Here is a 142,738-nt window from a genome sequence, read left to right as displayed (position 1 = left end):
CGCTAAATATAGGTCATTTAGGCGCACACCCCCCGCTGTACACTCGGATTTATAGCGGGCCAGCCCACTTCCTTCTACTGGTCTGCTTTTCCTGTTTTTAAATACACAAAAAAGGTGCGAACCCCATTCATTAGTTCAAGTAGCGAACACACCAACCAGTTGGATCAGATGACCCATGTGCTACTATCCTTTTTTGTCTGTTCTTTATATAAATGCAAAAATGGCAGCTGTTTTCCCGGTTTCCTTTCCTTTTTCTTTTCTTTTTTTTCTACCTTTTTCCCTTAAATTCATAAAGTTTTTCAAAGGAGACGAATTTTTTGCAAAATCAATGAATTTTTTGAAATTCGATGAACTTTTTTTCAAATCGATGCACTTTTTTTCAAAGTTGATGAACTTTTTAAAACTCGGTGAACTTTTTTTCAAACTCAATGAACTTTTTGTCAAATTCGATGAATTGTTTTCCAAATTTGATGAAATCTTTCAAAATCAATGAACTGCCGCTGTCACACAGGCTTTTTCCGGCGTTGCACCACGATAGCGGTGAGGGGGAAGACGGTGGAGGAGGCGGTTGTCTGTGGAGCGACGCGGGCCCTGATGTGTGCTTCTTAATGGCATTTGTGCAAAAAATAATAACAGAGTGTATGACCACTGGCCCATCCCTTCATTTAATTAAAGTGTATTTGTTTTTTTAAATCAAACTAATGCATGTTTGACCATGTTTTTAGAAAAATATCAATATCCACAGCATGAAATTCATATCATTATGTAATAGAAATAAATTGTCATTCTTCTAAATGATTAAAATTAAGTTTTCCTGCATTTCGTTTGGAGGAAATTATTTTGGCCCTTGGCGCTCTTATTTTCCTTTTGCCGCCAGAAAATATCTCCCCGTATATATTATCTCTCACCCACGCCGCCATCTCCCCACTTATCTCCTTCTTCAACCTCCAGATCCATCTAATGGGATACCTCCCTGGCCGGTGATGTGCATCGCCTCCACACAGGAGCGGCGATCGATTCGTTTGGTGGCGGACCAAGGGAGACTCGGTGGCCAGCGAGCGATTGGATGCGGCGGAGGTTGGGGGACAGAGACCAGCCAGCGGTTGCCTCAGGGGCGGCGGCGGCGATTGGGCGGCAGATCGAAGGAAGCATCTGCTGCAACGAACAACTTCGTCTTCAACCTACTGGTGGAATATGCAGAGCAAGCACGGAAGTACATCCGTGTCGCCTAGGGTAGCCACCCCAGATTCGTCGTTCCCCTGCCCATTATGATCTGATCGCTCAAGCTATGGTACGGAAAATCCTCAAATTCTTCTAGTATCTCATACTTATGTAGTAAATTGATTTCCTGCGTAATCGCTGTAAAGTTTAGTTGTTCAACTCTGCAAACTGCAGGTGCTCTGCTCCGTGGTAGCCTGGTAGGAGTCACATCAATAGAAAAATCTTCTGAACATTGGGCGTACATACAGTTTGCATGTTCGCTCGGTCTGATTGCTTCTCGGTTGGGTTGCGTGTTGCTTACAGATCATGGGGAGAGATGAAAAACTACCAGCCTGGACGGTGCTCGTCGTGTCTGGCGTACATCCTGCTGCGTGGCAATGACAGCTTTGCGGGGCAGTAGTGTTGGCGCCGGGCGCCAGCAACCACCTTTGGCTCCGCTCCTTGTCACCGTTTTGCCATCCGTCCTCGCGCGCGGCCCTGGCTGCAAAACTCTAGACATCGGGCAGGGATTGGTGACCATCAACATTGTTGCCTTGGAGCTACCAGCGGACGATTCCACCTCTGACGTTTCATGCCCGAGCGCTATTTATTGGACTCACTCCACTTGATCTCAAATGATGCGATCATACAGGTCTGTCTAGCCACCTCCCTTGTCTGTTTGTAGTTGCTACTTTCTGGCAAGTACAAATTGGTCTAGCCACAGCCCACAGCCGCACATGTCCCTCTGCATTCAAACAAATGGAATTAAGTTTCGAAGTTAGTAGAAAACTGGTAACATGTTGAGAATTTTCACATCACACAACCAAGTAAAATCTGATAGACAGGGGACACGAAAATGGCGCATCCATGTTTTGATTGCATCCATGTATTCAACAATCACATAGCATTTATGTTTCACCCGGCAAAAAAAAAGATCACAGAACATATTTTACTTGAAATTTCTTCATTACCTTAGTGAATTAGAGAATAGAGCGATAATGTATCTTTTGTTATGAGCATGATTGCATGAATAGTATATCTAGTTCAGCAAAAAAAAGGATCGGGAGGAAATATTTGTTAGTTGGAAACCAACTATATCAGTTATAATATTCAAATATGCTAATTATTTGCTTAATGAAATGCTCACTATATATATTCAGAAGTATAACAGAGTTATATAGGTGTTACTCTGCTGATTTGGCTCTACTTCTCCTGTTTGCAGAGAGGATTTTCTTCTTTCTGCTATCTTGCAGTTCTTATCTAACAATGGCTATCATTTGCCATTGATAATATTATCTCGTAGTTTAATTCTGCCTATAGCGCAGGATTTGATTTCATTCAGCGTCCATTATTTAGCTACTTCAACATCCTACTAGCCTTGCTATCTCTAAGGAGAAACATAAATGCCTAATCATGTTGTCATTCCTGACACTGCAAAATGGTCATGTTTTTCATGCCCAGCAGGTGTTACCTTTGATAAAGCATGCAAATCATTTACCATCTCTTTGCCCATTTGAGGGGAGAGCATTTCAAAGGAATCATGGACTGGAGGTGTAAGGTTAGATGGCAAACTATTTTGCTCACGCAGTTTGATGACAAAATTCATGAAGTCAACTTCCCTGTTTATTTGGCTCATGATTAATGTTTTTTTAACTTCCAAATGTTGGCTAGCAATTGATATACTATGATCAAACATGTCATAATTCATTGATTTATGGTCACTGTTACATTTGATAATTTATAATCACATAAATGAACTTAAATTGTTCCGGGCCTGGCATGTTAGCATTGGTTTACATTATAGTACAATGAATATATGATGGAAACAATGTCGCAAGATCACTCAGCACTATAGGCCGGTACGGCAGAACATGCATACGCTTCTAGTTTACATGACGAGTACTTCATTTGTTTGCATCATGCATGCATGTTTGGCTTTCAAAATAAATTATTATGTTGTAACAAAACCTTAATCTAAGAAGACCGAAAGTATGTGTAGAATAACGCTACTTAGTGCATTCCTAGTACATGATATCGGAACTCCTGGAAATTATCATTCTTGAGCTGATTATGTGTCTCCATTCACACCTCTTCCTATTTAATTGCAGAATGCTCATACTGAAAATAGCAATGCAGCCAAGTTAGGTGGTCTTCACCAAGTCACTAAGCAGGTACATATATGCTGGGTATCCAAACAGTTGTATAATTGTAGTTGGTCTAATTCTCTATGAAATTGTCCTTCTTTGCGTAAAGTGAAATCTTCCCAGTTTTACGAATAACAATGTTTCATTTCTTGCAAAACTGGGATAAGACTGAAGTCTTGTTCTTTTCAATCAATTTGAGAAATAAAAACAAACCCATGACCAATGGAACTTTAGGGGGTAAAGATAGAACATATGTGGTTGAAGGAAACATGCTTGGAGAGCAGTACTCCCTCCGTCCGAAAAAGCTTGCCCCTCAAATGAATGTATCTAGCACCAAGTTAGTGCTAGATACATCCATTTGAGGGACAAGCTTGGGACAAGCTTTTTCGGACGGAGGGAGTATGTTGCATTCTCTGTCCGTGGCTCTACAAATCTAGGAGATGTGAACTGGTTAGACCATATGAAAAATTCCAACCAGTAGGAGATGTTGGTTATGTTTTTGCTTGGCCTTGCTCACATGTAAGTATGTTTCCATACAAGCATCGAGTGTGCTCCAATATCCACATTTAAGATACTTTAGTGATATAAAATCTTTGTGGCTTTTTGGTACAAAAAACTAAGCCAACCATTCAAACGAAGCATTTGTATGATACACTTCTTATAATTTATCAAAGAACATCTTATCTTGCACTTGTCTAAAACATTGTTCATTTTCATTTTCAGGGCGGTTGAGGATTTCAAAAGAGAGTGCATTAAGGGAGCTAGGAGTAATTGGGTAGTTGAGGATTTGAAAAGGGAGTGCACTGAAGGAGCCAGGATCAGTTGATGAAACAGTCTGTGAATGAACAAGTATTGTGGCTTATGTTATATTTTAGCTTAATGAGAACCATAGTTCTAGACTATAGGATATTTTCTTATTTATTTGCATGTTCTGTATGAATGTCTGTTAATATTCAGTTTTGAACTTCGGTGTATGTATCTGTTCGGGCTAATTGCTCCACTCAGCTTGCCTTTTTTTAAGGGGAACTCAGCCTGTCAATTTTGATAACGCGATGTTTGCAAATGCAATCTATGACGTGGAATGGTTCCTTCATATAATGATATTGTTTGATTAATCTGCATGTGCGGCATGTCATGATAAAATGATCGAATTTGAAATGATGAAATACAAATTCGAAATAAATCAAACCATATTTAAAGTAAAATATTCCATTTGTATCGAGTCACTTATGTATATTTAAAGATAAGTATAACATCTCTACACAACGTGTATAAGCATCGGGCCCATGATGAACGTATTTATAGAAGCGCCTCAATGGTATTGAGACGCAAATGAAACGTGTCTATGTGAGTAGAGACGTGATATGAGCGTGTCTATCATAACCTCTACCTGTGTAGACACGATGTTGAACGTTCCTATATAGCGTCCCATGTCATGTAAAGACGCTTCATAAGCGTGTCTACATGGTTTGAGACGGTCCATGGGAGGACGTGGACCGCTCCAAAGACGCTTTACTAAAATGACTCTACAGTTGCCTAGAGGTGAAATAACATGTCTCTAGGTATGAAATTTGACGTCTCTACTGGCAGTTTTTGTTGTAGTGGCAAAGCGGTCACATTCACGTAGAATGAACTTCCCATGAGCTAGTACTCTGGAGTGGACACTAGTGTGTGAAGCATATTTTAGTTACAAGTGTAACAAACAATACTATAGTAGGTAATAGCAATAGCAATATTAGACAGGTAGCTAGGCGTGCATAAGAATAATTTGCAATGAGCTGCGCTGGACTGTAGTATGAACCATATTTTAGTTAGTTAGTACTATAATATAACAATACTAATAGCAATATCAATATTAGATAGGTACGTAGCTAGACAGCACAGCAAGAGCAACCCGGCTATATAATGTAGGTTCGAGCTGCAGGTCTTAAGTACTGAGTTGTAGTGTGGTAGTACTAGCTAGTAGCTACTAAGAAAGGAGAGGAAGTTTTTAAAAAGAGGGGTAGATGGAGGAGATGGCAGATTTGTCTGATAATTCTAGCTCTAGCCACAGACAGAGTGACAACACCATGGAGGCTGTGGAGTATAGAGAAGATGTAGGGATGCCTGAGGAAATACGGATACTTGTAGAAGAGTTTGAGGCGGAATCCCTCGAGATGCGAATGAAGATCCATAGGCTCCCTGCGAGCTTGGCTGATATCGGAGATCAGTTCATCGTCCCGATGGCACTGGCCATTGGCCCTTACCACCACGGCTTGCCCCGCCTCCAGGGGATGGAAAAGGCGAAGCGTGTGGCTGCCTACATCTTCACCAGGGACTCAGGCCATTCATATGAGGAGATGTATGGGCGGGTCCTCGCCGTCGCAGATCAGGCCCGCCGACTATATGCCGCCGATGCGGTGTCAGTTAGCCCACAAGAGTTTGCAGATATGATGTTTCACGATGCCTGCTTCTTGCTGCAGTATATGAAATCATATTCATGGAAAGAAGAAGAAGAAGTGACAGCTCCGTCACCGCTGCAACGTTTCTTCCTCTCCAACCAAGGTTGCATCAAGAATGACATCATGTTGCTGGAAAACCAGCTCCCCTGGTTGGTCATCGAAACTCTGATGACCGCCACGGCAGTAGAGGTGGACATGTTCATTACAAATATGGGAAATCCAATGGGCTGCAAGGCATTCGATGTCTTTGACTCCACCAACATGGAGCCATCAGACCGACCAGCACATCTTCTTGGCCTCCTTCGACAACTCAAACAAGGAACGTTAGTCAAACCACCAGATACATACTTCTACCTACCATCGGCAGCTACCTACCATCGGTCTGTTTTGCTAATTCCATGTTGTTCCATATGTTGGTTTCCATGTTGCAGTAAACTTTTCTCAGCATCACAAAATCTTAAAACTGGGAAGTACACATGCTCGTTGCCAATATGTGGGGTGCACAAGCCCATGTGATCTAGAACAACAACTTGATCAAAACTGATTGTTGGTTTTGTGAGGTGAGGTCACACACAATTCACAGGGGAAACACAAGATATCAGCACAAAATCAGGTCGAGTAAATTACAATGTACCTGGTGTCAGCACTTGACTTCACAATAGAAGGAACAGTTGCATGGGTTTGCATATTTGTAGTTCGAAATTGAAATTAGAAAAGTAAGAGGAAACCGAAACCCAGGATAGTCAGTCGGGGACGCGAGGCCGGCGTGCACTTGTTGATGCCGAGAAGGGAGCTGCCGCGACAGCCTCCTGGCTGCTTGGTTCTTCTCCACCGTCTGGTTCTCTTCTCCGCCGCCGGCTTCTTCTCAGCGGCAGCGGCAGGCCCGATGAGGCGACGACGATGAAATGCAGAGTATCGTTTCAGCGGGCCGACCCGACGTGGCCCCGTCGGTGTGATGCGATCCAGTTTCCTTCCCCAGTCCGATGGAAACCTGGCCCGTTCAGGAATCAGATCCGCGACCCCAGGCCCAGCCCACTAATTTTACCCGACGCCGCCTCCCTCTTTTCTTTCCCCTTCCTCTTCCCCTCCCCGCCGTCTCCTCTCCCGACGCCGAACCGAATCGCAGCAGCAGGAGCAGCCGGAGAAGAAGAAATCGAGAGCGCCAGCAGCCATGTCCGGCATGGAGGAGGAGGAGAACGCCGCCGAGCTCAAGATCGGCGAAGGTCAGTCCGTCTCTCCACCCCCACTCATCCCGACCCCACCTAGGGTTTCATCGGGGAGATCCGCCCAACAAACCCTAATCCCCACCACTCTAATTCTTCTTCTCTTTGCGCAGAGTTTCTTAAGGCCAAGTGCCTGATGAACTGCGAGGTGGCGATAATCCTGGAGCACAAGTGGGAGCAGCTGCAGCACATGTCGGACGGCGGCGCCGACCAGGTCTCGCAGGTCTTCGAGAAGTCGCAGGCCTACGTCAAGCGCTTCAGCCGCTACAAGAACCCCGACGCCGTGCGCCAGGTCCGCGAGACGCTCTCCCGCTACAGCCTCGTCGAGTTCGAGCTCTGCACCCTGGGGAACCTCTGCCCCGACACCGCCGACGAGGCCAAGGCGCTCGTCCCCTCCCTCGTCCCTGGCGGCAGGTTCGACAGCGACGACCGCGTCGACAAGATGCTCAACGACCTCTCCCTCATCAAGAAGTTCGAGTAGCCGCCTCATAATATGCTCCTGCTTGTTGATCTTGTTCTCGTTCCTCCAATGGACATGGCACATGGAGGCCATGTGTCGTTTATCAGTCTCAAGAAGTACTTACTAGCTACTGGTAGCTTAGTTTGGCGATGTTTGATCTTCAGATTATCTCCTTCTATGCTATGATCATAAGACATCGGTGTCAATCTCACAGATGTATGGAGTTAATGAAGCCTTGCTGCTATGCTGTCTTGGAGAAAAATGTAGTAGCTGCTGTTGTTAAGTTGGGTTGGTGCTGTTTAATCTTCTTCATATTACCCTCCTATATGCTATGACTATAAGACAGAGTTGATTAAACATTGTTGATATCATCTTCTGATCTTGATCATCTGAGAATTTGGTTACAGACTGAAAATTAGTTATCTTTTTGTCATCTCCTTGGCCTGCTTGTAGTTTGCAATCTCCAGAAGGAAACAGTTGTGCTCTTGCCGGTGTTTAACTGTATTATCTGGATGAATCTGAACATATGAAGGCTTCAGATCTTGTCACCATCCCATCTGGAAGCAAATCACTGTCTGTAATGTACATACGGATCTGAACAGAAATCTCAGCATCACTGAAGAATGCAAGAAACATGAGACAAGGCAAGAAAGCTCGCAACTTACATACACATAGTTACAACTTACAGCTGGTCTGTTCTCGTCTCACATATCTACTGAACCAATCAAAAGAGAAGAAAGAAGATTCTACGGTGCCAGATCCATTCATTCCATTCCCTAGTTGACAGGAGCAACGCATGCTGTTTTTTTTCCGGGCCTACGGCTACGAGCACCAGTTCCAGCAGCCGAGCGAGGGCGGCATCCTCCCGGTTCTCCTGATGTGCTCTGCCTGCTCCGCCGTCCTTGCGGCGCTGCGGTCCCTCTTCGACTCCGCGGCGGCTCGCTGCTCGTCCGCGGTGTGCCTCGTGGACGCGAGCTTGCTCATCAACTTGTCTTGCGCACGGGCTCGCATCCTCTCCACCTCGACCTTGAGAAAAAGAAATCATGCTAGACTCATTAATACGGACAATGGGTCTATTACAAACTTGGACATGGACAGATGGTGCCTCCACAAAGAAAAGGAAAAGACATCCCAGTCTCACATATTTCATGATATCTAAAAGACAGACATACAGCAAAATCTGGCCAAAATAACAGCAGTTGTACCAGCAAGAACACAAACAAACTAGTAGACCTCAATTTTTTATTTAGTACTCCTTCCGTCCCACAATATAAGACGTTTTTGCAAGTTACTTATATTATGGGACGGAGGGAGTAAAATAGAAGATACTTTGAGTTGCTATGGCATATATCCAATTGACAGGAAGATAATGGTGCGTGTAGGAAATTTTGATGAACTGGAGCTATGTGTTATCCTCTGCTATATTTTCATCGAAATGAAGGCATTATTCTACTCCTTTTCTGTTTTGAGCACGATACTGCTGCAAATCCAAGATAAAGGGATGTGCTGTCACCAGTAACTCAGTGTACAATAAACAGCTCTGTGCTAAGCAGAGGGGATCACAATCTAAAGGGATGCACTGTGAATTTAGATATAAAATGTTGAAGGAGTTCATCTGCCAAAGGAGTCCATGTGCCATAACATGATGTATACTAGTAGTACTAATGGTACCAACAGGGTAATCACTAGTGAATCAAAAGTATGATTTTCTGGAAATCAAGTGGTAAAATGAACATTTTCTGCCAAAAAATTTAGATGGAAGAAAATGAATCTGAAATTGGACAGCAGGAAAAAAACTAACCTCAATTTTTCTCATTTCTGCTTCGATTTTGGCTTTCTGGTGATCTTCCCATGCATGAATCTTGATCTCTTCTCGTTTAAACCTGCAGAATAAGGGCCGCGACATAATAAGTCACCAAGTACCCAGCGATTTTAATGGACGAAGACATACACTTAGGTATTAGCACCTTGCTAAGTACTTGGCCTTTTCTGCCTCCTCCCAGGCAGCTGCACGGACTTCGGTTGCATTTTGTGCAGATTGGTCTGAAGACACTGTCTTGAGAGAAAGCGATGCATCCTTTTCCTCTTCCTTCTTACTTGCCCATGCCGCGATGCTGGTTTTACCTAGCTGGGTGCCAAGAAGCATTATCTCTCTCCTAGTCTTCATTTGCAACTCCTGTTCACTTAAATCTGCATTGCTACATTCACCGCGGTTGATAGTAGCGCCAACTGCATTGATACCCAATGTCCTTCGTGGAGTAGTTGGCCGAGAGCAATCCGGGCTTGTTGCTCTGACAGGTGTTCCTGTCCGGGATGGTTCTTGGCTTGCAATTGGGGTCATTTCAGTACCCATATCCCTCATCGATACTGACCGGACTGTTGGTGGGGGAGGTATGCATGCAGTGGCACTCTGAAGCGTGGTAGATGAATCACAGCTCAAAGTAACTGCACAAGTTCAAAAATTATTCACTTGTGTCATGATTTTTAACTTTCCAGATAGAAAGTATGCAGGTAGATAGAATCTGATGTACATTTTGTAAAAGAGGAGAAAGGTGTTTTTGTCAGTTGTCACCTACATAACATACCAACTGAATTAATAGCTGGACATACAATAGGTTATTCATCCAGGCTAGATGGTGAATTATGAAATTAAACATACTGTAGAGACATGTGTACATGGTGAATTATGGAAGACTAATGAAACTATGCTATCGCAAATCTGGCTCATATTCTTACATCACCTGACAGCTTTATCTAAAGAAGCAAACAAACAAATAAAATATATGCATTCGTCTATGCACACATTGTGTTCAGTTCACTGAAGTTTTGGATTGCTAACAAGCTCTGTGCATTGTCAAATTAATAATTATCATTTTGAATGATACTGGAAGAATTGTGATACAGATAATGTGCGGAGCCCTCCATGTTCTAATGCTCCATTCAGCTAATGATAAGAGGCAATGCAATCATATCTTAGCGGAAGAATTAATCAGATCACATATAGCACCACCAACTACTTTATGAGAAGTGGAGGAGCTGGGGTATGATGACATAAAGAGTGCACTACTTACCAGCTGAATCAATTATAGTACTTTCTGCACCAGGTGCAGACTTTGTGCAAGGCTCCACTTCTGGATAGGGCTCCGGCGTGGCCCAGTTCGCCGCTTTCTGCCACCCAATCTCCCTCTTCTCTTGGCTCGGATCGATCCTCTTGGTGTCTATTTCCTCCATGGCCTCCAGCACAACCTTTGTCGCCGGCAGCCTCCCTCCACCAAAGCCAGTTTTCTCCATCTTCCTTGGGAAAGCTCCACCAGCCCTACCGGGACGGTTCGTCGTCGGGCTGGCGATCCATTTCTGGGCATCATCCCACTTCGACGGCGGGGGCTTGGAGAACGGCGCGACCACCGCCGTGGGCGCAGACCGAGCAGAGGCCCCTCGCTCCTTGTGGAACTCGAAGTTGGACGCCACGCTCTCGGAGTCGCACGAGTCCTCCTCAGGCACCCTGAACCTCGAGCCCATGGAGTGGGAGTCTCGCGACCGGTGCCCGCTCCCGGTGTCCAGCGAGGACGAAGATCCTGACATGGTGCTCACCACGTCCACGTCCTTGTATTCTTCGCACATGCCACCTCCTCCTACATAAAAACAATGCCACAGTTTCAGACTGTGAAATCTCAAGAAAAAGGTTCTGCTTTCAAGCAACCATTGCCTCTCAATTTTAGTTGAGCTTAACCAGAGCCTCTCATGCAACTAATTCAAGCATGAGAAGTGCCCATTTCACCTCGGGAATACTGAACTCTGAAGAGTGAAGGCATATCCTTTTGATGAATGTAAGCTTAATTTTTTTTCTAGTACTTCAATCTGTGCCTCAGTAATGGAGAGCGTGTACTGACTGAACGGAACACATAAAAATATCATGCAACAGTACAGTGGGCCCAAAATTGACAGATGAAATGCTCCAAATCGAGCAATGCAGGCGTCCATGGCAGGAAAGCGGGAGGGGAAATGCTCACTGCGCGCGTCGTCGTCGGATCTGACGGAGGCCATGGGCACCGCGCCGTACTCCTCCTCCTGCTCCGGCTCCCCGTCGTCGTCCCCGGCGCCGGCGTCCTTGCGGCGCCTCTCCACGCCCAGCAGCATCGCGCGCAGCCGCTTCGGCGAGAAGCCCCCGCCCTGGCGAAACAACACGGCAGCGAGCGGCAGCGCGCGTCAGCAAACTCCGCCGAGAGAGGAGGAGGAAAAGCCAGAGGGACAATGACGCCGCGAATGGGGGGAGGGGAGGGGGGGTGCTTGCCTGCGTGGGGAACGAGGGCTTCTCGATGCGCTCGTAGTCCATGGCGGCGGGGGCGGCGGCGCGCCGGGGGAGGGAGATCTGCGGCGGCGGCGGCGGCGGCGGCGGGCGTGGGAGTGCGAGAGGATGGGAGAGTGATGGGGGACACAGTTAAAGCTCGGGACTCGGGAGTGTGGTGCGTACTTTGACTGCCGTTTGACGGGCACGGAGGTGCCGCTTTTGGGGCTCCCATTCCCGACAATTTACGCTCACTGCCACTGACTAACTTACGCTCAGGAACATATGACCAAAAAAATGTTGTTATGAAACATGTTTTTTGTTCGATTTTGCTATTTTACCGGTTGCCTGACATTGCAATGTGATTAGTCGATTTTGTCTGAAACTCAGTGAAGGCGACAAAGCCGCGCCGAGCAATAGCGACCCGGAACCGAGAAAGACACAACAACGACATCGCCAATGGAGGGGAGCTAGTGGTTGACGGGTTCAAGAGTGGTAGAGGGGGTTGCTGAAAGGTTGTCGGTGATGAGATTAGATTAACAGGATGGAGGAAATCAGGACGAAGATAAACAGTATGAGGGGTTTAGGTTGTTGGATTGGCATCTAACAGTTGAAATAAAATAGACTAAGAAAGGACAGATCCAATGCTTGAAGCTCCGACGCCAAATAAGGCCCAAGTAAGGATTATACAAGACAAGCCTTTTACCCATGCATGGTGCAATGTTGAGATGTTGTGTCAAACCTAGGACCTCTTCGACATAAATGAAAATATTTCACCACTGAAACATTAGAGTCGCATGATGTATAGGTAGCGCCGTTTATGTTGTAAAAGAAGCGAGAAACAAATTCATACATTCAAACAAAAAAATGACAATTGCAGCGTAAATTTTCTTTGCTATTGTGACTCCGCATGTGACAACCAACTGTTTAACAAGGAAATAGAGACGAAACCAACATTAGGTTTTTTTTTCGGAAAAGGAAGATAACCTCCGGCCTCTGCATCAGAGTAGTGCATGAAGCTATTATTAAAACAAGTATGCAAACAAGTCTGAATTGCAAAAGTCTGGCTCACAAACGGAGCAAAAGAAAATGAAATTGAAAGGTGTCACATCCGGCGAAAATAGTAACGGGCCATGATGCCTATACACCTAGCCTATTAGTAGCTCGCCGTCCAAATCGGTTGAAGATAACCCATGCTACTGTCTCGCATCAGTTGCATCCAATATCCAAAAGCTCCCTGAAATGCGCATGGGTGAGTAACGACCACGTATGGATCCAAGCAGTAGCTCTGTAAATAACTTGCAAAAAATTGATAAAGTTTTTCCGGTTAAAGATCATGCCATTCCTGGTGTTCCATATAGCCTATAATAATGCGGATACTCCTATCCAAAGATGTTCGCTATGTTTGAATCCACTTGCTTAATTAAATTATTTTTCGTCAAGATCACTCCCTTGTGGACAAACCACATGAAGATTTTAATTCTTAGCGGCACTTTAACCTTCTATATGTGAAGTGATCTTGGAATTGGCCTAGTATTAATTACATCCATGTACATAGACTTCACAGAGAAACTACCATTCGCTGATAATTTCCAAAAAATGGTATCTGCCTGGTTAGAAGTTGAACCGCCATCAATCTACGGACCAAGTGTAACCAAGAAGTCCACCGTTCCCCCACCAAAGACCTCCTGAATTGGATATTAAGAAGGGCCAAATGCAATACTGTAGCAACATAAACTTTCTTACGTTGTACAATATGATATAGAGTGGGATATTGCAGGGCTAAGGGTGTCTCCAACACTGGGTGCTCTTTGTGTCCTTAGGAATTAGGATTGGCACGCAAAGTCAGTTGACATTAGTGGGAACTCCAACAATTTTCAAGAAATTTTTGGCGTAAATGGTTTTACGGGATGATTATAAATTTTAGCAAAAGTTTCCTAAGATCATTTTTTGTCCGATCCCGTAAACCTCTTCCTCTAAAGTTTTGTGAGATCCAGTAAATGGTTTGACGAGATGCGGCGGCGAGTAGCTTCATGGCGGTGCAGCGGCAGCACGGGGGGTGGCGGAGCGTTGAAGCAGCAAGGCGGCGACGCACATAGTAAAGTTTCAGATGGTTTCCTTGCCACCAAAACTTCAGGAGGAGTTCATCTTCCCGTAAACTAGAGGGGAGACTTTCATTTGCCCAAACTTTCCGTGCACATTTTTTTTTACATACAGGGTTCTGTTGGAGTTGCTCTTATGAACCAGCATGCTCGAGCAACTATCCGCTTAGGCCCTCTTTGATTCGCAGGATTTTCAAAACGTAGGAATAGGAAAAGTATAGGGTTGGAGTGGCATGCACACATGAAGCCTACAGGATTAGCATGGAGGGTTTGATGGCACAGAAAAAACAAAGTAATTGTAAAAAGAGGTTGGAGTGGATGTTAGATTTCCTATGAAATGTAGTACAAAAGATTCCATAGGAAAAATTCATATGAGATCCAATCATATGAATCAAAGGACCAACATAGGAAAAATTCTTAAGGATTTCAATCCTTCAGAAATCCTATAGAATTCCTTTGAATCAAAGGAGCCCTTAATATGATCTGAACACCCACCGCAGAGGCGCAAAAAGGCGCAACTTTATGACGGCTATGAAAGCAGCTCGAAGCACCAACAGTTGTGGCAACTCGAAGACGCATCGCCTATAATAATGCGGATACTCCTATCCAAAGATGTTCGCTATGTTTGAATCCACTTGCTTAATTAAATTATTTTTCGTCAAGATCACTCCCTTGTGGACAAACCACATGAAGATTTTAATTCTTAGCGGCACTTTAACCTTCTATATGTGAAGTGATCTTGGAATTGGCCTAGTATTAATTACATCCATGTACATAGACTTCACAGAGAAACTACCATTCGCTGATAATTTCCAAAAAATGGTATCTGCCTGGTTAGAAGTTGAACCGCCATCAATCTACGGACCAAGTGTAACCAAGAAGTCCACCGTTCCCCCACCAAAGACCTCCTGAATTGGATATTAAGAAGGGCCAAATGCAATACTGTAGCAACATAAACTTTCTTACGTTGTACAATATGATATAGAGTGGGATATTGCAGGGCTAAGGGTGTCTCCAACACTGGGTGCTCTTTGTGTCCTTAGGAATTAGGATTGGCACGCAAAGTCAGTTGACATTAGTGGGAACTCCAACAATTTTCAAGAAATTTTTGGCGTAAATGGTTTTACGGGATGATTATAAATTTTAGCAAAAGTTTCCTAAGATCATTTTTTGTCCGATCCCGTAAACCTCTTCCTCTAAAGTTTTGTGAGATCCAGTAAATGGTTTGACGAGATGCGGCGGCGAGTAGCTTCATGGCGGTGCAGCGGCAGCACGGGGGGTGGCGGAGCGTTGAAGCAGCAAGGCGGCGACGCACATAGTAAAGTTTCAGATGGTTTCCTTGCCACCAAAACTTCAGGAGGAGTTCATCTTCCCGTAAACTAGAGGGGAGACTTTCATTTGCCCAAACTTTCCGTGCACATTTTTTTTTACATACAGGGTTCTGTTGGAGTTGCTCTTATGAACCAGCATGCTCGAGCAACTATCCGCTTAGGCCCTCTTTGATTCGCAGGATTTTCAAAACGTAGGAATAGGAAAAGTATAGGGTTGGAGTGGCATGCACACATGAAGCCTACAGGATTAGCATGGAGGGTTTGATGGCACAGAAAAAACAAAGTAATTGTAAAAAGAGGTTGGAGTGGATGTTAGATTTCCTATGAAATGTAGTACAAAAGATTCCATAGGAAAAATTCATATGAGATCCAATCATATGAATCAAAGGACCAACATAGGAAAAATTCTTAAGGATTTCAATCCTTCAGAAATCCTATAGAATTCCTTTGAATCAAAGGAGCCCTTAATATGATCTGAACACCCACCGCAGAGGCGCAAAAAGGCGCAACTTTATGACGGCTATGAAAGCAGCTCGAAGCACCAACAGTTGTGGCAACTCGAAGACGCATCGATTGTCACTAAACTCGTTGCGTACGTCCACTTTGATCACCGCAATAAGAATACGGTCAGTATGGTCACTAACATACGAGTTCTGATGATTATACGGTCACTGTCACGCTGTGTACGAGTTCTACAACGCGGTGATTGTCAAACAAAACTCGAAGATGCGCACTGTGGGAGGCTGCTGGGGCCAAGAAAGATGGCCACTGGAGGGGCAAGATGGTCAGGAGAGGACGGCACGGGGTGTGATGATGCGGGGATCACCTCAGCCGGCAACGGCCACTTTGCGCGCACTCCCCTCCACCCTTCTCCCATTGGCCCCCGCGCCTGACCAGCCTCCTCCATGCCTCCCTTCCAAAAAAATTTACCCCGACGCCCACACTAGACACGAACAGCTGGGACCCTCCTGGGGGCCCGCGCGTCCGTGAGGTGCGTAGAAGCCTCGGCCGTCCAGGTTGGTGCCTACCCGCGCCCTGTCGCGAGGCGAGTGTGCGGCGTGCGTGCGTGCCGACTGCGCGTGGGCCCTCGCCCCAATCATGCTGTCTGTCTTCTTGTTCCTTCCCGCCACGTGACTCGCTGACTCCACTGACTGGACTGACAAGTGGGGCCCGTGGCGGAGCTCGGAACAAACGGAGAGGTCATCCGTGTGTTGCAGATTTCTTTAGTCATTGATCGGCCCGAGTGTTCGCATGTGCACCGATTAGACCGGCGTTAAACGAGGTGCGCCGGTCCACGCAGCCAAAACGCTTCTGAAATATTCCCACAGAAAAACAAACAGGTTCTGAAGTGGTAGTAGAATAATCTAGGACTAGCTTTCAGAAAGCTTGAATAAGCGTGAACACATACATATATCTATACATATTTCATCGATGCAGGGCAAACTAATCCTTTCAAGAGGCATGGCTTTTCTTTCTGTTCTTTGCATTTTTCTTTGGTGTAGAAATACTCAATTTAACAACGGTTTTTTTTCATTAGCATCATATATCCAAAAAAGAAAAAAATAAGGGAAAAGTTAGGATCACAAAATACTTTTTGAATTATTGTTTTAAATTTTGTGTAGGTGTTTGCGATGATAGACGTAATAACTATATGATGCCGTTGAGGTTTAGTAACATTGTTACATGGTTAATTTTGCTGAAAAACAATTACAAACTATATTGTCTACAATCATATGTCGACAGATGAAATTATAAAATAAGTATTAAATTTTAGTATAAATAATCCAAGGCGTCCTTAATTCATATTGCGGAGATGAATTCTTGTGTCACGAACGACCCATAACGAAAGGAACGGAATAAGATGGGAAAATACTTAAACAATCATATCTTGCAGATATCAGGGCCATCAGAGGATATTCTCACGGCCTCGCCGTTAGGACCCCGCTAATCCAACCCGAGCTCACGATTGTCGTCATGTCAATTATGTCTGCCTTGGGGTGGGCTGAGTAAGCAAGGGTTACCGTGTGCTTGGATAGAGCGTGAGAAGTCGGAAGCACGATGTATTAATTCATAGAGGGACAAATAGAGCATTAATTTTTGCACAAGAATCCGAATGAATCCATTGGCATGTCTCAGTCATGTCACCCGCTCAGGGTTTTTTCCTTTATTTCCTGGGTCTAAAGATGATCCTCAGGTGAAATAGTCGATAATAGAAGGGGTAAATAGGTCCTCTAGAATTATGCTAGATTAGCTTAAAAACAATGTTAGTAACTAATAATAAAATATATTCTGTAGAAATATAACTACATGGACAAACATATATGAAAAATAAACTCAAAGCAAATTATGTTGGAACAACAATCTAGTTAACAAAGCCCACAAGTATACAAAGCAAGTAAAGGAGCAGAAAAGGATTAACCACAAGTGAGTCGAGACGCGGATTTTATACCAAATTTCACAATTTCACACTCTTTGGGGAGTGCTAATCTCCATTTGAGCGGTTCCAAAGCCAAAGCTCCGAAACGCCGCCAAATGGCTCACCGTATTCTCCCTTTGAGCCACCCCAACAAATAAGCCTCAATTCACTTGGGGTCTGTCTTGAAGGCAACCACCAAGCTTTTACAAATTTTTTGGGTGCACACCCCAAGCAAGGAAACTTCACAGAACCTCAAACCGCATAGGATCCCAAGATCCAAGAATGGCTCTACTGATGCAAACTATCTAGACTGCAGAAACACATGTAAGATGCACAAGGAACATGACATTTGGAAACATAAGGGTTAGGCTATCTCAACATAAATAGTACCATATAGAAGCATGGAAAATTTGAAATTGGGAAGATAAGGATGTATGAAAAGTTTTGACTTGAATTATGAGCAACACAAATATGTGAGAAATGTAGGGAGCACAAACTTAGTGTTGTAAAGAATGCTTTGGACAATTTAAAACATCAGCATGAGACAAATTAATGATAGAAACATGGTTCTATCAATCAGAACAAACTTCACCAAAGGAAAAAAAATATGATTCTTACAAATTATGAATATTGGAAGCATCAATTTTGACTACCAAAACATAATTGATACTGTGTAGAAGCATATGCATTTCACCTTAGAGAAAAAGCAATGCTTGTTGCCAACATTTGGATGCAGAATTATGCGACATGCAATTACATCATTATTCATAAAAAATGAAGCAGTGACTTCAGTCTATAGCAACAGATTTGATAGTTGATGGAAGCACAGAATATTGAACTCACAAAGGGACATGTATGGCTGCATGATTTGGGTGGAAAATTTGTGAATCTTTAACAAATTCCATTGTTCCTAATTAAAGAGTATGTGAGCTTACATCAACAAAAAAATAGGGAAAAGCGTGAATTTCGTACATACTGATGGCAACCTTGTCGTGATTGGAGGGGCGACTTTGTAAGACGAGCCAGTGCTCGTGAGCACTACCACCGACGGTGCAAGGAGGGGTGAATGGTGCTTTGGGTGGTAACGGGAGTGGAGTGGGGAGTAATGGTCCATACATCCCATCTCCCGTGCTTATTATTAACATGCGTAGGCGAGTGTCACACATGTCTCATTGGAGCCCAGCTCTAGGAAAAACGGCTGATTTGGCTGTTCCTCCTTAGCCAGGCCCAGGGCTGCTTTAAGGTTTGCGCGGGTCACGAATTTGGTGCATCCCAGACTACCAAACGGACTGAATTTGCATCCCGAGAGCATGTATGGGTTGCATGCGACCTACCAAATATGACTTGAGTGGGCACAAGGTAGTTGCTCTGAGGAGAGATTCGAGGTATGTAACCATATAAATTATATCAGCAATTCATAAAATATATCGGGTGTGCACCATCGTTATAGTTTACATATAATCGACCTTTTTGGAACTTCTAAGTTCTATAACAAGGCATCCTCAGAGCCAAGGTATTTTCTCTGCGTTGTTCCAAAGGCCCTTAGGTTGCAATGTCCATAACAATGAAACAAACAATAGGGAGGTGGCAAGCATAATTTATTGAACTTTCTGGGAGGACCAAGCAATATTTTGTTTAATATGAACTTTTTTGGGCTATGTGGGTTTTTCTCAAAATCGGGGCCCTTTTCATTGTGTAGAAACAATATTTTTTAAAAAATCGGGGCTCCATCCATGAGATTGCCCCCCGATAGGCCCTTTTCATTGTGTAGAAACAATATTTTTAAAAAAATTGATGAGTTAATTACTATAATTATATTTTTCTTTACATAATAGTAATATTTTTTTAAACCCTTCATATTTTTGATTTGATTATTCTTCTTATGCACACTATGGTTGGTTTTGCATTTCCCTTTAAGCTAGATATATAGGGAGTCAGATGTTGGAGAAAATTGCGAGACTATGGGACATGCCATACGTCTGACATTTCTGATAGATGACCGCTCATCGTTCATCACAACATCACTTTGAACATTATCCTACTTGAATCTGACTTTGAGCCACAGTTGTGTGATTTTGGCACCGCAAAGTTGCTTGGCTCTGCTTCGACAAACCGGACTCTTGTGGCAGGATCGTATGTCTACATGTCTCCAGGTACACATCTTACACATACAATATATGACTCTGCAATGAGTACCACTATAGTAATGCAACAGTAACAACTGTACTGCTCATCTGGGTTGAACATCAACTATTACTCTAATTATTGGCGTCATGGGCGTTGATATGTACCTGGGACAATACATAGTTCTGTTAAAGGTACGTAATGGGCCTAATGGCCTGGACTGGCGGTATAGCTCGTTAGTCTTAGGGTTAATTAAAGATAAGGGTCGCTTGCTTAGGGGTCAAGTAAGCCTTGCTTGGGAGTCAAGTAAACCTCTCTATATAAAGAAAGGAGATGTATCAATCTAATCAAGCAAGAATTAAGAAGGAAAATCCCTTCCCTCTTGCCCGGGCGTGGGCAAAAAGGCCCCCGGCCGGCCCTCTCGCGCTCTCCTTCTATCAGCGCCATAACAATTTGGTATCAGCTAGCTTCGGTTCGATCATATCTTCACCGCCGCCCAACCCATCTCTTCTGCTACCGGTCACCTCGTCGCCTCCGGCGACCACCACGACCGTCGCCCCGCTCCTGCCCGCGTCGGGATCCTCCGTCGCCCCCGCCCTCGCTGTCCTTACCCTGGCGAAGGTGTCCGGGGCACTGCGGGACCTAACCCAGGTCCTACGGGCCGCAACCGGCTGCGCCGCCCATCGCCGCCACCGTGCCACCGTTGCTGCCGCTGCACCAGGCGGCCTCCGTCGCGCTCACCGGGCCGCTGCAGCTGCCATCCATCACCCTGCCCTGGCTACAGTGGCAGCCGCCGCTCCTGGCAGCCTCCGCCGCAGCAGCCTCTGCCCCAGGGCGTCCCCGCCGAGCTCGTCGGGCCGCCGCAGCTGCCATCCATCGCGACCACTGCCCTGCCCTAGCTATAGTGGCAACCACCGCTCCTGGCGGCCTCCGCCGTGCCCGGCGCTCCGCTGCAGCAGCCACCGCCGGTCAGCTCTGGCCCCGCATCGACCGTGCCGGCGGGTGTCCCGATCCACCAGATCAAGTTCCCGTCGTCGCCATTACCGCTTTCCCAGGGCGTCCCCATCCAGCAGATCAAGTTTCCGGCATCGCCGTCACTGCTTCCGGCTTGGATCACTACCCGCCACGTGTCGACGGCGGTGAGGCCGCATGCTGCTACGCACGGCCTCCTAGCGTGTCGGCGTGTGTGGGAGATGCGTGGGCTGCAGCTGCCGCTCCTCCCAGCTGCGCTTTGCTGCGCAAAGGACCTCGATCTCATCCGCTGCGTCGGGAATCTTGGGCATGCTGTTTTCCCCGCGGGCAGCGACCTCAAAGTCTGCGACATCGGTGGTTGGGAGGGGGGCGAACCCGTCCTTGTCATTCTCCATTGCAAGCCCTCCACTCTTCTTTGTGCGGTGTAGACCAACAGCCGTCCGGCGGGGGGAAGGCAGGGTGTCACCGACAGGAGCGCACCGCGTAGCAGCACTGCATTCCGCCGGCCGCCGCGAGGGCGCCTCTGCTGGTCGCTCTTGCGACTACTTCCAGGTGGCCATACGCATGCACTCCTTTTGTCCAGATGGTGTCCATGGGATTCAGGTGGCTATACACGTGCACGTCCGACGTGCGGATGGTGTCCACTTTTTGTTAAGGGCTCCAAAATAAATCTTCCCAGTCCATTTTAGGTTGTGAGTAATAAAACAAGCCGAGATGTAAAAGGCTTGTTTTTAGGTGTTAGGTTTGTCTTGCGTCGAGTCATGGTTATAAGTTGGTTAGGCTGTAACTCGAGGACGAGCTGGATGTCCAGGTGGGGTGTAGTGTTAAGAGTACGAATGTGCCTAATGGCCTGGGCTGGCGGTATAGCCCGTTAGTCTTAGGATTAATTAGAGATAAGGGTCGCTTACTTAAGGGTCAAGTAAGCCTTGCTTGGGAGTCAAGTAAATCTTTCTAGATAAAGAGAGGAGATGTATCAATCTAATCAAGTAAGAATTAAGAAGGAAATCCCTTCCCTCTTGCCCGGCCGTGGGCAAAAAGGCCCCCGGCCAGCCCTCTCGCACCCTCCTTTTAGCAGCGCCATAACAGGTTCTCTCTGTAGGTAGAGCTACAAACTTGATCGTAAGTGTACAAATACAACTCAATTAATCACTCTCACTGACTGGCCCAACCAACAATCGCTGATTAGGAGGGGGGATTATCTTATGCCTTTGTGTTCCGGTACTAGGAACACGACCGCCGCATCGCAATGTGGGCTTGCTTGTTGTCAATTTAATATTCACGTCCATCGGTGCTCAGCAAACTAGCTCACGAGAAGTTACCGGTCGAAGGAGGCGCGGAAGAAAGCACGAGAAGCTTATTGTAGTGCCTATCACAACTGCATAGGCGCAACTTCCGTTATTGCCACTGTGTCCATCGATGGGGTGAACATGTTCAGACTGACCACCTGGTTCACCGCGTCGATCATGCTCATGGCATTCTCCACAACAAACTTCATCCTGGGATCAGGCTTGTATGCTAGGGACAAGGGGTCACAAACAATATTCTTTGGGATGAGTGTTGCCTTTCTGGTGGCAATAAAGAAGTGGAGGATTTGGTCTGTGTTGGCAGGGTTGGCCGACGCAGTCAGTGCTGTGATTACTGATGATGATGGAGTTCATACATTCTAAGCATATTTTTATTGCTTAACTATGAAAGTGAGTGTGTGTGGGTGTGGGTGTGTGTGTGTGGGGGGGGGGTCCGTGCAATGAAAATGAATAGGACACCAAAATGATTAGAGGAAAAAGGTGTCTGAAGTAAAAAGTAATGAAAGAAAGATGAATGATTAAAAGATCCATTAGTCTTTATTGAAATGGCGTATTTATATCGGGTGTTATGACCAGTTTAGCTTATAACCGGAGGAGGCCCACCGAGCATTAGTTAGGGGCTTGGCCCACAAGTTATCTTAGGATTAATTCTTATGCAAGTTATTTAGGTTATAAATATAGACTGTAAGACTCTTTAAGAATTAAGCAATAAAGATATTATCATTTTTTGTTGCCCGGCTCCCAGAGGAGTCGGAACCCTAGCCGCCACCAGCCAACTGCCGCCACACCTAAACCCTAGCCGCGACGGCGCCCACTCACCGGCGCACCCGCTCCAGCCCTCGTCCTCCTCCACCTTGTCCCTATAACCCGCGTAGCCGCACCGGTAGGAACCCTAGTCCTACCAATTTGGTAGCAGAGCCCACGTTACGATCATGTCGCTGCCGCCATCACCGCTGCCGCTGCCTGTCGGTACCACCGCGCCCATGACGACGGCGCCGATCATCACCGCGCCGACCACATCCGCCGGGACCTCGCTGGCATGTCTCGTCTCCTCCTCGGTGCTGCTTGCACCGCCATCTCCGGGCGCATCTGCACCATCGCCGGTGGCCGCCTTGTCTCCGGAGCAACTCGCCGCCACGCTACATCACCTCGTCACCGCCGTCCACGGTCTTCAGCTCCAACAGCAATATGGGGCCGGAGCCTATGCTCACCCATCGTCAGCCCCGATCGCCGCCACTGGCCTTCTCCTACAGCAGCAGCCGCAGTACGGGGGCAGAGCGGCCCCCTTTGCGCCACCACTAGGGCCGTACCAGGGCGCACCCGCGTACGGCGGGTCCCTGTTCTGGCCGATCCAGGCAGGCTTGGCATCCGGGCCAGCGCCGACCGCGACGCCCCTCTGGCCTTTGCCGCCAGCAGCCTCGGCCGCCTCCTGGTTGCAGCAGCCGCCGTCCACCGCATGGCCGGTGCAGCAGTCGCCGTCCACCGCATGGCCGGTCCAGCAACCGCCGCCGATGGAGTCCCAGGGCCGGCTTCCACCGCTGTTCTCCGCGCCCTCATCATCCGGGACCAGCTCGGGCGCGACCTCGACTACCGGGTTACCGATCCATCAGGTCCGGTTTCCCCCGTCCCCATCCCCCTGCCAGCGTGGGCGGCGGGGTCTTCGCCTTCACCGGTCTACACCACGGCCCCGGTTGAGCCGACTCCATTCCCGCAGTTCGGCGGGCCATCCGGCCCCGCTAGCCAGTACCCGGACTACTCCGATCAGGCACCCCCCGCTTCACTGTTCCAAGCCTCCGAGCCTGCTCGGCACGGCGGGCCGCAGCAGGCACCGCCGCGGTTCGCCAAACTCGACTTCGCCACCTATGACGACACGGAGGATCCCCTTAACTAGCTCAACCAGTGTGAGCAGTTCTTTCGCGGGCAGCGCACCCTCGCGTCGGAGCGGACGTGGCTCGCGTCTTACCACCTCCGTGGTGCGGCCTAGACCTAGTACTACGCCCTCGAGCAGGACGAGGGCGCCATGCCTGCGTGGGAGCGTTTCCGCAAGCTCTGCCTCCTTCGCTTCGGGCCTCCGGTACGCGGGAGCCGCCTGGCGGCGCTCGGTCGCCTTCCCTTCACCTCCACGGTGCAGGACTTCGCCGACCATTTTTAGGCCCTGGCCTGCCACGCGACGGGCGTTACGGCCCAGCAGCGGGCCGACCTCTTCGTTGGTGGCCTTCCGGACCACATCCGCGTAGACGCGGAGCTCCGTGGACCTCAGGATCTCCAGTAGGCCATGTACTACGCCCGCGCCTTCGAGAGTCAGGCCCAGGCCATGCAGCCTGCCGCGCCACCGCGGGGAGGCCGCCCGACCACACGTCCAGGCCCGGCGCCCGGCCGTCCACCTCAGGCCGCGCCGGCACCCCCAGCGACGAGACGGCCCTTCCGTCGTCTTTCTCCGGCAGAGCAGATGGAGCGGCGGCGCCAAGGCCTTTGCTTTAACTGCGATGAGCCCTACACGCGGATCCATGTCTGTCCGCGCCTCTTCTACTTGGAGACGGTCGACTACACCGAGGAGGACGCCTCGATCGACGAGTCCCCGCCACCTGCGGCGGCTGCGGACACCCCCGCGGGTTCCACGGCGACGGCCTTTGCCGTCTCCCTCCACGCCCTCGCCGATATCCGTGACGAGCGGACCATGCTGTTGCCGGTGATCATCCAGGGCGAGCGGCTCGTGGCCTTGGTGGATACGGGCTCCACCCATAACTTCCTGCCCGTGGCGACCATGCGTCGTCTAGCACTTCCGTTGACGGGCGGGGAGCGCCTTCGGGTCACCGTGGCGAATGGCGATCGCCTCCAGTGTCATGGGCTAGCACGCGACGTTCCCATCTCCATCGGCGGCGAACACTTCTCCATTACCTGTGCCGGGATCGACCCGGGCTGCTTGGACTTCATCCTTGGCGTGGATTTTCTACGGACCCTCGGTCCCATCCTTTGGGACTTCGACGCGCTGACGATGACGTTCTGGCGGATGGACCGCCGTATCCGGTGGGACGGCCTTGGGGGCGCCGCGCCAGCCGCGCCATAGCTCCAGCTGGCCACCGCGTCCACGGAGGCCGACCCCCCCTCCTGGATTCTCTTCTGCAGCAGCACCATGATATCTTCGATGAGCCGCGGGGCCTTCCGCCCGCCCGGGTGTACGACCATCGGATCCACCTCTTTCCGGGCTCCACCCCGGTGGCGGTTCAGCCTTATCGCTACCCTCAGCTGCAGAAGGATGAGTTGGAGCGCCAGTGTGCACTCATGTTGGCCGCCGACATTATCTGGATATCCACATCACCCTTCACCACGCCGGTGCTTCTCGTCCGCAAGGCGGACGACATGTGGCGCTTCTGCATCGACTACCGCGCCCTGAACACGCTGACACTCAAGGACAAGTTCCCTATACCGATGGTCGACGAGCTCCATGGGGCGCGCTTCTTCACCAAACTCGACCTCCGGTCAGGATACCATCAGGTGCGCATGCATCTGGATGACATCGCCAAGACGGCGTTTCGCACTCACCATGGCCACTTCGAGTTCTTGGTGATGCCCTTCGGCCTCGCCAATGCCCCGGCGACCTTTCAGGCCCTGATGAACGACGTCCTCCGGCCCTACTTACGACAGTTTGTGCTTGTTTTCTTTGATGACATTCTTATCTACAACGCCACATGGGCCGAGCACCTCCAGCACGTCGCCATCGTCTTCAACGAGCTTTGGGCGCACCAACTCCATCTTAAGCACTCGAAATGCTCGTTCGGGACGCCTTCCGTCGCCTACCTCGGCCATGTCATCTCGGCCGACGGGGTGGCTATGGACGCCGACAAGGTGGCAGCCGTCGCCACCTGGCCGACGCCTCACTCACCGCGGGCTCTTCGTGGATTCCTTGGCCTCGCGGGCTACTACCGGAAGTTTATCCGGGAGTCCGGGCTCATCGCGGCGCCCCTCACGCGGGCTACGCCGCGACGCCTTCGCCTGGGACGACGAGGCGACGACGGCATTCGAGGCCCTCAAGGGGGCCCTCAAGACGGGCCCCGTTCTCCAGATGTCCGACTTTGACCGCCCATTTGTGGTGGACTGTGACACCTCGGGTGCGGGCTTCGGCGTCATGTTGCATCAGGGCGATGGGGCCCTCGCCTTCTTCAGCCGGCCTTTCGCTCTGCGCCATCTTAAGCTGGCAGCATACGAGCGGGAGCTCATTGGCTTGGTGCAGGCCGTGCGCCATTGGCGGCCTTACTTGTGGGGGCGGTCGTTCCACATTCGCACGGACCATTACAGCCTCAAGTTCTTGCTGGACCAACGGTTGTCGACCGTGCCTCACCACCAGTGGATCAGCAAGCTCTTCGGCTTCGACTTCTCCGTCGAGTATCTGCCGGGTCGCCTGAACACCGTGGCCGATGCATTGTTCCGTCGTGACTCCGACCTCATGCCCTCTGCCGGCGATTCCGAGGGGGCGGCTGATGAAGCTATGTACCTAGGGTAGGGTCATGGACCTGTCCTAACTGCCCTACTCAAGGACATCTCTAGAATAAATCACCTTTCAATCGACTTGGAGGTGTTCCACTCGACAGACTCGAAGACACTCGACCAAGAATCAAACACTCGACCAAGATCCAACCACTCGACGGCCAGGAGACCTAAAGTCACTCCACGCGCTAACGGTCGGTCATTAAGTAGCTTTTATGGCCATCATACCACTTTATTAGGGGCGTTACCAGTAACGCCCGACCTTAATGTATTTGTAACCCTGCATAACTGAGGACCGAAGGGGTCTGGCGAGCTCTATATAAGCCACCCCCTCCTTAGTGTAAAGGGTTCGCACCCCTGTAATTCATACACACATAATCCAGTCGACTGCCTCCGGGCTCCGAGACGTAGGGCTATTACTTCCTCCGAGAAGGGCCTGAACTCATAAACCTCGTGTGCTTACAACTACTCCATAGCTAAGATCTTGCCTCTCCATACCTACCCCCCTACATTACTGTCAGACTTAGAACCACGACAATTGGCGCCCACCTTGGGGCCGGTGTTTTAGCGATTTGTTGGAGGAGTTGTGATCTTTTCCGATCCAAATCATCATGGTTTCTGACGGAGTTTTGGTGGAGGGCCGCGAGATCTGTCTCGGCGCACTCACGTTCATCGCCGACGACTCCGCTTGGCTTCAGGAGGCTCCGCTCGACGTGGACGCACTCCCTGTCCGCGGGGCAACGCACTTTCGCGCGTGCGTCCGCGGCGTCCTCTTGCGGCAACCATCGACCCATTATCGGTCGGTCCCTGTGTTGTCCTCCCTCCCTGTTTCCCACCGGCGCAAGCGCTCCGGTCGGTCGAGACTTCAGTGGTGGGTGAGACACGCGGTGGCACGCCAGTCGGCCACCCCTCAAGTCGCGGTGATCGAGCCCGACGAATCCCTCTACGGCCTGTTCGACCTGTCGACTGGCTCCGCAGAGACTGCATCCGAGTGCGACAGCAGCGATCCGGCGGCGGAGGTTCTGATGGTCGATGGACCGCGCAGTCCTCCCAGTTTCCCCCACACTGACGGAGGCGCAGGTGGAGGCGACCCATCGCATCCCCATGAGGAATATCTCCCCGAGCCTCTCACGTCGCTGTAGAGAGAAGAACTTCGTCACCGGAACATGGATGCACTGCACACTCCTATCGTTGGAGAAACCCCCGAGGCTCGTGCCTTGGAGGACGCGCGCCTGGCAAACTTGGCTGAGCGCACTCGACTGGAGAACCTCCAGCGAGCACTCGATGAGCGTGCGCGACAACGGGTTCCAGAATCCAGTCGACGTCAGCTCTTTCCGCCCCCGCAGGTATATCGAACTCCGATTCAGAATTTAGCAGCTGCAGCCCGTATAGCAGAGTCGATTCAGCCTTCCCAGTCAAAGGCTGGCAGGGGCTTGCTGCAGATCAGAGCGTTACTCCGGGCAGCAGGAGACCAGAATTCCGCTGTTTCTCAGTCGCGGAACAGGATTCATAGCAGATCCATTGCTGCAGACACAGTCCAGTCGGCTCATAGCCCAAGATCGCCCCCGAGGCGTGAGGGACGTGGGGACCAGCGTGATTAGTACGAGAACCGTGAGCAGTATGATCACCGATTCGATCGTGATGATCGACGTCGAGTGCCCACCCCTCCCCCGAGGAGTGGATCGTATGTGCCTCGACAGCACGATGACATGCGCCCTTGTAGTGTTGGGCGAAGGATTCCAGTCGATCCCAGGGAACCAGGCTTTGATGCGAGATCCATTCTCGTTCAAGGTTTGGTCGACAGGAACAGAGCTCACCGAGAAGGTCACGACAGAGATGCATCTACCAGTAGCAGAGTACATGTTTTGGGGCTAGAGTACTTTAGTAGAGCCATCAGGGCCGCTGTGATTCCTCCCAACTTCAGGTTGGCGACTGGAGTCAGTAAGTTCACTGGTGAGTCCAAGCCCGATACTTGGCTTGAAGACTACCGAGTGGCTGTCCAGATTGGCGGTGGCAATGATGAAGTGGCCATGAAGCACCCGCCTCTCATGTTGGAGGGCTCGGCTAGAGCGTGGCTGAATCAGTTAGCACCCAGCAGCATTTACACTTGGGAAGATCTCGCCCGAGTGTTTGTCACCACATTTGAAGGAACATGCAAGCGACCGGCAGGGCTGACAGAACTGTGGTCTTGCGTGCAAAAGCCGAATGAAACTTTGAGGGATTACATCCAGAGATGGATCACGTTACATCACACGGTAGAGAATGTGCCTGACCACCAAGCAGTCTGTGCCTTCAAAGAAGGCGTCAAGTACAGAGAACTGAATCTGAAATTCGGTCGAACCGGAGACATGTCTCTGAATCGAATGATGGAGATTGCCACCAAGTACGCTAATGGTGAAGATGAGGATCGACTCCGGAGTGGCAGGCACAAGTCAGTCGCCCAAGAAACCGGAGGAGGAAATTCCAATCGGAAACAGAAGCGGAAAGCCGAGCCAGCTACTCCTGGGGAAGCCTTGGCTGTAACTCAAGGAAAGTTTAAGGGGAAACCCAAAGGGCCTTGGAACCCCAAGAAAGTTAAAGACCAAGACGGAAATGATGTGTTGGATTTGCCATGTCACGTCCACACCAAGAAAGATGAGGAGGGTAAGTTCATTTACCCGAAACATACCACTCGACAATGTCGGCTCTTGATCCAGCAGTTCCAGGGCAAACAACCCAAAGATAAGGAAAATGAGTCGGACAAAGTTGAGGACAAGGAAGACAATGATGATGGATACCCCCAGGTCAATTCCACCCTGATGATTTTTGCTGATGTTGAAAGCAAAAGTCGACTGAAAGTTATCAACCATGAGGTGAATATGGTTGCTCCGGCGACACCTAGTTATCTGAAGTGGTCTCAGACTGCCATCACATTCGACCAGTCCGATCACCCAACGCACATTGCCACCCCTGGGAGGCAAGCTTTGGTGGTCGACCCAGTTGTTGAAGGCACTCGACTGACCAAAGTCTTGATGGATGGTGGCAGTGGTTTGAACATACTGTATGCTGAGACGTTGAAAGGGATGGGCATTCCGATGTCCAGACTAAGTACCAGCAACATGAGTTTCCATGGAGTCATTCCTGGGAAGAAGGCTGAGTCACTCGGCCAGATTGCTCTTGATGTGGTTTTCAGTGATTCCAAGAATTACCGCAAAGAAAAGTTGACGTTCGAAGTTGTGGATTTCTAGAGTGCTTACCACGCTATTTTGGGCAGGCCAGCTTATGCACGCTTCATGGCTCGACCATGTTATGTGTATCTCAAATTGAAGATGCCTGGTCCCAAAGGTGTGATCACTGATACGGGCAATCGGAATAAACCAGAAGAGTGTTTTCAGAAAGGCTCAAAGATCGCTAATGCTCAGATGGCAGTGGTGGAGCTGCAGGAGTACCAGAAGACTGCAGACCCGAGTGATTTGCTGCGAGCCAAGAAGCCCGCTACAGAATCAGCTTTTCAGTCGTCTGGTGAAACGAAGCCGGTTCACATTCACCCGACCGATCCCAGTGCTGCTCTGACTCATATCTCAACAACACTCGACTCCAAATAGGAAGAAGCGCTCATCCAGTTCCTCCGTGAGAACTGGGACATCTTCGCATGGAAGCCTTCTGACATGTCGGGTGTTCCCAGGGGGCTGGCTGAGCACCGCCTACGAGTCGACTAAAAAGTGAAACCTGTCAAAGAACATCTCCGACAGTCCGCCGTCCAGAAGAGAAAGGCTATTGGTGAGGCGGTGGCTCGGCTCTTAGCAGCGGAGTTCATCCGAGAGATTTACCACTCCGAGTGGCTCGCCAACGTTGTCATGGTCCCCAAGAAGGACAAGTCACTTTGCATGTGCATTGACTTTAAACATATCAATCGGGCCTGCCCGAAAGATCATTTTCCTCTCCCCCGCATCGACCAGATAGTCAACTTGACTGGGGGATGTGAGCGACTATCTTTTTTAGACGCCTATTCCGGGTACCATCAGATCCGTCTGTATGGACCTGACGAGATCAAAACAGCTTTCATCACTCCATTTGGGTGCTTCTGTTATGTTACCATGCCATTCGGCCTCAAGAATGCCGGAGACACATTCATGAGGATGATTCAGAAGTGTTTGCTCACTCAAATCAGTCGGAATGTGGAAGCATACAAGGATGATATTGTGGTCAAGTCACGAAAGGGTTTCGACCTGCTGACTGACCTTGCTGAAACCTTTGCCAACCTCAGGAGGTATGATATCAAGCTTAATCCATCAAAGTGCACATTCGGAGTTCCTGGCGGAAAGTTACTCGGTTTTCTCATTTCCGAACGGGGAATCGATGCCAATCCAGAAAAAGTCGGTACTATACTCCGAATGAAAAGTCTTGTGCGAGTGCACGACGTCTAGAAGCTTACTGGTTGCTTGGCCGCTTTAAGTCGATTCATCTCTCATCTCGGTGAAAAGGCATTGCCTCTTTACCGATTGATGAAGAAGTCATACAAGTTCGAGTGGACTCCTGAAGCTGATGCAGCGTTTGCAGAGCTCATAGCTCTGCTCTCCACCCAGCCGGTGCTTGCTGCCCCAATCAGCAAAGAGCCTTTGCTGCTTTACATCACAGCCACGGGACAAGTCGTCAGTACGGTACTTACGGTCGAGCGGGAAGAAGAAGGAAAAGCCTTCAAAGTTCAACGCCCAGTATATTATATTTCTGAAGTTTTGACCCCGTCGAAGCAAAGATATCCTCATTATCAGAAGCTTGTATATGGGATTTATATGACCACAAAGAAGGTTGCTCACTACTTCTCTGATCATTCCATTACAGTCGTCAGCGACGCTCCATTGTCAGAGATCCTGCACAACAGAGATGCAACTGGTCGAGTGGCAAAATGGGCGATTGAACTCCTTCCTCTAGATATCAAGTTTGAGGCAAAGAAAGCTATCAGGTCCCAAGCAATAGCAGATTTCATCGCCGAGTGGATTGAACAGCAACTGTCGACTCAGGTTCACTCGGAGCATTGGACCATGTTCTTCGACGGTTCCAAAATGCTGAATGGTTATGGTGCCGGGGTAGTATTGGTCTCCCCCCGAGGAGATAAGCTTAGATATGTTCTTCAAATCCACTTTGATTCCTCCAATAACGAGGCAGAATATGAAGCACTTTTATATGGGTTGCGCATGGCCATTTCACTCGGCGTCCGTCGCCTCATGGTCTATGGCGACTCAGATTTGGTGGTTAATCAGGTGATGAAGGAGTGGGACGTCAGAAGTCCAGCCATGACTGGTTATTGCAATGCAGTGAGAAAGCTGGAGAAGAAATTCGAGGGGTTAGAACTTCATCACATACCCCGACTGAAAAATCAAGCAGCTGATGATTTGGCGAAAATAGGTTCCAAAAGAGAAGCCATTCCCAGCAATGTGTTTTTGGAACACATTCACACACCATCAGTTTAGGAGGATCCCTTCACTGAAGAAGCCCCGCAGCCAAAAAGTGCCACGGATCCGATTGAAGTGGAAGTTCCAGCTGTGGTCGACCTGATCATGGAAGTTTTGGTCATCACTCCCGACTGGACGGTACCGTACATCGCGTACATCCTAAGGAAAGAACTCCCAGAGGATGAAGAAGAGGCTCGACAGATCGTCCGTCGATCCAAGGCCTTTACAGTCATAAAGGGACGATTGTATAGAGAAAGCGCGACTGGAGTCAGTCAGAAGTGTATAACACCAGAAGAAGGTCAGATAATCCTTGATGATATCCACTCGGGAACCTATGGTCATCATGCGTCCTCTCGGACCATTGTGGCTAAAGCATACCGAGCGGTATTCTACTGGCCAAGAGCGAATGAAATGGCGAAAGAGATAGTCGACAAATGTGAAGGATGTCAGTTTTACTCCAATATGTCGCACAAGCCCGCGTCAGCCCTGAAAACCATTCCACTCGTCTGGCCCTTCGCTATTTGGGGACTGGACATGGTTGGACCACTGAGAACGGGCAGGAGCGGCTTCACTCATGTGCTAGTAGCAGTCGACAAGTTCGCCAAATGGATTGAAGCTAAGCCTATCAAGAATCTTGATGCTTGCACTGCTATCAGTTTCATCAGAGAGTTGATATTCAGATATGGAGTTCCGCACAGCATCATCACTGACAATGGGTCAAACTTCGATTCCGACAAATTCAGAGCCTTTTGCGCCTCTTAGGGCACACGAGTCGACTACGCTTCGTCGCTCACCCCCAGTCAAATGGACAAGCGGAAAGAGCAAACGGCTTAATTCTCAAAGGACTGAAACCCCGACTGATGCGCAATCTCAAGCACGTGGCAGGTGCATGGGTCGACGAGCTTCCATCAGTTCTTTGGGGATTGAGGACAACCCCGAACCGATCGACCGGAAGAACCCCATTCTTTCTGGTCTACGGAGAAGAAGCAGTTTTGCCGAGTGACCTGCTTCACAACGCACCCCGAGTCGAGCTCTACTCTAAAGATGAAGCAGAACAAACCCGGCAGGACGCAGTCGACCTCCTGGAAGAAGAAAGAGAAATGGCCATGATCCGATCGACCATCTATCAGCAAGACTTGCGCCGATTCCATGCCAGAAATGTGAAGAGTCGAGCCTTCCAAGAAGGAGACTTGGTCCTCCGAGTGGATCAACAGAAAACACACAAACTCTCTCCTACTTGGGAAGGTCCCTTCATAGTCACCAGAGTCCTCCACAATGGAGCGTACCACCTTTATAATGTCGATCGCCAGATTGATGAGCCACGAGCCTGGAATGCGAAGCTGCTCCACCCCTTTTATACTTGAATCCTCACTCGGATGAGATGTAATTGAAGGAAATATGCCCTAGAGGCAATAATAAAGTTATTATTCATTTCCTTATTTCATGATAAATGTTTATTATTCATGCTAGAATTGTATTAATCGGAAACATAATACATGTGTGAATACATAGACAAACAGAGTGTCACTAGTATGCCTCTACTTGACTAGCTCGTTAATCAAAGATGGTTATGTTTCCTAACCATGGACAAAGAGTTGTTATTTGATTAACGGGATCACATCATTAGGTGAATGATCTGATTGACATGACCCATTCCGTTAGCTTAGCACCCGATCGTTTAGTATGTTGCTATTGCTTTCTTCATGACTTATACATGTTCCTATGACTATGAGATTATGCAACTCCCGTTTGCCGGAGGAACACTTTGTGTGCTACCAAATGTCACAACATAACTGGGTGATTATAAAGGAGCTCTACAGGTGTCTCCAAAGGTACATGTTGGGTTGGCGTATTTCGAGATTAGGATTTGTCACTCCGATTGTCGGAGAGGTATCTCTGGGCCCTCTCGGTAATGCACATCACATAAACCTTGCAAGCATTGCGACTAATGAGTTAGTTGCGAGATGATGTATTACGGAACGAGTAAAGAGACTTGCCGGTAACAAGATTGAACTAGGTATTGAGATACCGACGATCGAATCTCAGGCAAGTAACATACCGATGACAAAGGGAACAACGTATGTTGTTATGCGGTCTGACCGATAAAGATCTTCGTAGAATATGTAGGAGCCAATATGAGCATCCAGGTTCCGCTATTGGTTATTGACCGGAGACATGTCTCGGTCATGTCTACATTGTTCTCGAACCGTAGGGTCCGCACGCTTAAGGTTTCGATGACAGTTATATTATGAGTTTATGAGTTTTGATGTACCGAAGGAGTTCGGAGCCCCGGATGGCACCGGGGACATGACGAGGAGTCTCGAAATGGTCGAGACGTAAAGATCGATATATTGGACGACTATATTCGGATATCGGAAAGGTTCTGAGTGATTCGGGTATTTTCGGAGTACCGGAGAGTCACGGGAATTCGCCGGGGAGTATATGGGCCTTATTGGGCCATACGGGAATAGAGGAGAGAGGCCAAAAGGAAGGAGGCCTGCGCCCCCCCCTCTGGTCTGAATTGGACAAGGGGCGCAGCCCCCTTTTTCCTTCTTCCTCCCCCCCTCTTTCCCCTTCTCCTACTCCAACAAGGAAGGAGGGAGTCCTACTCCCAGTGGGAGTAGGACTCCCCTTGGCGCGCCCCCCTCCTAGGCCGGCCGCCCCCTCCCCCTTGCTCCTTTATATACGGGGGCAGGGGGGCACCCCATGACACACAAGTTGATCTTCGTGATCGTTCCTTAGCCGTGTGCGGTGCCCCCCTCCACGATATTACACCTCAGTCATATTGTAGCGGTGCTTAGGCTAAGCCCTGCGACGGTTGAACATCAAGATCGTCACCACGCCGTCGTGCTGACGGAACTCCTCCCCGAAGCTTTGTTGGATCAGAGCCCGGGGAGCGTCATCGAGCTGAACGTGTGCCAAGAACTCGGAGGTGCCGGAGTAACGGTGCTTGGATCGGTTGGACCGGGAAGACGTACGACTACTTCCTCTATGTTGCGTCAACGCTTCCGCTTCGGTCTACGAGGGTACGTAGACAACACTCTCCCCTCTCGTTGCTATGCATCACCATGATCTTCCGTGTGCGTAGGAAATTTTTGAAATTACTACGTTCCCCAATAGTGGCATCCGAGCCTAGGTTTTATGGTTTGATGTTATATGCACGAGTAGAACACAAGTGAGTTATGGGCGATATAAGTCATACTGCTTACCAGCATGTCATACTTTGATTCGGCGGTATTGTTGGACGAAGCGACCCGGACCAACATTACGCGTACGCTTACGCGAGACCGGTTCTCCCGACGTGCTTTGCACAGAGGTGGCTTGCGGGCGACAGTTTCTCCAACTTTAGTTGAACCGAGTGTGGCTATGCCCGGTCCTTGCGAAGGTTAAAACAGCACCAACTTGACAAACTATCGTTGTGGTTTTGATGCGTAGGTAAGATTGGTTCTTGCTTAAGCCCGTAGCAGCCACGTAAAACTTGCAACAAACAAAGTAGAGGATGTCTAACTTGTTTTTGCAGGGCATGTTGTGATGTGATATGGTCAAGGCATGATGCTAAATTTTATTGTATGAGATGATCATGTTTTGTAACCGAGTTATCGGCAACTGGCAGGAGCCATATGGTTGTCGCTTTATTGTATGCAATGCAATCGCGCTGTAATGCTTTACTTTATCACTAAGCGGTAGCGATAGTCGTAGAAGCATAAGATTGGCGAGACAACAATGATGCTACGATGGAGATCAAGGTGTCGCGCCGGTGACGATGGTGATCATGATGGTGCTTCGAAGATGGAGATCACAAGCACAAGATGATGATGGCCATATCATATCACTTATATTGATTGCATGTGATGTTTATCTTTTATGCATCTTATCTTGCTTTGATTGACGGTAGCATTATAAGATGATCTCTCACTAAATTTCAAGATAAAAGTGTTCTCCCTGAGTATGCACCGTTGCCAAAGTTCATCGTGCCCAGACACCACGTGATGATCGGGTGTGATAAGCTCTACGTCCATCTACAACGGGTGCAAGCCAGTTTTGCACACGCGGAATACTCAGGTTAAACTTGACGAGCCTAGCATATGCAGATATGGCCTCGGAACACTGAGACCGAAAGGTCGAGCATGAATCATATAGTAGATATGATCAACATAAAGATGTTCACCATTGAAAGCTACTCCATTTCACGTGATGATCGGTTATGGTTTAGTTGATTTGGATCACGTGATCACTTAGAAGATTAGAGGGATGTCTATCTAAGTGGGAGTTCTTAAGTAATATGATTAATTGAACTTAAATTTATCATGAACTTAGTCCTGGTAGCATTTTGCAAATTATGTTGTAGATCAATAGCTCGCGTTGTTGCTTCCCTGTGTTTATTTTGATATGTTCCTAGAGAAAATTGTGTTGAAAGATGTTAGTAGCAATGATGCGGATTGGATCCGTGATCTGAGGTTTATCCTCATTGCTGCACAGAAGAATTATGTCCTTGATGCACCGCTAGGTGACAGACCTATTGCAGGAGCAGATGCAGACATTATGAACGTTTGGCTAGCTCAATATGATGACTACTTGATAGTTTAGTGCACCATGCTTAATGGCTTAGAATCGGGACTTCAAAGACGTTTTGAACGTCATGGACCATATGAGATGTTCCAGGAGTTGAAGTTAATATTTCAAGCAAATACCTGAGTTGAGAGATATGAAGTCTCCAACAAGTTCTATAGCTAAAAGATGGAGGAGAATCGCTCAACTAGTGAGCATGTGCTCAGATTGTCTGGGTACTACAATCGCTTGAATCAAGTGGGAGTTAATCTTCCAGATAAGATAGTGATTGACAGAATTCTCTAGTCACCATCACCAAGTTAGTAGAACTTCGTGATGAACTATAGTATGCAAGGGATGACGAAAACGAATCCCGAGCTTTTCATGATGATGAAATCGACGAAGGTAGAAATCAAGAAAAACATCAAGTGTTGATGGTTAACAAGACCACTAGTTTCAAGAAAAGGGCAAAGGGAAGAAGGGGAACTTCAAGAAGAACAGCAAGCAAGTTGCTGCTCAAGTGAAGAAGCCCAAGTCTGATCCCAAGCCTGAGACTAAGTGCTTCTACTACAAAGGGACTGGTCACTGGAAGTGGAACTGCCCCAAGTATTTGGCAGATAAGAAGGATGGCAGTGTAAACAAAGGTATATTGGATATACGTGTTATTGATGTGTACTTTACTAGTGTTTATAGCAACCCCTCGGCATTTGATACTGGTTCAGTTGCTAAAGAGTAGTAACTCAAAACGGGAGTTGCAGAATAAACATAAACTAATAAAGGGTGAGGTGACGATGTGTGTTGGAAGTAGTTCCAAGATTGATATGATCATCATCGCACACTCCCTATACTTTCGGGATTAGTGTTGAAACTAAATAAGTGTTATTTGGTGTTTGCGTTGAGCATGAATATGATTTGATCATATTTATTGCAATACGGTTATTCATTGAAGTTAGAGAACAATTGTTGTTCTGTTTACATGAATAAAACCTTATACGGTTACACACCCAATGAAAATAGTTCATTGGATCTCGATCGTAGTGATACACATAATCATAATATAGAAACCAAAAGATGCAAAGTTAATAATGATAGTGCAACTTATTTGTGGCACTGCCGTCTAGGTCATATTGGTGTAAAGCGCATGAAGAAACTCCATGTTGATGGGCTTTTGGAATCACTTGATTATGAATCAGTTGATGCTTGCGAACCATGCATCATGGGCAAGATGACTAAGACTCCGTTCTTCGGAACAATGGAGCGAGCAATAGAGTTGTTGGAAATCATACATACTGATGTATGTGGTCCGATGAATATTGAGGCTCACGACAGGTATCATTATTTTCTGATCTTCATAGATGATTTGAGCAGATATGAGTATATCTACTTGATGAAACATAAGTCTGAAACATTTGAAAAGTTCAAAGAATTTCAGAGTGAAAGTGGAAAATCATCGTAACAAGAAAAATAAGGTTTCTACGATCTGATCACAGAGACAAATATTTGAGTTACGAGTTTGGTCTTCAATTAAAACAATGTGGAATAGTTTCACAAACTCATGCCACCTGGAACGCCACAGTATAATGGTGTATCCGAACGTCATAACCGTACTTTATTAGATATGGTGCGATCTATGATGTCTCTTACCGATCTACCACTATCGTTTTGGGGTTATGCATTAGAGATAGCTGCATTCACGTTAAATAGGGCACCATCTAAATCCGTTGAGACGACACCGTATGAACTATGGTTTGGCAAGAAACCAAAGTTGTCGTTTCTTAAAGTTTGGGGCAACGATGCTTATGTGAAAAGTTTCATCCTCATAAGCTCAAACCCGAATCGGAGAAATGTGTCTTCATAGGATACCCAAAGGAGACTGTTGGGTACACCTTCTATCACAGATTCGAAGGCAAGACTTTTGTTGCTAAATTCGGAATCTTTCCAGAGAAGGAGTTTCTCTCGAAAGAAGTGAGCGGGAGGAAAGTAGAAAACTTGATAAGGTAATTGTACCTTCTCCCTTATTGGAAAGTAGTTCATCACAGAAATCTGTTCCTGTAACTACTACACCAATTAGTGAGGAAGCTAATGATGATGATCATGTAACTTCAGATCAAGTTACTACCGAATCTCATAGGTAAACCAGAGTGAGATCCGCACCAGAGTGGTACGGTAATCCTGTTCTGGAGGTCATGTTACTTGACCATGACGAACCTATGAACTATGAGGAAGCGATGATGAGCCCAGATTCCGCAAAATGGCTTGAAGCCATGAAATCTGAGATGAGATCCATATATGAGAACAAAGTATGGACTTTGATTGACTTGCCCAATGATCGGCAAGCCATTGAGATTAAATGGATCTTCAAGAGGAAGACAGACGCTGATAGTAGTGTTACTATCTACGAAGCTAGAATTGTCGCAAAAGGTTTTCGACAAGTTCAAGGTGTTGACTACGATGAGAGTTTCTCACTCGTATCTATGCTTAAGTCTGTCCGAATCATGTTAGCAACTGCCGCATTTTATGAAATCCGGCAAATGGATAAACAAAACTGCATTCCTTAATGGATTTATTAAAGAAGAGTTGTATATGATGCGACTAGAAGGTTTTGTCGATCCTAAAGGTGTTAACAAAATATGCAAGCTCCAGCGATCCATCTATGGACTGGTGCAAGCATCTCGGAGTTGGAATACACGCTTTGATAAGTTGATCAAAGCATATAGTTTTATACAGACTTGCGGTGAAGCCTGTATTTACAAGAAAGTGAGTGGGAGCACTACAACATTTCTGATAAGTATGTGTGAATGACATATTGTTGATCGGAAATAATGTAGAATTATTCTGTAAAGCATAAAGGAGTGTTTGAAAGGAGTTTTTCAAAGAAAGACTTCGGTGAAGCTGCTTACATATTGAGCATCAAGATCTATAGAGATAGATCAAGACGCTTGATAAGTTTTTTCAATGAGTACATACCTTGACAAGATTTTAAAGTAGTTCAAAATGGAACAGTCAAAGAAAAAGTTTCTTGCCTGTGTTACAAGGTGTGAAGTTGAGTAAGACTCAAAGCCCGACCACGGCAGAAGATAGAAAGAGAATGAAAGTCATTCCCTATGCCTCAGTCATAGGTTCTATAAAGTATGCCATGTTGTGTACCAGATCTATTGTATACCATACACTGTGTTAAGAGAGGGAGTACAATAGTGATCTAGGAGTAGATCAATGGACAGCAGTCAAAATTATCCTTACTGGAATAATGATATATTTCTCGATTACGGAGGTGACAAAAGGTTCGTCGTAAAGGGTTACGTCGATGCAAGTTTTGACACTGATCTAGATGACTTTGAGTCTCAATCTGGATACATATTGAAAGTGGGAGCAATTAGCTAGAGTAGCTCCGTGCAGAGCATTGTGTACATAGATATTTGCAAAATACATACGAATCTGAATGTGGCAGACCCGTTGACTAAGATTCTCTCACAAGCAAAACATGATCGCACCTTAGTACTCTTTGGGTGTTAATCACATAGCGATGTGAACTAGATTACTGAATCTAGTAAACCCTTTGGGTGTTGGTCACATGGCGATGTGAACTATGGGTGTTAATCACATGATGATGTGAACTATCGATGTTAATCACATGGTGATGTGATCTAGATTATTGACTCTAGTGCAAGTGGGAGACTGAAGGAAATATGCCCTAGAGGCAATAATAAAGTTATTATTTATTTCCTTATTTCATGATAAATGTTTATTATTCATGCTAGAATTGTATTAACCGGAAACATAATACATGTGTGAATACATAGACAAACAGAGTGTCACTAGTATGCCTCTACTAGACTAGCTCGTTAATCAAAGATGGTTATGTTTCCTAACCATGGACAAAGAGTTGTTATTTGATTAACGGGATCACATCATTAGGTGAATGATCTGATTGACATGACCCATTCCGTTAGCTTAGCACCCGATCGTTTAGTATGTTGCTATTGCTTTCTTCATGACTTATACATGTTCCTATGACGATGAGATTATGCAACTCCCGTTTGCCGGAGGAACACTTTGTGTGCTACCAAACGTCACAACGTAACTGGGTGATTATAAAGGAGCTCTACAGGTGTCTCCAAAGGTACATGTTGGGTTGGCGTATTTCGAGATTAGGATTTGTCACTCCGATTGTCGGAGAGGTATCTCTGGGCCCTCTCGGTAATGCACATCACATAAGCCTTGCAAGCATTGCGACTAATGAGTTAGTTGCGAGATGATGTATTACAGAACGAGTAAAGAGACTTGCCGGTAACGAGATTGAACTAGGTATTGAGATACCGACGATCGAATCTCGGGCAAGTAACATACCGATGACAAAGGGAACAACGTATGTTGTTATGCGGTCTGACCGATAAAGATCTTCGTAGAATATGTAGGAGCCAATATGAGCATCCAGGTTCCGCTATTGGTTATTGACCAGAGACATGTCTCGGTCATGTCTACATTGTTCTCGAACCGTAGGGTCCGCACGCTTAAGGTTTCGATGACAGTTATATTATGAGTTTATGAGTTTTGATGTACCGAAGGAGTTCGGAGCCCCGGATGGGACCGGGGACATGACGAGGAGTCTCGAAATGGTCGAGATGTAAAGATCAATATATTGGACGACTATATTCGGATATCGGAAAGGTTCCGGGTGATTCGTGTATTTTTCGGAGTACCGGAGAGTTACGGGAATTCGCCGGGGAGTATATGGGCCTTATTGGGCCATACGGGAATAGAGGAGAGAGGCCAAAAGGAAGGAGGCCTGCGCCCCCCCTCTGGTCCGAATTGGGCAAGGGGCGCAGCCCCCTTTTTCCTTCTTCCTCCCCCCCCCTCTTTCCCCTTCTCCTACTCCAACAAGGAAGGAGGGAGTCCTACTCCCAGTGGGAGTAGGACTCCCCTTGGCGCGCCCCCTCCTAGGCCGGCCGCCCCTCCCCCTTGCTCCTTTATATACGGGGGCAGGGGGGCACCCCATGACACACAAGTTGATCTTCGTGATCGTTCCTTAGCCGTGTGCGGTGCCCCCCTCCACGATATTACACCTCAGTCATATTGTAGCGGTGCTTAGGCGAAGCCCTGCGACGGTTGAACATCAAGATCGTCACCACGCCGTCGTGCTGACGGAACTCCTTCCCGAAGCTTTGCTGGATCGGAGCCCGGGGAGCGTCATCGAGCTGAACGTGTGCCAAGAACTTGGAGGTGCCGGAGTAACGGTGCTTGGATCGGTTGGACCGGGAAGACATACGACTACTTCCTCTACGTTGCGTCAACGCTTCCGCTTCGGTCTACGAGGGTACGTAGACAACACTCTCCCCTCTCGTTGCTATGCATCACCATGATCTTGCGTGTGCGTAGGAAATTTTTGAAATTACTACGTTCCCCAATAGTAATAAGAAAAACTTCTGTAGTTTATTTATCAAAGACAAGAGCGTTATAATTTTCCCAGTGATTGTTATTGTTTTTGTTTGCGTGAGAAATCCCCCAGTGGGTGGCTTAGCTGCCAATCCTTTCGCCTAAGTTTGTAAAAATAAAATCCTACCGAGTGGTGAGCCAGCTTCTCACTCGGAGGCTTAGCTGCGAACCCGTTTCGCCTAAATGTTTGGAAATCCTACCGAGTGGAGAGCCAGCCTCCCACTCGGGGGCTTAGCTGCAGTCCAGTACTCGCCTAAGTATTTGAAAATCCTACCGAGTGGTGAGCCAGCCTCCCACTCGGGGGCTTAGCTGCAGTCCAGTACTCGCCTAAGTATTTGAAAATCCTACCGAGTGGTGAGCCAGCCTCCCACTCCGGGGCTTAGCTGCAATCCACTACTCGCCTAAGTATTTGAAAATCCTACCGAGTGGAGAGCGACCCTCCCACTAGGGGGCTTAGCTGCAGTCCAGTACTCGCCTAAGTATTTGAAACTCCTACCGAGTGGCGAGCCAGCCTCCCACTCGGGGGCTTAGCTGCAGTCCAGTACTCGCCTAAGTATTTGAAAATCCTACCGAGTGGAGAGCGACCCTCCCACTCGGGGGCTTAGCTGCAGACCAGTACTCGCCTAAGTATTTGGAAATCCTACCGAGTGGAGAGCGACCCTCCCACTCGGGGGCTTAGCTGCAGTTCAGTACTCGCCTAAGTATTTGAAAATCCTACCGAGTGGAGAGCCAGCCTCCCACTCGGGGGCTTAGCTGCAGTCCAGTACTCGCCTAAGTATTTGAAAATCCTACCGAGTGGTGAGCCAGCCTCCCACTCGGGGGTTTAGCTGCAGTCCAGTACTCGCCTAAGTTTGAAAAATCCTACCGAGTGGAGAGCGACCCTCCCACTCGGGGGCTTAGCTGCAGTCCAGTACTCGTCTAAGTATTTGAAAATCCTATCGAGTGGAGAGCGACCCTCCCACTCGGGGGCTTAGTTGCAGTCCAGTACTCGCCTAATTATTTGAAAATCCTATCGAGTGGTGAGCCAGCCTCCCACTCGGGGGCCTAGCTGCAGTCCAGTACTCGCCTAAGTTTGAAAAATCCTACCGAGTGGAGAGCGACCCTCCCACTCAGGGACTTAGCTGCAGTCCAGTACTCGCCTAAGTATTTGAAAATCCTACTGAGTGGCCTCCCACTCGGGGGCTTAGCTGCAGTCCAGTACTTGCCTAAGTATTTGAAAATCCTACCGAGTGGTGAGCCAGCCTCCCACTCGGGGGCTTAGCTGCAGTTCAGTACTCGCCTAAGTATTTGAAAATCCTACCGAGTGGAGAGCGACCCTCCCACTCGGGGGCTTAGCTGCAGTCCAGTACTCGCCTAAGTATTTGAAAATCCTACCGAGTGGTGAGCTAGCCTCCCACTCGGGGGCTTAGCTGCAGTCCAGTACTTGCCTAAGTTTGAAAAATCCTACCGAGTGGAGAGTGACCCTCCCACTCGGGGGCTTAGCTGCAGTCCAGTACTCGCCTAAGTATTTGAAAATCCTACCGAGTGGTGAGCCAGCCTCCCACTCGGGGGCCTACCTGCGGTCCAGTACTCGCCTAAGTTTGAAAAATCCTACCGAGTGGAGAGCGACCCTCCCACTCGGGGGCTTAGCTGCAGTCCAGTACTCGCCTAAGTACGAAACACATCCCAATCCGCAAGGATGACGAGGTGCAGGTCGACTGCCACCTTCTCCTTCGGAGCTTCGCCACAAATACAACATGCGCTCCATCTCAATCCGCAAGGACGACGAGGTGCAGGTCGACTGCCACCTTCTCCTTTGGAGTTTCGCCACAAATACAACGTGCGCTCCATCCCAATCCGCAAGGACGACGAGGTGCAGGTCGACTGCCACCTTCTCCTTGGGAGCTTCGCCACAAATACAACATGCGCTCCATCCCACTCCGCAAGGACAACAAGGTGCAGGTCGACTGCCACCTTCTCCTTCGGAGCTTCGCCACAAATACAACGTGCGCTCCATCCCGACCTGCAAGGACGACGAGGTGCAGGTCGACTGCTACCTTCTTCTTCGGTGCTGCGCCACAAATACAAGAGTTGTCTCGAGTGAAGAACGAGTTCCACTCGACGGAGAATTCATGAAGATATTCAACAATAAACCAAGTTCAGATAAATCCTAAAGGTTCTAGACCGCAGATTGAAGTGCTCGAGCATTCAGCTCGAAAGAGTTTAACGGTTACAAAAACCAGTTGGCATTCCGAGGCAAATTTAAGGTGGGGCAAAAAAGTTTGTTCACTCTGCAGGAGGAGGACTGGCAGGCTCGACGAACTCGTCCAGGTCGACGTCGTCGGCGATCCGAGTGGCTGCAGCAATAAAAGTCTCCGTAAAAGATCGGAAGTCATGCCTCTGGGTGTTGGCGACCTTGATTGCTGCCAGCTTATCTTGTCGCACCTCCTTGCAGTGGACACGAACCAAAGATAGAGCCACATCAGCACCACACCGGGCAGAAGATTTCTTCCACTCCTACACTCGATCAGGGATCTCGTTAAGGCGAGTCATCAGGGACTCGAGATCATTCTGGAGCGTGAACCCTGGCCAAAGTGCAGTGTCGATCCGTGACGTGGCGACCTTCAGTCGAGCCAAGTAGTCCACAACACCGTCGATGCGGGATTCCAGTTGGAGCAGATTCATGGCAGTTTCATCTTTCACGGGAGAGTTGATGGGGTCCAAACCTGGCTCAATCCGCCCAGTCTCCTCCTCGAAGTTCTGGCAAAACTCTACATTCACGATCCAAGGATAAGTCATTTTTCGTATGCTGGGTCGACCAAAAAAAACATCAGTCGGAACAAAATGTATACCTTCAAGCTTGATGAACAACTTCTTAGCAAGGCTCCTCAGATAGCTCTCCAGATCGTCCCTCCTGCGAGCGATGCCTTCCATCTTCTCGTACAGGTTGAGATTGTCCTTCTTCAAGCGCGTGCACTCCTTGTTGGCTTCGTTCAGGGCAGATTTCATCTTGGTGTTCTCTTCTTCCAATTGGCCGACTAAAGTCAGTTTCTGTTCAGCCAGAGCGGTTCTGTCGTCAGCTTTCTTTTGACCAGCAGCCAAATCCTGATCCTTCTTCGCCAGAGCTTCGTTCAGTTTTTCTGCAAAGAAATGGTGCTTGATTCAGAATGAGCAGAAGGGTACTCAAGCCTAAGACAAACCAGTCGACAAGCTCGTCTTACCATTGGCGTCGTCCTTGGCCTTTTGCAGCTCTGTCTTGGCCAATTCCAAGTCAAGGTTTAGCTGGATCTGCTGTTTCTCCAAGTCAGCAAAGCGAGCTCCAAGATCGCATGATTTCTGCAAACAGGGAGGAGAAGTTATTTTACAGCGAAAAACGACAAAGACAATCAATACTAAGACTACGATCGACTGCCCGCAGTCCACCATAGTCTCGGGGACTACACCCAGTGGGTGCACTTTGCGTGCCCCCACCGGTTCAGATCCCACTCGACCGGCCCACCGGAGTCGAGTGCAGGGAGTAAAAAAAAGAAAGAAAGAAGTGGACAACAACCCGTTCAGACCCCAGTCGACTGCCAGCAGTCGACCGCAGTCTCGGGGACTACACCCAGTGGGTGCACTTGGCGTGCCCCCACCGGTTCTGATCCCACTCGCCCAGACCGAGTGGAAGAGCGAAGCTACCAGTTTACACTCGACACGGCCAGACCAGATTGAGTGAAAGAATCAAAATACAAAGACTACAGTCGACTGCCAGCAGTCCACCGTAGTCTCGGGGACTACACCCAGTGGGTGCACTCAGCGTGCCCCCACTAGTCCAAAAAATCAATCGACACACCCAGTGGGTGTACAAATGCAAAGATTTTCGGAAAAAGAGTCTCCAGATAGCATATCCTAACAGAACAAGCGGTGACCAGCTAACCTGAACATTGCTTTGGAGAGCCGAGCTGGCGTCATAGGCGGCCTGACTGGCGTCCCGCACCATCTTCACCTTCTCCATCATAATGCCCGCCTGGCGTATGGCTTCCTTGGCAGCATTCACTTCGTCCTCTGGGACATGATGGATCGCAAAAACTGAAGGTGGGTCGGCAGGAGCCCGAGCAGTCGACGAAGAAGGCAGGGCACTCGACAATGGTACGGCGAAGGTAACAGAACCCCGATTGGCATCACCAGCGTCCTGAACGACTGGTTCCGCCATCGGCATCGACTATGGCACCTTGCTTGCAGGAGCTTTCCTATTTTTCCTCGTCAAAGGCCTCTCAGGCTCTTCATCATCATCATCGGGGAGGTCAATAATGTTAGGAGCTGTTCAAAGATCAATCGCCAAAATCACATCACCCAATGGTACACATTGCAGTTGAGTCGACCAAATAAAGACAAAATGACAGAAATCATACCCAGATTGGAAGTGACTGTATCCTCCATTACCTCATCCTCATCTCTGTAAGCTGAGGTCCCGGAAGTAGCAGCGCTGCCAGTTCCAAAGTTTGTCTGGTTAAATCAAGAAAAAAATAAACAGCACGGAGCGTCGAGTGAATACAAAGGGAGCCTCTCACGCAGAAGCGACGGGGATGTCAATCTTAATCTTCGGCAACGCCTTGCGAGGCTTCTGCTCTGCAATTTTGAGATGCTTTGACACTTTTTCAGTCGGGGTTGGTGAAGATGTCCGAGGACGCTTTGAAGACTGACCGGTCTGAGCAATCGCCTTTTCACGGGCGCTCGGTCGTTCTTGGTCAAGCTTGGATCGCCTCTCCCTGCGAGGAGGCGACTCGACTTCTTCTTCGTCACTTGAGTCGTCGCTTTCTTCGTCCTCTTCTCCGTCAGAATGCCATTCGCCACTATCGCCGCCGCTCGCCTCTCCTTCCAGATCTTGCTCTTGCTCTCCGTTGGGCACTGAGTACATTTCGATAAGGGCCTGAAAGAAAGCAGGAAGAATAAAGTCAGTCGACGCAGTATAGACAGCTGTGCGAGTGAATTCAGATTATAATCCAAAGCTCAGAATCGGACCTTTTCTGGTTCGTGGGACTGGTCGAATGGAGGAACTCTCCTGGCTCCCCTGGGGTTGTCCTTGTCTCCGGTGATGCCCGACAGCCACCCCTCTAGTGTGTCGTCATCGACCTCCTCCGGGTGAATCCGAGTGGTGTCGTCAAGACCCGAATACATCCACATCGGATGGTCTCGAGCTTGAAGAGGCTGGATGCGCCGCCGAAGGAAAACCTCCAAGAGATCCATACCGGTGACCCCGTCACAGATAAGCTGGACCACTCGTTCGACCAGCACCCTAACTTGCGCCTTCTCCTCCGGGAGCACCTTCAAAGAGGAGGGTTTCCTCACTCAGTCCATGGTAAAAGGAGGGAGGCCAGTCGACTGCCCTGGCGTCGACTGGTCTTTGCAGTAAAACCAGGTCGACTGCCATCCGCGGACCGAGTCGGGAAGAATCATGGCCGGAAAGGAACTTTTCCCTCTCATCTGAACACCAAGACCCCCACACATCTGAATCACTTGTGTTCTCTTGTCACTCGGATTGGCCTTTTTCACCATCTGAGAACGCAGGTGAAAATCTGCTTGACAAGACCTCAGTGAGGCCGACAACCCAAGAAATCCTCGCACAAAGAAACGAAAGCAGCGAGATACACGATTGTGTTGGGACTGAAGTGGTGGAGTTGTGCCCCAAAGAAATTCAGAAATCCCCGAAAGAAAGGGTGAGGAGGCAAGGAAAATCCACGGTCGACGTGGGTGGCAAGGAGAACGCGCTCACCCTCCCGAGGTTGCGGCTCAGATTCCTTCCCAGGAAGCCGCGCCGATCCATGGGGGATCAGTCCTTCGTCGGCTAGGTCATCGAGGTCTTCTTGGCGGATCGCCGAGCGGATCCAGTCGCCCTGGATCCAGCCCTTCGGCAGGCCGGCTCGTGAGGAGGATCCACCCCGACTGGTCACCTTCCCCTTCGCCTTTGCCGTCGCCTTCTTCGCCCGCTCCAGAGCCGCCGTCTTCTCCTTCCCCATCATCGCCGGCGAGACGTGTACGGAGCGGCGGCGCTGGGGCGAGAGCGAGCGCGACGAAGAAGCCTGAAGAAGAGAAGAGGAAATGAGAACGCACTGTTCAAGAAACCCCGGTCCGACGCCTTATATGAGGTCGCTTCCGAGTGGCTGACTAGTAGGCCCGGATGATCCTGTCAAATCCCGTAACAATCGCGCGCGCGATACGTGGCGAAAAAGGTGGCACGGAGATCGAGGCGGCTCCGCCCTATCCCATCCGATTACTGCGGCCTCCCCCATCCCGCGCGCTTCCCAAAATTCGAATCCCGCAGAATCTGCGGGCGGCAGAACAACTTGTCAGACGGAAGATCTCCTCCACACTGTCACTTGGAGCTTTTCAAGTAAAGAAATTCACTCGACAAAAAACTAGGAATGGATCAAGGCGACTGAAAAGGAAGTTGCTGTCATCACTCAGGTTCATTGATCCGAAACAAGATATGCTCATGGCATGAAAAATGAGTTGAAGAAGTTCTCAACTCCTTCCCCACTCAAACCTCAATCCATTCAGGGGCTAATGATGAAGCTATGTACCTAGGGTAGGGTCATGGACCTGTCCTAACTGCCCTACTCAAGGACATCTCTAGAAGAAATCACCTTTCAATCGACTTGGAGGTGTTCCACTCGACAGACTCGAAGACACTCGACCAAGAATCAAACACTCGACCAAGATCCAACCACTCGACGGCCAGGAGACCTAAAGTCACTCCGCGCGCTAACGATCGGTCATTAAGTAGCTTTTATGGTCATCATAGCACTTTATTAGGGGCGTTACCAGTAACGCCCGACCTTAATGTATTTGAAACCCTGCATAACTGAGGGCCGGAGGGGTCTGGCGAGCTCTATATAAGCCACCCCCTCCTCAGTGTAAAGGGTTCGCACCCCTGTAATTCATACACACATAATCCAGTCGACCGCCTCCGGGCTCCGAGACGTAGGGCTATTACTTCCTCCGAGAAGGGCCTGAACTCGTAAACCTCGTGTGCTTACAACTACTCCATAGCTAAGATCTTGCCTCTCCATACCTACCCCCTACATTACTGTCAGACTTAGAACCACGACAGCGGCCCTGTGCATCCGCTCCGGGCCGACTTTCGGCCTCTTCACCGACATTCGCCAGGCGACCGCGACCGTCGCCGACGCCGTCCTTCTTCAACAGCAGCTGGCGGCCGGTGACCTAGAGGAGCCGTGGCGCTTCTCCGACGGCCTGCTCCTCCATGGGCGCCGGATCTTTGTTCCAGCACATGATGATCTCCGTCACCAGGTGTTGCTGCTCGCCCACTCAGCTGGTCATGAGGGTGTGCAGAAAACCCTCCATCATCTCCGCGCCGACTTCTACATTCCTGGCGATCGAGCCCTGGTCCGTGACTGGGTTCGCTCTTGTCAGATATGCCAGCGCAACAAGACGGAGACCCTGCAGCCGGCCGGGTTGCTTCAACCCTTGGAGGCGCCGTCTCAGGTCTGGGCCGATATGTGACGCCCTCGATTCAATCGTACACTAATCATACACGCAAATGTGTACGATCAAGATCAAGGACTCACGGGAAGATATCACAACACAACTATAGACACAAATTAAAATAATACAAGCTTTATATTACAAGCCAGAGGCCTCGAGGGCTCGAATACATAAGCTCGAAAGCACAAGAGTCAGCGGAAGCAACAATATCTGAGTACAGACATAGGTTAGACAAGTTTTCCTTAAGAAGGCTAGCACAAAAGCAACATCGATCGAAAAGGCAAGGCCTCCTGCCTGGGAGCCTCCTAACTACTCCTGGTCGTCAGCGGCCTCCACGTGGTAGTAGGCACCCTCGGGGTAGTAGCAGTCGTTGGTGGGGTCGTCTGGATCCTGGGCTCTGTCATCTGGTCGCAACAATCGGGTATGGGAGAAAAAGAGGTAGCAAAGCAACCGTGAGTACTCATCCAAAGTACTCGCAAGACTTACATCAGATCTAAACTAAGTATGCATCTGTATCAAAGGAAATGGGCTGTATCTGTGGACTAAACTGCAGAATGCCAGGATAAGAGGGGGAGAAGCTAGTCCTATCGAAGACTAGCATCTTCAAGCAGCTCCAAGCATCTTGCAACATCAGAAGAGTACAGATCAACATAATGTAAAGTAGTAGTGTTATCAACCTCGGCCAGAGATCCTTTCTCGACTCCCTGCGAGAAAGCAATCCCAGAGCCATACTATCCAGTTATCATCTCATAACCAAGTCTCATCTCCATGTCTCATCTCAAGTATCCAGTTCTAGTTGTATCGATCGGGATACAACTCCAAGTGTCCGTTACGTAGGACAGGCTATCGATAGATGTTTTCTTCCCTACAGGGGTGCACCAACTTACCCACCACGCTCGATTAACTCCGGCCGGACACACTTTTCTGGGTCATGCCCGGCCTCGGCCAAACAATACGCCGCAATCCGACCTAGGCTTAATAGAGAGGTCAACACGCCGGACTAGACCTATGCCCCCAGGGGTCATGGGCCATCTCCCCGGGAACTCCTGCATGTTGCATGGGCGGCCGGTGAGCAGACCTAGCTACCTCCTTCAACAAGGCAGGAGCTTACGCAGTCCAACCTGGCGCGCGCCGCTCAGTCGCTGACGTCTATTAAGCTTCCGTTGATGTATACGACGCAGAACGCCCATACTATGCCCACGTGATGGTTAGTGCTATCAGGCCAGAGGCCCCTCGGATCAAATATCCAAACCGTAGTGGATTAGGAGCACGCGGTAACGAGCAGAGACTCATGATCGATGTAACCCCGTCTCCCCGTCTCGAGTACTTGCAGCAAGGGCTAAGAATGCCCGGCCACGCCTCGTAAGTATCTCGCGGGCACCTTCCAGGTCAACCCGACTCCACATCACTCGCTATTAAGCTCGCGCGGGTACCCCTCAGGACTGACCCGTCTTAGTAACATGGCTCGGTGCAAAGTCATAGTAACCATAGTAACTGTGTGTCTAACACCAAGGGGAAAACCCGAGGAATCACCCCCGGTGAATTCCACTCGATGTTGTCATCAATGTGAACGTAAGAGGATCCACCCTCGAGGTTCACATTTGATGGGTTGCATGACAGAGCCGTAACGGAAGTGGTTAAGGAGGAAATCACCCTCGATGACCTCGACCGTATAGCTACACTACAGAGATCTCATCAGGAGTGATGTAAGAGGTTCCACCCTCGGCACTCGATGGTAACTCTGCAGAGTCGTACAACTAGGGGGTGATGTGCGGTGTCGGGGCCTGGACGTCGATCACGTTGATCGAGTCATCGAACATAAAGCGAGGCAACTGGGACAAGGCGGGGGTCACTGATGAATCACTATCCAACCTATACTAAGCAGTTTAGGATAAGCAGGTAAGGTATGAAAGCAGGTAACAAAAACAGGCTATGCATCAGAGTAGGATCATACATAAAGCAGTAGCAGTTCTAATGCAAGCATGAGAGGGAAAGAAATGGGCGATATCGGAATGCTCAAGGGGGGTTTGCTTGCCTGGAAGCTCTGTAGAAAAGGAAGAAGTGTCGTCGTCGACGTAGCCGATCACAGGGGCATCAACAGGGGTCTCAGGGTCTACCGGAGAGAAGAGGGGGAAGAAACAGTAAATACAGAGCAAACACATGCATGACAAGACAAAAGGCGGTGCTATGGGTGTTCTAACGCAGTACTACGCGATACCGGCGAAGGGGGATAACATTCAGAAAGTTTTCCCGGAGTTAGGCATTTTCGGACATGCGAACCGGAGGGGAAAAGTTCGATGTTTTCTATGCTAGGGGCATGTGACAGACGAGCGGAGAGCGTATTCCGATTCGTCTCGTCGTTCTGAGCAACTTTCATGTATAACACTTTTTCATCCGAAGTACGATTAAATTAATATGATTTTCTAAAGATTTAAACATTTTCTGAAATTTTGTATTTATTTTAATCCGAATTGACCAAGCCAAAAGGACTGGTCTAAATGGGAGTTGGTGGCCCACATGCCACTACTTTAATAATTTCCAAAAGGATTTATCTAAACTAAATAGATGGGACCCACATGTCATTTGTTAATAGGCTAACTTAGCACTATACTAATACTAAGCTACACCTAACATAATTAAACAAGGACCGGCCACTACTGGGCATAGCCTAGCCGGCCACATGCACGGCGCGCGCACACACAGAGCACACGCACGCACACACAATGCTTGGGTTAAGAGAAGATATCATTTTGTGATTTTTGTAGGATTTAAACCATGCATCAAATGAATTTGGTCCAGTGGAGTAATATGAAGTTTGTCAAGTATACTTTCCGCCCATATTATTTTTACTCATGTTAACAGTTGCTTTGCCACAGTTTAGGGGTTGTCCAAAGGGTTAGTCAGTGTAAAATTTGAAAAGCTAGGTAGCACTAGCTACAGTACTAGCAATAGGCCATCAGTACAACGGCAACAGAGTAGAGTAGCGTTGACGCGCGCTTGCAGGCGCGGGCCGGGTGCGGGCACGCGCGCGTGGGCGTGCGCGGGGACGCGGCCAGGCGAGCAGCCGCCGCGTGCGGGCAGCAGCAGTATGCGTAGCAGCCTTAGGCCCTTAGCAGAAGCAGCGAAGCAGAGCAGCAGGCGAGCGCAGCAACAAGCGGCAGTAGGAACAAGCAGCAGCAGCGACAAGAGGAGCAGCAGTGTGACTACTGCAGCAGCTAGCAGAGACAGAGGGCAACGGACCACACATACGCGTACGCGTACGCCGGAGCTCGGACAAGCTCGGGGACGGCGACTATGACAACGACTCGAGGGGGCGGGTTACGGAGGCGGAACGGAGCGGGAATGAGAGGGAATTGGAGTCGCAGCTCACAGCGAAGCTCGTGGAGGGCTTGATGAAGCCGGAGGGGTCGAGGGAGAGCGGATCGACGGCGAGGTCATGGTGTCTGTGCGTGGGGTGGATCCCGATGGCGAGCGCTGGCGGCGGTCTGGAGACGAGCCGAGGGGCGTAGAGGAAGGAGACGCCGTGGCGTAGCTCGGGGTGGCCGGTGGCCGTGGGATCGATGCGAGCACGGCGACCACCGTCGGGATTCGCGTTGGGGAGAAGACAGTGGCGCGAGGGAGAGAAGGGGAATTGAGCTAGGGTTCGGGAGGAGGGAGAGAGCGATCTTGTAGGGCGCCAGGGGGCGTGGATGGCCGCCCCGTGGCCATCAGCGCCGTGTACGGTCGCCCTGCGTCCACAAGCGCCCGATGAACAGAGGAAGGGGACAACCTAGCGGTGGGCTGGGCTTCAGTGTGGGGTGTTGGGCCAAAGTGCACCTTGACTTTAGTTTTTTTTAACTCTTTGCTAATTGTATTTTCTGCTACTGTTTTGCATTAAGTTGGGCCACCAAATGATTTTTGCGTTGAACGGAACTTTGCACATAAATCTAACACAAAAGGTAACAGTGGCACAAAAAGTTTGGGGTCAAAACGAGTTGTCTAACCTTTTTTTTAAAATTGAAAATGTCGACTTAATTGTTGTTGAACCACTAAATTAATTCCCAGGGCATTTTGAGAATCCAAATAAGATTGGTTTCATCATGAAAAAATACTTAGGGAATTTAAGGATATTACCAACATTTTTATTTTACTGATTGAAGAAATAATAATTTGACTTGTATTTGATACTTGAAAATGGCTTTGATTTTTGGACGAGTGGCAAGTTGCATAGTAATTATGATGAAATGGCCACCATTAGGAGGAGATTACTGTAGCAAGATTCTCAGGGTGTTACACGATATCTCCATGGACTTCATCGAGGGCCTTCCCAAGGTGGGTGGCAAGTCGGTCATTCTCACGGTAGTCAACCGCTTTTCCAAGTACGCCCACTTCATCGCGCTAGTCCATCCATACACGGCGGCGTCCGTGGCCCGGGCCTTCTTCCACGGCATCGTCCGTCTACACGGGTTCCCCACTTCGATCGTCGATGATCGGGACCCGGTGTTCACGGGCCATGTCTGGCGCGACCTCTTCAGGATGGCGGGCGTCAAGCTCTGCTTGAGCACGGCGTTCCACCCTCAGACAGACGGCCAGTCCGAGGTCATTGCCATGTACTTGCGTTGTGTTACAGGTGATCGACCTCGAGCTTGGGTGAATTGGCTCTCTTGGGCGGAGTACTGCTACAACACCTCATTCCACTCCGCCCTACGTGCTATGCCATTTGAGGTGGTCTATGGCCGGCCACCCCCGCCTATCGTGCCGGTGGACCTGACGACGGCTCGGACGGAGGTGGCGGCCGATCTTATCCGCACCCGTGTCGAGATGCTTGCGGAGGTTCGTCAGCGTCTCCTTCAGGCTCAGCTGCTGGCCAAGCACTACTACGACAACCACCATCGCGAGGCGGAGTACGCCGTGGGAGATTGGGTGTGGCTGCGTCTTCTTCATCGCTCCACGCAGTCACTAGACCCGCGCGCGAAGCGCAAGCTCGGCCCTCGCTACGCCGGGCCCTTCGTCATCCTGGAGCGCATCGGGCAGGTGGCCTATCGTCTTCAGCTTCCAGCCGGCGCTCGCATCCACGACGTCTTCCATGTGGGGCTGCTTAAGCCTTTCCGCGGCGAGCCACCGGCCGGTCCTCCGGCGCTTCCTCCGACCGCCAATGGCCGTCTTCTTCCGGAGCCGGAGAAGGTGTTGCAGGTGCAACTTCGTCACGGGGTGTGGTTCGTCTTGGTCCAGTGGGCGGGTCTTCCGGAGGAGGAGGCTACTTGGGATCAGCGTGATGACTTCCGCCAACACTATCCAGACTTTCAGCTCGAGGACGAGCTGTTTGCGCAGGCGGGGAGAGATGTTATGACCGGTTTAGCTTATAACCGGAGGAGGCCCACCGGACATTAGTTAGGGGCTTGGCCCACAAGTTATTTTAGGATTAATTCTTATGCAAGTTATTTAGGTTATAAATATAGGCTGTAAGACTCTTTGAGAATTAAGCAATAAAGATATTATCATCTTCTGTTGCCCGGCTCCCTGAGGAGCCGGAACCCTAGCCGCCACCAGCCAACCGCCGCCGCACCTAAACCCTAGCCGCGACGGTGCCCACTCGCCGGCGCGCCCGCTCCAGCCCTCGTTCTCCTCCACCTTGTCCCTATAACCTGCGTAGCCGCACCGGTAGGAACCCTAGTCCTACCATCGAGGCAGAGGTACACATGTTGCTTGAGAGTCAAGTAAACACATAGTTACTTGAAAGCCAAGGAGGTTCATGGTTGCCTTAAGAGAAGGAAGTACATGGTTGCTTGATAATCAAGCAACCTATCTAACAACTAATAACTATTCCAATTAGCTTAAGCAACTAACTATTCTTAACACCCCCTTCTACAATGCCTCTTGGGTATATGCATCATCTTGATAAATCCTTTGAATAATAGAAAACGGCCTCAAACTCATTTACACTATTGGAGAGTCTGTAGGTCCGCATGGAAGGTGTCACGTCACCTTTTTTTGTTGAAAACGAGAGCTTCCTCTCTGATTTCATATATCAGAAACCCATTGACTTTCTTACAAACTACAAGCAAAAAATAAAAACACAACAAAACAACTAAAATATCCAAGAGCACATAAAGCCCCATGATCTCTGGGTATCCACAAACCGGACCCTCGAAACATCACAGGTAAACACCCCAGGAACTCCAATCAATAGTTCAGACGCTACCATGAAAGACAACCAACTAGGACCAACAAAAACAAACTACACTATAATCGACCCGAAGAACACTAGACCACTTCAAAAGAGATAACCACTCACTTGAGTGCTTGATTCTATTCAAATCAATTTGCTAGCCATGAACCACGGGGAACACCTCACTTGCTACTAGCCGTCCTCTGAGATTATGGTTATAACAAGGGTGAGTACGTGACGTACTCAGCAAGACTTGCACGGACCTAAACTATTGTATGCAACATGTTTCAAAGGAAATGGTAAAGGGGTTTAGCGGCAGAAGCGCCTAAGTGTTCTAATACACGCTACAACTGCATCTATTACAAGAGAGAGAGAGAGAGAGTGTGTAAAAGTAAAGGCATGATCAACTACTCCACTAAAAGTAAAGACACGCTACATGTTGGACTTACTGGCTGATTTTGGGCTGCCAACACACCTTCCTTGTGGAGCGACTTGGCCCAACAGTTTGAAATACCATGAACAGTCCTCAAACTCATGGGGGTTCTAGGGTAGTCGGGACATGGCCCGGGCACAACCAACTCTGCCTCAAACCTCACTACAAACCCAGTTTTTCCTCTCTCTTCCTTCTCTCTCCTCTGTCCATTGGACAATGGACATACATTTGATGGATATGGTTGGATGACCGGTGCCCTCCCGGCTGGACGTGTTTGTGAGCATTTGATGATCTGCGTTGAAGATGCCCTCATTTGTTTTCTATGCACCTTATAAGTTAGTATACTGATGTCCTCAATCAGCTGGGCTTAAATTGAAAACATCGTCGGTTTTTGAAAAAAAAAACTTCTAACGTTAATTGGTTTGTTCACAAACAGAATTCAGTCTCACCTTTTCCTAGGCTGCATCGACCAAGAACTAGACAGATGTCGGGCGCGTTGCGTACGGTCACTTGTTGAGAAGTGTGATAGTCACTGACTTGCTGGTCAGCGATGTGTTACTATTAATGCATACTGTACTTGGAAACAAGTCCAGATTATCACTCTCTTTAGGCTCATTATTTAGGAGAAATATTTGTTACTATTGTCGATTCTCAAATGCTTTGATCGCCTCACAAAGAAAAAAAACATTTCTTCAAAAAACCTTTCAAGTTATCTGGCTATGTTGAGGAAGCCCTCGAAATCTCTGGCTCAGATCTGTTTCAGATATTTCTTGAACCAGACTCCCATGTTGAGGAAGCTCTCGAAGTCCGACCGCGGTCTGCAGACCGAATTAACCCGAACCAAGATGAAACGACGATGACAAGAATCCCAAAATAGGAGGGGGAACAAGTTTAGTCTGGCTTACATATCGATTTCATGCGTATCCTCTGGGAACATGATGGTTTTGACCTCGCCTCCTCTTTCTCTCAGAGCCCTTGCATACTGAAATGGCCAGTAGTAACATGGAGATAAGGTATGACCACAAGAGTGTTTCATATTTGTTGACAAGTTTGTTAGACAGATGTAACATGCTAGAAATATATGTCAAGAGCAATAGATGCGCGTACCTGTAGGCCATTGGAAGCGGGTACCCGGAGATCTGCTCCTCCAAGAAGCATAAGCAAAGGCGCTTTCACCTGCAGAATCAGAATCGATCGAGTTTACCCTAACATGTTTTTAACTGTGTCTTGTTGCTCCAGTTCCGACAACTACAACTACAGGGCAGGAAGGAAGGATGGGCATACTTTTGAAATATGGGCAATCGGTGATTTCTGGTGGAAGATTTGAAGGTGGTCAGGTGAAGGTGATTCAGAGGCGAGAGGCCTCGCTTGAGTCCCGCAGGCCACGGCGTAGCACCAATCTGGGATGTCTGTGGTGCCAATCATCAGTGACAGGTTACAGACCGGGTTTCGAGCCGCCGCCACAGCAAATCTCTCAGGAGCCTAAAGAAAAAGTGAAAAATTAAGTAGAAGAAGAGAAAAAAAATCCAAGTATCAGGCAGTATCATGGTTGCTAGGATGATCACCTGGCCGATTAAATGGGTTGTCAAGAAGCCGCCGTGCGAGATCCCGACAACTGCTACTTTGGATGCATCCACCAGCCCTTCCTTGATCACGTGGTCTAGTGCTGCAAGACAATCTTGGACATCCTGTTCATAAATTTATTTGATTTTGTTAACAATGAGAGAGGACAAGGACAAGTGGACAACCATCAACAACACAATTGGAGAGTACCCACCTGAGATCCAACCTTCCCAGGGAGTGATTGCAAAGCCTCCTCTCCATAACCCAGGGTACCTCTTTTTTTATGTATACAAAAGCATGAGTAAGATGATGATGATGATGGCACACTAACACCCATTGGTCATTATTTATCAGAATTGCAGAGAATTTCAAGATAAAACTTACCTATAATTTGCAATAAGCAGGTTAAACCCAAGTGACGCAAGAAACGCCGACGATTTCGAATAGCTTGATACAGATGTTGAGTGTGGGCCACCATGAAGGATTAAAACAGTTGGTTTCTGTGAACTATCCTCGCAGGACACAAAGATGGCCTCAAATGGAAGCCGACCACCTGAGGATAGGAAAAGGTACATATAATCTAGTGAAGGATTGGTATGATAATAGCTCACAACATTTGTTTACATGCTGAAGCAATACCGTCAGAGAGTTCATCAGAGGGGTTAGGGACCGGGACTCTGAGTATGCTCAACTTGTGATGAGATAACAAAGCCTTTATCTGCGGCACGCGAAAAAAGGCAATGAATATTTGAGTAAATTATTGAGCAAAGAAAATGTTTCTACTTAGAAATTTACAGCAGTCGGCAAGGAACCTTGTTACTGGCTGCTGTCAACGGGCTCGTAACTTCGTCCCAGACCCATGCGCGTGTACCATGATCCTCTGTTGACGCTCGACGGCCATACCTGATTTGAGGAGGGTCGATGGGACTGCTCGACACTAGCACGGTCAGAAGAGAGACATATATTGTTAGCACTAAACTAAGAAGATTATATGCATAAGCACACTGCCTCTGATTGCAAGTAGGATTACCAGAGAGGACATTGTTGCCATTTATTGCAAGGGCGCTCCATGAGTAACCTGAGTCTTCTGGACTTATTCTGGTTACTTCCCCACTGCCAAATGAAACAAAAAAGTGCATATGAAAAGTGATCCTTTAAGGTCTGGAAAAGGTGCATGCCGGCAACTTTTATTTATTTACTATACCTTAACACATCTATTGACAGTATCACTTCAGTACTTCTCCAAGTAGATGTTAATACCATCGTACAATGATCAGAAAGCCAAGGATCAGGCAGCATGGATGAGCAATATAGTCCAGGAAAACATCCATCTTGAGGGCACATTACAACAGGAACCTGGCATAATTCAAATGGTTCAGAGCGCAGATCACAGTGGGATAAGCAGATTATATATATGGCCATACCACATCGGTCACGCTGAGTTGTTGCTCTGCTTTCCAATCAGAAGGCCAGTCGATTCGATGCAGCAAATCTGTGGCATTATGTGCTCCACTATCAACTGCACGTTTTGAAGACAGAAACACCAGGAGTTTTCCATCCTTGCTGTCGACAAAAAACATGAGCTATTCAGTGGAACGTATCGGCTTGAAATCCTTCAATAAGGTGCAAGAGTATTCATACAAAGCATACCTGAACCGTGGAAATAAAGCGCTGCTTATGCTTGGGGTTAAGTTCGTTGCTACTGAAGCAGATACTGACTCACTACCACTGGAAGAACCAAAGCGATGTATCATATTACATACATAGCAGTTAAGGGTTACTTTCTCCTTCCATTTGAACAAAACAGTAGTACGCAGGTGCTCTAAAAATTCAGAGTTACAGCATGAGCTCACCCAACAGACGCATTATCGGCATCTGGTTCTTCTTCAAAAGGGGAATGGATTGCATACAGAGAACATGGCCTGTTAGAACAGTACTTGATGCCGAGTTTTCTAGCGGTGCCCTGAAATCCGTTGTGTTCTAACCATCCCACGAACACCAAAAGCTTTCGATGGCCACTTGAAGACGGCGGAGCCCAAACAACTTGACCAGCACTCATTGGTTTTGTAACTCCTCTAGCGGCACGTACTTCTCCACTGCACACACCAAAGCACATCAATTAATCAATACATGCTTGGTTTAGTAAGCCATACTGTTGCGTTAAGGATTGGCAATGAAGGTGTGCTAAGAGAGAGACCTATCAATATCAAGAACAAACAACGAGGGTCTCCCCTTTCTGGAGTAAGTTTCACCCCAGTCCTCTTCCCAATCCCCTTGTCCTCTCCAACTATTACAGTCTTCCTCAGAAGAGACTTCTTTTCTGTATCCGGCATCATCGAAAGCTGGTTTTGGTTGAGGTGGCTGTTCGGCGATGTACGCTATGGAGGTCTCTTCATGGTTCCAGGAAATCCCTTGAAACCTGCAGTATACCGACAACATAATGTCATATGTTACATATAGGGGTGAAGAGGCTGGAAATGCAGGCTTTATGCTGTATATTTACCACTCATCGGTATAAAGTGGACCATGGATAGACCAGTCAACATGTATCTCTTTCTCCACATGTGATTGATTAACAATCTGAAGTCTCGTACGCGAACCTTTCTCCCCGTTGCGCACCACGAGAAGCTTTGACCCCGAAGGGGATGGAACGACAACCGACACTCCAGTCATTTCAATAGGGAAAGGAGACCAATGGCACTCGAGGGGCATGGTTTTATGTGTCACAATATGAGAATGCAAAATATATTTCCTCTTGTTGTTCGCCAGCAGGTCCGGTTGACTACTGGAAAACATCGCTGTGGATCTGTCTTCTGCAATAATGAAGCGAGGTACGCTTTAATCAGACCAGCTTTGATATAGCTCCTGATCGAGAAGAACTAGATGATGACTGTGAATGAGGTATGTATATACAGAAATATCAGTCCTACCATTGTTGGTTTTGAAAAGCCAAGCACTTTCAATGCTTGGGACATTGGTGAATTCCTGCAGTAACTTAGACTGTGAAGCATATTCTTCAGATGACATTGCATCCATTCCCAACGGATTTTCTTTCTTCAAAGCAGACCGTGAGGCTTGCATGTCTGACAATAGGGAGACAGTGTATACTGGGCTAACCTGAATCTGCAGTGAGGCAAATATGTTTGGCATGCCAAGATCAAGTATATTTTCTTGCTGATTGCGCTGACAAAAGAAAAATGAGAACCCTCACTCGAAACATCAGGATGCATATGGTTAATTAGGGATGCAAACACGTCGGCCAGGCGGGCCCATTGACCCGTTCTAGAAAATTGCTCATCAAAAATTCAAAATTCGGTATACAATCAAACTAGGATGGATTTTAAACCAAGTGAGATCGCTGGACTTGCACACACCACTCAATTAAATATCATCTCAACTCTTGCGTGATCCAAGTTCCTAGTGCAGCCACCTGGAAAACCTGGATGCACTAAGATCCTGAGCTGCTAATATATTTTTCAGACACAAACAGTAGCTTCACTTGTTCTTCAGCCTTCACTAATTTCATCGACAGTCAACACTTAACCCGTTCACAAAAGTACCACCACTGCCCATGAACCCAAAAGAATTCAAGAGAAAATACGCTGGCTAATCTGATGAGGAGGACACTGGAAGTAGTTTTCATACCTAGGTACCTCAAAACACTGGATTAAGGAAAAAGGATCTGCTTACCTAGTGGTTCTGCTGCTTTTGCAGTGGAGTAGCAATGGCAGGTCCAAGCAAGACTCCCAGCCGGTGAGCTCTAGAATGCCATCAGTTCCTTGGAAAGATACCTCTCATCCCATGTTACCAGATCGCCTTTGAGATAACAACCTGGCAGCAATCATTTGGTCAGATGGCACCAAGCCCTGTTTCCTTCTTTTTTGTCAGCATGTCACCAAAGTCTTCAAAAGTATAAGCTAGGAAAATAAAAGGAATCTTGATCATGCATTGCGTTGCATACCACCACAGGCAATGAGACAAAGGGAATCAAAAGATAAGGTTAGCTTCAGATGTGCATACACCACTCATGAGTCATGACACCACCGAACAGCAGCATCTTGTTGTCATTTTCTCTCTACTTTGTTCTCTTGTCATTTTCTTTACATTAGCAGTGCAATTTACGATAGCATAATCATGTCATTTTGCTAAATACTGAGAACCAGATGATCCCCTGATGTCACCCAACCCCTACCAATCCCTTTCCCAAAAATCCCCACCGATCCCTGCATCTTAATTTGACTTGTTCGGTTACTTCACAGGGAATCAAGCAACACAGGATGAATCAAACAAGGCATTGCCCGACTAGAAACAAATAGCAAGCAACATCATGGTTTTATTTTTTTACAAAAAGGAAGCAACATCACTGTACATGCTAAAATTCAGTACATATAAAATATGCAATCTTTAGGACAGCAAGAACCAACTTAAATTCAGTATAGCTAAAATAGGTTGTCTTATCTAAACGATGCCGTTGTTGATGAGCTTCTTGGATGATGGCGTCGAGGGCGTCACATTCTCCCTTGGGTACAAGCAGTTTGACCTCCTGCATGATCAAACTCTGCTTATAGTAATCCAGAGATGGGATCCGTAGCGGTCGCCACCAAGCTAGCGCTACTGCAACAATAAAATTTCTTCATCAATTTCATTGACTTCGTCAGTTAGAAAGGGAAAGCTAAAAGAGTGCATTGCACATGCTCAAATTCTGTTCACATGTTTAATTATGCCCGCAAGCTAGTCTTATACTCCTATCTAATGCATCCAGTTTAGACTTGCAGCCTTCTAGGAAAGGGAAGCAACAAAAATGATTACTCTGAATTGCCTGCACGGTAAACTGAAGGGTGCGGAATATATAGCAGTTCAGATGTTGATGCATCACTAATCAGACAAAAATCAGCTCAAGTGGCAAAATACAACTCACAAGATTGAGTATTTAAAATTCACAGAAACTCTGCTATATGCCACAGCCAGTTCACCCATCAAAAAGGCGTATTTCCTGTCAATGGGAATTCAGATGCAAAATGGCTTGTGCTGGAGCTACGAAACTAAACAAGAAACACCTAAAAAACTAGAGTGGCTATACATCTCAGCTTCCTGTTGACCACACAACAATATCTGGTTAAAACACCGGAGGTGGCACATCCATATCTCTTTGGAATTGAGTTACAGGGGAAATGCCATCAGGCAAGTACACTTGCACGGTGACAGCTGAAGCACACCGCATTCTTGTACAGGAAAAATCCCCGCCAATCCAACCAGCTCGCCGCCCAGGTCTGTAATTGGAGAACTCGAAGCACAACCGAGAACTGTATTCGATTGGTCCAGGAATCAAGAACCGTGTGGACCAATATCCCCAACTCCACACCACAAATTCATAAAGTGTGAGAGGGGAAGGAAGATAAGGGAATGGTAGGGGTGTCGGGTGGGGTCTTACCGGCGAGAGGGTCGCCAGCCGAAGATGGTGTGGCGCTGCCACTGTGGAGCTTGCGCCGGTCGCCGCAGTCTCCTCCGGGTAGCTGCCGCCTGCCGCGTAAGAGCATCTCCGGGATGCCGCCAGTCGACCTTGGCGGACAATGGCGGTGAGGCGGCAAGCATTCTGGCCGGCGGAGGGGCGGGGCAACGCCCGAAATCGGCGGCAACGGGCGGCGCCGCCCCAAGCTTCCGCGGCGGCCGCGGGGGTCGCGACGGTCGTCTCGAGCAGGGACGGGCAGCAGGTTGGCGACGGCGCTGGGGACGGCCGACGGAGTGGCGGCGGCGGCGTCAGATAAGTTTAGATGTAATCTCGACGTTGAAGGACGGAGCTGGATTTGTTTTAGTGGACGCAGTGATCTTTTTTTATCTTTTGAGGACATTTTGAGACGAAGAGAGTACTGAGTTACCACAACTTCAGTTCGTGGGAGAAGCAAACATTGTTGCTCATGAATTTGCTAGGCTAGCTAGGCTCTCGCCTCTAGCGTATGCATTTTTTCTTTTGCTTTTTTGTTTCTAATTATTTTTACATTTATCTTGTCTTTTTCTTTTTCCTTTTCATTATTACAGTTTTGTTTTTGTGAAACTTATATTTTGCAAAGATTCCACTATTAAATGATTATTCTTGTATATTTTTAAAAATGTGTTATTTTTTTGTATATTGTGTGCAATTTTTATCATTTCGTTTTACTATTTTTTTTATTCTCTTTGTTTTTAAAGGGTAATACCAGTTCCACTCATTCAGTTTACATACAATCAACCTTTTTTGGAACTTTTATGTTCCATAACAAGGCATCATCAAAGCCAAGGTATTTGCTTAGCGTTGTTCCACAAGTCATTAGGCTGCAATGTCCATAACAATGAAATAGACAATAGGGAGGTGGCAAGCATAAATTATTGAACTTTTTGGGAGGGCCAAGCATTTTTTGTTTAATATGAACTTTTGGGGGTATAAGTGTTTTTTCAAAATTGGGGGGGGGGGGGGGGGGGGGGGGGCCTCCTCCCATGGCTCCATCCATGAGGTTGCCCCCCAATAGGGCATTTTCGTTGTGTAGAAACAATTGACTTTAAAAAACCAATGAGTAAATTATCATAGTTCTGTTTTTCTTTAAATAATAATAATAATTTTAAAAAATCCTTCAAACTTTTGATTTGATTCTTCTTCTTTTGTGCACTACGGTTAGTTTTGCCTTACCCTTTAAATTGTTGGAGAAAATTGCGGGATTATGGGTACATGCTATACTTCTGACATTTCAGATAGATGACCGCGCGCTCATCGTTCATCACGACAACAATTTGAATAATATGCTGCTTGAATTTAACTTTGAGCCACAATTGTGTGATTTTGGCACCGTAAAGTTGCTTGGCTCTGCTTCAACAAACTGGACTCCTGTGGCAGGATCGTATGTATGCATAACTCCAGGTACACATCTTACACATACACTATATGACATTGCAATGAGTACCACTACACTATTGCAACAATAACGACTGTTCTGCTCAACTAGGATGAACATCAAATATTACGCTAATTATTGGCGTCCTGAGCGCTGATATGTACCTAGGGCAATACACGGTCCTCTCCGTAGGCAGTGTTGCAAATTTGATCGTAAGTGTACAAATACAGTTCAATCAATCATTCTCATTGACTGGCCCAATCAACAACTGAGGGTTGTTATCTCCGATTAAGGGTGGGCGGCATGAGCCCCCCATCCATGAGGTTGCTGGCCTTTTCATTGTGTAGAAACAATTATTTAAAAAAATAATGAGTTAATTATTATAGTTATATTTTTCTTTAAATAATAGTAATAATGTTTAAAATCCTTCAAAATTTTGATTTGATTATTCTTCTTCTGTGCACCACGGTTAGTATTGCCTCACCCTTTAAATGTTGGAGAAAATTGCGGGATTGTGGGTACATGCCATATTTCTGACATTTCTGATGGATGACCTCGCATCATTCGTCACTTATGAAGATTGGATTATTGCAAGAAGACAAAAAGCTTTGGAAATCAAGTGCCATGCTCTATTTTTATTTTGCAGGTCACAAAATGCTTTGGATAGCATATGTACTTCTGTCAGTTGCATTCCGTATCTTTTATCTCATCTATTTTATTTCGATTAGGAGATGGAAAAAATAAGGGTAACGGTTCTGCGTTGGAAATAATTTCTAGGTAAAAAAGCATGCCAACTTAACCTGATAAACACATGATAAGTCTCCTTTTGTGATTCAGGGAAAGGAAAACAGCATCATCCCGTGTTCTTACATTCAGATTTCTGAGCAGAGAGACAGTAGTTTGTAAGGTCTCGGTCAAACTGCAGAGCTCTGGTAGTGATGGGAGAGCACTTGTTGTCAGGGCTGGCTACGGTGGCGGCAAGATAACATCCATGGAACCGGAGCTCCCAGAGGAGGAAAATCCGTTAGTTCTTCTCGCGCCCTTCGTCAGCCATGATCAAGATCATCAATGCAAAGCCATCAAGGTACTTAATGCGACTTCACACACACATCCTCTGCATTTATTTTCGTCCTTCTTTGGTTGCTACTACTCTGTAATCAACATGTTCTTGACCTGACCAAGCATAGGCCACCTTCTGCCTGCACAGCACAAACAATCAAATTTTATTACAAAGTCACAGTCTTTCAATAAAGAACTCGTTCATAGAGGACATGATTCTTTCACTCACATCTTCATTCATATAGCAAGAACATCACAACAAGATTTACCATTCACCTGAGATCTTTCACTTCGAACAAACCAATACTAAATGTTGACCATCATAGTGCTACTAGTCTAAGTTTGCTAACTACAAATTTCATACCTGCCATTTCATACACTCACCATTTGGTAAATGAACTCCGAGTAATGCAATTTCCTTATCTAAATTAAAACTACTATACAAATAGTTAGCACAAGTAGCAGTTCATTGTTTAAACTCTTATACCTACATCGATCTTGTAGTTAAGCATTATTTTTCAAGGATCAGTAGATTACAGAGTAGGATGATACTAATTTAAGATGCCTACCTCGATGAGATTTTACGCCAAATGTACATACATGATTTGCAGAAACTTTTTGCATAAAAACAATACTCAATGGCATGGACAGAAGAGCATTTCTTATGTTTCAACATTAATATAGATTAAAGTATGTATCCGATGCTATTCACATTTGAACATTGAAAATAACTTAATATTATTATTCAGTGAATATGTTCTCCATATATTTCGCAGACAATCGCAATATACTTGTGTATAGAAAAGGTAGGAACTTATTTTACTGGTGCAATCTACCGTTTTACTTACTAATTCAGAAGGTAGTTACTAATTTGCAATGCGTTAAATAAATTTAAGATATAAATACGTTTGCTTATGAAATATAATTATTTTACAATTATTACACATACACTACAAACACGAGCAATAATAACATATTTTTGCCCTATCTCCCCTGTCTCTTCTCTTTTGTTTTGCCTAGACTGGGTGGTGATTTATTTTTCTGCTAACCCTTTTATTAAGAAATGATTTTTGTAAGTTTGGGTTTGATAAATAACATGGTTTCTGAAAGCCATTTTGGTCAAATATCGCCTACGAAAAACTAAAAGATATTCATCCAGGCCCAACGAGTCTGAACTAGGAGTAGCTTACAAAGTTCTGTTGCATATGCATTTAAAATTAGGCAGACACGTTTTTTGTCAATTGCTGACATGTCCCTTATTAGTTTGCTATCTTCGACTATTTGTTAGGCAACACACTAATTTCAAAAGAACTATGCTGATCTCCCCATGTTTATTTGGTGGTGTTTGTGTGTTTGATGTTATGATCTTTGTACTGACAGGTTCTTTGTAGCATGGTCTTTGACCCTGTTTCTGAGATCAGGTAGCTGAACTACTTTGACACATAGTTGAGACAATTACATTTCAATAACTAAGCTGTTTTTGCACTATACTTATATTTTATTACCCTTTGTACAACCATCCAACAGAAGAAAGAGCAGCTATACAGTTTCCTTGGATTGCACGATAATAACATTTCTTGCTTAGGAACATTCACTCTCATCAAGTACCAACATTGCTATTTTTAGTGACCCAGAGTTTAGTTTGGCATCATTATGAGAGTCCTCTGTTACTCATTTTTAATCACATGTCCATCACAAACTCCTGAATCTGGCAGTAAGGTTTTAATCAGCACACAATGACATGAATTCTGTCTATTAGTTGCCACATCAATATTTGCATTTATGCTCAAAATATACCCCGCGGTATATTTAGAACCGTTGCCCTACAAGCTAACTTCCATCATGTATGTATCTTCTATTAGGTATCGTAATAACGACAGTTCGAAATACATTTCCTAGGATGGTCCATGGTACTATGGTAGCTCTTTAGGTATCGTATATTTTTTGTGTGCATCATTCACCTTTGGTAAATTCAGTGCGTTGACCACCAACAACCACTTTCTTTTCTGTGTATTGGTGCAGTTGTTTCATATTCTGCCAGCATCATTTCCCTTTCTTCTTGCTTGCTCTTTAATTATTTCCTTGAGCAACTGGATGGCTGTTTATGCCCGTACATGTTTTCTTATGGCTCTAATTTTTTGTATGGCCTTCACAGGAGATGCATGCCTTTTATTTTTGCAGTTTCAGGTATTAACGTTGTTGAAGATCATCCTCAACAACTCCCCGCCACGCCCACTAGCTGTAAGACACCGTTCCCCAAGTTCTTACTTACTGCTGTAGTTGATTGGATTGGAAGATATTTGTGTTTTATCAAATTCATATGGGATTCTTTTATGTTCGAGAAAAAATGATGCAAGAGAACGAGGAAGGCCCCAACCAGCCGACGGACGTGGCGGCTGCTGCGGCTGTTGGTGCTCTGGGCGCGCAAGGGTAGCTCGATCCTCCTCCTGGTCTAGACACTGCAGCACAACCGTGTCAGCCTTGGCGGCTGGCGCATCACAAAGTTCTACGTGTAGATGAACTGCAGCGACAATTCTGGAGCTGCAATACAACGACATGATGAAGAGAAGCATCTGATAGATATAGCGTTAAGATTGCTTGTTTATTTGATGTGTTTGGTTCACTTTTTATGAAGAGGAGCATCGTATGTAATGCTTCAGCTGTACATGGATGTATGTTATCAATCAGAGCTCAAATTCACTGGAAAGGGTGCCACACTGCCTGGCACCGCACAAACTTTCTCTCAGGTGGCGCCCCAACCACTAGTAAGGGGGCATGGGTCCCCTCCTCCCATGGCTCCATCCATGAGGTTGCCCCCCAATAGGGCCTTTTTGTTGTGGAGAAACAATCATTTTATAAAAAATGGATGAGTTAATTGTTATAGTTCTGTTTTTCTTTAAGTAATAGTAATAATTTTTAAAAATTATTCAAACTTTTCTTTTATTACTAGCACAAATGCCCATGAGTTGCAACGGGAGACATTATTACATGTCTCATGCCTCATTAATTTTCGCCCGTCCTCGTCTCATCTTCCCAGTCCGCCACACACCCATGTGTTGCAACGGGATAAAAATCACTCGCACTCCTATGGTTTTTGTAGAGGAAAAAATATTGCAACGGGATGAAAATTCCTAGCAGTCCATTGGTTTTACTATGGTTTTTCTTAAACAATAGATATTGCGAAGCAATTATGTTTTAATGTCCCAATAGGTTATCGTCATTTTTTCTTGTGAGCTCCATATAATTCTGTTTTAATTAGAGAGCTTTTCGAATGATTTAGACTGGTATATGACTTCATCTTTCCACTCCACATCCATGGCGTGTACCTTTCCAACCATAATTTTTAAGGCACTTCACATCAAGGTTCATTTAAGCAGCCTCTCTTTTCCAACAAATTTAGTGTAACAAAATGGATGATTGGTTTATTCATTTCGATGCTCGCTCTCACCCGTACATACTTGCCCTCAAAGTACCTTTACGGCATTCATCTCTACACTCCTGATAATGCTCACCCTCCAAGCTAACTCATCAATAATTGCTTGGAGGTCGGGGATGCTATGAATTTGTGTCCAGACTACCAGGTGGATCACGTCCATCATTCTTTTTAGAAAAGGAGGTTAAAGCCCCGGCCTCTGCATCAATCGATGCATGCAGCCATCTTTATTAATCATTTCATAAATGTCTGACAAAAGTATACACCAATTCACCCGAAGCCACCACTCACACCTACAAACTTGATAATGTAGAGTGCTCTCACTCCGCATATCTAAAACCGCTTCAGCCCCATACTCTCCAATCAGCACCATTAGTCCATGGAAGATCCAAGGTTCCTAGAACATCACCTTCTCTCCCAATGGCCAAGACAAAAATCTGGAAGACAAGTAAGTTGTCGCCAACCCCATGGATGACCCAATCATGGGCGAGGCTCCATGCAAACTTACATGTCCTTCAAAGCACTACCGCTAAAACGGTCTCCTTGTATCAATGTCTGCAACCGCCGGCCAGCCATCGCGTTACTTTTGCAAGCTCGCCTATCTTTTCTTCAGCGACAAAGACACCATCTAGCTCACCCTCTTTCATATTCATAGTCTTCATGGTTGTCTCAAGTAGTCCTTCGTTAGCGCCAAGAATGCTCCTGCCGTTCACCTAGCCTCGCATGAAGAGAGGCGCGAGATGGGCCGGCCCAGGCGTGTGGAAGGCCACAACCTTATTTTTGCTTTTTTCACCTTTTTTGTTCTTTACTTTCTTTTTTTACTTTTGCTTATACTTACAAATACTTAAAATAAATATATTACAGAAACACTCTGCATAAAAATACTTGAAAATGTTAATCTGGCATTTGTTAAATATCAAAAGTGTATATAAAAATGTTTCTTATGTATACGAAAATGTGTAAAAAAATACAATATGTCTGAAAACAAAGTTGATCATGTATTTAAAAAATATTCATCAACCATTTAAAACAAGTTAACCATGTATAAAAAGATATTCCTTATGTATATAAATTTTTTTAGAACGTGTATAGTTTTTTTTAAATTAATCATGTATAAAAAAAAGTCAATCATATATTTGAAACATGTAACCTTGTATATAAGATGTTCCTGATATATACCGGAAAATGTACAATGTGTATAAGAAAGTAGTCATAAAACACAAAAGTTGAAAAAATGTTAATCATATATTTCAAAAATAATAAATGTGTACCGAAAATATGCTCCTGATTTATATGGAAAATGTAGAAAATGTATTAGAAAATTTTACATATTTTTTATAATGTATAAAAAACTGAAAATGCCTGATGTACACGTAAAATGTACAAATGTGCATGACAATGTAGACAGAGAGTAGTCTCGCATTAAGCGAGATATAGCTTTGGCGCTGTACAGCCCATGTAGGCTTCGCTTTTCCTACTGGGTAATAGGAAGCTTTGAGGATTCTCAAAAGAAAAAGGAAGTTTCCCAGCGTTTTTTTCTGTTTTTATCTCATTGCTCTTTTGCTCTTTTTTCTCTGTTTTTTTTGTTTCTGTCTCTTTGGGACAGGGTCTGTCTACTTTTTCCGTATTCTGCATTTTTAAAATTCCTGAAGTTTTTCGAAGTTTCCGAACATTTTTTGATTAGTCGTTTCTTCAGACAAAATTTTAACTAGTCATGGTGTGGGAAGAGCAGACCTTGGGCCGGTCCATCGCATACCGCACATCATCCGGAAGAAAACGAAATTATTTCTCAAAGGAACTCAAGAAAAAGGAAATAAAAAGACCCCCCCCCCCCCCCCAAAAAAAATACTCGTTCCATTCCACAAGAACGTCTTCAAATTAACATATACACTAGTGTCAAAAACGCTCTTATATTATGTGATAGGGAGTACTACGCGTCCGTCGGCGGATCTTTTTAAAAGATCCGCTGCCTAGCGTGCCGTGCGATCTAGATTGCTCAGCACACAATTCCTCTTTGCAACAAGAGTATTGTTTCAGAAACAATGATGCTTTGTTCGGAAACATATCGATAACTATTGCAACATGAGCTTTGTTTCAGAAACATTGGTGCAGTTGCAAAAACATCTCTACGTATGATCCCACTTTGCAACAAGAGCTTTGTTTCAGAAACAACTATTGCAACAAGGGCTTTGTTTCAAAAAAAATATCGCTCGGTGCTGGGATGGATCAGCAGGGAGGGCTCCCCGACACTGACATCATTGATGGCGAGGCCATGCGCCGTGCTGCGCGCTGCAGGAACGATGACCGGGGCGCGCGGATCTGAAGCGCTGTCACCGACGTCGGGTGGTGTCTTGGCGAGATGCAGGGCAGGAGAGATGTGAGTGGCAGGGCGGCCGACTGCCTAGCCGGCGACAAGTAAGGTGGTGAAAGAAAAGCGGAGGCATGGAAGTGGAGCGGCGAAGGCCTGCCTCGCCGTTGAATGACGGCTGTTGGAGCAGACCGGTGGCGAGCACGTGCATACCTAGCCATGTAATCTGTTTGCAGCAAGTGCCGAGTTGCAGAAATGATTCTGAAATAAGGATGGAGTTGCAAGAACGTGAAGTAGGTGAAGGTGACGCCTGACCGTCCGATCAACAACACATCGAACGCTCACGGAGATGGACGACGCGCGCGGAAAGATCCGCCGGGTGATCACAAGCTTTTCCCTTATGTGATACAGGAAATAGTAGTTTGAAAAACGTTGTACGATACGACATGGTGGGACAGAGGGAGTACACAGAAAGAAAATAAAAGGAAAAGGAGAAAACATAGACTCGCACTTGTTAGCCCCGCCCGCCCGCCGGCTCCGTCGCCGGCCGGAACTCGAGTACAAAACGGAGCCAGAAACAAGGATAGACAGGGAGAGCAGAGCAGAGCTGGATAAGAGTTGGGGTCTGAAGGAGGGGGAAACGGAGGTGGTTTCTCGGCCAGATCCAATCCGAGGGACGAAGGTTTCTTTCGTCGGCCACTCTCTCCAATCGACCTCCTTTACTGGAAGCTCTAACCTTTTTTTGGCGCCAGGAAGCAACCGGAAGATTCAGGTGGGTGACACCCTGCGTATATAAGTTTTATCATGATCAGAGGGGAACACAGAGGATCTCAAGAGATCGGGCGCCTTCTCTGCTTTGTTCTTGTATATATCCAATCCATAACGATCCCCTTTTTCCTTCCGTCGTAGCGCAGGTCGGCTCATGGCCTCAACAACAACGGGTAAAAGAAAGGGATCGGCCTCTGAACAAGGCGGCGGCGATGGCGGTTCTCAGTCTGGCAAAGCAACGCGGAGCTCAATCCCAGACCTTCCTGAGGTACCGGCTACTGATGCCTTGAATTCTGATGCATAATAGTACGATTTACAAACAGAGTAGAGATCTTTCTGGTCACGTCCTAATGTTTTTTTCTTTTCTTTCTGGTCACATCCTAATGTTGACAGAAAAAAAAGGACGGTTTTTACTGAATGAGTGAGAAATTCGACGATTCGTTCCGGCCGCTTTAGTGCTACTGTAACTGGTGTGATTTAGTTATGGCACATCTAGATTCGTTCCCGGCCGACGATTCGTTCCGGGCGGTTTTTACTGGGTTTGTCTATAGCGCATCTAGATGTGCCTTAGTTATTGCACTTCTAAGTGACACAAGCAAGCACAGAAAGGGAAAGGAAAAGAAAAAAAGAAAATATCCACATGAATCTTCGCGTAAGATTAATGATATGAGATTTAGATGTGCAATACTTATGACACATCTAGACGTGCTTTAGCAAAACTGATTTAGCAATTACTCCCTCCGTTCTTTTCTTATAAGGTGCAGTTCGGCTGTCCAAAATCCAACCAAATTCACGCCTTGACCGACAAACTGTCTAAAAAGTTACCCCCGTGCGGAAATAAGTGACGTTGTTTGAACTAAAGCAGCGTCACTTATTTTCGGACGGAAGGAGTAGTAAACTGTGAGTCATGTGCTTCAAAATTGACACAGTTCGGTTCGTATTCAAAAGCATTTGCTGACCACTATCATCTTCTAACTATCAACAGACAATAGTGGGGGGAAATTGATGGTCAAAACTCTGATTTTGTAGTGCTTATAAAAATTAACAGAAGGAACGATGTGTAGCACTATGACGCTAGTGTTGTGCTGTCGCAAACATCATGCGATCAATGATTGCATATTCATTCTAGAAGAAATTGGAAAAATGATTCATCTTTCCACCTGCTTCGATCACAACCCTCTCTAAAGCATTCATTCTGCTACTGTGGTATCTAAAACCCATAAAAACATAACAAGATTTCACTGTTCTGCTCTAGATGTTATAGGATTTTTTTTCCTTCTGTGCAATTTGTGCTACCTGAATCCAGAATAAATTACGATTTATGCATTGAACTCTGTATTTTTCGCCTTTTTCTTTGCCTTTATGATATTGATCAATTAACCCATACCTTGTGCAACCGTGTGGAGGGCTACCTGGGGCACGATGTTACTCTGTGTGGTTATACTGTTTCTTTCTCCAGAATGCGCCTCACAATATCAATCTTGATTTTTTATCCAATGCATGTGTGTGCAGGACATATTGTTTCGTATACACTCCTTGATGCCAATGCGTGAGGCTGCGCGTGTTGCTTGCGTATCTCGCGCCTTTTTCCATTCTTGGAGATGCCATTCCAGTCTCATCTTCAATAAGGACACAATTGGCTTGAAGAGAAGTGCGTGTGGAGAGAATTTTGACCACAAGATTGACCGCATTCTCAGGAATCACTCTGGCTGCTTGAAAACATTCAACATTGACTACTATGGCACGAGCGGGTTCACTGGCACTAGTTATTTTGACCGTTGGCTTCAGATTGCTCTTAAACCAGGGATCGAAGAACTCACCCTTGTGCTGTCTGAAACAAAGGGAAAATACAACTTCCCATGCTCGCTTTTGTCTGACGGGGTTCGGAACTCACTTCGGTACCTTAGACTCCGATTTTGTGCCCTCCATCCCCCAGTTGAACTTGGCCCCTTGAGAAGCCTGAAAAGCCTGTATCTGTGGCGTGTGAATATTACATGGAATGAGTTAGAGTGCCTTATTTCGAACTCTCTTACTTTGGAGCTACTGGATCTTATTAGTTGCCCTGAGATTGAATGCCTGAAGCTACCTTGTGCTCTGCAGCGGCTCAGCGCGCTTAGTGTTTTAGCATGCGAGAGACTGAAAGTGATAGAGAGCAAAGCTCCAAATCTCTCCAGTTTATACCTTTGCGGAAACTGGTTAGACTTCTCACTTGTGGAAACGTTGCCGATAAAGGAACTAGAATTGCAACAAACAAACCTTATCCGTGATGCTCGTGCCAAGCTGCCATCCCTTATGCCAAATATTGAAACTCTCGCCATACAATCATCGAGAGAGGTATATATTCTCCACAATGTAGGGTGTTGTAGGCCAGCGGTATATATGGTTAAATTAGTCTCATACCTGGTGTATCTGATACATGACATCGTTCTTGTGCAGGTGGTTGATGCACCAATGCTGCCTACCAAATTCCTCCACCTTAAGCACCTGACCATCACTGTGAGATCAGGAGCAATTGTTTCCCGAGCATATGACTACTTTTCTCTGGTTTCTTTCCTCGACGCTTCTCCTTCCTTGGAGACTTTGATATTAGATGTAAGGCGGTAACGCTGTTCACTTATTTCATCCTGCAAAGCCATCCGATCAGTCTGGGTCCGGTTAACTGAATCATACTATCCTTTTTAACGTCAGGTGACTCAGCGGCGTATGGTGCATGAATCAATTTTTGCGGATTCACAACTGAGGCACATGCCTGAACACCGCCATGGCCACCTCAAGAACGTCAAGATTAGCGGTTTCAACTCTGCGAAGTGCGTGGTTGAACTAACATGTTATATTCTCAAGAACACGGTGTCACTTGAGTGTCTTACATTGGACACCATATATGGGAGTAGGTGTGATGATCAAGGCGAGGACAACTGGTGTACTCCCATGACGAATGGCATTCTCATGGAAATTCCTTGGGCACTCTTGGCTATCAAAACACACATTGAGAATAAAGTTCCACCTACAGTTCACTTAACTGTTCTGGAGCCTTGCAGCAAATGCCATGCTAATGGACTAGAGCGGGTATTATCGCAGTCGTGACATGGTGTCATTTACATTTAGTTCTAAATGAGCCATGTTTTGTATCTTATACCATTTATGTGTGACCCTACTGTACAACAAAATTTTAATTAAATCTAGGATGGACATTTTTTATATTTTTCCTGGTGAGGCATGTTGATATGGTTGCAAGGGTTTGTTGTGCTGTGCCCCGGCTGAACCTATTTTGTACCTTGTTGCACTCCTTGCTTTCCTTTGAACCTTGAACCTTTGATGTTGTCGCATGTAGGTGCGGTTGCTTTATAATATAAAGCGGTGGAAAACCCTTTTTCGTTGATATGGTTGCAAGGATTAGCTGGCCAATGTTGAGATACTCCGTTGCAAGATGTGCTGTGGTTTTTTTCTCAAACTATATTGTTACCGGCAGCCAAGCTTAGTGCTTAATCTGCTACAACCAATTGCCAAGAGAGGCACAAGCTGCGGCAAGTTGCCAAGGAATACAACTCTTGACCAAAAAATATACTATTTTAAAAAGTATAAAAGGAAAAAAAAAACAAGCCAATCTTTCATGTTTGAACATACCGTGAGACGCTTCAAAAGAGCATAAAAATTATTTGAAGAATAAGGTAAGAGGATACAATTATTTTCAGGGATTATCGTGAAAATGCTTCAAAAGAGTACAAATAAGGTATTCTTGTGTCCCATCGCATGAATGTGGCCTTGATTTTGAGACGGGTTTGAAGGATTCTCAGGGACGATGGGGGTTTGTGGCTGCAGCTTATTAAAGCGAAGTACTTGCAAGGCTACCCTCTTCTCACTTGTGAGCGTAGAGGGGGTCCCATTATGGAAGTCGATGTAGTCAATGAAGGATGAGATTCGACTTGGGTTCTCCATCTCCATAGGCACTAGAGATGGGACCCCCTTCTGGTTAGATCCATCGCTGGCATGAGATTTGACTTGGACTTTTCATTTCCATAGGCAATGGAGACGGGACCCTCTTCTGGCTAGATCTATGGCTGGGACGATCTCCACTTTGTGTCGAGTTCCCGAATCTGTTTGCTATTTGCTTGGACCCGATGATTTTCGTTGCCTCGTACGCCCACGATGGGAATTGGAATGTCTCGTTCCGACAAACATTTGGGCCTGAGCAAACCGTAGCTTGCGCGACCTTCGGGCGGCCCTCTCACCAATACTTCCGAACTATCTAGACGTTATATCTTCGCACTTGGCCCCATCAGGGCTCTTCTCTGTCAGCTCGGCATATCATACTCTATGTCGTGAGCTCACTCGTGCGTGCACCACACCTCTGTGGAAAACGTCCCTTCCATAGAAGATCAAGATTTTTGTATGGCAGCTTCTATGTGGTCGCCTCCCATCGGGAATGGAAGTGGTTAAGCGGCAAGGGCCTAGCTATGGGCTTTGCCCTCTTTGTGGCGTTCTGGAGTATGGAACCCACATCTTCTTCGTCTGCCCGCTACATGTTTTCTTTGGAGCTTTGTGTATGAGGCTCTCGGGCCTGAGTGGGAAGCCCAGGACCTGGCTGAGTTTCTGGAAACTCAGGCCAACCATAGTAGTACGAGGAGACACCTCTTTTGGTTAGTGTTTGTGATGATGACATGGACCCTTTGGATGACGGGTAACAAGACGAGTTGGTCTTCATTTGACGGGCCACTGACTCTATTTTAATTTCTAGCCTTTTGCAGCACTAACATCCGCTCTCTAGGCAACGAGGCCGAGATAGGTTAGGTGGCATGATGGGCGCTCTGATTGTGGCAGGGCCCCGCCTTGCAATGCCTTCTACCCATTGATTTGTTGGCCTCTTCATGGCGTTTTTCCATATATTTTTATTAGGGCATGTTTGTATTGTTGCCCTTGCAGACCATTGTTTATGTTGTCTCAGTACCTAAACATATTGTATGGACATCTTGGTTTGTTTTATCTATAAAGGGGGGAGAAAGCTTGTTTGGAGATGAGAAATTTCAATACTAGTGGAATACATATCGTCTATCATGGAACGATATAAAAGTGCACAACGACGACTATAACCAACACTGCAGGGGGAGGGTTGGTGCTACCGGTGCATGCAATTGAAAAAAAGTTCCTATGTATGAATGTCGAAAAGTTATGAAAAAAATGCCACGGTGGCAACGAGAACATACTGCAAGATTTGAAATCCAAATTCGAAACAAAAAAAATGACAAATTCCCCAATGATGAAGAGATAAGAGAAATCATGAATGTTGATGCGTATTTGCATGAATCTTGGAGATAACAGAAATGAGAGAGAGAGAGAGAGAGAGAGAGAGAGAGAGAGAGAGAGAGAGAGATGACCAAACTCTGACCGAACCCAGTGACATAGGAATAGCCTGGTTGAGGCATCTCTGACCGAACTCCTAAAATATAACTCTTCAAACTTCTACTCAAACCTTAACTGATCAAATTTGAGGAACTAAAAAACCGTGAACATGAACAAACTCCTCAAACGAACTAAACCCCACATGGAAAACTCTCTCCCGTTTCTTCCTTCTTTCTTCTTCTTTCCACACGGCCAACGACGACTTCACGTCACTATATGGTACCCATGAGTTAGCTAGGACCTAGGATAGATGTTGCACGGAAGCAATTTGACAGAGACTTACCGTGTGTGACATAAGTGCGTGAGGAAGTAGTCGAGAAAGTAGCCAAAATTCCTCCTACACGGGCTATGACTTGGGCGCTCATCTGAATGATTTCTTCCACTCATCTTTATCTTAGTGGCACAATGGTGTGGTCCATAACGAAATTCATCCGAATCGGCAAAGATGGCCGACCACTTTTCATGTACATTTTCTTAGTGTACATGAGCTTTTCCTTTGTAGGTGTTTCTTCGCGCGTGTTGCACCTTTGCTAGTGGAGCTTTGCCACGCCTATGTGAAATAGTTGTGAAATTTAGTGTACGATATTAGTTGGCAAGTTTTAGCGGAAGGGGGGCCACCCTGAAATTCAAGGGGAGGAGAGAGATTTATGAGACAAGTTACGTAGGTGTAGGAGTTTCCTTGCGTGTGACTCGAGATGACAAGGGGAACGCCGCCAAGCTAGGGACGATGAATAGAAGCGCCGTCATGGGCGAAACCACAAGAAGACAAAAAAGTGTAAAAGAAAAGTTTGCGGATGTTCATCAAAATTTGGCAGCCGGAGGTTGGCGGGGCCACGGGGTGTCAACCGGGTGCGGGGTGGTTGTTGAAGGCAAGGAACACAACAAGGCGACGCCGTGCACGCAGCCGAACAAGAGAAAGAGGTGGTCGTGTAAGAGAGAGGAAATCTTTTGCTAAGGCTTGATTTTGCTCTCTCAACTTTGAGAGGCGGCAAACACTTTTGTTAAAGATTTTGAGAGTTCGCCAACTTATTAGGGAAACGATTGTGACCGATGCGCCGGCCGAATTTTCAGCCGGCCGTGAGCCTCGCTGGCATCCCGCGCCCACCAAAACAGCACCCCCGCGTGAGACGCGTTTTTAGGCCCCACATAGATCGCACCCTCCTCCCTTATCTTTTCCCAACCGCACACCTTCATCCCCTACATCCAGCTGCATCCCTCCCCATGGTCGTGTTTTCTTCTTCCTTTCCCCCGCGTTCTTGCCGGCCATAGTCACCTATGTCGCCGGCTCGTCGCACCACCCGCACTCCGGTTGCACCACCGCACACCCGTTGTAGCAAATTTGGTCGCCGGAGGTAGCTCTTTCCACTGCCGGTTGCAACAAATTCGCAACCGTCGTCGCCGGCCACACTTTTGTCGTCTTCGTGTTTGTAGCAAAAAGGGAAAAAGCTTCAAACAGTGCATGAAAAAGATTCATCCGGTGAGTGAAAAAGCTTCAATGGCCATGATAAAAAGCTTCATCGGCGACCATTTGTTACACACTTTGTTAGTTTTTGCTACAACCGGCGACCAATTTTGTTGCATCATCGATGGCCAGAGTTCTTCAGATAAGGTGCATGTCGACGATGGAGCTCCGATTTGTTGCAACCGGCAACTTGCAAAGCTTCCACCAATGAGTTCGATGGCGATAGATGGAAGTGGCAACCAGAGAGACGATGACGATGCGAGCGGCATGCACCCGACGGCGAGCATCGTCGGCGAGGGCGTCCAGCAGCGCACCTAGCGTTGCAACCATTGGGGCGGTGAGCTGCAGCTGGTGCTACAACGGCATGAAGTCGGAGCGGCGACCCGTCATGGCGATGAGCTGCAAAAACACGACGGTCAGCGATGAGGGGCCGACGATGAGGGATGCGAACGACGGCGACGAGTTGCAAGCACGGCGCGGGAAAGGCCGGTGGTGCTCGCTGTCAGCTTTTCTTCTCTCCGCGCGCGGTGGCGTGATTTGGGGAAGAAAACCACGGATACAGGCGGAGGATCTGATCTGACGGTTGAAGGTGTTGCATCACACGCTGCATCAAACGGCTGGGGCTCGATTGGCCCAACAGTTGGGCCAGCGCGACGGCGCAGATAGCTGCCCAACTTATTATCTATATCTATATCTATATCAATATAAAAAGAGATAGATCCAAACTATTTCGACCGTCAAATCATGTTATCTAGCAGTTCAAATCGCTCCAATGTTAAGCACCAAACACGTTTAACGCTTTAATTACCCACTACCGCCATTGGTTATAAACACGTTTTGACTCAACATTATCCCTTGAAATCTGCCATGTAATCAATATCTTACCATTCCCACAAAAAAATAATTGATATCTTACCAAATACCAACATGCAACAGATATATCTTACCTAATATAACATGCAACTAATATCCTACCTAATATAAACGTGCATTGCACGTACATTATTACTAATCTTATAAAAGAGGGAATTAAAAAAGAAATCAAAGGAGGAATTTTGAGGAGTCGAAGCCTTCTAGGAGTTCGGCTGGAGGCGCTCTTAAAGATCCTGACAGTTCGAAAGAGAGAGGAATCCCTGGGAAGAAGGTATCTTGCAGGCCTCATCGCAGCTGTCCATCACCCGAAGGAAAGAAAAAAGCATATACTCCGTACTCCCTCCGTTTTTATTTACTTTGCATATTAGAGTTGACTGAAGTCAAACTTTCTAAAGTTTGATCAAGTTTATATAAGAAAATATAAATATTTACCATAACAAATTTATACTATGTGGAAGTACATTTGATAATGAATCTAATGGTGTTGATTTCTTATTGTATATGTTAATATTTTTGTCTACAAACTTTGTTAAAGTTTATAAAGTTTGACTTTGACTAAAGCTAATATGCGAAGTAAATAAAAACGGAGGGAGTACTTACTAGCAGTTGATAGCCCCGCCGCCGCCCGCCCGTTGGCTCCGGCGCCTGCTCGAAGCTGAGTTCAAGAACAGAAGTGATTTCTCGACCAAAAACAGAGATTGATAAGGAGAGCTCGAGAGGAGTTGAGATCTTAAGTGCTTTCTCGGCCAGATCCGATCCGAGGGGGGAAGGTATCGTCGTCTGCTCGTCCATGGGATTGCTAGGGGCCTAGGGCTGAACAGGCTCGTGTCTTCGCAGAGCGACCGGCCGCGGCGTCAGCAAGGGGGAGTTTCAGGTGGGGAAAAGAAAAGATGTCGACAGATTGGGTGAATTTTATGCTTTCTTATATCCATGTCTAGGGTGGGGAAAATAAAAGATGTCGACAGATTGGGTGAATTTTATGCTTTCTTCTATCCATGTCTAAACCACGGGTAAAAGGAAGGGATCGCCCTGTCAACAAGATGACGATGGTGATGGTTCTCAATCTGGCAAAATTAGGAGAACCGCAATCATGGAGCTTCCTGAGGTACGGAGGCGGTAAAGTTTTGAGGATTGCAAGCATGATGTCGCGGTGCTAATTCTCGGGACTATGCTAGAGAAAAGATCCTTTTGGTCACATACTAATGTAACAGAGAAAAGTTCCTTTTTGGTCACATCCTACATTATTATAACACAAAAAGGATTTTTTTTACTGAATCAATTAGAGAAATTCAACAATTTGTTCTAACTGTCACTGTTCTCTCTGCAAGCGTTGTTTATCTACAAGTTGGTTGCTTTACTACTATGAACTTAGGATAACCGTGGTGATTTTGATTTAGTAATTACTCCCTCTCCGTTCATTTTTATAAGGTGTAGTTTGATAGTAGTCTAGTAATAATTGTGAGTGCCTCAAAATGATACAATTGAACAATTATCTCTTTATCTTAGTTACCCCGGTTCAGGTTTATCAAAGGATGTAACTGCCAGATTGGCAGATTCTATTTCATCGAGTGCCATTCAGATGTGCTATTTGTGCCATTTGTTTAACACTGTTAGGAAAACTTCTCTATGGATTGCTGAGTTTACCTAGCAAACTTACGTTCCTTTGCACTGCTTAGTGCCTACTATGTAAAGCAGCGCACCCTATGCTATTGTGTGGAGGACTACCTAGTAGGGTATAAATAATGTTACTCCGTGTGGCTCTACTGTTTTTTCTTTCTCCAGTTGAACTAATGACCTTGCATTCTCAAAATTGATCTTTTATCCCATGCTTGTGTGTGCAGGACATATTATTTCGTATACACTCCTTAATGCCGATGCGTGAAGCTGCTCGTGTTGCGTGCGTATCTCGTGCCTTTTTAAATTCCTGGAGATACCGTTCCAATCTCATCTTTAACAAGGATACAATTGGCTTTCCCTTTTTACATCCGTGGAGATACCATCCCAGCCTCATCTTTAATAAGGATACAATTGGCTCAAAAGAAAGTGCGAGTGGAGAGAAGGTCCACCACAAGATTGACAACATTCTCGGGAAACACAAAGGCAGCTTGAAAACATTCAACCTTGACTATGCTCAAATGGATGGGCTCGATGCCTTTAGTTATTTTGACAGTTGGCTTCAGACTGCTCTTACGCCTGGGCTTGAAGAGCTCACCTTCAAGTTGTCTGCATCAATATTTCAAACAAAGGGAAAATACAACTTCCCATGCACGCTGTCTGAAACAAAGAGAACATACAACTTCCCATGCGCACTTTTATCTGACAGGGTTGGAAACTCGCTTCGGTGCCTTAGACTTGGTCTCTGTGTCGCACAGTTGAACTTGGCACCTTGAGAAGCCTAACACACCTGTACCTGTATCGTGTGAGCATCACATGGAATGAGTTAGAGCGCCTTCTTTCCAACTCTCTCGCTTTGGAGCTATTAGATCTTATTAGTTGTGATGAGATTAAATGTCTGAAGTTATCTAGTACCCTGCAGCGGCTCAAGGGGCTTCGTATTTTAGTATGCCAGAGATTGGAAGTCATAGAGAGCAAAGCTCCAAATCTCTCTAGTCTCTGCCTTAGATCAGGATGCAGGTTCGACTTCTCACTTGTGGAAACATGGCAAATGAAGAAACTATACTTGGTACAAAGCAATCTTATCTATGATGCCCGTGCCAAGCTACCATCCGTTCTGCCAAATATTGAAACTCTTTACATAGAATCACAGAGTGAGGTACATATTTGCTACAAGATTATCAGTTGTAGTTTAGAGATATATTCATATTATATTATTATTAGTCATAATATCTGGTGATAGTGTATCTGATACATGAAGTTTTGTGTGTGCAGGTGGTTGATGCACCAATGCTGCCTATCAAATTCCTCTGCCTTAAGCACCTGACCATTATTTTGAGATTAGTACCAAACGGTTCCGGGGCATATGACTATTTTTCTCTGGTTTCTTTCCTGGATGCTTCTCCTTCCCTGGAGACTTTGACATTAGATGTAAGTCTGTGGCGCTGTTCATTCATTTCGTCCTGCAACGCCATCCGATCAGTCTGGGTCCAGTTAACTGAATCATATAATCCTTTTGATTGTCAGGTGACTCAGCGGCGTATGGTGCATGAATCGATTTTTGTGGATTCACAACTGAGGCACATGCCCGAACACCGCCATGGCCACCTCAAGAGCGTGAAGATCAGTGGTTTCAACTCTGCAAAGTGCTTGATTGAACTTGCATGTTATATTCTCAAGAATGCGGTGTCACTCGAGAGTCTTATATTGGACACCCTTTATGGGCATAGGTGTGATGATGAAAGCGAGTTAGATTGTGATCCCATGGCGGGTAGTATTCTCATGGAAACCCCTAGGACACTCTCGGCTATCAGAACATACATTGAGAATAAAGTTCCATCTACAGTTAAGTTAACTGTTCTGGAGCCTTGCAACAATTGCCATGGTCAAAGACTAGAGCGGCTATTATCATAGTCGTGTAATGTCATTTCCATTTAATTTTAGATGGCCCATGTTTTGCTTCTTGAACCATTTGTGTGACCTACTGTACAACAAATTTTTAATTCAAATCTTGGATGGACCATTTTTATCTTTTTTCTGGTGTGGCATGTTAATATGCTTCCAAAAGGATTAGCTGACCAATGTTGAAATATTCGGTTGCAAGATATGATGTGCTTTTTTCGCAAAGTATATTGTTACTGGCAGCAAAGCTTAGTGCTTAATCTGCTACAATCCATTGCCAAGGCACAAGCTGTACGTAGCAAGTTGCCGAGTATACACCTGTTGACCAAAGAATCCATGGAAGGAAAGAGAAATAACATAAGAATAGACAATAGTAAAAAGTAAAAGGAAAAAAAACAAGCCAATCTTTCATGCTTAAACATACCGTGAGATGCTTCAAAAGAGCATAAATTATATTAAGAATAAGGACTCTTGTGGGTTATTTTTTTTAATTTTCCCCGTAGAGCTAGGTAAAGTGTAAAATATCTATTTTTCTTGGAACAAAAACACTTTAAAAAGAAGACCTGGCACTTGACACTTTATCAATATGTTATAGTTCAAGTAAATCATAAAAACATGCATATTCAGTGTTATTAAAGCGTTGAACCTACAAAAATTACGAATACGTTTAAGACGTATCAGCGGGCTTAAGCTTTCGCGTACTTACCCCTTGTCAAATAGCTTACGTACTTGACATAGTATTTCCTTTGTTTCGTCTTACCACGTGGTAAGATGGATGGTTTGGAAGTGGAGTGACAGGTATGAGGTCAATCTGTTGTTCGATGCCTTGTAGAGGAGGAAGTCGCAGTGGTATCTCTGATGGGAAAACTTCAGTGAACTGCCGCAAAACATGAGATATAGAGCTAGGCAAAGTGTGTGAGGGTTAGTTACATGAGTACGGAATGAAGGATTGATGGGTTCTCACTAACTTTACTCAACTCGGATTTGGTAGCTAAAAGGACCTTGTCTTATGAGCACTCATCATGGATGCACTCATGTTTGGCTTGTGGCACCCACTTACTTTAAATTGGATCGCTCCCTTACTCATCTTCTCTCAATTTCTTGTGTAGTCCTTCTCGACACTTGAGTCTTGTCGGCAATGAATATGGCTTGGTGACATAGGACGGAGGATGTACTACTTTGTGCTTCCTTCGAAGCTATAAAGTTGGTGCGTCCATTTTGGATGACTCCTCGCTCATATTTTCATGGTATTCCCATGAGTAGGTGGCAAACAACCATGGGAAACAACATCACACTTGACAAGTTGTGACAACTTCCATCATCGATTATGGCTTTCATGGGTTGTCCATTAATGCAGGCTTTGGGGTGGAAGAGGTTGCAATGTTCTTTGGCTTCATATTGTTGTTGGATGGTCGAGGTCTTCAAGACAACAAGAGTCGGTCTCAAATCAATTTCACAATAGACTTCAGAATCTTTACTTGTTGACATCTTGGTGCCTAGCAACATCTTTCAAAGCTTCCAATTCACCTTCGCTTACAGATTCTTGGTTTGTTGATCACCATAGTGTGCTTATTGGTGGATACTCAGCTCATAGGTCTTGTGTCCACAACCGTTGCAAGTGAAGTATTCAATCTTGCTTTTATTGTCGCTGGAGGCCATGGTGGCACTTGATATTGAACGTTGCTTGTAGGTATTTGTAGGTTGACTTGATTGAGTCGCCGGAGTTTTGGAGATTGAGGGGTCACTACTTGAGGGTGTACCTCGAGAAGGGGCACATTGCTTGAAGTAGCATTGGTGCTATTGTTGTAGATTCTTGAAGGGAAAGTTGGGGAATTGGAGTATCTGAAGTCTCCTTGCTCTTATCTCTCTGCCTTCGTGGCTTGATGGCCCAACTCAATCAAATTGGTGTACGGTTCAAAATCCAAGGTTTGTTTGATGAGGTAGTTGAGACCATTGAGGAAACGTGCAATGATTTGTTCATTGGCCTTGGTCATGTTTGCTCGGATCATGGCAGTTTCCATTTCTTTGCATTACTCTTTGACACTCTTCTTTCCTTGCTTGAGCACTTGGGAGTTTCTTGAAGAAGTCTCGGGTGTAGTGACTGGGAACAAAACGGGCTCGCATGCCGTACGTCAAAGCATGTGGAGACTTGGGCAACTCATGTGACAAAGAGGATATGAAACGTTTCTACCCCCACACCACCATAGTGGGGTGGTGGTTTGGCAAGCTTTTGGAGCGTGCCATGGTTGGTGGGAATGCATCCAAAAGACCTCGTGCTGGCCATCTTTCAGATCTCCAAGATAGATTGGTATGTCCAGCAAGCTTGCGGAACAACACGTGGGTGGCTCAGATTGCCGTCTCCATGGCAATGTCGGTCGACCACATGATGCAGCCACTTGTCTTGCATCTGGAGTTTAGGGACGCTGTCTATGCAAACAGCCAACGACGTGTACTCCTCCTCGGTCTACATTATTCAGTTCCAACACATTGTGGTTTCCCCCATAAAAGAGATCATTTTGAAAAACTGAATGCAGTTTTTTCTTGTGGTTTATCATTCGAACCCATGTTTGGGCAGTGGATAGGCTTCACCGTCTTGGCCTCTTGGGTGGCCTAATTGTGGCGTGTGCCCCGTTTGTAGGCATGTGCAATTTGAAAGCACCTCACTCAGATGGTTTGCCAGAGCATCACACCAAGTAATAATTATATAAAAAATGCTGGTATGTATAGGGAAAACGAACATAAATACAAAATATTGGAAATAATCATTTTAGTCAACTTAGATCCATTCTAGAATCTGGGTAACGATCCATAGTTGCATCAATATATATCTCACAAAATCACATTTTATGCTGTTATGGCTTTATTTTACCCCCAGCTATCACTTGCTACAGCAGCAATCTGAATCCCTCTCGGCGGCAGTATTGTCCTGTCGGCTGACATAGGTCTCGTAGATCTCCACGAGGATCCTCGGGTCCCTCTCGACAAGCTCCTTGTACTCTCCCCGCTCCGCCAGTGTGGGCATGCTATCCATGAGCGCCGACATGGAGGCCTCGAGCAGCTGCTTCGCGTCGTGCCGGTGCGCAAACGCGTAATGGACGATGGTGTTGTCCTTGTTCACCTTGGATGTGATGAACTTCTCGCGGTAGGTCTTCAGGTGCTTTACCTCATACTTCTCGGCCAACACCAGGAGATCGCAGGCCATTTGCTCGTCCAGGAGAGCCTCGCCCGTGTACATGTAGTGGACAAAAGCACGGAGGACATCATAGGACACGTCGTACATCTCGATGACGCCGCTCCGGCTCTCTTCCATCTCGTTGTCAAGCATTGCTCTGAACACAAGAGACCTGCTGGCCTGTTTGGAAGAGAAACACAGCTTAACAAAAAGATATATACATTCACACCACATAGAACAAGCATAAGCAAATCAGTAATGATTCAATAATGTGAAATGTGCCAACTAATAGCTAGTTAATGTGGACTTACGGTGGCAGGGAAATAAGAGAATGGTGACAATCTTGAAAATGATGATTCTTTCTCTGGGGCCAAGTGCCTTGTAGCGTGGGACCGGGTCTGTATGTCCAAACTTGCTGGTGGTCTTGGTGTAAAAAACCTGAGCGCACAAAACTTTTGCCTTATGTTTAAATTTGCATTCAAATTTTTGCACGCTCCTCTCTTCCCCTGGAAAGATTGGATTATCAACCACTCTCCACTGCATGTAGGACTAGGTAGAAGTGCTTCCTTCCTTGGGAAAGCCATTTTTAAACACCTCTCTGCTCTTTGCAAGATCTCATAGGTTTCCGTTGGATCGGGATCCTCCACATATTTTTGGCTAGATCGTTGGGTTCTCCCCGAACCCTTGAGCATTGCTTTCCCTTCCCTCTTCTCCCACCATACAAAACCAAATGCTCTTGTAGCTAATATTATGATGGATGAGATTGATCTAGGTTTGCGTAGCCGGCTAACCTTAACTGCTACCAATGAACTTGCTTCCTTGAGACTTCTGCTGTAGGATGTGAGACTCTCAGGGACACCCGACTCCGGGACGCTGCTCAATGGCTCCTCCTTCACCACCAAAGGAGCCTATGATGCATTGGCCTCTCAGCTTGCTGATCCCACGCTTGCATGCATATGGGATGCCCCGCGTGCCTAGCCGGGTGCGTGTCTTCGACTGGCTCCTCGACCACAACAGGCTAAACACCAGGGCCAACCTTCATCGCAAGACTCTTCTGGAGTCTTCTTCATGCCCCCGATGCGGGGCCGCGCCAGAGGATCATGCTCACCTCTTCTTCGTCTGCCCAGCTGCTCGGTCTATTTGGGACGCCATTGGTTTTCGTCCATAGTTTTCCCCTTTTGCAGCTCTGTGGACACCCCCCGTCCCATAGGGGCCTTCCAGTGACTGTGTGGCCTCTCATTGTGTTGCTCATCACATGAAAAATATGGGATGCTCGAAATGCTAAAACATTTAGGGACATAGATACTCCTGCCACTGATGTTCTTAGAGGCATCATCTCTGACCTCACCCTCTGGTCCCACCGCCTCAGAAAGGCGGATGACAAAGTCCACGCCGGCTTGTGGCGGGACTTCTTTTCTTCTCGCCTTATCTAGTTTGTAAAAAACCTTTTCTTTTGAAATATATTCAGGTGGGGAGCCCCCCCCCCCCCCCCCCCCCGACTGTTTAAAAAAATCTTGAAAGTAAGTGGGAAATAAATCAAGTTCAAGCAATTTCCCACTCACTGAAATTAGATTAGCTATGCATCTAAATAACAGGAAAGAGTGAAGTACTGTTCTGGAAAACATCATAGACAAAGGATTATGCTGAATAAAAAGCCAACAAATAAATTATGTACGGTTCACTTCAGTGCTTGTTGTCGTTGTATGTGGTCTACAGACGTGGATCTAATTTTTATTATTTCTGGTGTTCGCTGTATTGCCATGATTAAAAATGAATAGAACGAAAGTTTTGTCAAAAAAAAGAAGTTATGAGAGTTTGCAAACTTTATCTTAAAAAAAGGGAATTAAAAAACAAATCAAAGGAATTTTGAGGAGTCGAAGCCTTTTAGGAGTTCTGCTGGAGCTGGAGGCGCTCTTAAAGATCCGGACAGTTCGAGAGAGAGAGAGGAGCAACCGTGGGAAGAAGATGATCTTGGGCAGGCCCGTCGCAGCTGTCCATCGCCCGGAAGGAAAGGAAAAAAAAACATACACTCCCAGCTGATAGCCCCGCCGCCGCCCGCTCGCCCGCTCGCCCGACGGCTCCGGCGCCTGCTCGAAGATGAGTTCAAGAACAGAAGTGATTTCTCGACCAAAAACAGAGATTGATAAGGAGAGCTCGAGAGGAGTTGAGATCTGAAGTGATTTCTCGGCCAGATCCGAGGGAGGAAGGTATCGTCGTCTGCTCGTCCATGGGGATGCTGGCGCTGAACCGACTCATGTCTCTGCAGAGCGACCGGCCCCGGCGTCAGCAAGGGGGAGTTTCAGGTGGGAAAAAGATGTCGACAGATTGGGTGAATTTTCTCTTCTTTCTTCTATCCATGTCTGGGCTACCATGACCATCCTCCTTTTTTTTCCCCTGTCACAGGTCGTCGGCTTTCGGCCTCAAGGACGGGTAAAAGGAAGGGATCGCCCTGTCAACAAGATGACGATGGCGATGATTCTCAATCTGGTAAAATTAGGAGAACGGCAATCAAGGAGCTTCCTGAGGTACGGAGGCGGTAAAGTTTTGATGTTCGCAAGCATGACATCTCTGTGACTACTCTCATTAGACTAATTCTCGGGACTATGCTAGGATGGCTGCATATTACTGTATATTATTATTACGATTTGTAAACAGAGAAAAGATTCTTTTGGTCAGATATACTAATGTGGCAGAGAAGAGTTATTTTTTCGGTCACATCCTACTATAACAGAAAAAGGATGGTCTTTACTGAATCAATTAGAGAAATTCGACAATTTGTTCGAATTGTAATGATTTGTAAAAGGAATGTTTATGTATAAGTTGGGTGCTTTTTAGTACTATGTCGATAACTTAGCATAACTGGGGTGATTTTGATTTAGTAATTACTCCCTCTCCGTCCATTTTATAAGGTGCAGTTTTTTTTTCGAAAATGAGGCGTACCCCCGGCCTCTGCATCTCTTGATGCACACAGCCATATATTTATTGAAAATAAAAGGTTCCGAAATAGGTTCCAACAAGCATTCTCGAAACGAAGACAGTAGTCTAATTATAATTGTGAGTGCCTCAAAAATGATACAATTGGATTCGAATTTAAAATCACTCGCTAATCATTATGATTTTGTAACTATCAACAAACCATTATGATTGGATGTTGTATCGCTTGTAAAATCGAACAAAAGGAGCATCAGTTGGCACTATGACGCTTGTGTCGCGCTGTAATAACAAAGTTCATGCGATTATTGATTGGCATATTCAATAGGCTGTAACAAAGTTCATGCGATTATTGATTGGCATATTCAATTGGTTGTAACAAAGTTACGTTCCTTTGCACTGCCTATACTATGTAAAGCAGCGCACCCTGTGCAATTGTGTGGAGGGCTACCTTAGGGTATAAATAATGTTACTCCGTGTGGTTCTACTGTTTTTCTTTCTCCAGTTGAACTAATGACCTTTACGTTCTCAATGTTGATCTTTTTTCCCATGCTTGTGTGTGCAGGACATATTGTTTCGTATACACTCCTTAATGCCAATGCGTGAAGCTGCTCGTGCTGCTTGTGCATCTCACGCCTTTTTAAATTCGTGGAGATACCATCCCAATCTCATCTTTGATAAGGATACAATTGGCTTTCCCTTTTTACATTCATGGAGATACCATTCCGGCCTCATCTTTAATAACAATACAATTGGCTCAGAAGAAAGTGTGAGTGGAGAGAAGGTCCACCACAAGATTGACTGCATTCTCAGGGAACACAAAGGCAGCTTGAAAACATTCAAGCTTGACTACGCTCAAATGAATGGGCTTGATGACTTCAGTTATCTTGACAGTTGGCTTCAGATTGCTCTTAAGCCTGGGCTTGAAGAACTCACCTTCATGTTGTCTGCATCAATGTCTCAAACAACTGGAAAATACAACTTCCCATGCCCGTTGTCTGGAGCAAAGAGAACATACAACTTCCCATGCGCGCTTTTATCTGACAGGGTTGGAAACTCGCTTCGGTGCCTTAGACTTGGTCTCTGTGTCCTCCATCGCATAGTTGAACTTGGCCCCTTGAGAAGCCTAACACGCCTGTACCTGTGTCATTTGAGCATCACATGGAATGAGTTAGAGCGCGTTCTTTCCAACTCTCTCGCTTTGGAGCTATTAGATCTTACTAGTTGCAATGAGATTAAATGTCTGAAGTTATCTAGTGCCCTGCAGCGGTTCAAGGGGCTTCATATTTTAGTATGCCAGAGTTTGAGACTGATAGAAAGCAAAGCTCCAAATCTCTCTAGTCTTTACTTTAGATCAGGATGCAAGTTAGACTTCTCACTTGTGGAAACATGGCAAATGAAGAAACTATACTTGGTACAAAGCAATGTTATCTATGATGCCCGTACCAAGCTACCACCCGTTCTGCCAAATATTGAAACTCTTTACATAGAATCACAGCGTGAGGTATATATTTGCTACAAGATAATGTGTTGTAGGCTCGAGCTATATACATACTATTGTATTAGTCATACCTGGTGTAGTGTCTCTGATGCATGAAGTTCTGTGTGTGCAGGTGGTTGATGCACCAATGCTGCCTACCAAATTCCTCTACCTTAAGCACCTGACCATTATTTTGAGATTAGGACCAGACGGTTCGGGGGCATATGACTATTTTTCTCTGGTTTCTTTCCTGGATGCTTCTCCTTCCCTGGAGACTTTGACATTAGATGTAAGTCTGTGGCGCTGTTCATTCATTTCGTCCTGCAACGCCATCCGATCAGTCTGGGTCCAGTTAACTGAATCATATTATCCTTTTTACTGTCAGGTGACTCAGCGGCGTATGGTGCATGAATCGATTTTTGTGGATTCACAACTGAGGCACATGCCCGAACACCACCATGGCCACCTCAAGAGCGTGAAGATCAGTGGTTTCAGCTCTGCGAAGTGCTTGATTGAGCTGACGTGTTATATTCTCAAGAACGCGGTGTCACTTGAGTGTCTTACATTGGACACCATTTGTGGGCATAGGTGTTATGATGAAGGCGGTGACGATTGGTGTGTTCCCATGGCAGATCCTATTCTCATGGAAACCCCTAGGACGCTCTCGGCTATCAGAACATACATTGAGAATAAAGTTCCATCTACAGTTAAGTTAACTGTTCTGGAGCCTTGCAACAAGTGCCATGGTAAAAGACTAGAGCGTCTATTATCACTGTCACGCAATGTCATTTCCATTTAATTTTAGATGGCCCATGTTTTGCTTCTTGAACCATTTGTGTGACCTACTGTACAACAAAATTTTAATTCAAATCTTGGATGGACCATTTTTATCTTTTTTCTCGTGTGCCATGTTAATATGCTTGCAAGGATTAACTGGCCAATGTTGAAATATTCTGTTGCAAGATATGATGTGCTTTTTTCCGCAAAGTATATTGTTACTGTCAGCAAAGCTTAGTGCTTAATCTGCTACAACCAATTGCCAAGGGAGGCACAAGCTGCGGCAAGTTGCCAAGTATACAATTGTTGACCAAAGAATCCATGGAAGGAAAGAAAAAATTAACATAAGAATAGACTATAGTAAAAAGTAAAAGAAAAAAAAACAAGCCAATCTTTCATGCTTAACCATACCGTGAGATGCTTCAAAAGAGCATAAATTATATTAAGAATAAGGCAAGATTATAAAACTCTTGTGTTTTCTTTTTCAAAATTTCCCTGTAGAGCTAGGTAAAGTGTAAAATATCTATTTTTCTTGGAACAAAAGCACTTAAGAAAGAAGACCTGGCACTTGACACTTTATTAATATGTTATAATTCAAGTAAATCATAAAAACATGCATATTCACTGTTATTAAAGCATTGAACCTACAAAAAATACAAATACGTTTAAGACATATCAGCGGTCTTAAGCTTTCGTGTACTTACTCCTTGTCAAATAGCTTACGTACTTGACATAGTATTTCCTTTGTTTCGTCTTAACACGTGGTAAGATGGACGGTTCGGAAGTGGAGTGACGGGTATGAGGTCAATCTGTTGTTCGATGCCTCGTAGGGGAGGAAGCCGCGGTGGTATCTCCGATGGGAAAACTTTGGTGAACTCCCGCAAAACATGAGATATAGAGCTAGGCAAAGTGTGTGAGGGGTTAGTGAAGGAAATATGCCCTAGAGGCAATAATAAAGTTATTATTTATTTCCTTATATCATGATAAATGTTTATTATTCATGCTAGAATTGTATTAACCGGAAACATGATACATGTGTGAATACATAGACAAACAGAGTGTCACTAGTATGCCTCTACTCGACTAGCTCGTTGATCAAAGATGGTTATGTTTCCTAGCCATAGACAAAGAGTTGTCATTTGATTAACGGGATCACATCATTAGGAGAATGATGTGATTGACTTGACCTATTCCGTTAGCTTAGCACTTGATCGTTTAGTTTGTTGCTATTGCTTTCTTCATGACTTATACATGGTCCTATGACTATAAGATTATGCAACTCCCGTTTACCGGAGGAACACTTTGTGTGCTACCAAACGTCACAACGTAACTGGGTGATTATAAATGTGCTCTACAGATGTCTCCGGAGGTACTTGTTGGGTTGGCGTATTTCGAGATTAGGATTTTTCACTCTGATTGTCGGAGAGGTATCTCTGGGCCCACTCGGTAATACACATCACTTAAGCCTTGCAAGCATTGCAACTAATGAGTTAGTTGCGGGATGATGTATTATGGAACGAGTAAAGAGACTTGCCGGTAACGAGATTGAACTAGGTATTGAGATACCGACGATCGAATCTCGGGCAAGTAACATACCGATGACAAAGGGAACAACGTATGTTGTTATGCGGTTTGACCGATAAAGATCTTCGTAGAATATGTAGGAGCCAATATGAGCATCCAGATTCCGCTACTGGCTATTGATTGAAGACGTGTCTCGGTCATGTCTACATAGTTCTCGAACTTGTAGGGTCCGGAGGCTTAAAGTTCGATGACGGTTATATTATGAGTTTATGTGTTTTGATGTACCGAAGGTAGTTCGGAGTCCCGGATGAGATCGGGGACATGACGAGGAGTCTCGAAATGGTCGAGACGTAAAGATCGATATATTGGACGACTATATTCGAACATCGGAAAGGTTCGAGTGGTTCGGGTATTTTTCGGAGTACCGGGGAGTTACGGGAATACGGGAGAAGAAGTATATGGGCCTTATTGGGATTTAGGGGAGAGAGAGAGGCAGCCCCCCCCCCCAATGACTAGTCCGAATTGGACTAGGGGGAGGGGCGGCGCCCCCTCCTTCCTTCTCTTCCCTCTTCCCCTTCTTTGTCTCCTACTCCTACTACTTGGAAGGGGAGGAATCCTACTCCCAGTGAGAGTAGGACTCCTCCAGGGCGCGCCATAGGGGTCGGCCCTCTTCCCTCCTCCACTCCTTTATATACGTGGCCAGGAGGCACCCCATAGACACAACAATTGATCTCTTGGATCTTTTAGCCGTGTGCGGTGCCCCTCTCCACCATAGTCCACCTCGATAATATTGTAGCGGTGCTTAGGCGAAGCCCTGCGACAGTAGAACATCAACACCGTCACCACGCCGTCGTGTTGACGGAACTCTCCCTCAAAGCTCGGCTGGATCGAAGTTCGAGGAATGTCATCGAGTTGAACGTGTGCAGAACTCGGTGGTGCCGTGCGTTCGGTACTTGATCGGTCGGATCGTGAAGACGTACGACTACATCAACCGCGTTGTGCTAACGCTTCCGCTTTCGGTCCACGAGGGTACGTGGACACACTCTCCCCTCTTGTTGCTATGCATCACCATGATCTTGCGTGTGCGTAGGAAAATTTTGAAATTACTACATTCCCCAACAGTTAGTTACATGAGTACAAAATGAAGGATTGATGGGTTCTCACTAACTTTACTCAACTCAGATTTGGTAGCTAAAAGGACCTTGTCTTATGAGCACTCATCATGTGTGCACTCATGTTTGCTTGTGGCACCCATTTACTTTGAAGTGGCTCGCTCCCTTACTCATCTTCTCTCAATTTCTTGTGTAGTCCTTCTCGATGCTCGAGTCTTGTCGGCAATGAATATGGCTTGGTGACATATATAGGACGGAGGATGTAGTGTATTACTTTGTGCTTCCTTCAAGGCTATAAAGTTGGTGCGTCCATTTTGGACTACTCCTCGCTCATATTTCCATGTCTTCCCACGAGTAGGCGGTTAACAACCATGGGAAACAACATCACACTTGCCAAGTTGTGACAACTTCCACCGTTGATTATGGCTTTGATGGATTGTCCATTAATGCAGGCTTTGGGATGGAAGAAGTTGCAATGTTGTTTGGCTTGATATTGTTGTTGGATGGTCAAGGTCTTCAAGGCAACACGACTTGGGCTCAAATCATTTCACAGTAGACTTCAGAATCTTCTTATTTGTTGACATCTTGGTGCCTAGCAACATCTTTCAAAGCTTCCAATTCACCTTCGCTTACAGATTCTTGCTTTGTTGATCACCATGGTGTGCTTATTGGGGGACACTCATAGGTCTTGTGTCCACAACCGTTGCAAGTGAAGCATTCAATCTTGCTTTTATTGTCGGTGGAGGCCATGGTGGCACTTGATGTTAAACGTTGTTTGTAGGTATTTGTAGGTTGACTTGATTGAGTTGTCGGAGTTTTGGAGATTGAGGGATCACTACTTGAGGGTGTATCGAGTATCTGAAGTCTCCTTGCTCTTATCTCTCTACCTTCGTGGCTTGATGGGCCAACTCAATCAAATTGGTGTACGGTTCAAAATCTGAGGTTTGCAATGGTTTGTTCCTTGGCCTTGGTCATGTTTGCTCGGATCATGGCAATTTTCATTTCTTTGCATTACTCTTTGAGACTCTTCATTCCTTGCTTGAGCACTTGGAGTTTCTTGAAGAGGTCTCGAGTGTAGTGACTAGGAACAAAACAGAGAAATTGGTGTATCTAGCAAGCTTGCGGAACAACACGTGGGTGACTCAGACTGACGTCTCCATGGTAATGTTGGCATCTTTCAGATCTCCAAGAGAAATTGGTGTGTCCACCAAGCTTGCGGAACAACACATGGGTGACTCAGATTGACGTCTCCATGGTAATGTTGGTCGACCACATGCATGATGCAGCCACTTGTCTTGCATCTAAGAGAGGTTAGGGACACTGTCTATGCAAACGGCCAACGACGCGTACTCCTCCTCGGCCTACATCATTCAGTTCCAAAACATTGTGGTTTCCCCATGAAAGAGGTCATTTGGAAGAACTGAATGCGGTTTTTTTCCTTGTGGTTGATCATTCAAACCCGTGTTTGGGTCAGTGGATAGGCTTCACCGTCTTGGCCTCTTGGGTGGCCTAATTGTGGCGTGTGCCCCCTTTGTAGGCATGTACAATTTGAAAGCACCTCACTCAGATGGTTTGCCAGAGCATCACACCAAGTAATAATTTTACAAAAATGCTGGTATGTATCAGGCAAAAGAACATAAATACAAAATATTAGAAATAATCATTTTAGTCAACTTAGATCCATTCTGGAATCTGGGTAACGATCCATAGTTGCATCAATGTATATCTCACCAAACCACATTTTATGCTGTTATGGCTTTATTTTACCCTCAGCTATCACTTTCTACAGCAGCAATCTGAATCCCTCTCGGCGGCAGTATTGTCCTGTCGGCTGACATAGGTCTCGTAGATCTCCACGAGGATCCTCGGGTCCCTCTCGACCAGCTCCTTGTACTCTTCCCGCTCCGCCAGCGTGGGCATGCTATCCATGAGCGCCGACATGGAGGCCTCGAGCAGCTGCTTCGCGCCGTGCCGGTGCGCAAATGCGTAATGAACGATGGCGTTGTCGTTGTTCACCTTGGACGTGATGAACTTCTCGCAGTAGGTCTTCAGGTGCTTCACCTCGTACTTCTCGGCCAACACCAGGAGATCGCAGGCCATTTGCTCGTCCAGGAGAGCCTCGCCCGTGTACATGTAGTGGACAAAAGCACGGAGGACATCATAGGACACGTCGTACATCTTGATGACGCCGCTCCGGCTCTCTTCCATCTCGCTGTCAAGCATTGCTCTGAACACAGGAGACCTGCTGGCCTGTTCGAAAGAGAAACACAGCTTAACAAAAAGATAAATTCACACCACAGAGTGAACCAGCATAAGCAAATCAGTAATACTTCAATAATGTGAAATGTGCCAACTAATAACTAGTTACTGTGGACTTAAGGTGGCAGGGAAATAAGAGAATGGTGAGAATCTTCAAAATACACGACAAATAAATCAGAGTTCAAACAATTTGCCGCTTGCTGAAATTAGATCAGCTATACATCTGACTAACACGAAAGAGTGAATTACTGTACTGGAAAACATCATAGACAAAGGATTCTGCTGAACAAAAAGCCAACAACAAATAAATTTAAACAAGCCACGCGAGTTTAGTCTAAAACCATTTATAATGGGAGCAAAGTTGAAAATTTGCATAATATAATGGTTCAACTATGGTAGTTGATTCAGGTTTTGGGGGTTTTAGACCGAAGCAATTTTGGTTGAAAGTTGAAACTCACACAAAAATGAACAGACGTAGACAAAACGGTTGACAAATTGACAAAGGAGCTACCATGGAGAACCTTACAGCGCAAGACAAAATATCCTACTGAATAGTACACGCCTCAACTCAGAATTTCACCTGGTGGTACAAATATGTATTTTGTCTTCATATAAGTATTACTTGTTATACAAATACTTTTGTTCCCCTTGAAAAACTCAAACAAGCATGTATAGGACAAGGATGCTATACAGTCGGGCAGAAGCTGCCCAGACACCTGATTTGCCTCTCTTCCTATACAGGGCCAGATGAGGCGGCAATTTAACAGATAGTGCTCACCAAGTGCATGGGGCCCCCGGAAGCAGCACCGAGCAATAGAAGAGTGAGCAGGGAGAGACATAGTGTTGTGAACTTAGATCCACAATGGGATTGTTACCATGCTGAAGATACCCAGACAGTGTGGCCGCAAGGGATTGGGTAGACATAGCCACATAGGTTGAGACATGAGAATAACTGGGAGAGATTAGATTGATTCTTCTTGCTAGATTAAACTGAGAGACAACACATACATATTTTTACCAAATAATGCATCCCTTTTTACCGAATAACACAACCTTATATACTGGATGTTTTGCCTCTGGACCTATCCTAATACAATCAGACCCCACCCCATAGACCTTTCTACATGAACTCCTCTCCAAAACAAACTCAACAGCTATCCTGCCACATCTGCTAGTTGACTCCCTCTGGTTCACAACACAGAGATAAGTTAGATGTGTGTTACTCTTAGTGTATCCTCACATTTCAATATTTCGCTGCTTCCATAAAGCAAGCCATATCATGCAAATCAGCAATCATCCAGCATAAGGAAATTGCAATTAAGTGAATGGAAATAAACACAAGTCAGGAAGCCTCTCTAAATATTATCCCATTTTCAACTTTGCGAAGTCATTCCTATCGTTTTGTCTATGTGTGCAGAACTGCAGATGGTAAAGTCAGAATGCATTATCCTGCAGTGCAAGAAAAGATGCTGCCTCTATGCACACAAATTCATATAATCACCACAACGTTGACGTACCCATCACACATACCACATTGATGGCATGGCCAGGCGAGAAAGCCAGCGTGATTGTTCATTTTGCTACCATGGCCACCAGGAAAATAAGTCCTCAAGACGGCATGGTCAGTGGCAGAAATACGTTGGGGACGACCTGAGCCGTGGTTGTCCCAGCCCAGCAAAAAACAGTGGAAGGTGAGAGCAAAACTGGGCCTTAAGGACAAATACTGTGTGTTATTCCTTAGACTGGCCTGCCCAGGAACTTTCTTGTAGCTCTGCTGCTGCAGTGTAGTGAATTATTCCAGATGCAGGCTTACCCTTAGCCTGGAACCTCCTCACATGCGCCGAATGAAAAAGATAGAAAGTTGTGTCAAGTTCAAACTAGAAAACGGCTTGGTCTTTGGAGCGGTTTCTTAGATTACTGATTCTGCTTTCGTTTAATTGTCTTCCTAATATGCCACATCATTGCTGATATTTGAGAGGCTTTATATGAGTAACAACACACCCGAAAAGCCAGAATACTACTCCCTCCGTCCGAAAATACTTGTCATCAAAATGGATAAAAAAGATGTATTTAGAACTAAAATACGTCTAGATACATCCCCTTTTATCCATTTTGATGACAAGTATTTCCGGACGGAGGGAGTATATGACACACACACACCTATCTCTATCTGTTGCTTTCCACCCACTAATCAAGAGATGAGGACTGCGTCCTGCTGCGCTGACCAACCACTCGACCCTGCCACGTCCTCTGGGTGGGTGAGTTGTGCCTACAGAGTCAGCAACTGATCTTTTCTTCATGGCAGGAGCTAAACAGGGTTTGTGAGGGCACTGAACTCAATGAATCTCCAGTACCTGTATGGTCACTCTACTTACTAACATTAGGATATACTCCCTCTGTTCCAAAATAGATGACTCAACTTTAGTACAAAGTTGAGTCATCTATTTTGGAACGGAGGGAGTACGTTCCTATTTTCACCCTACTATTTCTAGATTGAGAAATTTCCCGATAAATGTTGATGAGCACAAGATCAATATTGACGTCCAGGCTCCGTTTTGCTTCAACAACGTATTTCCTCTAAACCATTTTCGTTAGTCTAATACAGTGAACTACAGAGCAACCCGTGAAGACTGCTGTCACACTGGACAAGCTGGCCAGCAGCGCATCATGTGTCATCTTTGCTAACTATAGAAAACATGTTTCAATTCTAATAATACTTCACATAGAATGTGTCAACACTCTATCCAGATATGTTCAGAGAAGATGGTGCTCTGCTCACTGCTGAACGCATGGAAAAAAGAAACTTAACATACTACTAGAACACTGACTAGTGGAATTTTGGGCGTCTTGACAGCAGCAGTGCAGACTAATGACACTTAAATTCTCAATTTAATCAAGGACCACCCTAGCAAAATCTTGCAGCGGGCAGGCAAACTAGTCCAAGGCTGAATGGAATTGCATCAAGAAAACATATAAATGGCGGAAAGATGGGGAAAGAGGGGGCGAAATGACTCACGAGGATGACGCGGTGGGCCGGGACGGCGGGGGTGTCGAGGCGGGCCCCGTCGGCGTCGCCGGAGGGGGAGGGCGAGGTCGAGGAGGCGGGGATGGCGTGGAGGAGGAGGTCGGAGTGGCCGGCGGCGGAGGCGTCGAGCGTGGGGGAGGGGAGGCGCAGGAAGAGGAGGCGGGAGCGGAGGTCGTCGATCTCGCGCTTGAGCTCCTCCTCCGTCTCGCTGGCCTCCTCGTAGCACTCCTTGCAGGTCCCGGCGTCCTCCTCGTCGTACACGTTCTTGCACGACTGGCAGTACATCTCCTCTGGCCTGCCTGCGGCGGCGGGCCGCTTCCTCCGGCGAGCCGCTCGAAGGTGCTCGCTTGCTCGGGGGGGGGCTTCTGTTTTGGCTACTCGGGCGGGTGGAAGGAAGGTGGTGGAATCGGTTGTCGCGGCCGCCGCCGCCGCCGGAGATGGTGGTGAATCCGAGGATCTCTCTGTTTTTTCCTTTTGAGAACCGGTGAATCCGAGGATGGCTTGGGCTTGCAGAAGTTCAGATGGGCTGGTTGACGCCCATTGATGTCGTCAAAATGGTCAGAGCTGGCCAAACGGGCCGGCACGGTGCCGGCCTGCGTGCTGCGCCTATCAGCCCAGGCACGTGGCGATTCTTATTCGGTGCTTTATTCTCCTGATGATAGAGGTCAGGGAGCTTCTGTTCGGCGCCTTAAGCACCCGAACAGATAGCTGGCGCGCCTTGAAGGAGATCCAAACCTGATGTACACTGTTTCAGGCTAGTGAATTTAGCCACGAACAGAGCATATGTAATAAGGAAGCACATCGCATAGCTAGATTATTTTGTTCAAGAAAAAACATTCCATCTGTTCATCAACTATAAAGGCAGGACATGAAACACCATAAGTAAAAAATACATTCAGATCTATAGATAGATTTGCTACTACTTTACATCCTGGGCGCCATCTTTTGCTGCTCGAGCCACCTGTTTGGCCTTTGTATTCCTACCAACAATGCTATTTATTAGATTTTCCAATTATTTGAAAAAATGGGACAATTGATTTTTTTATGAAAAGGATTTCAACAAATTTCAAAGACATACAAATTCGAAAAAACAGTTCATTGATTTTTTTAAAGTTCCTCAAATTAAAATAAAAGTTCATCGACTTTGAAAAAAGTTTCATTGAATTAAAAAAAGTTCGTCGATTTGAAAATAGTTCATCAAATTTTTAAAAACTTCATCCATTTTGTAAAAAAAATCATCGAATTTGAAAAAAAATTCATCGGTTCTGGAAAAGTTCTTCAAATTTGAAAAAGATCATCAAATTTGAAAAAAGTTCATCGAACTTGAAAAATAGTTCAACGAATTAGGAAAAAGTTATCGATTTTGAAATAAAAGTTCACCAATTTTGAAACATTGTTCATCAATTTTGTAAAAAATTGTTCAATTTAGCAAAAGAAAAATAAAAATAATAAAAGACCGAACAAAAAGAATAATGAAAAAAGGAAAGAGAGATACGAAGAAAAGAGTTAAGAATATATAATTGAGCACATGAGGTGAGGCCGGTGGGATGGTTAGCACAGTGAACGAACGGCCGGGAGGTCGCTGATCCGAATACCATAGGCATTTTTTGTTTTATACAAACAGAAAGAAAGAAGAAATGGACCGACCCCAAGTAGTCGCGCCCTTCAGGCGCCTGTTTGCGAACAGGCACTTAAGCGTCAAATAGGATCCACCCCTGTTACAAGCATTCATGCAAACGGGCGCTCGCGCTACTCCCTTCCTCCATACCTACATTTTTTTGTTTTATACAAACAAAATGGAAGGAGAAATGGGCCGACCCCAAGCAGCCGCGCCCTTCAGGCGCCTGTTTGCGAACGGGCGCTTAAACGTCAAATAGGATCCACCCATGTTACAAGCATTCATGCACACGGGCGCTCACGCTCCTCCCTTCCTTCGTTGTTCCTGGTTTTGGGAAACTTCCAGAAGCTCTCGCAGACAGGTTTGGGAAGCTTCTGGTTGGGTTTTTTCAGTTTAGATTTTTCTAGACCGCTTTTATGTGGTTTAATCTTTTATGCTTTCTGTATTTATTTTTCCCTTTTTATGCTTTCTTTTTCTAGAATATGTGAACTTTTTGAAAATTGAAGTTTTATTCACAATTCTAAAATTTTCAAATCTATGAACTTTTACAATTCCACGGACTTTTTTAATATTCTTGAACTTTTTTTTGAATTGATGAACTTATTTTCAAAAAATCGACATTTTTTTCAAATTCAAGTTTTTTTAATGGGCGAAAATTTTCAAATTCGTGTTTTTTTATTTGAGGTTTTTATGAACTTTTTCATTCGTCAACTTTCTGATATTTTGAAATTTTTCTAAATTACGAACTTTCTTAGTCATGAAATTTTTCTTAAATATGTGAGTTTGTTTTCCAATTTTCAAGAACTTTTTCCGAGTTTTGTTGAATATTTTTCAATTTTTTAAACTTTTTCATTTTATGAATTTGTTTTCAAGTTCTTGAACTTTTTTCAATTCTGCAGAAGTTTTTTGAACCGTGTTTTTTTCAAATTCGTGAACAATTTTGTAAATTCATGTTTTAAAACACTTTTTTAAGTCAATGGTCAACTGGTCAAGGTGGACCGATCAACCCCACCCGGTCAACTGTGAACTAAATGACCAGAGAACCAGAAAAAAAAACCATGCATGACGAGTGATCGCTCCCCTGCTTGTTGGGTCGGCCGATGAGATACCCCCTGGAGCGCTAGTTCGGCTAGTGGTGCATATGGCATTGAGGAGGAGCTCTTGCGCCCCTTATAACGAGACCAATATGGCGATTGCGGCGACTATATCTCGTTGATAGCGAGACCTGTGGTACACTTGCCTGGACAATTTTCGCTTTTGGTTTTACCTAGGTCAGCCTAGTTCTTCTTATCGCTTTGCTTCGTATTTTAACTCATGCTTGGCTCGATCGCTCACTGGCCTGGTTCGGTGGGTTGGCTACTGATTGTTTAGTCCATTTTTCCTTTTTGTTTTGTTTTCTTTGTTTCTTCAAGCTTTTTTGTTTTGTTCTTTTGGAATGAATATCATGTGTATCTTTCCATTTCCTCAAATAGAGCCCTTGTTGTTTGGCCCACGATTTAACATTGTGATTGCAAGTGATGCTACTTTTACCAAGTACGTAGCACGATTTTATTCAATTGTTGAATTAAATAACACAAAAGGCATATCTGACCATTAAAGTACATATGAACAAGCAATGTCTATTATTTGAGGGAAAATACCCGCTAGACACCTTTTATACTGTAGAATTTTCTACTTATATCTCTATGGAAGATAAGACAACCATGTACTATTGTAAAACATTCAAGATATTTGTTAGATTGAGGAGTTCCCCATCAAAATGTATAAGGATACTGAAATAGACCTGGACACATACATTTCATCAAAGTGGCACAAACTAATCCAATGAGGCATGCAGTCTAGTTTTTTGTTGCTTTTCTTTGGTTTAGGGTAATACAATTTAATTATGATTTTTTAGAAGAAGTTTCTCGAAAAGGAAAAAAGTAATGTTACTTCCTTGCAAAATATAGTTTGAGATTTGTGCACTTTTTTTGCAATTGTAGATATTTGTATTTTCTAAGGACATCTCTAGCAATCCATGCCAAACATTATTAGGGGTATGGCTTTTCAACATTCTGATTTTGTGAATTAGAGAGTGTAAGGAGAGAGAGAGAGAGAGAGAGGTAAAGGTTTTATTGCGAAAAATACCAGATTTATCATTGACAACCTAATTATTTCCTCCACAAACTAAAACCTCATCAACATCAAACACACATAATATTTTATGATAATACTAACAAGATTTTGTATATATTTAAATAAAAGTCGGTCTTCTCTCTCCGAGTAACAATGCAAAGAATAATTTGTTCAAGATGCCCTAGTGGATGTATTACCTAATAATATTAAGCAACAGTTTGATATAGTTATTTCTAAATAGTAGGAAAAAATATTGCTTAAAATAATGAGTTATAAACAAGTAAAATTGTTTTGTATAAATTTGCCTTTATTTTAGGGACTGTCTATTCAACAATTGACTGATTTGTAATTGGTCATCATTCAAATTTTCCAACCAATAATCTGTTGACAGCTGTATGTCTGTTTTTATAGAAGAAAACGGATTGGGCTGTAGTTGTGACCCGTCAAGCAATTAACAGCGACAAAAAAGTTGAACCAGTCGCCCTACTGTCCTTTCCTTGACCCGTCAAAAGCACCTGGCAGGATCACACTGTACAAATGCATAAGGTTACACCGAGCAAAATGCATAGGGGGGGTAAAATTACAGAGTAAAATCACATTAGAACTAGCATATCAAATTACACAGTAATTAAGTGTAAAATTACAGTTTAAATAGCAACAGATTACAGTATACATTATGGGGAAAATTACACTGCAGAAAATGGGAAAATAGGATTACAGTGAAACTACCATACAAATTACACATAAAATTATCAGTCAAACTACACAATACAGACATGGGTAAAATTACACTGGGGGAATTACATTGTAACTACCGTGTACTAACATTGTAACTACCATACAAAATACACAGTAATTATCAGTCAACTTACTGTGTAAAAAATGACATTTGAATTACAGTGTAGATATGGGTAAAATTACACTGTAAAAAAGGTGTAAGGTTATAGTGTAACTACCATAAAAATTACACGGTAATTATCAGTCAAATTACTGAGTAAAAAAAGGCATCAGATTACAATGCAGGTATGGGTAAATTTACACTGTAAAAAAGGTGCAGGATTACAATGTAACTACCATACAAAATTACACAGTAATTATCAGTCAAATTACTGTATAACTATGGGTAAATTTACACTGTAAAAAAGGGCACTCGAATTACAGTGTAGATATGGTTAAATTTACACTGTAAGAAAGGAATAGGATTACAATGTAACTACCATACAAAATTACACAATGATTATAGGATTACAGTGTAACTACCATACAAATTTCACGCTAAGTATCACTCAGTAATAAGGGCATTTAGATTACAATTCATATAGGGTAAATTTACAGTGTAGGTACCATACAAATGACCCAATGATTAACAGAAGAGAAAAAAAGACTTACAACATTCCTTCTGCCAGCAGATGATAATTTTCTCTTCAGGTACTTTACTTTCTGATCAAGAAACAAAAAACATAAAATCATCAAACCAACATATGAAAAAATATGGAATAAAAACATCAAACTCTTCATCATCACCAGAAACATGAAAAAATGGCTTACATTATTCAGATAGATATTGTAAAGTGCTTTATCAAACTCTTCATCATCACCAGAACAACCCTGCAAAAGGAAAATAAAATATCAGAAAACAATAAAAAAATTAATAAAAATATAAAAATATAAAAGAAAAATGAAAATGAAAATGGAAAGAAGATAAGAAGACAAATAATAACTCCCAAAGACATAGCATTAGAACCATCATCAGCAAAATCATTAGGCACAAAAGGGTCTCTCAAAGAATTAGCGCTCTCGACTGAAGAAACTAGGGGAACATACTTGCGAGAGACTTTCCGCAGTCTACCCATTGAGATACTACCTGAAAAACAATAGAGAGAAAAAATGGGCCTCAAAATATACATAAGAGAAATTACAGGCTGACTAGCATACAAATTACACAATAAATACGGGAGAAATTACAGTGTAAAAACGCATCAGATTACAGTGTAACTAGCATATATACAAATTACACAGTTACAGTGCAAAAGCGCAACATATTACAATGCAAAGGCAGCAGGCTTGTGAATTGGATGCAGGCGACAAAACAACCTTCAGCAGAAAACATGATGTATAGATATTTTACAAGCCTCACGCCACTAGATACAACAGTGATGGTGATATTGAACAAACTAGGAAGACAAAATCTCAGAGTTATTAGCAGAACCAAAATTGACAAACAAATTCCCAAAGAACTTCTGAAGTAGCAATTCATAGAAGCAAGAGCATCTGCAGCCAAAAACATATGACTAGTTTACTGGGTCTTACTCGCAGATCAAGCATCAGCCACCACACATGAGTGGTCAAAAAGCACCACAAAGGTTTCACAAAAATCAAGACTGCACAAACTTATCCATCGACTGCTTAGTAAGGTTCAGAAAATAGATGAACAAAAGTCATGGGATCATTCAGATTTCAACAAAAACATCAAAGACTGCAGGGCTGCACAACAAACAGGGGTGAACTGCGAGGCCACTCATGCATAAATCATAGGGTGACTAGCATGCAAATTACACAAATAAAATACAGGAGAAATTACGGTGCAAAAACGCATCAGATTATAGTGTAACTAGAATACAAATTACACAGTTATTATGGGGTAAAAATACTGTGCAAAATCGCGACAGATTACAGTGTAAATGGAATATGATTACAGTGTAAACATCGGTTGAACTAGACAGTAAATCATGGGATAGGATTACACTAGAATTTCACAGAAATTATCGGTCAAATTACTATGTAATTTACGGTATAACTACCACCCAAAACTACATAGTAATTACCGGTGAAAAATACTGTGTGATGCACAACAGGGTAGCTACATGAAGAGACTGTAGGGGAAAATGATAAAAAGACAAGCTATCCCCACGGTAATTAGAGGGAAAAAGCTTACAAAGTGACAAGGTTCAGGCTATAAAACGAGAAACACTGAAACACTTAAAACTGCAGAGAGGCTCTATATAGGAACTGTAGACCAACTCTGAAAAAAAATCTCAGTTACACTAATTTACAGTATAACAAAAACCTACCACACCTACCTCCACATCAACAGTGACAAAGGTTATGTTGAGCGCGAAATCACTGAACTCGATCCTTCAGAGTTCAACATCTACTGGATCTACCCCTCAAAACTAAACCCTACCACACCTACCTCCACATCAACAGCAAGGGAAATCTAGCGTTCTACGCCTACCTCCACATCAAACAGCCACAACACTGCCTCCAAAAAATGTCCTATGGGATCCTAACCAGGAGGAATTTGGCCTCCGTCCAAAGCAGGAAAAGGAAGACACGGCGGACTGCGCATGGCAAGCTGCAACCTCCGACGCCACAACCATGACGGACTACAAACACCATGGCAAACAAACTCTGCGGATCCACAAAATCCCCTAGATCTGAGACTACACGACCACAAAACCACGGGCAAGAGACGAGAAAACGTTACAAAGATGACCAAAATTCAGAGCCTACAGTGGCTACAAACCAGAACTCGGAATTCAGAGACAGGAGCTATAGGATCCACCACTGAAACATAAATGCCTACTACGCCTACTTCCACATCAACTCTAGGACACATAAAAATACATATCAACAATAACAACCTAACTGGGGAGGGCACAGGATTTGGACTGCATCCACAAGAAAAACACAAGACCAAGCTACCTCTTGAGCACTACGTTGGATTTCCCCGAAGAGGAGAGGATGACACAGCAAAGTAGCATAAGTATTTCCCTCAGTTTTTGAGAACCAAGGTATCAATCCAGTAGGAGGCCATGCGCAAGTCCCTCGTACCTACATAAAAACAATAGCTCAACGCAACCAACGCGATTAGGGGTTGTCAATCCCTTCACGGTCACTTACGAGAGTGAGATCTGATAGAGATGATAGATAATATTTTTGGTATTTTTGATATAGAGATGCAAAGTTAAAAGTAAAAGGCAAAGTAAAAAAGCAAAGCAAGATTAAAGTGATGGAGATTGATATGATGAGAATAGACCCCGGGGCCATAGGTTTCACTAGTGGCTTCTCTCAAGAGCATAAGTATTCTACGGTGGGTGAACGAATTACTGTTGAGCAATTGATAGAATTGAGCATAGTTATGAGAATATCTAGGTATGATCATGTATATAGGCATCACGTCCGAGACAAGTAGACCGACTCCTGTCTGCATCTACTACTATTACTCCACTCATCGACCGCTATCCAGCATGCATCTAGAGTATTAAGTTAAAAACAGAGTAACGCCTTAAGCAAGATGACATTATGTAGAGAGATAAATTCATGCAATATGAAGTAAACCCCATCTTGTTATCCTTGATGGCAACGATACAATACGTGCCTTGCTGCCCCTTCTGTCACTGGGAAAGGACACAGATCGAACCCAAAGCTAAGCACTTCTCCCATGGCAAGAAAAACCAATCTAGTAGGCCAAACCAAACTGATAATTCGAAGAGACTTTCAAAGATAACCAATCATACATAAAAGAATTCAGAGAAGATTCAAATATTATTCATAGATAGACTTGATCATAAACCCACAATTCACCGGTCTCAACAAACACACTGCAAAAGAAGATTACATCGAATAGATCTCCACGAGAGAGGAGGAGAACATTGTATTGAGATCCAAAAAGAGAGAAGAAGCCATCTAGCTACTAACTATGGACCCGAAGGTCTGAGGTAAACTACTCACACTTCATCGGAGGGGCTATGATGATGTAGAAGCCCTCCGTGATGACGGCCCTCTCCGGCGGAGCTCCAGAACAGGCCCCAAGATGGGATCTCGTGGATACAGAAAGTTGCGGCGGTGGAATTAGGTTTTTGGCTCCGTATCTGATCGTTTGGGGGTACGTAGGTATATATAGGAGGAAGGAGTATGTCGGTGGAGCAACAGGGGCCCACGAGGTAGGGGGGGCGCCCCCACCCTCGTGACTGCCTCTTTTGTTCCTTGGAGCAGGGTCCAAGTCTCCTGGATCACGTTCGGTGAGAAAATCACGTTCTCGAAGGTTTCATTCTGTTTGGACTCCGTTTGATATTCTGTTTCTTCGAAATACTGAAATAGGCAAAAAAAACAGCAATTCTGGGCTGGGCCTCCGGTTAATAGGTTAGTCCCAAAAATAATATAAAAGTGGAAAATAAAGCCCAATATGGTCCAAAACAGTAGATAATATAGCATGGAGCAATCAAAAATTATAGATACGTTGGAGACATATCAGACCACGGCATGACACATAAGGTAGCAGTGACCCTCTACAGGACAAAATGCAGTGAGCATATATGTGAACTAAAAAAGGGTGAAAAAATGCACAGCAGAACTTTATGCACATAAATCTGCAGACCCTTGATATTATGTACACTCATATCATGGTGGAAAATACATAAAAACAAGCATGTAATTCAGGAAAAGTGCAGAACAAAAATGAACAAAAAATACATAGAGATGATCAGTAAGCCACCGGGATGAACAACAGCGGACAAAAACGACACAAACATCACAAAATTCAGGCGCTCTAGCCACAACTCGAACTACAGACACAAGCTACAGGATCTGCAGCTGAAAACTAACACCAACTACGCGTACCTCCACAACATCTGCAGGAAAAACTATCCTCTACGCATACCTACACATCAACAACTAGAACCCTAAGCGCGGGCGCTCCTCCACATCTGCAGGAACACACACACCTCGGGCATGGAGACTACGTGCGGCACACTGCAGGCTCCTACCAGAAATTCACGCGCGCACAAAACACACACACACACACACACACACACACACATCACGGGCATGGAGAACACCGCGCCAGAAACATACACATCCTGCGGATCCGCGAACCCAAAAATCATCTAGATCTGGAACTACATGGCCACGAAAAGCAAGCACAAAAGCACGAGAAGACAGGGCAACAAACCAGCGCAGCCGCGGGCGATGAGAACGAAGAGGATGCCGTCAAAATCCTGGGGCGGATGAACTCCAAATCGCCATGAACACGGGGAATCGCCTCGCCCTCCGCTGCCGCTCGAGCTCTCACTCCCTCTGCCTTATCCAAATGAGAAAGGGGAACGACACCCCGCTCCAAATTCAAAAGGGACAAAAACCTACAATGCCCACCGGTTCGGCCAGGTCAAGGAAAAACGGGCGGATGGAGAAAACCGTGCCCGATAAACAAAAGCAGGGCGAAAACCAGCACAAAAGAGCAGGACCGAGCGCGAATCTCGATGCGAGATCAAACGGACAGAAATTCGAACGTCAGCGAATTACAAAACAGCCGACTGTCAATCAGCAAAACTGTTATTTTATTCACTATGCAACCAGTAAGTTCCTATGCAACCTTGGTAACAAATAGATAATCATATATAAGATAGAGCATCACTTGGCTACTTTATTAGTAGAAATGGATGGTTGGGTGTCAAAAGGTGATGACCATCAAGCCGTCCTTGGTACACCTGCCTCAGTTAAAGCCTTAGTTAATCTTTTCCCAGATTGGATAAAAAAAATTAACACGTTCTTGCTATTTTTTCTTTTTCATATACATCAAGTATACTTAGTTACAGTCAATGGCCATTCTTTCCTAGATTTCTAGGTAACTATGTGAATCATGTTGGACTGGCTCCCTCGATTTTAGTTCTGAATTTGCTTGGTTAAATAAAAAAATAAGCATATAACAATTTGATGTATAATAACCACTAGATAGTTGAAAAAGAAGAGAAATAGAATTGCATGGTAAATTTCCGATAAATTTATTATATGACCAAGAAAATACAAAATAATATGAAGGATTGTACGCATAAAATGACAATGGAGTCCTCTTGTTTAGAAAGATGAAGCTTTAATAGATTACTCTTAAGTTACATGTCATTTTTGTCGATGAATGATACCCCCTCCGATCCATAATAAGTGTCACAGTTTTGAACTACATTAGTTCAAAGTTAGTTCAGAACTGTGACACTTCTTTTGGATCAGAGTGAGTACCACTTTTAGTTTCATGCGCTTGAATTTTTTTCTTTCAAGAGGTCATAATTTTTTGCTTGCAGTAACGATGGAGTCGAGATCCCAAGAGTAAAATAGGCAATGTGGTAGGGGTCGATGGATGTGGGATGTGCATGAAGATCCTAAAGGTAAATATATATGTGACACTTAACATTGAACCAATCGAATATGTGTGCCCTGTTGCAACATACGAGCAATTTCCTATTAAGTATGAACCCATGAGATTCTCGGCAAGCATCATGAGAAGCAGATATCGCGTTCAATTTTTTGGAAGTGCTAAATTTATTGAACATTGCTACAAGGGAACAAATTTTTGATTTGCATATGTAGGCTTATGTAATTATAAATGATATCAAAGTTTTATGAAGTGGAAAGGCTACACATTTGCAAGTTGGATCCGACGACGTGGTGCAAATCATTCGGCTGCACCTGTAATTGTTAAAACTTATGTAAGAAATGCAATAGAGAAACCATTTTTGCAATGAACATATGTTCTTGGATAATATGTTGTAAATTCAAAACTTATTTCACTAGGATACTTTACTTTTCATGGGGACAGTGTAACATGGATTGATCGTACATCTTCATTCCACATCTTTCACCTCCAAACTTAATCGACAAAAATACTTACGAGGAAGGAGAATAAAACCCAAGAAAAATTCGGCAAGGTTGATTTATCTACGAGGGACCAATGTATGGCATCCAAGGGGTGGGCACATGTCCTAAGGCTAGGGAAATACAACCCTAGGTTGTACAAAGGTCATGGGCCCAAGTGAAGGTCGTGCATACCTTTTGACTCGATTTCTGTAACAAACTCCAACTACTTTGGAAATTGCATCATGGAATCAACCACCCACACCAATAAAATCATTAAATCAGTGAGATGCTATATATCCTCATAAAGAATGGGCAGGGAATGATTTGGGGAAAGGACATGATTTTCAAACATATGTGAAAGAAAGGCAATACATTCCCGAAAGTGCTCTTTTGATATCGAGCTCACATGCTCCCGGATGAACAATAAAATGGAAAAATAAAATTAAATCAACTGAATTTCAATGTGATAAACACCGACGAAGGTTTCAACCATGCGAAATTTTGTGATGAATTGACATTCGTGGAGCTCTGGGCAAACACATAAATGATGCTCCAAAATGCTTCCGACAATAGTCTTTTCGGAGCATCGGTTTTGCTTTTTTGCCCATACCTCCATGAATGTCATTTCACCAAGAAATTTTCTATGCATGTGAGCTCAGGATAAAAAAACTCCATCTCTAGTTACACATTTTGTAATGCCCTGACCCAAATTCGCTCAATACCTTGCCGACCAGTGGGTGGCCTACACATACATTGCACGCCTCTTGCATTTTCATTCTTACTTTGTGTAAAATTGTTAACCTGTGCTACGACTGGAACAAACACACACACACACACACACTATATTATGTTATTGAACTCTCTCTGCTTCTGTACCTGAACTGCATTCGGAGAAATTTTGACTTTGCTTTTTTTGTCGGAGTGAGGTGTGTAATATACCATAGGAAAGCCGTGGACAAGAAGATCAGTTCTCATGTAGAACATTTGTGCAAAACCCTCAAGGTTTCAGATCGGTTTTGAAAAGGGAGTTTTTGTATTAAAAATCGTGAATTATATTTTTTATCCCATTTTCAAATGGTTCGTCAAAACTGTCCAAATGATATGATGCTAAAAGCTGATGCAAATGCACTCATTTTCATGTAATTTTTTCCCAAATTCAAAATTAAATTTTTTTAATTTAGGAATATTTCAAAGTTCATAAACATTTTACACGCCGTGAATTTATTTTAAAATTTTGAAATTGTTTGAAATTCATGATTATTTTTAATTTCACGAACATATTTAAAAAATTCATGATTTTTGACTCACAACATTTTTTAATTTAATATTTCTTAAAGTCCTTGAATATCTTCTTATTCAATACTATACTAGTATACCATTTCTTGATTAGTTAGTGTGGCACACGTTAGAATTACCGATAATTGCAGGAAGTTGATGAGTTCTTTCGGCAAAGCGACTATTAGACATTGTGTGTGTGAAGCTAATGGGTGTGCCCATGAACTTGCTCGTTTTAGTTTCGAGGGACATGAATATGGAGCGTGGAATGATAAGGCTTCAGACTTCCTGATCCCATTTATTGTAAGAGCATCTCCAATTGATGATGTATATTTAGAGATATAAAACCAGGTGATGTATAATTGACATCATTAAAAAATATTTTACATCTTTGAAAATTCGTAACTCTAATAGATAATGTATATTTGGTGATGTAAAACTCCTACTCCAACAGATTATGTAAAGGCGGTTAAAGGCAGTGATGCAGCTGTTGTACAATAGCATTTCAGCCGCACTCCAGACGCACAACAACCGCATAAATTAAACTAAAAACATCCCAAATTAAAACTTAAAATTTCATTTGTTCACAATATTAAATTATTACATAATTAATCAAATTCACAACATCAAATGCAACACAAATACAACAAAGTTTTTGCACAATACATACAACAAACAAAGAATGAAACTAAGAGGTTCTTTTGCCATGACATTTTCAATACTCCTCCATCAAATCTTTCTAAAGTTCATCGTGTGTATCAACATCTCTAATTTCATGGTACACCTTCATGATGCTTTTGAATTCGCTCCTCTTTTCTCATTGACATAACGTGTAGACCATAAAAGGTGTAATCCAAATCCTGGCCACCCTCATTCTCAATGATCATGTTATGCATGATCACGCAAGCAGTCATGATGTACCAAAGGTTATTTTGACCCTAGAATAGACGGTCCTCGCACAATAGCAAAACTGGGATTGCAAAATCCCAAATGCCCTCTCAACATCTTTTCTATTTGCCACTTGAGCATTGTGAAAATAGACTTGTTTCTTTCCTTGAGGGGTTTGGATTGGCTTCACCGCAAGGTAGAACCCATAGTTGTATGTGCGGCCATTTGCTTTGAAGGTCCACCGGTGGAGCCTCAACCCGTTCTCTTCGGATGAACTCACGGCCAAACACGAACCCACCGTGTTTCGACTTCTTCTTCTTGTGCATCAGTACTAGCATAGCAATATCCTCTTCTTTCATCAAATCAAATTCCTCATTCGATGAGGAATCGTCCACGAAAGAGGAGTCACAGGAGCTCATCTACAATATACGAATCATCGTCAAACAACATCTTCATGCCCGATAAAAAATTCCTAGTTTGCACGATTTTTTACCATTGGGAATTTTGTTGAACACGTTGCGTGCGAGGTGGAAGAAATCGCCCGGCGGCGGATCAAAGCATTGTTGGCGGCACAAAGGCCATCGAGGGTGTGTGGCGGCTGCTTCAATGACCTCTGGATGGCCACACGGTTGCCAGAGGACTCCGCTTGCGGCGACGCACCGGTGACGACAACGACCGAGGAGCCAGTTCAGTGGGTTGAGGTGGTCGCGCGACTGCACCTACTAGCTCTGGCGGTGGGAGGCGTTTACCCGAGAAGGCGGCGATAGCTGCTACAACCATTACGATCGTGAGAGCTCCAGCGAACCCCCGAATCCGCCGCGTGGTCGTCGGCAGGACATACTCAAATCGTCTAGTTTGGGTGGCTAGGACTGCGCGATTGGCGACGGGGTCGGGGATGGACTGTTGAGCGGCAACGACGGCGTTTCCGGGCACAAACTGCCAGCGGCATAGGCGAGCGGATGACTAGAATTTTAGATTCGGCGGTTGGCTGTTGCGAGAGGTTGGAAATGCAAATTTAATCTTTTCATCTACATAGGTGATGTATTTTTTTTTACATCTACGCCATCTGCTGAAGCAGCGTTTTTAGGCAAAATCAAAGTTGTAAAAAGCAATTGCTTGTCCTCAAACCCACTGGCGCCTTTTCTTTTACTAAAAATAAGACAACGTAGACGCACGCACAGACTTCTCGACATCATGCTAGTCTAATTAAGATCCTCTAAGAGACATGCTTGTTATCAAAATAATCCCGTGGTTAGATGGTTAGAGGGACCGTGATATTCCCAGCTCATCAAAGTTCAAGTCCTAGTGCTCGTATTATTTTTGGATTTATTTCAGGATTTTTGGGACGAGGCGCCTACGGTGACTTTGTAAAACTCAAGATGATATGTCGTTGCTCATAGGGGTAGGATATACGTATGTGTTCATAGGTATGAATGTATGCACATATGTATGAGCGCTTGCTTCTATATTATGTTCAAAAATAAAATAAAAAAGAAAGCCCCCAAAGTTCAAAAAGAAAAAGAAAAACGTTGGAAAAGCGCAAAAGCAAATCGCCTCGGCCTCTCTCCACCCCTTGGCCTAATCAGGAGCTGTTGCCCAACCTTATCTCCCAGCTCGCGCCACCACCGCCGCACAGCCATGCCGCTCCTCCCGGCGACGGCGCCGCCGTTGCCGCTCTCCTCTCACCGCCTCGGCCTCCCCTTCCTCTCGCCCCCCTCGCCCGCCGGCCGCCCCCTCCGCCGCGGGGACCTGGTCATCCGCATGGGCGGCGGCCCCCGCACGTTCCCGGGCGGCGTCTCCAAGTGGCAGTGGAAGCGCATGCAGGCCCGGAAGGCGAAGCAGCTGCTCAAGGCCCGCCTCGCCCGCGAGCGCCAGCTCTACGAGATGCGCAAGCGCGCCGAGCTCCGCGACGCCGTCGTCCACCTCGAGCGGCCCTGGGACCCCGACTCGGCCCCCGTCTCCGCCGCCGCGCTGGCGCCCACCCTCCTCTCCGTCGCCGCCGAAGACCAGCTCAGGGGCCTCGCCGACCGCTTCCACCGCCCCGGCGGCGTCGACCTCTGGAACGACCGCGACGGGCCCCAGGTCTTCGCGTCCCCGGACACGGGCATGGCGTCGGCGCGCTTCTTCCCCAGGGACGCCGTCCACAGCGTCCAGCCCTATGCCTGCCTCGGCGCTGGCGACGGCGCCGGGGCCGAGGGCGCGCAGGGTGTTCGGCGGAATGACGCTGTGGAGGAGGACGCGTATGGTTGCAGCGAGCCTGCGGTCCAGCTGATGGAGAGGGATGGGATGTGGGAGCCGGTGATTGCTTTGGAAGGTGGAGATGAAGACAATTCGAGCGTCAGGAGTTGGATTCATGATGATGATGATGCTATTTCTGATTCAGACGACGAAGAGGATGTTGATTTTGGACACCAAAGACGGGCAATGGTAAGACGAGATGGAAGGAGGAGTGGTGAAACTGCAAGCACTATGCGTGTTGGAAGTGAGAGGAGCAGGCAGTGGAGAGGCCATGGTTCCTTTTCAGATTCAGAAGGCGCAAGAAAAGGTCATCCTGATCAAAGATGGTCAGACAGAAGTAGTGGGAGCAGAAGGAAGCCTCCCGCCGCAAGATGGAAGCCTTGGAACGCTGAGGGCAGTAACGCCATTGGGAAGGACCGAATAGGTGGCGGTTCTTTCTCCGACTCGGAGGTGAGCCGCCGTGGTTTTGAGCCAAAATCAAGAGCAAGGGATAGAGAGGACACAATGGACGCCGTGGTGAAGTGGAAGCTCTCGTATGATAGCCATGGCAATGTGATAAGAAAGGTTCGCATTGGTGGTGAATTTGATTCCAATTCAGACAGTGGAAGGGATGACAAATTGGAACAAAAATGGAGAGCCCCGAATAGGTCTAGTCCAAGTGAGAACCGAAGAGGTCGAGCAGGGCTGAAATATAGGCCTAATGCCAACAGTGGCGAAAGGCCAGGAGGATACACGAGGGGTCACAATGATGATGAAAGGGATCAATTTGGTAACGGCTTTGCCTCGGACTTGGAGGAGCCGACATGGAACCCAAGAAAAAAGAACGAAGCTAGGAACAGCAATGGCAGCAGTGAGTACAACAGTGATAGGAATAGTAGATTCAGGAGTGGTGGAAGTGGGGCTGCAAGACGGCTAGACAGTACTCGTCCTGTGATGAACGCCAACAGAGAAGATGGAGGAGGGCGGCGGTCGAGGGGAGATGGATACTCGCTACGACCAACATCGGAATTTCACAGCTCGATGGACCGGAATGGGGGACGGCAGTTCAGAGGAGACGGATATTGACTCCGACCAACATCAGAACTTAGATAAAATGTTCTGTATGTTAAGAGTAAAGCTAATGTAGTCTGTGTGTGTGCTAACTACTGTATGACCAGACGTTCAAATAACGTACTTTTACGGACGGAGGATTTGCTTCGTTCAGCTCGTTTGATGTTTTGTATTCTTGCTGAGTGAGTGCCTATCAAGGAATGCCAGGAACATGTCCATACTACATCTCCAGGTTTTTTGCCAAATGGTAAATTAACTTGTACGCACCACATGAATATCTTCCGCAACTACACATTATATGTTCTTCCCTACTAAATTTATCTGGCTATTGTGCAAATAATCGCGGTTGATATCCACACCGCTTGCCCCCACGCGATTCGTGCAACTTCAGTACGCGCTAGCCGTATAATTAATTCCAACCCCTGTACGTATCACAGTTGATATAGGCGCGTATTTGCGAACCTGACATGCGTAGCACCTGGCCTGCAAGGCAGCTCTGGGCATTCAACCGAGCCTTGGGCCGCTCCCAACCCAGCCCCAACGGCTAGCTGCAGGACAGCTCCTCATTGTATTTTCAAATAGCTGGCTGGCTTATAAATGCTCATGCTGACGAACCATTCTTCCCAGGTCTCCATCTGTCAGCTTGCCGCAGGCCACCAGAGAATGTGCCATGTGCACCGAGGCAATTTGTGCATCCAATGCACCGGTGGATTTTGGACCCTTGGATAAAAAAGTAAGGCTGCTGCCGATTCATGGGTGCTTAGATAAGGTGCTAAGCACATTAAATAGCTTAGCAACTATACTTCCCAATGCATAGGTGCTTAGCTTATGGTTGCTAAGCTTGCTTTATTTAATGATTTAGCAACTAAAGCTGTTCATGTATTGGTGGGCTTCCTTCCTTTAAATGTTTTGCCTAGGTTCACGCGCTTAGCATTGGTTCTTCCTGGGGTCACCACACTTATCTCTCTCCTCTTAAATAACCTGCCACATCAGATTTTTTGCCTACGTGGAAGGCTTAGCACCTGTACAAGGTGGAGCATTGGGAGGGGCCTAACGGGCCACATTTTGGTCAAGAGTTGGACTATGCCTTTTTTGCAGAGGCAGCCCTGTACTTTGTATAAATTAACCTGCACTTCACAGCACACACTCCCATCAGAAATCTGCATGTTTTATGTTTTGACCCAAACACAAAAATGATTCATATATTTTGAACCAAATGTTCGATTTAAGATCCGTTTTGACTGTCTTTTTTTTTCTTGACGAGATCTTCAAAATAAGCTCAATATTGGATATGTTTCCAAAATATACTTTTTGCTTTTCTGAAACTTGATTCGGAACTTGATGTACCGAAAGCATGTTGCACGCGAGACACATGTATGAGAGAGAGGCGGATGTTTCTCACCAGCAAATTACAAAATTTATAAATGTTGCAGTCAAGTTTCGAGTTAAGTTCGAAAAGGCAATAAATATTAATTTTCAAAGATATACCTAATATGAATCTTGATTCAAAGATCTCGTCAAAAAAAAAAGAAGGTAGTCAAAACGTTTCCAAATCAGATATTTCTTTTAAAAATATATGACCCCCTTTTTTGTTTGAAGCAAAAAATTAAGCACACCTAGTTATTTAGAGGGCAGGGAGACGTGAGGTGTGGGTTGATTTTGATAAAACAACAGGACTATTCTGCAATGTTTCAACAATCCATCTACCAGCCTGATCATATCCCTTTGATTTTTATCCAATGACTCAAATAGCAATGAAGCATCGTTTGTGAGCATGGAGCACTAAGCCCGGCTTTGACCGAGGTGGACATAGTGAGGAATGCGCTAATCGCGTGACCAAGTGCTAAACTAATTAAACTAATAAAACGCCCATGCGTTGCTACGGGCTATACTGTATATAAATGAATCAGACAAATTATTGATATTGAAGCTTATTTTTCTCTCATATACCAACCTCAAGATCGACCGCAGGTTCCCGCGATCTAGTGTAGCATAAACATGGCCATATTGGAGGGCTATACTGTATATAATAAAGGGGATTTGTTTTCACTGTATGTATGATACACTGTATGAAAAATGTAACAATGCGACAATCCAGGCTCCCACAAATCCAGACCATATTGGAGAGAAAAATGTCTAAACTATGAACCCTGTTATCTCCAACACGCATACCCAACATAAAAACTCCACCCCATAACACACCCTTATGTTTTCCTGTCGGACCCTCCCCTTCCGCTCGGTTTTCGCCGTAGTGAGACATTTCTCGCTGGAGTCCTCTCCTTTAAAACGGGATGACGCCCACCTCACCTTCGCCATCACGGCCTCTCTCCTTCACACCATACTTCCCCACGAAGGGATTGCATTTAGACGTCGAAAAAAATCGATGGCGAGGGAGTCATGGAGGAGCACTAGTAGAAAACAGGGCTATGGTCCAGGCCGGCTCAGCCCATTAGTCCCGGTTCAGTCTAGAACCGGGACTAATGTGAGCATTGGTTCCGGTTCGTGCGGCTAAGGCATTAGTCCCGGTTCATCTAGACCTTTTGGTCTCGGTTGGTGGGATGAACCGGGACCAATGGGCCTCGCTCCTGGCCCACAACCATTGGTCCCGGTTCGTGCCACAAACCGGGACTAAAGATTAGACCTTTAGTTCCGGTTTGAGACACGAACCGGGACTAATGGGGATGAGACCTTTAGTCCCGGTTCGTGCCACGAACCGGTACTAAAGGTCCCATTTTCAAACTATACCCCCCCTGTGGATCGCCTTTTCAGTTTTAAAAAAAATAAAAGAAAATGATGGAAATGTCAAAAAAATAAAAGAAAATAAGTTTCACATGTGATATGTGGTCTAGTTGTTGGGAAAATTTACAAATATGAATTTCGACTTTATTTACAAAATCTCTCTGGAATTTGTAAAATGGGCATAACTTTTGCATACGAACTCGGATGAAAAAGTTTTTTATATGAAAAATCATCTACTCGAAAAGTTACATCCGATGGAGACGGCCTATGGCCTGTTTGCAAATTTCTAGAATCCTCAAATTCCAAAAGGAAAAAAAGTTATGCTCAAATTTCAGTTTTTTTAAATTTTCAGTAAATCTGGTCAAACTATGGTCAAACTACTTATTCAAGAAGTATTAGTGTTACTAAATAATTATTCAAGAATATTAGTGTTATTAAATAATTATTTCACCTTTTTTGAATTTTGGTCAAATCTGGTCAAACTATGGTCAAACTGTGGTCAAACAATGGTCAAACTACTTATTCAAAAATATTAGTGTTACTAAAAAATTATTGTTTTTTAGAACAATAGTTTTAAACTCAAACAGTGAAATATGTGACTTCATGCTCAAGCTAAATTCCTGAGGGTTAATAGGATTGACATCTTACTATTGTCAGGAAAACAACAAGTGCAGACTTGGAAATGAGGGAGAATAGAACCCAGAAGTTAAGCGTGCTCAGGCTGGAGTAGTGAGAGGATGGGTGACCGTTCGGGAAGTGAGATGATTTGGAATGATGAGGGGTCATTAGAGATTAAATTGAGCAATGATGAGGGGTGATTAGAGATTAGAGGTTAAAATAATTCAGAAATTTGAAAATAAAAAAAATTCAAAAAAAAATTCAAAAAAAAAATTAGGAAATTTCCTTTAGTACCGGTTGGTGTTACCAACCGGGACTAAAGGTGGACCGGCCACGTGGAGGGCCTTTATTCCCGGTTCTGGATTGAACCGGGACTAAAGGGTCAGGGCATTAGTACCGACACTTTAGTCCCAGTTCCAGAACCGGGACTAAAGGCCCTTACGAACCGGGACTAAAGGCCCTTTTTTTACCAGTGGAGGGGTACAGAACGAACCGATGAAAGCCAAAAAACCTGCGTACAATGTTCGCTCCGCCTGGGTCATAGAGGAGTCCCCCTGGTAGAGGAGTTTGGGGAGAAGAGGACGGCGACGCAAGGACACGTCGGGAGGATCGCAAGGAAGGCACACTGGTAGAGGAGATCAGGGAGAAGAGGACGGCAGCGCGAGGACGTCGGGATTATCACGAGGAGGGCAGGCGATGGGAGGATTGCGTTCACATACACGTTAATGGGCCAGCCCAATACTATGATGTGATGATGTCAAAGGTGGGCGAAAGATAGGAGTGGTGGGATGAGGTGGAGTGAGGCGAGACTACCAACTAAGGCATTAGTAGTATAGATTACTGAGAGTTGGTATAACATACATAATCCTTATGGAAAATGTTAGGCTGAATCTTTGAGTAAGCGAATCTATCTTGTAAACTCCATTGTAGACCATGCATACACATTATTCTCCAGAAGAACTGGTGTGGATTATTTGAAGGAGCTTGATATCCCATAGACCACAGTCCTCGTGTAGTCTTGCATTGAAAGATATAGGTATGTGTTCCAGTTAGCTTGGAATGAAATAGATAATTAAATGGAAAAGAGAAGAACTGAAATGAGGTAGAACTTCCAGTAGGGTCACATTTCATTACTCAGACTAACCAAAAGTTTCAGAACCGAGTTCTTGGAGCTCTTTGTCTTTGAGGTCATCATTCTTTATAATCTAAAACGTGAACATTTGATTTGTAAAGAACATTACGTATTAAATATGACATGTTATAGCAAGCCTAATATGAGGACCACCTCTCATGGGCACAATCAACTCCCTAAAGCCTCTTTTTTTTATCAGATGCATAATGCACATCACTTACCGAGGAAGATTTTAGCCTCTTCAACATAACAATCGGCATCCCTTGTCAAAGCTCACACCAAAATAACTGCACGTGTAATCATTCTATCCTTTGATTGATAGACTGAAAATAAGTACACAAAAGATAGGAGCTACTCACATTCAAACTTCTGCCACAAGCTCGTTGATGGTCATGCCCCTTCAACATGTTCACACATAGTGCGTCAAAAAATAATATTCCTCCAACCAGCCCATACAGAATGCCACAAATTGGCATGATAAAACAAATCCAGATTGCATTATTCATTGAAATGATAAAAAATGAAAACATCTCAAACCAATATGTATGTAGAACCTGAAATTATATCTTATGTATCAAAACATCTATACAACCCTCAAAACAGCGAAGGAGGACCATACATAATACAATACTCCTTTCCAGCGCTTTACGTCGCCTGCCTCCCAATGCATCCCTGGTCATCTCCATGGCCTACAGGAGGCGCTTCACCTACAGCAGAATTTCGAGATAGGAATCCCTTCTTCACCTACAACAAAATTTCGAGATCCCAACACTATCAGGCTAATACAAAGATCCATGAGAAGTGTGAACGCACCAACGTCTCCGGGTATGCATGGACCACACGGGTAACTGATTTGGGAAACGTAGGCGGCGATGCTGGCATGGCCGACGGCACATGATGCATCTATAGTGAGACCGGCGGCGGCCAGTAGCACCGTGGCGGCCCAATTCGATAAGCCCGACGTTCGAGTACCTGGAAGGCCAGTAGCCCACACCCATGACGTTGGCAAAGTAGCTCGAGATGGCAGCGGCAGATCGCTGGTTCACCCGTGTCAGTGACCTTGAGGCGCCGTTGGCGCGAAGAGGAGCATGTTTCCACTGTCGCAGATCTCCCATGCGACATCAATGGTCGATAGCATCGGTCTCTCTCGATGGACCAGATCTTCCCTGTCGCAGTATTCGGGGGAGATGGGGTAGGCAGTGCCAAACAACGGAGGGAGAGGCTTGACCTGGCAGGTTCTTGAGCGGTTTGATAGTTCTTTTTTTCAAGGATAGCTGAATGCCCTTGCGTTGCTATGGGACATCCAAGATATATATTGATCAATAACCAGAAGGTTATTAATTCTACTTCACAAACTTCGACAATGCATGCACATTTTAATTTTCGATCAAAAAACAAAGGTAACAAACTCCTATAACAGTGGATAAAATACAAGAAATCAGTCTAACTGAAAATACCACGTCTACCTTAGAACGTCTATAATATCAATTAAGAAGTCTGCTACAAAACTTACTAACAAGTGGAAAAGGGGCAGCTAGTATCTCTCCAACAAACAAAATCATATCATACAAAATAGATTTCCTGTAGTCAATAAAACAGTAGTAGGGCATCTGAACAAAAAAAATACATAGGGAAAATGGAACATGTCGTTTTGAAGATTACATTAATCATGTCAATGTTAACCACAATACTAAAGGTAGGCCATAATGGCCACATGACCATCTGCACTGTACTGATAACGGAACTGCGTGTCTTCATTGCTATCATTATAGATTAACATATTTAATTGTTTCAGCACAAAGGTTCCATAATGTCAGGGTAAATTCAAGAATCTTCACACGCACTTAATAGACCATGTAATAGCATGTTGAAAACTACACAGAAAAAGCATGATTCCGAGATACTTAAGTCTTGAGGTCAGTCCAGTCTTACCACAAAAATGAAAAGACCATATGATGTCTGGTGCAGCTCCCTATTCATCAGTAGAGAATCCTTCGATTTATTTACATGAAGATTCTTATTGGGCATGGCTGCATCAATCCGAGTATACATATATCTGGATGATTGATTCCACACATGTGGAGCAGATATTGGAGATTATTAAGATTCTAGCTTATTCCAAACTTTATTTATTTTTATCCCAGTTCTAGACTTCTAATGTCTGTGAAATAAGAAAATCTTGACTAGAACACAAAATGGCAACAATAAGAAAAAGTTATCACCGGAGCAATGCAGTTAAGAGTTCCGGATACCTTTCAGAAAGAAGTGACATATATTAGCATACTTTATCAGAACAATTCAATCTGCAAATTAGCAAACATGGACATTCCAGTGCATAGTAGTACGAAAAAGGTGAAAAACAAGTGAACTGTGACACAATGTAACAGCTGAATCAACAAGGACATGTTAGAATGCGAACATATTGGAGATGAGAATTCCATTGACCTCTTGTTGGACTCTTCAAATCAGATCACTGATGGCGCTTCCAGCAGCGAGAGGCTTCCCCACGGCAAGGCATCTTTATGGCTATTGTAGCTCTAGAGGATTATGCCATCAGTAGATAATCTACCATGACCTAAGGCTTCTCCATCCGGCCACGGCTGCAGCCGCGTCCACATTGCCGTGGATGCTCCGCCATATCCGCCTGGACGAGCGCAGGCTCTTCATCACCAACCTCTTGTTTAGCCATGATGCCACGGTGGCCAACAGGCGGCTTGAAGCCACAAACGACATGCTTGAGCACACATCGCGATGTTGGGGGCCACACCCGACAGCGACACCATGCAACGCGTCATGGCGGCGTTCATGGAGGCGTTGGCGCGGTGCTAGCTCCCGACATGGGCTGGCCTGTGCAGGGCACTGCTCCTACCCCGTGCGACGCCCACGCCACCATCGCACCATATACCACGCAATCAAATTGGCAGATAAAGTGCAAAAATAATGGAACAAAATTTACAGAAAGATGAACAATATGCAAGTAGCAACCTCAAAATACGAGGACTACTCGTTTTTAAGTTTCAAAAGAGTTGATCTCAGAAAACTTCAATTGAATGCAAGGCCGAGTAGCAATGTACCCGGATCAGCAGCCAGATTTTTAGATGGTGTAGCTCGCTAATCTTCAAATCTAGTCCCCAAGAAGGAAACCAAGAGCAGATCATAAAGTTAATATACAGAGCTTTCCGAAATCACACATTCACCTACATCCAAAATGAATCCTCCACCTGCCAAAATCACATGCCTAGTTCTTATAGTGTCCCAAAGGCAGTATGTAAGGCAGTGGAATGGATGATCAAATCATAAAACACAATCTAGTATTTACCAGCGATTCAGTATCCTGCACGTCGGACTGGATCTTAGAGCGCCTCTGCTTCATCTTGTCTGCTTAGATCTCACCATGTAAGACAAAACCAACAACAACGAATAGAAATAGGCACAGGAAGAGAGGGTGGCGATCTTGGCGAAGACCTCGGAGACGCAGAGTCGCAGTACTGGCGCTCGTAGCCCTGGAACACCTCTGTGACGCCCCCGATTCAATCGTACACTAATCATACACGCAAACGTGTACGATCAAGATCAGGGACTCACGGGAAGATATCACAACACAACTCTACAAATAAAAATAAGTCATACAAGCATCATATTACAAGCCAGGGGCCTCGGGGGCTCGAATACAAGAGCTCGATCATAGACGAGTCAGCGGAAGCAACAATATCTGAGTACAGACATAAGTTAAACAAGATTGCCTTAAGAAGGCTAGCACAAACTGGGATACGGATCGAAAGAGGCGCAGGCCTCCTGCCTGGGATCCTCCTAACTACTCCTGGTCGTCGTCAGCGGGCATCACGTAGTAGTAGGCACCTCCGGTGTAGGGGTCGTCGTCGACGGTGGCGTCTGGCTCCTGGGCTCCAACATCTGGTTGCGACAACCAGGTAGAAGGGATAGAGGGAAAAGAAGGAGAAAGCAACCGTGAGTACTCATCCAAAGTACTCGCAAGCAAGAAGCTACACTACATATGCATGGGTATCAAATGGAGTAAGGGTATCATATGTGGACTGGACTGCAGAATGCCGGAATAAGAGGGGGATAGCTAGTCCTATCGAAGACTACGCTTCTGGCAGCCTCCGCCTTGCAGCATGTAGAAGAGAGTAGACTGAAGTCCTCCAAGTAGCATCGCATAGCATAATCCTAACCGATGATCCTCCCCTCGTCGCCCTGTGAGAGAGCGACCACCGGTTGTATCTGGCACTTGGAAGGGTGTGTTTTATTAAGTATCCGGTTCTAGTTGTCATAAGGTCAAGGTACAACTCCAAATCGTCCTGTTACCGAAGATCACGGCTATTCGAATAGATTAACTTCCCTGCAGGGGTGCACCACATACCCCAACACGCTCGATCCCATTTGGCCGGACACACTTTCCTGGGTCATGCCCGGCCTCGGAAGATCAACACGTCGCAGCCCCACCTAGACCAACAGAGAGGTCAGCACGCCGGTCTAAACCTAAGCGCCCAGGGGTCTGGGCCCATCGCCCTTAGCACACCTGCACGTTGCGTGGGCGGCCGGAAGCAGACCTAGCCTAGTGGCGTTCCAGTCCAATCCAGCGCGCGCCGCTCCGTCGCTGACGTCAAGAAGGCTTCGGCTGATACCACGACGCCGGGATACCCATAACTACTCCCGCGTAGATGGTTAGTGCGTATAGACCAAATGGCCAGACTCAGATCAAATACCCAGATCTCGTTAAGCGTGTTAAGTATCCGCGAACGCCGACCAGGGCCAGGCCCACCTCTCTCCTAGGTGGTCGGAACCTGCCCTGTCGCTCCGCCTCAAAGATCCACACAGAGGGCCGTTGGGACAAAGGTCCTTTCAGCCCCCAATCCGTGAATCACTCGCGGGTGCTCCACAAGCCGACCCGTCTTTAGTCACCACATGTATCATGTATAAAGCATATAGTATATACCCGTGATCAACTCCCGAGTGATCACGGCCCGATAGTATAGCATGGCAGACGGACAAGGATGTAGGGCCACTGATGAAAATACTAGCATCCTATGCTAAGCATTAGGATTGCAGGTAAAGGTAACAACAGTAGTAGCAAGGACAGGCTATGCATCAGTATAGGATTAACGGGAAGCAGTAACATGCTACACTACTCTAATGCAAGCAGTATAGAGAAGAGTAGGCGATATCTGGTGATCAAAGGGGGGGGGCTTGCCTGGTTGCTCTGGCAAGAGAGAGGGGTCGTCAACACCGTAGTCGTACGGGGTAGCAGCGGCGTCGGTCTCGGTGTCTAGAGAGAGAAGAGGGGGAAGAAACAATAAATATAATGCAAGCATATGCATAGTGAAGCATGACATGACAAGTAACGATGCTAGGCGTGCCCTAACGTGGTATGAGGTGGTACCGGTTAAGGGGGAAGACATCCGGGAAAGTATTCCCGGTGTTTCGTGATTTCGGGCAGAGGAGCCGGAGGGGGAAAGTTGCGGGTTCGATAGGTTAGGGGTGTGTGGCGGACGAACGGACTGCGAAACCGGATTCGTCTCGTCGTTCTGAGCAACTTTCATGTTGAAAATATTTTAATCCGAGTTACGGATTAAAAGATATGATTTTCTAAAGATTTTATTAATTTCTGGAATTTAATTAATTAATTATTTAATTCGAAAAATGAATTTATGACGTCAGCATGATGTCGTGCTGACGTCAGCAGTCAACAGGGTTGACTTGGTCAACCTGACAGGTGGGTCCCGTTCGTCATACTCTGTTAGTTAATTAACAATAGTTAATTAGGTTAATTAGCCATTAGGTTAATTAATCAGGATTAATTAAATTAAGTATTTACTTAATTAATTAATTAATATTTTAATTATCATTTATTTTTATTTTTAACGTTCTGGGGGGGGGGCCTGCGGTCAGTGGCATGGCCGGTCCAGTCAGCAAGGCTGACCGGGTCAACAGGCCGGCCGGGCCCCTAGGGCCCACGGGTTAGTGACCCAGGGGTGGCCCCAGGTCGGCCACGTCGGCGGCCGGCGTTGGGGAGCTCCGGGGAGCGTTCCCGCGGCGGAGGGGCGCCGGACCTCGCCGGGATTCGCCGTCCGGCGGCAAAAATGGCCGCGGGCGGGTGCGTTCGAACGTGGAGGGGATGCCGCGTCCAACGGTGGCAGAGGCACGGCCGGACTTGGCCGGAAACGACGCCGGCGAGCGGCGGAGGCGGCGGTGGGATTCGGGACCGCGTCGGGATCGCGCTACGGGGCTAACGGGAAGGCCAGGGGGGCGGCGCGACGCGCTGAGCACCAGGGGCTCGGCCCCGTGACCATTTGGTCACCGGAAGGGCGCCGGCGACGAGATCCGCGACGGGGGCGCTCGGTACGGAGGGGAACGAGGGGGAAGAGGAGGGGGGGCTTGACCGAGCGGAGGAGGCGCGAGGGGAGGGGGGTACGTGGGGCGCGGTGAGCCGGCGCGAGCCGGAGCGCGACGAGCGCGGCGCCAGAGCGAGCTCCGGCCATGGCGACCGAGCGCGGGGGTCGACCCCTACGGCTACAGAGCGAAGCAGGGGAGGGAAGAGCTCACTGGGGGGGACGCATGGGGTCTCGGAAACGGGCTCGGGGCGGTCGGGGGCGTCCGGCGGGGAGGAGGTCGAGGCGGCGGCCGTCCGGCGATGCGGATCCGGCGAGGTGGGAGTCGGGGACGGTCCCGAGGCGACGAGGAGGGGGGGGGGGTTCGGGCGTCCTGCGCGGCCGGTCGGGGAGGAGGGGAGGAGGACGAGCGCCGGTGGGGTGGGGCGCCGGCGTCGGGGGCGACGGGATCGGGCGGATCCCGATCCAGATCGGCGGGGGAGGGAGGAGAAGGGGATCGGGGGGGGGGGGAATGGGGGTCGGCTAGGGTTTCCGCCGACCGGGGGGGGGGGGGGGGGGGTTATGGGAGTGAGGGGGTGGGCCGGGCCAGGGGCTGGCCGGCTGGGCCAGGTGGGCTTGGCTCAGTTGGGCCACGGCCCAGGGAGGGGGGGGGCTTTTCTCTTCTTCTCTTTTTTTTTGTTGCCCTGACCCTTTTCGTATTTTCTTTCTTTTATTTATTTTCCCTTGTGTCTCAATTCAGTTTAAAATATTTATGCATTTTATAAAACTGGGGCTCCTACACCACAATTATCTATGTAATATTTAGTACAAACCGAACATTTTTATTTCAATGTTTGAAAACTTTTATTATTTACCAAAGTTTGAATTTGAATCTTGGTCCGGTTTTGATCTAACGACCGATTAGCAACAGTAACGTAGGTAACGTGGCTCCATTAGCGTGGGATTACTGTAGCTTAATTACCCGGGCGTTACAACCTCGCTGCTTATGATTGCTCCTCTTGATCGCCTTTCATGGCATGTATTAAAGATAAATGGTAGCTAACCAGACCTGGCCGCTGCCACCGCCAAGAGGAGGTTGAGTAGTTAGCCGTTTGCATAGGTGAAAGCTGCTATGTACGTCCTTGATCCATCGCCCGCCGTCCAAGATCGACCCATGCACTTGAGACAATACTGGGCGCGCATCGAAGCAAACTTCATGGCTATGTCCCGGATCCACCGCCCCCTGTCCTGCTTGACCCATCCACAGGAATCAACACCGGACGCACCGGCTCGTCGTCGATGCCGACGAGCTGTTTCATTGCGAGGTCGACGGGGGCCGCGGAAGGGCCGCACTGGTGCATGTGCTATGCGCTACTCGCTAGCGGCGTCAACTGGGAAGGGGCGGCTAGGGTTTGAATAGGGAGGAGGAGACACGGCTTGCGTGGATTTTTCGTTGCTTGCGTGCGTGGGTATGACGGTTTCACTGGTTCTTTTGCCGGATCACATGGGGGTGGGACCACATAATTAAGAAGAACGAATCACGTTTGGGGTGGAACGTACGCAGGGAAAACCAACAACGCACGGGAGGGAGGCTCGACGAAGTAAGACGAGAAACGGAACACTGCGTTTCTTTTAGGTATTATTATTATTATTATTATTATTATTAGAGAATTAGAGATTAGAGATAGAGATTAGAGATTATTTGTTTCCTGAAATCTATTATTTGTTTCCTAAAGCAAATTGCATTAATGAGAGAGATCCGTTGATTCGGCTAAGGTAGGAAAGAATCTATTATTTGTTTGCTAAAGCAAATTGCATTAATGAAAGAGATCCGTTGATTTGGCTAAGGTAGGAAAGAATCTATTATTTGTTTGCTAAAGCAAATTGCATTAATGGGAGAGATCCGTTGATTTGGCTAAGGTAGGAAAGAATCTATTATTTATTTCCTAAAGAAAATTGCATTAATGAGAGAGATCCGTTGATTTAACTAAGGTAGGAAAGAATCTATTATTTGTTTCCTAAGCAAATTGCATTAATGGGAGAGATCCGTTGATTTGGTTAAGGTAGGAAAGTCTATTATTTGTTTCCTAAAGCAAATTGCATTAATGAGAGAGATTCGTTGATTTGGCTAAGGTAGGAAAGTTAGATTCGTGATCTTTTGTCATTAGGAAAGTGTTGAAAATAAACCGTACCAGACTACCAACTCCTCTATTAGGGTTTTTTTCGCTGGTTAATTTTCGTAGTTTTTTCTTCGCTGGATTGTCTTGAGTGCGATCGGAGGTTAGGCCCTGGAGTGCGTGGGGCGGGTGAGGGCTTCGTTACACAGTTTTTTCGATTCGTGACGGCTCAGTGTGAGGTAGGATGAGGTAAAAAAAACCATGAAAGATGGGACAAGTAGCAGGGACGGCATCGATTGCACCGTAACCACCCCAACGGCAATAGGTCATCGACCAAGCAGCCGAGATGCGTCACAGCAAATTAAATTCACCAGAGGTAATGAATACACCCATCTGCCATGCAACCTGTCGTAGTACTAACTTAAATGCCGCCCTGGGCCACAGCCGTGGTGTATAGAAAACGTATCCACTGAGTTCGTAATTAAACTGTCCGGTATTTGCGAATGGACTATATTAATTAGCCATTGCGACGCACGCGCGGACGGGCTGGATTTCGGCAGCGCGTGACTGCATGTCCCAAAAATCCGCGTCGGGCTATTGTGTTCTTCTTCTTGCTGCAGATTTGGATTCAGCCGGAACATCTGAACATCTGCTACATTCAGCCGGAACATCTATCTGATATCTTTTCTGAGTGTGATCCAATCTGGACCCTGTTTATCCTTGAAGCTGCACCATCCCTGCAGAACTTTGGAGTATGGCATGTTGCTTTCTCTTCTTTTAATTTATTAGGCTGTGACTCATTCTAGTATGGCATGTTTACAAAATATTCGGCATCAAGAACATACCATACTGCATCTCTAGTTTTTCTGCCAAATGGTATGTTAACTTGCACGCACCACATGAATTTCTTCTGCATATACACATCATATGTTCTTCCCTACTAATTTTATCTGCCCATCGTGTTTTTCTTCTTGCTGCAGATTTGGATTTAGCCGGAACATCCGAAGCAGCTCACTGCTATATTCAGAAACTTCCTGAATGTGTATCTTTCCTGTGTGATCTGATCTGGACCCAGTTTACCCTTGAAACTGCACTATCCCTGTAGAATTTTGCATTATGGCTTGTTACCTTCTCTTCTTTTAATTTATTCAGAATTTCAGAGGCTGTGACTTATTCTAGCATGTCCTGTTTCCAAAATATTCGACATCAGCAACATACCAGGAAGTTGATCTGATTTTTAATCACTCAGCAAACTCTAATCTATCACAGTTATTACAAGCAGTGCTGTAATTTCATATGAATCCTATAAGAATATTCACGTGTTGTATTTTACCTAAGATTTAGTTCATTGCCAATTCCTCTAAACACTCCCTACAGTGTCCTAAACTTATATTTGATTGAAATTGTTGTTACATTGTCCTGCATGGATCTGGTGGCAAGATTAATTGACATGTGGTATTTATTTTCTTTGCCCTTGCATGAAGTTATCTTGATCTCGACATTTATGTCTCTGAACTCCTGAGGATATTGCTGAGAAGACCAACGTGGTGTGGGAGCCATCCAAGGATTTTAAGCACCTGAACTTGAATCTGCTCCAGATGTCCGGGTTCGAGGAGGAAGACAAGGTGACAACCTATATAAGGCTTGTCATCGAACAGGCTGTGGGGTTGAAGAAAATCGAGCTGGAAGGTTACGGCCCATGCAGGGGCTACAATGCCACCGACCCTAACAGAAAATCCCAGGTGGATGAAGCTAGCAGGCATCGGATTAAGGAGCGACTCAAGCATGGATCCTCCTCATCTGTGGACATAATAATCTGATGACAGGTATGGTCAAGGAATGTAAGTTTCAGAACGCCCGCAGCTGCTAGATCGACGACTGTGTGCAGTCAGTTATAATTTTAATTTTCAGTTATCGATAGGCCGAGAGTACTAGATTGGTCTGAACCTCACAATGTAGCTAGATCATGGTTTTCTCTTTCAATTTACCGAGTAATTTCCTACCCATCATCGAAATTTCTGAACTTGCTGAGGCTCTCTCTTTTCAGAACATCAACCAGCATTCGACTGAAAATTGTGCAGATTAATTCAGTTCTGCTTCAGTCGAACTATTCCCAACATGCCAACATATTGGAAGTGGCTGGCAGTAGAACGGGGTAGCAAGCCTTTGACTAGAGTTTGGTCCAACAGATTGTTACACATAGCATCCAGTCGAACTATTGCCAACATGGCAACATGCATTCAGCCAGAGATACACAGCAAGAAGTACATCAGAGACTGCATTTCACCACCGGACTACCATCACAAACTCCGTTAATTAAAGCTCAAAAGATCAATAATATATGAATCGACTAAAGTCGCGTAAGGGCGTATCAAGAAATGAATCATGTAGAAGAGCTTGTGCGACAGTATCTGGTTCTCTCAAAGGAGATCTGAGAATTCTCCAGCTTGAACATACTAGTCTTTTATTCCATCATATGCTGTTACATGGTACACCGACGTTTTTGATAAAATAAAATCGAGAGAGACAGCTCAACCCAACAAACAGCAGTTAAAAGCATCTACAACAGCATACCCAAATTTTCTTAGAATACCCAAAAACAGAAAATATGGGTATTTTTGGCTAAAAACGTATCTCCAGCAACATACCAAAATTGCATGGGCACCCATATTTTTTAGGTAGGTACCTACATTTTGCTACCAAATATTCCCTCCGTCCCGAATTAGTTGACTCAGATTTGTCAAGATACGGATATATCTAGACACGTTTTAGTGAGATACATCCATATCTATCAAATTGGAAAAAGTTGTAACCTATCATGTACCTAGAGCCCGGGCTTTGCCTCCTCCAAGAAAGAAAGTTAGGGTTCGTGCCTCTCGCCGGCGCCAGCGCAGGTCCGCCTCGTCTCCGGTGGCCCTAGGGCCATGGAGGCGCGGTGGATCCTGGCAAGGGCCGGCGGGAGGGCTCCATTTTTAGTCGTTTTTTCAATCTTGTTAGGGTTTGTGTCCTACTCAGAAAGGCGAGACGGCGGCAGCTCCCTGTAGATGGAATAAAGGTCTCACCGCCTAGTCCCCGTTCCGGTGGTGCGTCTACCATCGTTGGTGGACGTGTGAAGGTGTGTCTCCGGCAGATCTATCTTTGGTGGATTTGCTCCGATCTCGTCGTTGTTAGTCCACGTTCGTGTGTCTTTGATTTGGATCCTTCTGATCTATGTTATTTTTCATCGGCGGCGGTTGCTGTTCTGGGGTGCTGGTCCTATGGAGGCTTAGCACGACGACTTCCCGACTGTCTACTACAACAAGTTGTGCCTGGCTTCGGCGATGGAGGGGTGATGATGGGGGCGCGTCTTCGGCTCGCTTCAGTGCTTGTAGTCGTTGCTAGGTGGTCTATGGATCTGGATGTAATTTTTATTTCTAGTGTTCGTTGTACTGCCATAATTGAAGATGAATAAATTGAAAGTTTTTCTGAAAAAAAATGATACATCCATATCTAGGTAAATCCAAGTCAACTAATTTAAAACGGATACCAAACAATGGATATGCAGGAAGGGCCCCGAGCGGAAGTTTCATGCACGAGTTGCCAGTGCCACCCCACTCGCCGACTCATTTAAACATTTAAAATAAAATTTATATAAAAATGTACCCTAAATACACCATGTAAATACTAAATTGGTTATCTCTGTTGGTTAGATATTTGCATCTTATAAAAAACTAGTAAATGCGCACGTGCAACGTATGTTAAATATTTAGGTAATATATTAATTGCACGCGGATTTTAGGTATGCTATTATTTGTGTGTTAATTCTGTGATTAGTGTAATATTTGATATGATATTAATTACATGTTGTTTAACGCTCGTTATTGGAGCAGTCTAGGTCGTTGGATTAACTTAGTTTGATGGCTGAGATCAATTGGATCTGTCCTTTTGGGTCTTTTTATATTGGTATAGATGTTACAACAATTTCATAGCGAGTATCCTAGGATCTGTCAGCAAATTGGTTTCAGTGGAAATCTCAATGGAACTGACATTGGTGGGGCTCTTAGTAGTACATGCACTGAAACTAATCAATTTAACATTGCCATTCAATTGGTGCGATTAAACTTGTTCCTCTAAGCTACAAAGCTCCTGCTGAATGGGCTTCTTTTTCTTGCACCAGATCGTTAAAGCACCTACAAGATTATTTGTACGAGCAGAAAAACATCTATTTCTAGCAGAGTTCCAAGCATTTTTTTTTGCAAAGGATTGGTAATCATTCTCTTGCAGCCACTAATTGTCAAATTTGAAAGTTTGCTTTGGTTTTTTAAACTGGTTGTCAACCTTCTTAGAACACTGGATTAGACAACTTGTGGCAAAAAAATTACGTGACTCCTGCTCGAGGTACGAAGGAGTTGATCTAGTTTGGATATCTCTCAACCAGAGGTGCAGCGTGCGGCGCGTTGGTCTCCAGCGGCATTTCATTACTGTTGAACGATGTGGGACATGAATGGTAGGAAGCCTAGGATATGGACATGTCACAGTGTAGCTACGCTGCCCAAAAGCATTTTATTTGGAAATGCTTGCCCAAGTGACGGTGGTGGATTGAGCATGACAAGATTTGTTTCATAGACAACGGTGGAGTCACACATGGAATACTTAGGGCATGTATGACGGTGGCATATATGGTATAGATCCTTTATGACAAAAAGTAACTTGAGGCATCTATATTGATTTTTTCTCACCAACGTAAGTTACTATTGGTGGGCCTTATCAAAGAATAGAAAGTAGACTCTTACCACACATACATCCCTACTCTCCACTTCAACTTTTTTAGCTTTATGACTGGACCACACTTTTTCTCTCCAAGCACCTGCATCCTGTCGAGGATACCGCTACACCATCCGAACCTAGTTTTCCTGATACCCGATCCTACATTACCTGCGGACCCTAGGGCTATGCATTGGTCATGCCCTTAATTGTGATGTAGATTGAGTGGCGGAGCTTCACCGAGGCCAAAGGGGGCAATTGTCCCCCACCCACACACTCTAGGAGAACTCCTAAGTTTACCTTAAATATTAGACTTGAATATTCAAGATTTTTCAGACTTCATGTATAACTTGTGTTCTTTGCCCCCTCAACAATCTTCATCAAGCTCCTGTGTAGCTTGATGGGTGGTGGGAAGATCGCAGAAACTTTTAGCACGCCAGGACATGAAAAAGCGACACTCGAGTTGTTCCATCATGCACAGTTGCCCGTCTTGCAATTACTGCATCTAACACGAAAATTAGCTAAGAGCACTAAGGAAATTTATTTGGTTAGTTCATTGAACCACGTAAAAAGGATGATTAGTTAGTTTATTGCACCGGTAAATTCCAAAAATAGTTACAAGACTGTATAATGGGGTTGTTAGATAACAGACTAAGCTTGAAAATGGTTTGCGGCAAAAGAACAAAAAATTTGGTAATGCCCAAAAAAATATGACAGGGCTAGTTTATTGTACAAAAAGCTAAATTCTTGTTTTCTCTGAAGATGGTTTGGAGCAAACGATTCCTTAGGTCTCCAAGGATTAAGTAAGCTCAAGTATCTCAACCCTAGTGACAACAATTTCGTAGGTAGTATCCTAGGATCTGTCAGCAAATTGGTTTCATTGGAGGTCATAAATCTCAATGGAACGGACATTAGTGGGGCTCTTAATAGTCCATGTATTAAAACTAATGAATTTAGCATTGCCATTCAGTTGGTGAAATTAAATCTTTAGTTGTTTTAAGCATGTATACATGACATGTTTCAAAAATCTCCGTAACCTTTGAGAATTTAGGTATACATGACGATGTGTGGTGCATAGGTTACATGCTCTTATCAAGGTTACGGAGATTTTTGAATACCTAAATTTAGGTATACATTTTGAGCATGACAATTATGGAAAACTATACCCCATTTCATTTCCTATGCACCACACATCGTCTACAATTTTTTAGTTTGTCCAACAATAATTTCCCGGGAAGCATGCCCATTTTTCTATTCACAAACGAAGAGGAACTGATTTACCTGGATCTATCAAATAACTCATTAGTTGGATAACTATACCACATTTGGAAAAACCATACTAATATTTGTTCTGAAAAACCCCCCATATATTAAAACTTAAAATAGTTGAATAAAATCATTTCTTACAGAATTTGCCATGAAGGGCCGAAAACTATTACAGAGCAAACCATCTGACCTATTATCAAAGCTAAACTTTGCAATTTGGCGAGCTACCACATTGGATTGTCCATTGATCTTCACCAGCTTAAAATTTGGTAGGAGCTTGGTGATGGCTATTGCTTCCTTCTTCAGATCCACGAGAGATGATCTATCAAGCTTATCATCTGCAAGGAAGGAGGCCACAAAAGCGCAGCCCGTTTCCAAAATAACATGCTTATGAAGAGTGATACCAATAAAAGGCCAGCGAGACATGCATGGAGCTCCGCTTCATCAACGCCGGTACACAAACCAATATAATCCCAGGAAGAGACAATGACTTTGCCCGCCGAATCTCTGGCAACAACCCCCACACTAATAGAGCAATTGCTCTCCACTAAACTGGCATCCACGTTAATTTTAATATGACCAGAAGGCAGAGGTTGCCATACCTCAGGACTTCTCGATGGGGCATCACGAGATTTTAGCCCATCTTTAACTCCCTTTCCTTTGACGCCAGGGGCGAACTTAGTCTTGGAATGGCAGGATGAGTACGTCGTCCAGTAGTTTTCCACAATACTTGCTGAGTTAGAAATAGACTCTTTCCCCTTAGCAAAGATTAAATCATTGCGTAAGTGCCAAGCTCTCCAGAACATGAATAATATTTGTTCACGTACTGGATGTGTTAGCTGATCCAATAAAATGAGAAACCGATCGGGCCCTGAGCAATTGAAAACCTCTTCCCTTGGCATATTCCACAATCCTCTCAATTCCATATGCAACGCTCTTGCCTTAGGGCAAGACACCAATGCATGAAAGGTACTCTCATTCTCCAATCCACATATAGAGCACCTGCGTGAAGTCGCCTGATGATGTTTAACTCTATTAACTTGTACCGCTAGGCTGTTGGATATTGCACGCCATGCAAAAATTCGGATCTTCTGAGGTACATTGGCCTTCCAAATGACATTCCATATCTTCCTCTCATCGGTGCCACTACTAGACTGTCCACTATCCTCCTTCCTCACATTCAGCATAAGCGCCAAATTATACGCACTTTTTACGAAGAACAATCCATTATTTTCATAGTGCCAAGCAATAAAATAACCGTTGCTAGAGGACTGAACACACATCTTTAGGACCTCATCGGCTTCATGGGATTAATTAAATTGACACCCCATCTCCTCGAACTACTCAGAAATAATTCCGACACCCATTTGATCCTGGTTCTATTCATTTTTCCTGAGATTTTTAATCCATAAATTCTAGGCAACCAATTATCTCTTCAAATATTTATACTAGAGCCATAAAAAACTCTCCAAATAACCCTTTTAAAGGAGATCCAGATCATGCATAATACCTTGCCAAGTCGTCGAAGTAGACTGTGGAAAACTGTATCAAGAAGGTGGCCTTGAGGGTAATATTTTGCCTTCATCAGTTTTGTACAAAGTGACTCCGGAAATATCAATAACCGCCAAGCTTGTTCAGCTAGAAGAGCCTGATTAAATAACCTGCGGTCACGAAAACCCATACCCTCCTCACCTTTTGGTCTTGTCAGTTTGTCCCCGCGAGCCAATGTGTTTTTCTCCCGTTCTCCTCATTTCCCCAACAAAAGTTTCAAATAATCTGAGTTTGAAAAACCATACTAATCTTCAATTGGTGAACATATCTCTGTACCACACTGAAGGATAGTTGCCAGCCAATATCAGTTCAATGTTTCCCAAACCGAGGATTCTCGATGTTTCTAATTATAATATATCTAGAGTTGTGCCATATTCATTGTGCAACATTGGAAGCACTGACATTATTGACCTATCAAATAACAAGTTTGCAGGAGAGGTACCATCTTGCTTGTTCACTGATTGTCTACATTGAATATATTGAAGCTCTTACTTTATAATCTCGGGCCTGGTAGTGGTGCTTGATGGGGCTAGTTATTTGTCACTCGTGTCAGCAACATAACACCAGCAAATTTAAATGAACTCTCTCTAGAAATCAATCTGGTATGTCAAAGTCATGATTTACATGATAACATGATGTCTGGAGAACTGGGCACTTCATTATGGAATCTTCCTTGACTGAAAGCTTTGAGCTTGGCATAGTTGAATGCCCATGTGTTGCCGTTGTCTTTTAAGTTTTTTCTCGTTACATATATAGACATAATGGATATCAAATTTGACTGTACAGAAAATATAACCACTAACATCAGAAAAACAATTAAAAGACACTTGAATCTATTTAGATTAAAAAAATGTGATTTGAGGAAGTATGCAAAAAGTGGAAGGATCCAAGTAATTATTAACATGCATAGAAAAACAATATTTACTTATATGAACCTATGACCCGTTATCGTTGCGTCCATGCTTATTGCAGTCAACATTTTCATAGCAATCAACATAACTCCTTTCTTACTCTAATTTGCAAAAATGAAACTCAAATATGAATAATATATATATATATATATATATATATATATATATATATATATATATATAGTCATAGTTAATGCCGTAATCACTCAGCCCTATAGCGCGCGCTACCTGGTTCTTTCTGTAAAAAACATAAGAGTTAATGTGCCTTAATTAGCCGGACAACTAAGATGGACGCGCTTTCCATGAACCTGGAGGCGCATTCTGACTACCATAAGTACTGCAGCACAAAGACGTAGTACCGTTTGCAAAGCCATGGCGACGCAGCAGATCGCTGTAAGAGTAGTGATATATTGCTCTGTATTACTGTGGCGATTACAAGCAGGAGTACACAAATTGGGGGAGGAACAGGAAAGGAAGATGAACTAGGGTTCGTGTCGCCGCCGGTTCGGTGATCCACTGGATGGCATCGTCTTTGGTCGGGGTTGTGTAAGTACCCGGGGGCTGTTGGGCTCACTTTGTCCACTATGGGCCGGTGACGAGTGAGCTGGGCTTCTTCTCCCTGGTGGGCCGCTGGGCAGCGACTATGTCGCTGCCGGTTGGGTCCTCCTTGTCAGGTGCGTGGCTGATGCGTGTAGAGCTGGGGACACTGACATCCCCTCCTCCTTGCGATGAGGCTTTCCCCCAAGCCTCTGCTGCCGGGAATCAAGTTTGTAGAGCTGCTTTATCCTCCCAAATGTCACCGAAGGCCGACTCGTCGGACCAGCGGACGCGAACTTGCTCGATCATTGCACCGTTCTTCTTGCGCCAACGATGCTAAAGGACTGCAACTGGCACGACAGGTGCATCAGTATGGCGTGGAAGGGTTGGGTTGGACGGCGTACCCGGTCGAAGACAGTGGCGCAGCTGAGACACGTGGAAGGCCGGGTGAACTTGTGAGTGTGGAGGGAGTTCCAGCTTGTATGCAGCATCATTGATCTTGGCGATGACTTGGTATGGTCCATAGTACTTGAACGCCAACTTGTGGTTGGCTCGCCGGGCGACGAAGGTTTGAATGTAAGGTTGGAGCTTGAGGTAAACCGAATCGCCCACCTTGGTATGAGGTGATCGCCGCTTGTCTGCCTAGGCCTTCATGTGCTGTTGTGCTCTGTTGAGGTGCTGTTGAAGCAGGTCCTGCACCACTGCATGTTCATCCAGCCAAGAGTGGAGTGCTGTGACTGTGCACTTAGGGGTAGGAGTGACCCCCCAGTGCCGGGGTTCATGCCCAAACATCGCTTTGAAGGGCGACATCCCAATGCTGGAATGGTGAAAGGAATTGTACCAGAACTGGGCAAGCGGAATCCAGTGACTCCATTGTGTCATACAGGCATGCACAAAGCATCTGAGGTAGGTCTCCACACACTGGTTCACTCTTTCAGTCTGTCTGTCGATTTGCGGATGGTTGTCCGTACTCAACCACAGCTCTGTACCCGCGTACTTGAACAGCTCCCTCCAAAAGTGGCTGGTGAAGACCGGGTCGCAGTTAGACACAATGGCCGCAGGGAATCCGTGGATCCTGTACACGCTGTTCATATAGAGGAGGGCCACTTTTGCTGCCATGTACGGGTGTGTCAATGGAAGAAAATGTGCAAACTTGGTGCGCTTGTCCACTGTAATCTAGAGGCAGTTGAATTTACCGGACTGAGGCAGGCCTTTAACGAAATCCATCATGATCATCTCCCAAGGTTGTTGAGGAATGGGCAGCGACTGAAGCAATCACGGCGATGCTGCTCTATCTGGCTTAGCTTGCTGACAAGTTGGGCAACAACGGACATATTGCAGGACATGTGTCTTCATTTTTGGCCATGCAAAAAGGCGACGGACTCGCCGGAAGGTTGCTGGGAACCCTGAATGGCCGCCAATTGAGATGTCATAAAAAGCTGCCATGATGCGTTGTTGGAGCTCTGTCGATCCACCTAGCCAAATGCGCCTACGGAATCGCAGAATTCCGTTCTATAACGAGAAACGCCCTTTGGGATCTTCCCTCACTGCCAACTGTTCTAGCAGTTTATGCGCCTGTGGATTGCAGTTATAACTGGCTATGACATCCTCAAGCCACGAGGGCTGGCAACATGTGACGTTGAACAACAGTTCCTGCGATTGAGCTCTGGATAGGGTGTCGGCGGCCGTGTTCTGCGTTCCCTTCTTGTAACGGATAGTGTATCACAGGCCCAGAAGTTTCGTGAATGCACGCTGCTGCCAAGGCGTCGAGAGTCTTTGCTTCTCCAAATGTATCAGGCTTTTCTGGTCCATGTAGATGATAAACTCGCCGTGTTGAAGGTAAGGCCGCCATTGATCCACGGCGACGACGATCACGAGGTATTCCTTCTCATAAGTGGAGAGTCCTTGGTACTTGGGACTCAGGCTTTTGCTCATGAAGACAATGGGGTGGCCATCCTGTTGCAGAACCGCGCCAATCCCTTTGTCACAGGCGTCTGTTTCCACTGTGAAGGTCTTGTTGAAGTCAGGGAGTGCGAGTACCGGGGCTGTAAACAGCTGTTGCTTGAGCAGTTCAAACGCCAGTGCCGTGTTATCTGTCCAGACAAACGGCACCCCTTTCTTGAGTAAGTTGAACAGGGGCCTAGCTATCACTCCAAACCCGCGGACGAAATGGCGATAGTACGCCCTGCAAGACCGAGGAGTTGGCGAACTTCCTTGGCATCCTTGGGTGTGTTCCAAGCTTGCACCGCACGTATTTTGATGGGCTCTGTGGCTACCCCGTCGCCCTGATGATGTGACCAAGATAGGACAGTTGCTGCTGGCCGAATTCACATTTGGAGCACTTAACCTTCCAATGATCTCTGCGCAACAGCTCGAGGACTTGCTTGAGATGGTCAACATGTTCTTCCCAAGTCTTGCTAAATACCAAGATGTCATCGAAGAACAAGAGGACACAGTGCCGGAGGAGTGGGTGTAGTGCTTCTATTACAGCACCTATGAACGTGGCTAGCCGGCTCGCCAATCCGAAAGACATAATCTTGAATTCTTAATGCCCCGAGTGTGTTTGAAACACTGTCTTGAACTCCTCGCCTCAGCCAGCCGTATCTGATGGTAGTCGGCTCGAAGGTTGAGCTTTGAGAACCACCTAGCTCCGTGGAGTTCATCGAGCAACTCTTCGATCACTGGTACAGGAAACTTGCTGATACGGGTCATGGCATTGAGGTGGCGGTAGTCGATGCATAACCGTCAAGTCCCATCCTTCTTCTTGACTAGAATGGCAGGCGGCGAGAAGTTGCTCTGGCTGCGTTGGATCACACGGGACTGGAGCAATTCCGCCACTTGACGCTCAATCTCCGTCTTGTGCTCAGGCTTGTGCCGATAAGGTCAGATGTTGACAGGCTGCGCATCGGGGACCAGGGGTATAGTATGGTCACAGGCGCGACACGGTGGAAGGCCTGAAGGTTCCCCGAATACATCGTCGAATTCAGCCAGGAGTTGCTGCAGCTCAGGTGGTTCTGTTGGAGTGCCTGTTGGCCCTTCCTCAAGCTGGTACAGGATGATGACATGTAACAGGGAGCCTTGGCGATGCAGATTCTGAAGTTGGACTTTGTTGATCACATGGCAAGTGGTGGAATTGGCTTCGTGGCCGAACAGGTGAGCTCGTCCCATTGGTTTGGGAAACTGAATGTACTTCGCCTTCCAATCTACTGTCATGGGGCTGTGTTGCTCCAACCAATCCATGCTGAGGATAGCGTCGTATGTGCCCAGAGGAAGTATCTTCATGTCAGTGACGAAATCGTGGCCTTGAGAGGACTATTGGCAGGCTGGAATGGATGCAGTGCATGTCAGCTTGCCCCCATCTGCCACACGGACACGACACAATTGCTTGAGAGGAGTGGGGCCGTTCAACTGCTGTGCTAACTTCTGGTCGATGAAGGATGTAGAACTACCACTGTCGACGAGTAACAACACCTCCTGCCCTTGCATAGTGGCGAGAAGTTGGAATGCTTTGGACGAGACACTACCATCCAGCACGGAGTGTGAGATGGCCATGGCTGTGTCACACGGCGGAGCGGGAGCTCCGCTGCCCTCTTGGTTGTCGTCGATGTCGAAGAGCTCCAGCATCTCCTCCACGATGTGAAGCTGGACTGTAGTCGGGCATGTGTGGTCGTGCCCCCAGCGTTCTTTGCATTTGAAGCAAAGGCCGCGGGCCCGACGGTAATTGCGCAACGTCTTCACCTTGGATGTGTCCGCGCGCGCCGCCTCCGTCCCCCGACGATCAGTGGCCCCTGACGGAGGAGCGAGGTGTGGTGGAGGTGGAGGAAGTGGGAGTGCCATGCTTGGCCTTGGAGCCGACTCAGGTGGCCGCGGTAATGTGCCGAACGCACCATCAGCCACTTCTTCTTGCAGTAAGGCGAGGGCGCAAGCCGTGTCCAGGTCCGGTGGTCGCTGGACTAGGACCACCGCCCAGATGTGTTGGGGAACATAGTAATTTCAAAAAATTTCCTACGCACACGCAAGATCATGGTGATGCATAGCAACGAGAGGGGAGAGTGTGTCCACGTACCCTCGTAGACCGAAAGCGGAAGCGTTAGCACAACGCGGTTGATGTAGTCGTACGTCTTCATGATCCGACCGATCAAGCACCGAACGCACGGCACCTCCAAGTTCTGCACGTGTTCAACTCGATGACGTCCCTCGAGCTCCGATCTAGCCGAGCTTTGAGAGAGAGTTCCGTCAGCACAACGGCGTGGTGACGATGATGATGTTCTACCGACGCACGGCTTCGCCTAAGCACCACTACGATATGACTGAGGTGGATTATGGTGGAGGGGGGCACCGCACACGGCTAAAAGATCTAAGAGATCAATTGTTGTGTCTATGGGGTGCCCCCTCCTCCGTATATAAAGCGCGCGCGGGGGGGGGGGGGGGGGGGAGGAGGAGGGGGCCGGCCAATAGGAGGAGGCGTGCCCAAGGGGGGGCAATTCTACTCCAAGTAGGTTTTGCCCCCCTTTCCTA

At 45.8% G+C, this 142,738-nt stretch overlaps 9 protein-coding genes and 3 pseudogenes across 9 annotated transcripts; 7 read left to right on the top strand and 5 right to left on the bottom strand.

Moving 5' to 3' along the window:
- The first annotated feature begins 5,305 nt into the window (after positions 1–5,305).
- On the top strand, positions 5,306–6,301 carry LOC147963568 (UPF0481 protein At3g47200-like). The gene is made up of 2 exons (XM_087529619.1): positions 5,306–6,108; positions 6,217–6,301. Exons 1-2 carry the CDS (start codon positions 5,351–5,353, stop codon positions 6,299–6,301), a joined length of 843 nt encoding a protein of 280 aa, XP_087385745.1. The 5' UTR covers positions 5,306–5,350.
- A 543-nt stretch (positions 6,302–6,844) lies between these two features.
- NRPB4 (RNA polymerase II, Rpb4, core protein) lies at positions 6,845–7,839 on the top strand. The gene is made up of 2 exons (XM_048678342.1): positions 6,845–7,008; positions 7,122–7,839. Exons 1-2 carry the CDS (start codon positions 6,957–6,959, stop codon positions 7,487–7,489), a joined length of 420 nt encoding a protein of 139 aa, XP_048534299.1. The 5' UTR covers positions 6,845–6,956; the 3' UTR covers positions 7,490–7,839.
- A 266-nt stretch (positions 7,840–8,105) lies between these two features.
- LOC125513269 (Remorin family protein) lies at positions 8,106–11,925 on the bottom strand. Its single transcript, XM_048678341.2, has 6 exons — positions 11,760–11,925; positions 11,479–11,638; positions 10,540–11,100; positions 9,436–9,913; positions 9,270–9,351; positions 8,106–8,494 (listed from the first exon to the last, which is right to left on the bottom strand). Exons 1-6 carry the CDS (start codon positions 11,799–11,801, stop codon positions 8,291–8,293), a joined length of 1,527 nt encoding a protein of 508 aa, XP_048534298.1. The 5' UTR covers positions 11,802–11,925; the 3' UTR covers positions 8,106–8,290.
- An 11,009-nt stretch (positions 11,926–22,934) lies between these two features.
- LOC147963567 (uncharacterized) lies at positions 22,935–26,079 on the top strand (annotated as a pseudogene).
- Positions 26,080–44,067: 17,988 nt separating this feature from the next.
- LOC147963566 (uncharacterized) lies at positions 44,068–45,008 on the bottom strand. Its single transcript, XM_087531153.1, has 2 exons — positions 44,732–45,008; positions 44,068–44,650 (listed from the first exon to the last, which is right to left on the bottom strand). The coding sequence occupies exons 1-2, from the start codon at positions 44,886–44,888 to the stop codon at positions 44,397–44,399; spliced, it is 411 nt and encodes a 136-aa protein (XP_087387279.1). The 5' UTR covers positions 44,889–45,008; the 3' UTR covers positions 44,068–44,396.
- Positions 45,009–56,522: 11,514 nt separating this feature from the next.
- Positions 56,523–63,357, bottom strand: LOC125527859 (acylamino-acid-releasing enzyme 2). The gene is made up of 19 exons (XM_087529635.1): positions 62,940–63,357; positions 61,199–62,122; positions 60,439–60,631; positions 60,012–60,321; positions 59,706–59,927; positions 59,362–59,604; positions 59,159–59,236; positions 58,933–59,071; positions 58,713–58,864; positions 58,539–58,621; positions 58,321–58,445; positions 58,148–58,226; positions 57,893–58,061; positions 57,723–57,783; positions 57,511–57,633; positions 57,230–57,427; positions 57,053–57,121; positions 56,851–56,927; positions 56,523–56,763 (listed from the first exon to the last, which is right to left on the bottom strand). The coding sequence occupies exons 3-19, from the start codon at positions 60,587–60,589 to the stop codon at positions 56,694–56,696; spliced, it is 2,349 nt and encodes a 782-aa protein (XP_087385761.1). The 5' UTR covers positions 60,590–60,631; positions 61,199–62,122; positions 62,940–63,357; the 3' UTR covers positions 56,523–56,693.
- An 8,338-nt stretch (positions 63,358–71,695) lies between these two features.
- Positions 71,696–75,191, top strand: LOC125527863 (uncharacterized). The gene is made up of 4 exons (XM_048692371.2): positions 71,696–71,943; positions 72,086–72,207; positions 73,452–74,531; positions 74,628–75,191. Exons 2-4 carry the CDS (start codon positions 72,094–72,096, stop codon positions 75,021–75,023), a joined length of 1,590 nt encoding a protein of 529 aa, XP_048548328.1. The 5' UTR covers positions 71,696–71,943; positions 72,086–72,093; the 3' UTR covers positions 75,024–75,191.
- Positions 75,192–79,186: 3,995 nt separating this feature from the next.
- LOC125527862 (putative F-box/FBD/LRR-repeat protein At5g56810) lies at positions 79,187–83,478 on the top strand (annotated as a pseudogene).
- A 2,587-nt stretch (positions 83,479–86,065) lies between these two features.
- Positions 86,066–87,511, bottom strand: LOC125527861 (BTB/POZ domain-containing protein At4g08455 pseudogene; annotated as a pseudogene).
- A 976-nt stretch (positions 87,512–88,487) lies between these two features.
- LOC125516416 (uncharacterized) lies at positions 88,488–91,606 on the top strand. Its single transcript, XM_087527827.1, has 5 exons — positions 88,488–88,662; positions 88,763–88,884; positions 89,856–90,794; positions 90,904–91,059; positions 91,156–91,606. Exons 1-5 carry the CDS (start codon positions 88,587–88,589, stop codon positions 91,567–91,569), a joined length of 1,707 nt encoding a protein of 568 aa, XP_087383953.1. The 5' UTR covers positions 88,488–88,586; the 3' UTR covers positions 91,570–91,606.
- Positions 91,607–95,803: 4,197 nt separating this feature from the next.
- Positions 95,804–99,967, bottom strand: LOC125515378 (BTB/POZ domain-containing protein At4g08455). The gene is made up of 2 exons (XM_048680842.2): positions 99,459–99,967; positions 95,804–96,433 (listed from the first exon to the last, which is right to left on the bottom strand). Exons 1-2 carry the CDS (start codon positions 99,750–99,752, stop codon positions 95,960–95,962), a joined length of 768 nt encoding a protein of 255 aa, XP_048536799.1. The 5' UTR covers positions 99,753–99,967; the 3' UTR covers positions 95,804–95,959.
- A 14,567-nt stretch (positions 99,968–114,534) lies between these two features.
- Positions 114,535–116,456, top strand: EMB1513 (copper ion transmembrane transporter). The gene has a single exon (XM_048678583.2). The coding sequence runs from the start codon at positions 114,631–114,633 to the stop codon at positions 116,293–116,295; it is 1,665 nt and encodes a 554-aa protein (XP_048534540.1). The 5' UTR covers positions 114,535–114,630; the 3' UTR covers positions 116,296–116,456.
- Positions 116,457–142,738: the final 26,282 nt, after the last annotated feature.

This window comes from Triticum urartu, chromosome 6A (assembly GCF_056163025.1).
Source record: "Triticum urartu cultivar PI428250 chromosome 6A, HENAU_Tu73, whole genome shotgun sequence".
In the NCBI taxonomy this organism is placed as follows: domain Eukaryota; kingdom Viridiplantae; phylum Streptophyta; class Magnoliopsida; order Poales; family Poaceae; genus Triticum; species Triticum urartu.
Note: the sequence above shows the minus strand (reverse complement) of the source record. Positions and strands in the feature narration are given on the sequence as shown.

Excerpts from the sequence above, each read along its gene's own strand:
- EMB1513 (XM_048678583.2), top strand. The coding sequence starts at position 114,631 with ATGCCGCTCCTCCCGGCGACGGCGCCGCCGTTGCCGCTCTCCTCTCAC.
- LOC125515378 (XM_048680842.2), bottom strand. The coding sequence starts at position 99,752 with ATGTACTGCCAGTCGTGCAAGAACGTGTACGACGAGGAGGACGCCGGG. Across the intron at positions 96,434-99,458 it reads CGGCCCACCGCGTCATCCTC|GCCAGCAGGTCTCCTGTGTT; the intron begins GTGAGTCATTTC and ends TCTTTCGAACAG.
- LOC147963566 (XM_087531153.1), bottom strand. The coding sequence starts at position 44,888 with ATGAAATCTGCCCTGAACGAAGCCAACAAGGAGTGCACGCGCTTGAAG. Across the intron at positions 44,651-44,731 it reads GTTGTTCATCAAGCTTGAAG|AGTTTTGCCAGAACTTCGAG; the intron begins GTATACATTTTG and ends TCGTGAATGTAG.
- LOC125513269 (XM_048678341.2), bottom strand. The coding sequence starts at position 11,801 with ATGGACTACGAGCGCATCGAGAAGCCCTCGTTCCCCACGCAG. Across the intron at positions 11,639-11,759 it reads AGCCCTCGTTCCCCACGCAG|GGCGGGGGCTTCTCGCCGAA; the intron begins GCAAGCACCCCC and ends TTGTTTCGCCAG. Across the intron at positions 11,101-11,478 it reads ATCCGACGACGACGCGCGCA|GAGGAGGTGGCATGTGCGAA; the intron begins GTGAGCATTTCC and ends GTTTTTATGTAG.
- LOC125516416 (XM_087527827.1), top strand. The coding sequence starts at position 88,587 with ATGGGGATGCTGGCGCTGAACCGACTCATGTCTCTGCAGAGCGACCGG. Across the intron at positions 90,795-90,903 it reads ACATAGAATCACAGCGTGAG|GTGGTTGATGCACCAATGCT; the intron begins GTATATATTTGC and ends CTGTGTGTGCAG. Across the intron at positions 91,060-91,155 it reads TGGAGACTTTGACATTAGAT|GTGACTCAGCGGCGTATGGT; the intron begins GTAAGTCTGTGG and ends TTTTACTGTCAG.
- LOC125527863 (XM_048692371.2), top strand. The coding sequence starts at position 72,094 with ATGGCCTCAACAACAACGGGTAAAAGAAAGGGATCGGCCTCTGAACAA. Across the intron at positions 72,208-73,451 it reads CAATCCCAGACCTTCCTGAG|GACATATTGTTTCGTATACA; the intron begins GTACCGGCTACT and ends ATGTGTGTGCAG. Across the intron at positions 74,532-74,627 it reads TGGAGACTTTGATATTAGAT|GTGACTCAGCGGCGTATGGT; the intron begins GTAAGGCGGTAA and ends TTTTAACGTCAG.
- NRPB4 (XM_048678342.1), top strand. The coding sequence starts at position 6,957 with ATGTCCGGCATGGAGGAGGAGGAGAACGCCGCCGAGCTCAAGATCGGC. Across the intron at positions 7,009-7,121 it reads CGAGCTCAAGATCGGCGAAG|AGTTTCTTAAGGCCAAGTGC; the intron begins GTCAGTCCGTCT and ends CTCTTTGCGCAG.
- LOC125527859 (XM_087529635.1), bottom strand. The coding sequence starts at position 60,589 with ATGCAAGCCTCACGGTCTGCTTTGAAGAAAGAAAATCCGTTGGGAATG. Across the intron at positions 58,062-58,147 it reads CTCTGATGAACTCTCTGACG|GTGGTCGGCTTCCATTTGAG; the intron begins GTATTGCTTCAG and ends TCCTATCCTCAG. Across the intron at positions 56,928-57,052 it reads CCGCTTCCAATGGCCTACAG|TATGCAAGGGCTCTGAGAGA; the intron begins GTACGCGCATCT and ends TGGCCATTTCAG.
- LOC147963568 (XM_087529619.1), top strand. The coding sequence starts at position 5,351 with ATGGAGGAGATGGCAGATTTGTCTGATAATTCTAGCTCTAGCCACAGA. Across the intron at positions 6,109-6,216 it reads CGACAACTCAAACAAGGAAC|TAAACTTTTCTCAGCATCAC; the intron begins GTTAGTCAAACC and ends TCCATGTTGCAG.